The 141,130-nt window shown below is 39.0% G+C and overlaps 13 protein-coding genes across 19 annotated transcripts; 12 read left to right on the top strand and 1 right to left on the bottom strand.

The window, feature by feature from the left end:
* Positions 1-2,618: 2,618 nt before the first annotated feature.
* On the top strand, positions 2,619-11,822 carry LOC114875499. The gene is made up of 10 exons (XM_029185850.2): positions 2,619-2,648; positions 6,906-7,064; positions 7,266-7,406; positions 8,385-8,490; positions 8,573-8,696; positions 9,256-9,441; positions 9,637-9,801; positions 10,296-10,618; positions 10,705-10,984; positions 11,119-11,822. Exons 1-10 carry the CDS (start codon positions 2,619-2,621, stop codon positions 11,336-11,338), a joined length of 1,734 nt encoding a protein of 577 aa, XP_029041683.1. The 3' UTR covers positions 11,339-11,822.
* A 9,634-nt stretch (positions 11,823-21,456) lies between these two features.
* LOC114875495 lies at positions 21,457-24,464 on the top strand. Its single transcript, XM_029185844.2, has 3 exons — positions 21,457-21,498; positions 22,865-22,961; positions 23,496-24,464. Exons 1-3 carry the CDS (start codon positions 21,484-21,486, stop codon positions 23,714-23,716), a joined length of 333 nt encoding a protein of 110 aa, XP_029041677.1. The 5' UTR covers positions 21,457-21,483; the 3' UTR covers positions 23,717-24,464.
* Positions 24,465-24,720: 256 nt separating this feature from the next.
* Positions 24,721-29,581, top strand: LOC114875530 (calcium homeostasis endoplasmic reticulum protein-like). Its single transcript, XM_046289245.1, has 3 exons — positions 24,721-24,796; positions 26,817-26,897; positions 28,008-29,581. The coding sequence occupies exons 1-3, from the start codon at positions 24,721-24,723 to the stop codon at positions 29,579-29,581; spliced, it is 1,731 nt and encodes a 576-aa protein (XP_046145201.1).
* Positions 29,582-32,281: 2,700 nt separating this feature from the next.
* Positions 32,282-33,741, top strand: LOC114875492 (shematrin-like protein 1). Its single transcript, XM_029185838.2, has 3 exons — positions 32,282-32,393; positions 32,681-32,825; positions 33,077-33,741. Exons 1-3 carry the CDS (start codon positions 32,376-32,378, stop codon positions 33,130-33,132), a joined length of 219 nt encoding a protein of 72 aa, XP_029041671.1. The 5' UTR covers positions 32,282-32,375; the 3' UTR covers positions 33,133-33,741.
* Positions 33,742-39,608: 5,867 nt separating this feature from the next.
* Positions 39,609-51,733, top strand: LOC114875529 (basic proline-rich protein). Its single transcript, XM_046288842.1, has 3 exons — positions 39,609-39,655; positions 48,234-48,376; positions 48,508-51,733. The coding sequence occupies exons 1-3, from the start codon at positions 39,653-39,655 to the stop codon at positions 51,341-51,343; spliced, it is 2,982 nt and encodes a 993-aa protein (XP_046144798.1). The 5' UTR covers positions 39,609-39,652; the 3' UTR covers positions 51,344-51,733.
* Positions 51,734-52,757: 1,024 nt separating this feature from the next.
* LOC114875528 lies at positions 52,758-57,044 on the top strand. The gene is made up of 5 exons (XM_029185922.1): positions 52,758-52,919; positions 54,282-54,670; positions 55,256-55,654; positions 55,717-56,118; positions 56,567-57,044. Exons 1-5 carry the CDS (start codon positions 52,773-52,775, stop codon positions 57,042-57,044), a joined length of 1,815 nt encoding a protein of 604 aa, XP_029041755.1. The 5' UTR covers positions 52,758-52,772.
* Positions 57,045-57,593: 549 nt separating this feature from the next.
* On the bottom strand, positions 57,594-122,048 carry LOC114875531 (cadherin-23). Of its 6 annotated transcripts, XM_029185926.2 has the most exons (20): positions 121,920-122,048; positions 120,990-121,285; positions 102,093-102,192; positions 80,551-80,646; positions 75,522-75,686; positions 72,877-73,102; positions 72,419-72,680; positions 64,861-65,164; positions 64,337-64,608; positions 63,975-64,139; positions 63,309-63,747; positions 62,987-63,228; positions 62,379-62,903; positions 61,961-62,313; positions 61,658-61,872; positions 61,025-61,584; positions 60,607-60,915; positions 60,241-60,535; positions 58,515-60,159; positions 57,594-58,433 (listed from the first exon to the last, which is right to left on the bottom strand). In XM_029185926.2, exons 8-20 carry the CDS (start codon positions 65,156-65,158, stop codon positions 58,223-58,225), a joined length of 5,529 nt encoding a protein of 1,842 aa, XP_029041759.2. In that variant the 5' UTR covers positions 65,159-65,164; positions 72,419-72,680; positions 72,877-73,102; positions 75,522-75,686; positions 80,551-80,646; positions 102,093-102,192; positions 120,990-121,285; positions 121,920-122,048; the 3' UTR covers positions 57,594-58,222. The 6 variants fall into 6 exon arrangements, with proteins under 6 accessions (XP_029041759.2, XP_046146059.1, XP_046146060.1 ...); XM_046290103.1 differs by lacking the exons at positions 80,551-80,646; positions 102,093-102,192; positions 120,990-121,285; positions 121,920-122,048 and having other exon boundaries at positions 72,419-73,102; XM_046290104.1 differs by lacking the exons at positions 72,419-72,680; positions 72,877-73,102; positions 80,551-80,646; ... (1 more) ...; positions 120,990-121,285; positions 121,920-122,048.
* Positions 76,584-80,002, top strand: LOC114875535 (basic helix-loop-helix neural transcription factor TAP). The gene is made up of 2 exons (XM_029185935.2): positions 76,584-76,896; positions 77,105-80,002. Exons 1-2 carry the CDS (start codon positions 76,711-76,713, stop codon positions 77,612-77,614), a joined length of 696 nt encoding a protein of 231 aa, XP_029041768.1. The 5' UTR covers positions 76,584-76,710; the 3' UTR covers positions 77,615-80,002.
* LOC114875533 (vitamin K-dependent gamma-carboxylase) lies at positions 93,701-99,700 on the top strand. The gene is made up of 11 exons (XM_029185933.2): positions 93,701-94,829; positions 95,042-95,255; positions 95,338-95,659; positions 95,907-96,089; positions 96,163-96,326; positions 96,394-96,830; positions 96,895-97,095; positions 97,155-97,393; positions 97,452-97,766; positions 97,981-99,075; positions 99,625-99,700. The coding sequence occupies exons 2-10, from the start codon at positions 95,057-95,059 to the stop codon at positions 98,138-98,140; spliced, it is 2,220 nt and encodes a 739-aa protein (XP_029041766.2). The 5' UTR covers positions 93,701-94,829; positions 95,042-95,056; the 3' UTR covers positions 98,141-99,075; positions 99,625-99,700.
* On the top strand, positions 99,163-103,164 carry LOC114875534 (organic cation transporter protein). The gene is made up of 8 exons (XM_029185934.2): positions 99,163-100,007; positions 100,077-100,249; positions 100,332-100,571; positions 100,884-101,142; positions 101,225-101,393; positions 101,636-101,946; positions 102,016-102,299; positions 102,570-103,164. The coding sequence occupies exons 2-8, from the start codon at positions 100,085-100,087 to the stop codon at positions 102,828-102,830; spliced, it is 1,689 nt and encodes a 562-aa protein (XP_029041767.1). The 5' UTR covers positions 99,163-100,007; positions 100,077-100,084; the 3' UTR covers positions 102,831-103,164.
* On the top strand, positions 103,410-105,811 carry LOC114875496 (leucine-rich repeat transmembrane protein FLRT1-like). Its single transcript, XM_029185845.2, has 3 exons — positions 103,410-103,471; positions 103,633-103,915; positions 104,006-105,811. The coding sequence occupies exons 1-3, from the start codon at positions 103,410-103,412 to the stop codon at positions 105,809-105,811; spliced, it is 2,151 nt and encodes a 716-aa protein (XP_029041678.2).
* LOC114875536 (troponin C, isoallergen Bla g 6.0101-like) lies at positions 106,854-109,860 on the top strand. Of its 2 annotated transcripts, none has more exons than XM_029185937.2 (5): positions 106,854-107,056; positions 108,051-108,084; positions 108,156-108,299; positions 108,373-108,627; positions 109,270-109,860. In XM_029185937.2, exons 3-5 carry the CDS (start codon positions 108,164-108,166, stop codon positions 109,293-109,295), a joined length of 417 nt encoding a protein of 138 aa, XP_029041770.1. In that variant the 5' UTR covers positions 106,854-107,056; positions 108,051-108,084; positions 108,156-108,163; the 3' UTR covers positions 109,296-109,860. The 2 variants fall into 2 exon arrangements, with proteins under 2 accessions (XP_029041770.1, XP_029041769.1); XM_029185936.2 differs by lacking the exon at positions 106,854-107,056 and adding an exon at positions 107,495-107,674.
* Positions 111,035-112,710, top strand: LOC114875537 (troponin C, isoallergen Bla g 6.0201-like). The gene is made up of 5 exons (XM_029185938.2): positions 111,035-111,157; positions 111,381-111,408; positions 111,484-111,627; positions 111,820-112,071; positions 112,468-112,710. Exons 1-5 carry the CDS (start codon positions 111,155-111,157, stop codon positions 112,500-112,502), a joined length of 462 nt encoding a protein of 153 aa, XP_029041771.1. The 5' UTR covers positions 111,035-111,154; the 3' UTR covers positions 112,503-112,710.
* Positions 122,049-141,130: the final 19,082 nt, after the last annotated feature.

Raw genomic sequence — 141,130 nt, 5'->3', positions numbered from 1 at the left:
TGGCAAGCTTTAGTTCCTTTTTTTGCCCCCAGAGGGCGCTGATTCGACTTCGAAAATTTAGTTCACATTTTTGCCGCTAGAGGGCCAAAATCTTGGCAAGCTTTAGTTCCTTTTTTTGCCCCCAGAGGGCGCTGATTCGACTTCGAAAATTTAGTTCACATTTTTGCCGCTAGAGGGCCAAAATCTTGGCAAGCTTTAGTTCCTTTTTTTGCCCCCAGAGGGCGCTGATTCGACTTCGAAAATTTAGTTCACATTTTTGCCGCTAGAGGGCCAAAATCTTGGCAAGCTTTAGTTCCTTTTTTTGCCCCCAGAGGGCGCTGATTCGACTTCGAAAATTTAGTTCACATTTGTGCCGCTAGAGGGCCGAAATCTTTGCAAGTTTTAGTTCCTTTTTTTGCCCCCAGAGGGCGCTGATTCGACATTGAAAATTTAGTTCACATTTTTGCCGCTAGAGGGCCAAAATCTTGGCAAGCTTTAGTTCCTTTTTTTGCCCCCAGAGGGCGCTGATTCGACTTCGAAAATTTAGTTCACATTTTTGCCGCTAGAGGGCCGAAATCTTTGCAAGTTTTAGTTCCCTTTTTTGCCCCCAGAGGGCGCTGATTCGACATCGAAAAATTAGTTCACATTTTTACCGCTAGAGAGCGCAATGCAGCGATGTAAGGCGTGCAGACATCTAAGGAATGCAGGAATGTAAGGGATGAAGGGATGTAAGGGATGCAGAAATGTAAGGGATGCCGAGATGTAAAGAAGCAGGGATGCAGGGATGCAAGTAATGCGGGCTTGTAAGTGATACATAAATGTAAGGGATGCGGAGATGTAAAGGATGCAGGGATGTAAGAAATGCAGGGATGTATGCGATACAGGGATGTAAGAAATGCAGAGATGTAGAGGATGCAGTGATACGGATGGTTTTTGGGGTGGTTGCAGCGAGTCCCATAAAGAGAATAAAATGATAAAGGACTTGGGAGGGTAGTTCCTACAAAGCCCTCAAATAGGGGTAAAATAGTAAATAAAAGGATAGTGAAGCTAGGCGTACAGGAAGAATAAAATTATCACGTTCAACCCCCTAATGCGTTTATTCAATAAGCTAAAAAGATAAATACAGCAAATTAAATAAACGTACAAAATAAAATAAGGATATATGTATGTTTAACAGGTAGATCCGCACACCTCGGCGGTCGGTATAGGACTGATGATGTTCCACTTCGCTCTAGGTCGAACGGCACCAGACCGGCTTGAAAGGCACCCGGAGCCTCCACTCCTGACGCCTACAGCCCTGTAGGCCTCACCGGTTTTGGTGGTGAAGCCGTCATATTTAATGTTGAGGGAAGGATTGGATCAACCTCCCCTTGCTGCTCCTCTTATTCCTGTAATATGGAAAGACTAACCTCGAGACACTGACTGTCTGTTGGGACATAGTCTTTGATATCGAAGTAATTTGCTATTACGATCAACGTGTGTTAGATTGTTGCAGTGGGAAGTATTTCACATTTTTATACTAGGATACAGCTTCGTTCTCGATCTGTAATCACTACCGTTCTCTTTATCGGCGTAACTGATCCGCCGATCGTTTCGCGATCGATTCATCGACTGTTCGTTTCTATCTCCACGACTCGCTTAAATATCCGAGTAGCTGCCCCACGACACAGGAATATCGTTAAGCCATTCGAGGGAACATCTTACGGTGCCTCCTTGCGATCTTTATGCGGGGCGACTCTTTTGGAATGCAGATTCCCTTAGCTAGACAATAGAATCGGCGCCCCTAGCCTCGTATCCCGCGACACTTTACGTGTGACCACGACGATTCAACGAATGGAAGGTTATTGGGTAAAATTAAGGAATCGAAGGAAGGTCTTTTAGAATTAAGAACAACGAAGGACAATTGTATTAGTGAATTTATTAATTATCAAGAGTTGATTATAAAATATGCAAGAAAAAAGGGGCCCAATAAAGTAGAACAATGAGGAGGGAAAAGAAGAAATGGAACGGAGGAAACGTCAGGTGCTGTCTCATCAAGGGTGACACGATCGGCCACCATTCTGTCGCGATTTGCTCCTCGCGAGCAGAGATGTGCTCGAGGAAGAAGGAGGTAGAGTGGCCGACTTCTTCCTCCTCTCGAACGCGACACGCTTATCCGCCGTCCGTTTATCTCGGTCACGGGCTGTACGAAGGGGGAACACGCAGGACGAACCATGCTCGTTCCTACATTTTATCCCCACGTGAGAGCTCGGTTCTTCGTCTTCTTCGGCGTCTCCTTCCACTTGATGAAGACGAGGTCCGTACGCACTACTCGACGCACGGCTCGAACAACAAGTCGGTCTACGCCTCCACCAGCGCGGAAGTCATCGAACCGAACAACGTGGAAATTTGTCTTAGCTTCGTCTTTCAATAAAAAATCGACGATTTTAAGAAAATTTGTTTTTATTTGAAAATTTTGACAAAAGTGTAACGAAGGATCGATGAACATTCGGTGATTTGCAATTTATTTTCTGGAGAAATGAAGAATTAATAATTTTGTGGAAGATTAATGTATTAATTAATTAGTGGTGACAGTGATTGTGATTTTGTGAAAGGAAAATAAGGAAGAAGTTGATGAGAGATTACACGAGGAAGTAACGATGGCGCGAGGGTTACTTCTCATTACAGTGGTAAGAAATTAAAGTTGCATTATTAGAATATTATTTATAATTTGATGTGCCTCTTGTTTCCTCGAAATCCTACTTTTCGAAACATCTTTCACTCTTAATCTACGAGCCAGAGGAATCTACTTTCACCGATTTTTTAAGAATCGATTAAAACGGTACATCTCGTGTATTCATAATCACGAGAAACTTTCGTAAATGTGATTTGATCCATCGGGACTTAATTATAGGCATCAAGAAAATGAATCTATGAAGTCGTTAAACCATGTGTGTTTCATGTTTGTCATAATTTTTTTGGAAGCATGTAGAAATAACATTCCCTGTTATTAATATATTATTAATTACATTTAGAATCTTTATTTTCTTGTTTTACAATCAATTCATTAAATTACATTCGTGCTATTAGTTAATAGAAAATATAAAAAGTTACATGTAACGAAAAATAAAATTAATACAAATTCATTGAAATTATAAAATTTATTAATCACAAGATACCTTGGAATATAAAGGAAAATTAAGAGAAAAATTTCACTGGAATCGATGTCTTGGTCAGAAAAAGGTGACCGACTGCTCTGGTCGTAACATCTGTTACCTCTTCTCGGATAAAGTGGAACAACCTTTACATGGCCTTGATCCAGTAACCTGCCGGAACCAGGAAAAGTAAATAGATTCTTCTTAATTGCCGTAGAATGGCAAGTTCCCTCTCGCGTGATAATAGTGAAAGATTTATTAACGATATCAACACGATCCTTGTTCGAACCTATAATTTCAATCCATAATATCGCAACTATCGTTGCGTTATCTTTATCGAGATCGTCTGTTGATCATCGATTAATTTGCCTATTATTTTCCACTTTTGAAAACTTCTGGGAAAATTGATTTTGATAAGTATGCTATCGTTGGCACGATTTCTGTGAAATTGCAATATAACGCAATTTATGCATTTCACCTGTTATCTCATAATCATTGTATTATCTCCTTTTCTCGTTAAACGATTCAACGATCTGGCAATTAGAGAAATTGTAGACTCACGATTAGCTTGTAAATCGTTTCAATAATTTGGAATTGAAGTTTTGGACCTGAAAATGAATAATTAAATTTAAATTAGTTCAAATAATATAGACGTATTGATTGAAATTAGGTTCATTTATCAAAAATATTTAACACTGAACGGGTTGCAATAATATATTTCAAAGATTAGCTACATTGCATGATTTACGTAAGATATGCCTTCTCTGTCGGACATCGTTGGATGAAAGTTATAATTTTGTTTTAAATTTCACTGGAGATTCGAGCCGATACGCCAACTTGAAGTCGACGGTCCGGTATGACTTATAATTTACCGCAAGCATTTATCTTCTTAGTTCGATAAGCTTGGTGAAAGTCCCCATTGATAATCTAGTGTGCAACGGAGTTTCATTTCACGAGAATACAATTAAAAAAAATAGTTCGTAAGAACGAAAGTTCTTTCTTATCTTTGTATTCTTTCATTCAAACCAAGTGTATTACCATTTCAATGGCAGTCGGTCAATCGAAACTTCCTTTTCAAAGTTCATGATCCATTGTACGGTTCACAGGAAACAATACAGAGATGCGTTTGAAGATTTTCGGTTGACTGCTTTTAAATAGAATTTATCAGCATTCTGGAAGCTGAGGAGGATCGTGATTGTGCAATCATTGTATTTTACACTAGTGCCGGCAAAAGGAAAGGAAACGTCGCGATTGTTTCAAACAATTAATCATAAAAAGCAGCAAGTACTTACAAAATATCCTGAAAATCGTACGGTATTGGCCAAGAAGCGATGACGAGCCGCGATATGAAAGAAAAAGATCACTCAGTGAAATCGTAGCTCTCCTCCTTCTGTTGAGCATCATGGTTACTGGGTCAGCGCTGATTGCAAACAGAGGAGGATATGTTGGAATTTTCACGTTTTATGGTTATTTCACGTGACAGATAACGTGTTAAGGTTCTTAACGAGCATGTTACATCGGTCACATCCTGTGACAATCCTTGCATTTATGGTCTAGTATTTCAAGTACAAAGCTATTCGTAAACGTGTTTCAGAAGGAAGGAACGTTCCTTAGGAACAGGAAATCATAACGAGATATTGTGTACGATTGGTAATAACGTGAAAGAAACAAGTTGGATTAGGTGTAAGCACGAGTGAAATTGATTCGATTTATTAACAAGAAGATAACGTGGTAGTAAGTTGAGACAGATTGGAACGCCTGTCTCACGCCCCAAGCGACACTCTGATTGACATCAGATTGGATATGTCACTGAGCACCCTGAAGCATGTTTTTTATATATATTAAGACCATCCAGAAGAAACGTGATTTTATTCAAGTTACTTTAACAAGATAAAGTGATAAAACTCTGTCACAATTAGAGTGTGTTGAACTCAACCAGTAGAATTACATTGAAACTAGTCAGACTGGTGGAATGAGACATCACGAATTTGTACAGTAGAATTATCCTAAGTATAATCAGACCACGTTTTTGATAACGATGTATTCGAATAGTGAAAACCTTCTGCGTCAATATCGTGAGAGAATTTCATATTTTAGAAAGTACCCTTGTCTTCGAGTTGCTGGTATCAGCGTGAAAGTCAAATTCAAGGGGGAGAAACTAGCCGAGTCTGATGAATGAACCTTCAGCGTCAATTAATCGACGCGACAACAATTCAGTCGTATAGTCATCGATTTCAGAAATGAAGAAAAAAAGAACGTGGAATTAACGATTCGATAGCTCGAATCGTAGCGTTTGAACATTCCGTGCAGCGCGACTTTCTCCGATGCGTGTATCTTTTCCTCTGCTCATTTTCTTCTCCGTGTCGTCGAGAAGAAAATCATACGATTTCACTCGTCTGATACGGGTTGCAGTCCAATCTCTTGGCAAAGTGTTTTTACGAGCATTTGACGAGATTGCATGCCGTCAATTTGCCCGTTACACCGACACTTCCGCTGAAAAAACATAAAGGAAATTATCACAGCTCGTGCTTCGAGCTCGAGATTCCTTCCGCGATAGCTGATCCAACGAGAAGCTCGACTATATACCGTTTCCTCGCGATCAATTCCCGCAGACATAATAGGAGAATTGTGCTATTGTCTGTTTCGGGAAATTCCGTCGCGTTATTCAAGACATTACGATTATGAGAGGGAAAGGATCTGTTTCGAATTAATGATAGTTCACGAATGATAAGAGATTGTTCCCGTATATTGTTAAAAAATAGTTGAGGACAAGTTCCATTAATAACTCCTGCAATAAAAATGGCACTCTAATATAATATTCAACGTCAGACGTAGCTCCCATCACGAGCGAGCCTTACAACACTTAACATCTTTCTTCTTCTCCTATACATGTTATAAATTTTACATTCTTTGTAAAGAAAAGAGTTAATTGCGTGTATGATGTGAATGCAAGTCTACAGGCGGTTTTAATTGGACCATGAAATATTAAGGTTCTCTTGTTGTGTTATAATATCGGGTTAGGGAAAGATTATTAATAAGACTGGTTAATTTAACTGCTCGATAAAACGGCAGTTGATATTCCTGTTTAGAATATTAATAGGGAGATTATTTTGCAAACTTCGTTTTATCGTCTCAATTAATATTCATGTATAATTTGGTGGAGATACAAAGTCATTGATGTGTCTGAGCAATGTTAGTAAAAGTTATTTGATTGTTTTAAGTTTGTGAATTAAGAATCTTTATGCAACTTAATTGCACTTTATTGTTAATGAACAAATTACAATATGATTTGGAAAATTATTTATTCGAGTTATTTGATTGTTTTAAGTTTGTGCATTATGAATCGTTATGCAACTTAATTGCACTTTATTGTTAATAAGCAAATTACGATATGATTTGGAAAATTATCACTTCTGTACAATTGCAATAGGAAAAAACCTTCGAAGGTTAAAATATTGATTACTGCAATGGAAATAATCATGCGTTATAAATTCTTAGTATTTTAAAGAAAGTGGTGGATATTAAAAAATCTTGAAAAATTAATTTATCGACCAAGGAAATATCTCTGACTCATTCACTTACGTGTAATTTAAATTGGAGCAGATTCGAAAAGCTGTGCTATAGAAAGCAATCGATGACTCGCAAAGCGACAGTGATTAATCGATCACGAAGTTCCGTCTGACATAAGTTAACTCGAACAAGCACCAGAAGCGATATCGCCGATACAAAATAACATTTTCAGTGATAATTGATAAGCTGACGGGAATGATCGTTGTTCGTTTCACTCTTTAGGCGGTCGTGCTACTATCCTCGATTAATGTCTGCGCCGAAGAGGATCTTAAAGACGACGTAGACCTCAACGACCGTAAAGAAAACAACGGGACAACAGTTACGTCCATCAAGATCACCGGGGAAGGATCCAAGAACAGGACGGACAAAACACGAGAGACGGTGAGGGAAAGAAATTTCTATTTGCATAAATAACGTCCAGCTGTCGTGTTTGCTGAATTAACCACGGCTAATTTAACAGACTAAACTTGTTGTTATCGTGTTGGCATTGATATACAGATCAGATATTAGGAGACCAAGAGATCTCCACTGTGATAACGCGCTAATTAGCAGCGTCTTAATAATGCTTTAAATAATTTTTAGCAATTAGAGAGGCTTCGTTCTCTATTCGCCAGTCGACAGAACAGCAGCAGAGATCTTACGATGCCGAAAAGCTCAGACATTGCTAAAGTCATATCCGATGATGCTACCGGTGACGAAGAGACTCCTGAAGAACTGCCAGAGGTAATCGAAACATTTAAATATCAAATAAAATTAAAATAGAATACTAATGTCTGTCGATAGACATTCGAAACCTTAGTTGGCAAGAAAGTAAAAACCTACGAATTTCTTTCTGCATCAGGAAATCCAGATCGTATCGATCCACGATTTCAGAACCAATATTGTTACAGTACACCGTGACGAAAGATTAACAACGTTCATTTATCTTCCGACAAGAAAGATCTTTAGAAAGTCGCGTTTAAGACTTCTTTCAGTCGCAAATCATAGTAAAATTATATACACTTGTCATATATGAATACTATGCTCCATACTTATTTCTACTTAGGGATTCGTAGCTTTCTGTTTAGTATACCATGGATCTAGAGTCACTGGAAGTCAGTGATTCATTCAATTTCACCAGGATCTTTTTACCCGCAGGTGGAATTTTCGTTTATACGTTTTATTTTCATAGACGTAGAAATTGGAGTCACCACGATGTTCTCTCGATTCATTATCCTCCGTGATCTAGGAATTTCCAGGGGGACACTTTCGTTCGCGGAGACAGCGATTATTTTCTTCGACGGTTACTTTCACGTCGTTACGATCGACGTTCATATTTATTATGTTACTCGTCGAAATTCCCAGATGATCTCGGAGAATGGAGGTGCATAGATATTCGAAATGATGTTGCGAGAGAGAGAGAGACTGAATTCGGGACATTAATTAACGTACGCCAGAACGGGTCAAAACGTTACGCAGACTTCTCTGGGTATACATTGTTGCGATTAAGATTATTAGATAGAAGCGGTGGAAATTGAAATTCAAGTATAATTAATGCAACAGGAAAGATAAATTTTCTGAGATGATCAGTGTGCTTATTTATGCATTATGAAACAATGAAACCATCATGGCGGTGTGAAATTTAATTCAAAAGAATTAAAAGGTGTCTGAGACTTTAAACTGCTGCAGAGTTGTTCAACATTTATTTCTCCATTTTTACAGCCGCAAGAACTGAAAATCATAAGACCTAATTTGAGGAAACGACCTGTTTATCGACCATCGCCTTCGAGAAGACCGTTACCACCGAATCGAAGACACGTTTATGGAGGTTGATAACAATTCTGAGTGTTAATAAAAATACGATTTAAAGTAATAAAAAATTATCATTTTGCGTAATGAATTTACCATAGATCTGTCCAGAACGCCATTGACGAGACCACCAAGGCGACCTGCGGAAGCGAAGAGGGATCCAACCGAGAAAGAGTGCACTTTCTTCACGAAGACAGTTTGCCTGGAAGCAGCCGATTATCCTCAGTAAGTATCTCGCCAACTTCTTCACTTTTTTTCTTCAATTGTTTCCATTCAGGGTTGCAACCATTACACAACGTATTTCAATGCGCTTTCTCCGTCGGACAGCTAATTTAAGGGGTTCGCGATAATTGGAAGAATGTGTGATGGCAATTTTACAATGGAAACGATGTAATTCGTGGTCTCGTTAAAATGGAAGAAAGTCTGTTCGCTTTCGTGTTATTCTACACGTTTCTATGCCCGTTGCGTAATAATACCATTTTTCTCATAATCGTTCTTACCTTTTAATTAGGAATTACAGGCGGAAGTTGTGGAAACACAGGCGAAAGCATGGACTTTCGTTTCCTTTTCTCTTTCGTGACAAATCGTGGGATATAATAAAGAGACTAGAAAGATGCTATTAACCCTTGGACGAAGAAAAGCAAGATATTCACACGAATCGAATATGACCCAGTATCTACCGTCCAAGGGTTAATTGAATTAATTATTCTTGTTAACGAAAACAAAATTATTAAAATGAGATTGCACTGGGTTTGTCGATTTTAATTAAATAAAATTTGTTTAGCGAAGCTATCAGCAGAAGTTTGAGGAGCAACAAAGAGATGGTAGCTGCTTTGTTGACTGATTACAAATCACAGGACTTCGACGAATCTGAGGAAAATTTTCCTATTGCATTACCACTTGAAAATAAATTTGAGAATAAATATGATGGTCGGTACGAGAATCGATACGAGAGCAACGAGATTAGAAGGTGAGAATATGACTAATAAATAATGTTCATCTTTTCATTGTGAGTTATTCAAAAATTAAAATCATATTGTATAAACAATTATGAGACATTGAATGTATACCTGGTTGCTGTTGAAGGATGCCCCTGTGGAATGCTAACTCACAATCAGTGTAATATTTTTAAATACTTTAACATTTATTCATAAATTAATTTTAGGAGATCTGATATGCCTTCGCCATTCGACAACATCGAAGAAGGCTTCACGTGTCCATCCGTGGTTAAATATGCTCGTCCTCAATTAGCCAGAGCCGCTTCCGGAATCTGGAAATACATCATAAACACTGGTGAACACACGCAGACTTTGCGATTGGAGAAATGTTCGTAAGTAACGTCCAAACACAATAGATTCCAATAGAAAAATGACCATGATCCATCTTCGTTTCAAAAGTAACTCTACCTCAATCTTCCGTTCCATTGATTTGTTTCCGTAATTGAAGCAAAATGATTCGGTTAACACTTTCCCAGAAGCGTTTGCCAAAGCATCTTCATCGTAAATTCATCGTAGAAATTGAAATTCTAAACTTCGTTACAAATCAGTGAACAAAATGACCACTTTGTAGTTGTTTGTGGCAAAAAGATTTAGCATTTTTCAGTTGTACTTCGCTTTCGCTTACAATAACCAGATTAACTAGAATCTATTCAGAAAAAGTAGACGATTCCTGGAATTGTAATTCAAACTCGAAAGTTTCACGCAGCGTGAAGTTTAAGGTTCATTAACACGTTTACTGTCAAATAGAAAAACTATGTTCAGTACAGCAGGGTATAATAAAAATTATTGCACTTATTTTTTACTTAATTGAATTCAATTGTTTCAGAAATCCGCAATCGAGTTGCTCTTTCATCTCAGAGAACTACCGATCGTCCTGCGTCCAAGTATACAATTATCACAGACTTTTAACCTGGGATAGCAAACTGGGTCTCCATATGGACATTTTCAAAGTACCAACTTGCTGCAGTTGCCACGTGCATGGTTACGCTGACATTTTTCCACCCCATCAGAATGATCCACCTCCAAGGATCAAGGAATCCTTTCCTGGGTCCGATTTCGCCACGACAAACGATCAGAAAGATGATTTCGAGGACGTTTCGAAGTTGAATTATTTAAACAAATACGCGGCTGGTTTTGATTCTGTTCTGGGTACGATTTTACTCTTTCGTTTATATACCAAAATCGTTTGATAAGATATTCAAATATTAATTAGAATAATTTTCATAATTTTGTAGGTTCAAGTAATAAGAAACCTTTATCGGAAGCTTCTCCAAGTCGACCCACCTTCACACTTCCTGTTAGAACGAGGCCCAAGAAACAACCTTCCTCTTCGAACTCAAGACCGTTTGATAAGTTACCTCAACAACATGCTCCAAATACAAGAGCACCAGGATACACTGGTCCATTGTTGAAAGGTTCCAGACCAAGCAGACCCAGTAGACCACCGTTTAGAAGGGAATCCACGTCTCATATCGAAGAGAACACAGAAAGTCTGAATAGCACAGCTCTAAATAGGTAATTGTTCAATTATCCTTGGATCCTTTATGATTTGTACCTAAGTAACGCGAAATCGCGTAGTTGATATTCAAGATTGAATGTTACGTTATAGTAATTATAGAACGTTATAGTTAATTGAATGAATTATTTAGATACAGCCAGCCATACGATTTGGAAATGGACGCCTCGTCGCGATTACAAAACGGTGGTTTCGACGACGAGTACCATGAACCACAGAGGCGAATCAATTACAATTACCATCCGATTATCGATTTCTTTCGACCAGAGGCATCGATGCTGCAAACAGCCGAAACTCAGTCAGCATCGGATCAGAATGATTCCAACTCGTGGAAACCGATGATATCGTCTTAAGTGATGTTTCATTTCCTTCGGAGTACCTGATCGTTTCTTTCTTTCTGTAATATTAATCGATCGTAGAGAAGCGAGAGTATTATGCATCGAATTGTTAGATTTTTATACATATTTCTTTTTTCATACCTATGTATTCGTTTTCATTAGTACTCTTCGTTCGTGACGATTAACCCTTATCTGATTCTGTTCACTTTCAGAGTAAATTTTCAAAAATGGTTAGAATTATCAAATTATATTCAAAATTAAATGTTTAATTTTCGAAGGGTAGGTCTGGATCAATAGAAAATTAATTAGAAAATATCAAGTGTATCAGTCCATTGACTTTACCTTGATTGGATAAGGGTTAATGAGCTTCGACGTTTGGAAAATTTTCAAAATTATTATTTTAATTTTATGTATATTTTATTTTCAAGCAGAGTACTAATGCAATGTTCAGTGTAACGATAGCGAACGTTTCAACTGTAGAAGTATTACGACCACATTGGGCAGGTGCAATCACTTCGCTGTAATTATGTAATACTGCGTGAATTTTATATTAATATATTTATTATTTCTAATGTTTATTAATTTATGAATTGTCACCGATTACTTGGATATTCGTTGTTACACGAATTATTAAATAAACTGTATGGCAACGATTCGAGTCTAGTCTTTCTTGTTACATACCTTTTCTCCAGTTACAATTTGCAGGGATGTTATAATCTTTTCTTGTTCAATGTTTTATAGCCTTTCAATATTTCACAACACTTCAGACGTTTTATCTAACGCTGAAATAATTTCAACAAGGATTCAAGAAATTGTATAAACGATTGTGTAAAATGTTGGATTTAACAAGTTCAAGGCTGATTTTGAAATATGGCATTTTGTAAATCCTCCGATTTATTAGAATTCCTTGAAGAACTATGACGGCCAAGCGTTTGACGAGTCTTCAGGATCTCGAAGGACTAGTTTTCCAAATTCCTAAAATTAAAAAAGACGAGCGTTAATAAATCCTTAGACGAGCCTCTTCACAGTCAAGAGCAACGAGCGTTTTGCTTAGCTCAGTCGCCTGTAAATCGTTTGTTTCGCTTGCTAAGTTTCTGTCGAGGCGATTGCACCGGGTCTTTCCGCGTCAATCCGCGAAGCGTATCGCCGAGCCACAGTTTGTCTCGCTCTGCTGGCTTCGGATGAAACGTTACTGAACTTCCAATTCTAGAAACGAAGCCGTCGTTTGATCGAATTCTTCATTTTTTTTTTCACGGCCGACAGGCTCGTGGATCATCTTGGTGATCAGAGTGCATAAAAATAAACAATGTTTAAATCCTCCTTCCACTTACATACTCTTAATGTAATATTACTTTTATAAAAAAGTATATTCCTGTAGGTAGGTTAATAAAATGAATCTGCATCTATTGTTTAAGGATCAATTTGGCTCATAAAATGAAAACCGTTGCACGATAATGGCACAGCTAGGTCTGCCGCCTTCAAATTACAGTCATTACGCTCGAATTAGCAGAGTAACGGTAATACCAAGCGTGAAGAAACAAATTATGTATTGAACATACATTTCGTCTCTTTATTATTATCAGATATTGATAAATTAGAGAAAAGATTAAGAATTTTGACAACAGTTTCTATTGACATAATTGATTCTGGATGACAGTTATCGAATATCGTCGAAAAATATTGTAATGTACCATTAGAAACCCTATGGAAATTGCCAAATCCGCGGAAAGTGGCGCAGAAAAAATCGTCTGTGCGATCGGTATCTGGCCGATCGATGATTTCTTTATTCCCTTTCCAGTGAAACGAGCCACCGATTAGGCTCAATCGAGAGTGACAGAACCGTTCAACGTTCAGGCCTGCACGGTTCGTGAACAACGCCGCATCGAGTCGTTTGAAAGCCTACTCTGTCTTGCTCTCGGATCGCTGGAAAATATAAATTAGGCCAGACGGACCGTGCCGCGAGCAGTTCGACGCAGGTTCTCGATCGAAAATGATTAGAAATCAACGAGTGTCGCGTCGACGTTGAAAAACAGACCGCAATTCATTCGAGAACATCGATGCTGTACTCGTAATATCGCTCGGGTCGCGATCGAAAGAACGACCGGTGCGTTTTTTCGAGGATTCACGTAACCGTTGCCGCGCCAGCGAACAAACCTCCGAACGTGTCGCGGGAAAGTACAAAACAAAAGTGTTCGAACGTGATCGAGGAACGTTAGGAAATCGCGGAATGATTGATCCGGAACGTCGACGTATCGGGGCAGAATGACTGTGATTAGTTCGTCAGTGAACACGAATCTCGCGATCTGACTCGTTCGTCATTGATAACTGTAGTGCAATGGCAAGATCACAGTGACGAAATGAATGAGAAATTGTTGATCCTGTTGCTGGTGTTGGTTCTCGGATCACATGGGATATTAGTAGTGGATAAACCATATGTTTCAAGAACCTCCACCAATCTAACTCTGGGCGAAGCTGAACCTTGGAATAATTTCACAAACGGTGAACCAAACATTGAAAGACCATCTATAGATTCAACTATAATTTCAAGGCAAAAAGACGAGGATCCCAATGAGTCCTCCGAAACAGTTTCTCAGAACAAGGTTCAGAGATCTTCAGAAACCGAAGAGGATTCCTCAGAAGAGCCAGAAGGTCCTCCGGATCACTTGATCCCGTATTCCGAACACGAAGAGCCGAGAAACGTTTCGACGAAGCCGAAATACGTCGGTCCAGGTGAATGGGCAAAGCCAGCGAAGAACAGCGATGTTCCTCTAGACTTTGTGCCCTCGAAATTGTACGCGCAGGTGAGGAGAACTCATACTGTAAGGAGGTTACCTCGAAGAAAGGCGATAGAGAACGCAGAGTCCGAAGAGGAGAAGGAAAGCGCGGCGAGATTGAGAGAAGTGGTGAGAAACTCGAAGGTGAACACCGTGTACACCGAAGAAGGTTACGAAGACTCTGCTTACGACCATGGTGGACACGTCAGGGACGCGGATTACCAAGAAGATTACGCTAGGAAGCTTCGTGAACACTTGCACAATAGGAAGAAGTCTGAAGACGATGATGACGAAGATGATGAAGGAGATGCTACTGAACAGAAGAAGTACACGAAGATCAATCCTGAGGAGCTTAAGGATTATGAAGACTACGAGGATCACAAAGCTGATAGCAATGTTGTGAGTGGAAGGAAAGAAAGGAAGGAAGGGTATCCAAAAGTGGTTGCAGAAGAGGGAATAAAGAAGTTGCAAGAAGATGTGGAGACAGAAGTTGAGGATATAGAGAAAGGATTTAAAGAACAGAATTCGAGTAATGGAGAAGGTTCAAAAGAAAAAGGTGAACGAAGAAGGAAAACGAGAAAAAGGAAGAGACCAGTGTCGTCAGAAAAATCAGAGATTAATCATGGAGAAAATTTGGGAGAATCACAAGGAATCAGAAATATGGAAAATTATTCAACTACGATGGTACCAGTTGCAACTACTACTTTCAAAGAGGATTTCGCCAATCCATCTGGGTCGTATCAATACGAGACCCATGAGAATTCACCGCACAGTGATTTTCAACAAGCTGAAGAAAACCCAACGACAATCAGTTACAGCCAACTCTTCTGGGATTACTTCAAGACGAGACAAATCGAACCAACAAAGATTCCATCATCGTCTCGTTTAGAATCAACGACTGTGGGTCCAGATTTCCTGCAAGCTTCCTCCGTCCTGGGAAATGTAAATACACAGTCGTCTTATTCTCTATATGGTGAAGAAACCACGACGTTGTATCCGGTTGTAGAATCAGCGATCTTCGGTGCGAAGACTTTTGCTCCATCTCAGTTTATAATGGACCCAGAGTTCGTTAGAAGGAATGATCAAAATAATCAATTGTCCCATTTGAAGGAAACAAACATGGAAGATTTTTGGCGTCCTATTATTCCCAACGAACCAGCTACAACTACAGATACTCAATTTCTAGGAACATACGACGATAAGATTTTAAATAACGATCAAGGAATTTCATTTTCGAATTTTGTGAAAAACCTGGACAGCAAGGAACAGACCGACAAGAACTTGGACAGTTCCTTGTTCAATCCATCGTTGAATTTACTGACGAATCGTAAGCCACGTTATAAAATTGCTGTAAGACAGAAGCCAAAAAAGTCTGTCGAATATGGCAGCCAAAAATCATCAATTTTGAGTTCCATAAATCAACCACAGTTTGAAAATATAACACCAAAAGGTATTCCGTTTAACGAGAATTATATGAAGGTTCTAATGCACCTGAAGAATGAAGAAAAAGCTAGGAATCGTCATCCAAATAGTTTACAACCAAACAATTTTTATCCATCAAATGATCTAAGAAGAATAAGGCCACATTCGCTTCAAAACACCAGAGATTATTCCAATTTTTATCCACGTAGACCGATAGAGAATACGTATCGTGTTTCTCAGAAGACGCGTCAGATTCGCAAGAATCATCAACCGCGTCCTAATTCTTCGAAAACTATTAAAAGATCATCGACACGTAACAGGAATCTAATACCAGCCATTGATCTGCTTCCTCCAGTGCCACATTTGATCGACGACTTCGCCAGGACGAAAGAAACGAGCGATTACCTAACCGGAAACGGTTCGAACCAAGTGAGAAACCTTCTGAGACCGTTCCAAAGGACAGGCTCGATCGACCCGATCGCTGGAATCCGCGCAAAAAGGCGCGAAAGAAGATCGACGAACGACGGAAACGTAGGAGACGTGAAAGGCTCGCGATTATCGGCAAACAATGATGCGACGAATCGGTACGAAATAGAACGAACAGCTAAAAATTCGTCGATCGAGAGAAATTCGTTGCTGAAAGCAAACAGCAGCCAGCAAGTGGCACTCGTTCCGGATACGTCCGCGGAAAAACGAAACGACGAGAAGAAATCGGGATCGGAACAGGGGAACGGGTCATTTCAAGAGGGGCGTGCCGTGGAAAGAGAAAGCAATGCTGATGTCGACGATTCGAAGCCTCTGAAGTATAACAATGACGAATGGAAGAGAAAAGACGTCGTTGATGAAGAAGAATCAATGACAAACGGTGGATTGAAGAAGAGCCACGAAGACCTTCTGAACGAATCGCCGAAAGTGACCAACGATGTGATACAGAAAGAAATCGATGCTCGTTTTAATGGAAAAGAAGAAGAAGAAGATGAGCAAGAAGATACGGAAGATGATGTAGAAGTGGAGGTTCCAGATTTCGATTACGTGGAAGAGATACCTGAAGAGAAGCATGCTGACAATGAAACCGCAGAACCTAGTGTCCCTAGCATGGATCTTGAAAAGTATCCTTTTTATAATAATGAAAAAGTACCAACACCATCTGCTCTGAAGTACGCGATTGACCCTGAAAGATTACCCAGGAAGACTTACGGAGGGATGGAGTTTTACGGTTCTAGAGATGCATACAAACATTGCGAAGAGGTTGAACCTACCTTGAAGGTGTTGCCAGAGAAGGAAGAGCCAGATCCTGACAAAGATCCAGAAGAGAATCTTCCTCGTCTTGGTGGCCTGGGAGACAAATTGGATTGTTTCAAGGCCAAGTACTTCGACAATGACCCTTTCGACAATCCTCTGTTCCTGGAGAAGGAAGTTGAGGACCCCAGCCTTCCCGAGGAACTGGACACCAAACAGTTCGCTTCCAGGATCATGATGTTCCCTAAACAAAACGATGACTATGTTATTCAGAAGTCATCGAGGAAACCAGAAAACTATCGTCGACCTCGGAAACCAAGTTCCAGCACGGTTAGGCTTCCGAAATCGAGGCGTGTTCTTTATAGAACTGTTCCAGGAACCGGAAGAGGGAAGAGACCTCGGGTTTACAGGGTGAAAGGAGTGCGAGTGAAATATATAAAGGGTTCCAGAAGACCGCAGAAGGTTTATAAACGACCCGTCACCTCTGCCAGCGATGTGTGGTCCTTGTACACTCCTTACCAGAGCCAGGTTTACGAGGATGTGATGGGAACCATAAGGAACATGGCGAACTCGTATCAAGTTTACGAGGTGACCACTGTTCCAACTTCGGATGAAGCCACTGTTATAGCTGAAATAATAGATGATATTAAAACGAATATCTCTGGAAATTCGACTATTTATAGAAAAAAGGAGAAAGATAATGAGTCGATTAATATCATGGAACGTCCTCGTAAAGTGGATGCTAATATTGAAGGCATGTTGCCACCAAAATATTCCAATAGACAGCAAACTGTCTACAACAGGTACAGGATTCCTCAGAGAAATAAAACAAGGGTGCAGCACTGGAGAAAAGTTCCCAGTGGGGTGAGGGTAAATCATCGTCAGAAGGTTCGTGTTTATAAGCGAAGTGCTGAAGAATCGAGCTCGATGGAGAAGGAAATGCTTCCAACTTCAGAAGAAAGTAACAATTCTTCGAGTGAAGTTGTTAAAAATGACACAGATTTTCTTGGTAGAAGAAATTCGACAGCATTTGATACAGTTTCACGATTGATCGACGCGAAGAGAAAGTCTAAGGTGCCTAAAAGTGTTTCGAATGATAATGGAGATGAGAAGAAAGAAGAGCAGAAGGTCATCTACACGATTAATGACAGGATCAGGTATTCGAAGCCGAAGGGAGATGTGACAAGGGTTGGGAAATTTGGAAATGAAACGGAATTAGAGGAAGACAAACGAAGAAGAGAACCAAAATACAATTATATTAAAAGAAGAACCACAACAGAAACACCTTCTTCAGATTCAACCGATGAAATTAATCGGACTGAAGCAAGTATTCCTACTGCAACGATAATAAACGAGGATATTGAACGAACTGACAAAGAACAAGCGAAAGAAAATAAAGAAATCCACTTTCTTGAAGATGTGAAAAATGAAAATCTTAATGAATCAACGAAACTCGAAGAACAAGATCAGATTTCACATTCGAATAAGCAACCATCAAACAAGACTAGAATTGGCTACGCTGTTTATGAAAATGTGAACGAAGATGAAGAAAGCACCACGCAGGTACCTGATCCAGAGTCTCCTTCGGAGTTCTTCAATTTAAAAACCTTCTTGGAGACCGATCCTCCAGGATACACCTCGTCTTCAGACGAGTTCAAGAAATCATTATTCTCAAATAATAACAGCTCTAATGACTTCAGGTTCGATCTTGATTCCACGAACGTGAAGGAAAGAGAAAACAGAGAACCAAAAGATGAAGACAACACTTCATTTGATCATCGTTCTAATGAAGAGTCTTCAGAGAAAGTGGATATTCAGACAAGCACAGAATCGTCAGAAGAAAACGACTCGAAAGAGAGCGATTCAGAAGAGCAGAGCACGTTCTTCAAGTACGAAACAAGACCTTCTTCTCCGGCAGAAAATTTCGAAGATGAAAGATACGCGGAGCTTGGACCACGGGTGAACAAGCCAGCCTTCTTTCATCCTCCTTTCTCCTTCTCCAGGACATCTCGCTCAAAAGGAAGTTCCGAAGAAGCTGAAGAGAGCGAGGAGAAAGAAGAATACGTGTTTCCATGGTACAAGGACAAGGAGAACGAACGAAAGAGAAGACGCTATCGCGGTAAGATTGGAGAATACGAGTATCCTTGGGAAAGAAGAGAACGTTTAGCACGCGAAAAGAAGAGGAAACGTAAAGGGTTAAGTGAAAGCTTCCACGATGACGAGGATGCTGAAGACACGGCTCTGAATTATCGCAAACTCTATCCCCGGGGGAAGTATCGCTTCTGGAGCCGCGTGGACAGAGATGCTACGGAAGAAAATACTTCCGATGCTGCGGGAAGCAGCAGCGAGCAGAGACCTGTTAGAAAATACAGCAGCAAATACAGCGCGAAGAGCACCAAGCTGCCGATAGATAAAAAGAAGATGAAGGGGAAGTCTAAGAGCCTTGAAGAAATAAGTAGGTCTATTAAAAAGGCTCTGGAAAGTGATTCCGAGGAGAAGAAGAATGATTCTTATAAAAATCGTGGTTTCTCCAAAGGGATCGTTCCTGAAGACGTTACTTTAGAACCGATTAGAAGAAACAAGAAGAAAATGAAGAATTCTACGTCCGATATTATAGATATTGAGAATAAAAATTCTACTGAATCCTTGAAGAATAATTCTGATGATTCTGAAGTTCAAACGACGATCCTGAAGTCTACTGCGGAATTGAAGAATTCTACTAGTTCGAATAAGAAGAAACGAAGACCGATGAAAAATGCTGTTTCTAACGTGGAGAATACATTGAAGTCTGTCGACGATTCTAATCGATCTCGTCGAAGACAGAAATCTGGGTCAACTACTCCTGCAACGACCACGACTATAGCGAGCACAACTTCAGCGTCTAGGGTGGTTCGAAGGAGAATGAATCAGAAGTCAGTCAAGGATCCGAAGAGAATTGGTAAGGCTGTGAATCAGTCGAACAATGGAACAGAGACATCGACGTCGAAAAGCAGAGCACTGGGACATCGTTCGAACGCGGTGAAGGGAAAAACTGGTGAAAAGAAAAGTCCCATAAATGAAATATCCGATCGGTCGGATAAAAACGCGAAACGTGAGGAAACATTGGTGAAAAATTCGGACAAAATGAAGGAATTGGATAAGAGTAACAAGGAGCAAGAAAATAATTTGGAGAATGAAAATGGGAATAAAAAATCTGATGTCGATGATTCGAAGAAGATGGAAGAAACAAGTAAATTGAATCAAAAGTTTCCTTCTGGTGATGACGATGAGAAATTTCATTTCGAGGATGATAGTGTAGAGATCATAAGTGATTTTGATAAATCTGATGACCCCTCTGACGAAGAATTTGGAAGTATTTTGAAAATAGATGCGGGTTTGACACCGAAGAACAGAGCTGTTCAATTATCCGAGCAAGAATCCAGAGAAGTCGTATCTTCTGTTTCCTGGATATCGGAGAATTATAATTTCTAAGGCATAATGCGTTTTTTCTATTTTTGTTTTACTAGTGTTCTGCATGAATTCGAAAATGGAGAAGAAAGCGAGGGAAATTGAAAGTTAATGAAAAAGTACTAGAAATTTGATGAATTTTAACGAGATATCGTTTAAATAAATTGATTGTTATTATAATTTTCCACTTTCTTTCATAGAATACTTTTATTTTACCTTAGATATTTTCAGATTTTCTAATTCTGAATAAAGCAATCGTAAATGTAACAATTCCGAATAAATTTAATGATTATTGAAAAATAATTCTCACAATTATAAAATTGAAATACTTTCTCCATAAGTTTTGCATTATTTACATAAAGTTATATTTGTTATGATTATGTTATTTACCTGTTACTCATGTTGTATATAAATTGAATTATTTTCAATAAAAATAAATAGATCCTTGCTAAAAAATACTCTTTCTTTTTTATAATCAATCATAATCTACCAAATCTCTAAATTACTATTATTACTCAATCACGTTCTCCAGCTAGATATCCTTGATCTAATTTGCAACTAGTTGGGTGTCTCAATTTCTGCACAGGATTTAGCATTTGGTAGTTTGTCAATGACTTTGTTATAGTAAATTGTTCATCAATAATCCCTCTCTCAAAACGTTATATTGGCGAAGAATAATGATGCGTGATATATGTAGCAATGCTATTATACTAATTATCCTGTGGTTAAGCAATAATGATTTTATTTAGTTAGATGCACTTACGTGTTTCATGGTCTAAATACCATTGCGGTTAGAAAATTAATTAATCATCTCCGAGCTTAATGATTGAAGCTGTAGAATAGGGTAATTGAATGGATGGATATTAAATGAAATTCATTTATTCCTGCTTCTCGATTACCTACCAACTTTTACGCTATAATTTATAATAATTTCACTTACAAGATGGATGTAATTGAAATTTTTTATTTTAATAATTCCAAGTTTTATTAAGTATTCGATAATACTTTCTTAGTTACCTATTGTGAAAATTTACTTTATTCTGGTTGTTTGATGTGAACGGTAGCTTGGCGTTCACCAAGGTTAAGGTGGACGATACCTCCGTTTAGGTACGTGTTGCATTCTAATAAAATCCTGTATCGATGAATAACACTCGATACTGAAAGGGAATACTAAGCTTCGATTGGTCAACCACGAGGCCGAGCCCCGTATATAATTCGATCTTTAGTTTAATGCTTTAGTTTCCTTCTGGTCTCGCGTCGCGGCTGCGAAAGGTCAATATGCTTCCTTTAAAGGTACGTCTTGTGCTTATTTCAAATAAAAGAAAATAAATAACAGCATCACAGTGATTCTACAAAAATAAAAGAGTATCAAATATGGTACCAATTAATGGTGCGGTGAAATTCAATTGCCAGGGTGAAATGTAGTTTGAAAACATGAATTGTTGTTTAAAACAAAGTGAATAAAAATGATCGAATACGAAGTGATTTATTAACAAAATATGATGAGGTGATATTCTATAAAAAGAATTTCACTTTTTACATTATTATAAGGCAGTGTTCTCCAATTTTGTTTGAATTCCAAAATTTCTTTGTGAAGACAAAATTCTGATTAATATTTCAATATTATTAAACACTGCAGTAACATTTAAAATACTTATGAAGATTTTCACACACGAAACGTAATCAATCTTGTCACCAAATTAAATAATTTGAAACTACTGATAATAACATTTGAAATAACATATGCTCTATACATAGTTGACACAGAGACAGTGTCGTTCCTCACGTGACAATTTGGAAGCGAGTTTATAAACGCACTCAGGTAGTCAGAAGAAAAAGTGAAAATAGTCGAGAATACGAACGTAATACAAATCACGTGAATAACACCGTGAGAGGTGATTGCGTCCTCGAAGGTCCATATGTTTCACAGCTATGAGAACATTGGAGGCATGTTCAATGAACTTTCCTGATCGAATGTTGAGAATTGCGTTCTCCTTGAATAAAACTGCTGAAATTACCACATTGATTCTACAAACATAAAACTCTTACAATCCTCCTTTTACATTATCTCCTCGATATCAAATATTTAACTTCTGAAATAATTAAGGAAGGAAAAATTTTTTATTTTTATCGTATACTTTGCGTGCAAATATATTTTATAAACTATCGAGAAAGCAAGGACGATGACGAAAACCACTGAAAATAATATAGCCTTGGATTGGCAAATAGTAACCTTACGCTTGTGTATCATTTGATCTTTGATTTCGTACTCGAGTTTCACCTGCATTTCGCGACTTCTTGAGCAACAAACCAGGATATTTATACACTAAAACCAGAGCATTTTCGCGATGGATTTGAATGAAAGTGTTGCGGTTACTGAGATCAAGTCCCTTTCGCGAGATAGAGATAGAGTATCCGGGGAAAGAGAGAGAGCTAAACGTCTAATAGATAACGTTTCCAACTAGTTTATTTAACATTTCACGAAATTTCTAAACTCTAGGAGTGCAAAATGAAACAAATATTAGAACGCAAATATTGACACACTTTCTAATTACAACTTTCATTTTTGTTACTATTGATTGTATCTAATACTCTGCGATTATAGAATTATAAAATCTGTGAATTAACATTCTTATTTTTAGTAATTAATTATTTGCAGCCTGTTTTGCTATTCACCGTGATTGGTTTGCTCAAGTTATCGACAGCTGCACCGGACAGTGCAGGAATCGTTGAAATGGTGAACGGATTGGCTTATGGTAAGTTAGTTTCCTTATCTTTCCCTCACAATACACGATTTACACAAATTATTGCTCAATTGCTTTATAGGATATGGTTGAAATACGAGCTGACTATTATTATTACATATATTTAAATAAAATAAACAATAAATACCATACAAATAACAATTGGTACATCTCATTTAGATAAATCACCACAGAGGACGACACTGACATTCCACATTACTTCAGCACGATTTTTTAATTTTTATTCAGAATAAAAAATTTGAATAAAAAATTGAATTTCAAGCTTTAGATTTTAATAAGGATCGTCAGAATACCGATTATTGATGATTCTGTACCTTATTACACTTTCTATTTCATTAGAAATTGGAGATATAAATTGGAGAGATTTCAATGCACGTATAGAGGAGATTTCAATGCGCGCATTGGAGATTTCAATACATGGATAGGCGGTATTGTACGCTCGTAATATTGTAGCCGACATTTAAACTTGTTACGTTCCGCTCAATTATTCCATTGCTTTCACACTAATTACTACTCTAATTGCAGGTGGAATTCCATATGGAAGTGTAACTGGCATGGTGGCGAAGTACCCGGGATTTATGAGACAACAAATTCAAGCTCGTCAATTGAATGCTTTCCGAGCTGTTCAACCACTAGCTGTCAACGCCAATTTCGGAGCTTCAAGATTAGTGGGAGTGCAACCGCAAACCGTGCAAATTTACAATGTACCAGGTGTCGTTGGCACAATTAGACAGCTAGGATACTGAACATAATTAGTCAGAGAACACTGAAGCATTAAAACTTGAAGGTACAGAACTTCTGTCAAAGTTTATGTATATTGTAAACGTTTCATTACATTTATTGTCGGATAATGTACGATTTCATTTAGAAAATTCATTAGTTGATATCATTAAAGCTAGAGAAAACGTCTTAGAGTTATTTATTTTATTTCATTAAGTATTGATGTTTTAGAAAATAAGGATAATACTCGGAAAACATTTCGATTGTTACTTGAGAATGATTCTGTCTCCTTGAACCAATAAAATAATTAAAGATTTTAATGTCAAGTGCTTAATTAAAGCGGAAATTTTATTCCGGTACGTTCATTGAATCGCTAAGTAAAAAATGAAAGTAATTATAGTGATTCTTTGACAAGTAATCATTTATTTCAATATGATTGATAGCTTTTTCTGTTGACAAAAAATATTTTTACTGTAGAGATACTAATGAGCCACGTAGCATAACATTTTGCCACTCATTAGCAGATCAGCTAGAATCTAAGGAATGCAATTACAAAGTTTGCGAATTGACGAAAGGAAAACTTCACGAAGCTAAACACACATTGCAACATTATGAATTTCTGGTTATTATTTTTCTACATTTTTGCGATAAAATATGTATTTAATTAAATTTCTGTAATTCTTATGAGCATAGCTTAGACTTCATATCAAGGGCTATTACATTATGTTAATAAATCTCACCTATTATTTTTGTAAAATCGTCATTGAAATAAAATTAAAATTACTTTATGTGTCAAAATAATTCTGTATCATTTTTACCATGAAGAGTAAGGCGTGAAGATCAATGAACCTCCTATAAATGAAATCAACCATTGATGTTTCAAAATGAACGAAATTTTATTTATTAATGAAACATGGAAAATTGATTGGTATTATACGAATTGAATCAGGGTAAAAGCGTTTATGGAGAGAAAGTATAAATGACATCGGGCACGGTGTATGACTGTTAGTCGTCACGAGTCGCACGCACGATGCATTACCCTCTACACGTGAGTATATCGACGCTAATACAATCCTCGTTGACTGACAGAAAAAAAAGAAAAGAGCCGACTATTTCCCAATCGTGAAGATGATATTCGTCCTACATCGATGCACCATGCGGTAACGGGGTCACTTTCTGAGCACGATCCGAGAAAATTGATTTTAGTCTTGTTCGAATCTAACCATGAGCCTGCGGCAATTGTCTGTTACATAACACATTAACTTCGTTTACGTAGAGTACTCTTCAACTGTGACATCTATGGTATATTGAATAAACATTTTATAATAATAAAGGAAATAGAGTTTGATTCCTCTCATTGAAACTTGTTATTTTTATGTCTTACGACATAGAGTCATTCAAGTATCACTTGATATTTTTTACTCTGATGATTAAAATTTGGAAACTGCTCGTCAATTTTTGCCTGATTTTATTATTGCATGGTGCAACATAAAAAATTTAAAAGAATTTTAAAGTCTTTAATGATAGCTATTCAAATTAATATAGAGTGTAATATACCTAAACACCGCGCTAATAGAAATTACGTGATTGCGATTATTAATCATGATTTTGTGAATAGTATAAAGATTCATACCTGTCAAGCAAATTTTAATGAAACATTCTATAATTCATCACGTACTCTATACCTGTATATTCACAGATACGTGTCCTTGCAAGAAGAAAGGATTAAACGTTACATAATTGCGCTAATTACCATCCGTGTATAACAATAAGAGATTATTGTACTCTCTGAGTGTCTGAATGTTTGTTCTGAGAACGTGTTCCACTTGAAGTCCATCCAATTAACTGTAAACAAATCTCCAACTGAGAATGAATTCCATAAAATCTTCGTCATTGATAATATTTTTAATTGTTTAAGAGATCCGGTATCGCTCGATGATTTCCCGGGTGTTTAATTAAGAAAGTAATCGTCTACATTGTGTACCTAATTAATGAGCATAAACTGGCATCGTATGCGAACATTTTTCTTTATTCGTCACATAAACGATCCATTGATTCTGCTGGAGTTTCATTCGGTACCTTATTTTAAATCTAGATAATGGCCATTCATGAGAAAACCACGTGCTTTATAACGGTGGTGGTGCTGCTCGCACAAATTAACCTTCGTGAATGAATAAACCATGAATGAAACCCGATACACATTCATCTTACTTTCTTTTTAAATTATTTATTACTATATTTCGTTTGATGCACTTGTAAAGTGCAGATAGTAAAATCGAGAAGAATCTCTTCCTTGGAAATTAACACTGATACGAAATCGCACAAATCTGCCATTTCGTTGTGATACAATGTAACGAGTAATGAGTAGTAATTCACCGATGTAATTTTCTTATATGACCTACTATTAGCGACACAGTAATTGCACTCCATTTCCCTGCTTTCATCGATGCGTGCCGCATATTTTGCAATGCAATTTCGATATTGTATAACCGGGGTAAATTATTTTCTCAATTAGTGCGCGGAGAGTTTCGTTCTTAGAATTCCGCGGGTTTCAGGAAGTAATAAGCCCGACTGATTTGTCAAGTGTTACAATCTCACGGACGATGAGCTTAGCGAGAATGGAACGGGAAACGCGTAGCAAAAACGTGATATTCAATTATGGAAAAAAAAGAGATAAATACTTGTGATTCTTCCGTACGCTTGTTCAGTGATTTACACGGTACTTTTTATACAGGATTAATAATCACTCGATTTGCACAATATCTTTTGTATGCGGCTTTAGTTTTACGATCAATCAATTTGTGCAATTATATGCAATTTTGTTGCATATCGATGAATACAATGTTACCAATCATGAATTTTGAAATATAGAAATCATCTCTCGAACGCACAAAAATTTTCATAATTCACTGCACCGTGGAAAGCAAGTATGTCACGTACGAAACGGTAAGTTTCTTTCATTGCGCAATGACAAATAAAACACATCGTATTATAGAAAATTACCGGGCACGCGATCGCAGGTGGCTCATTACATGGGGCTGCGTTACGCAGTCCAAAGGGAAGCCAGGATTTTCCTGATGGAAACGAAAGAAAGAAAAGTGACGACTCACCTTCTGATTGTCGCTTTTGTTCTATTGCAGATAACGGTACTTTGTGCGACGTTCTGGATCCTTCAGGATGACGTGTACGCTGCAAAAAACGGATTAAGTAAGACCATTATCATTTCATCCTGAGAATTTTCTATAATAATCGCCCTTGAACTGCTTTTCAGACAATCATGATTATTTTTAGATTGATAGATCGACTAAATGATTTTCTTTTTTTAACACATTGACAAACGTATTCTGTTATCTAATAATTTTTAAAGAATCCTCAAGATCAATAAAATAAATAAAAAATAAGGTGAAATACAATGTAAAATCGGTCAATCTTGTATCAAAACGAGGTCAAAATCATTTAAGGGAGAAAGTACAAATGACATTTAATATGATGCATCAGTTGCACGCACAACGTATTACCTGTTACATTAATAAGATTCTCGTTGACAAGAAAAAAAGGGGGAATTTCGAAATAGAGAAAACGTTATAGGGGGAGTTCCCCTAGTAACGGAAGGCACCTATCGGACATTAGCTATATCTAAAATCTAAAAGAATTGAAATATGACAAAATTATTTCAACCGCCAGAATAAAGGAGAGGATAAAACAAACGTTTGACGGTTGAAACAATTTTGTCACATTTCAGTTCTTTTAGATATAGCTAATGTCTGATACTAGGTGCCGTCCGGTACTAGGGGAACTCCCCCTAAACTTCTTTTTATCGAACCAAAAAAATTATTTTTGTAGACTCGTTCGAATTTTGTACAAAACAAAACAGAGGAGATCGCCTTTTATATACCTGCATAATGGATTTCTTTATCAGCACATTAATATTCTGCAATATTTTAAGTATACTTAATGAGATACGACCTTGTACAAAAACGCTGAAACAGTTCCATTCTGCAGCATTTTTAGCATCCTTAATTAATTACGATTTCAAGTTAGAAAAAAGAGGGAAATAGTTTCGAACTGAAAGCGTGAGAATCCATTATTTTTTTTTTTTGATATTCCCACTGGGAGTGAAACGATAACGAAGATTAATTACCACAGTAAACTTTGACTTTCAAATAATTATCTTTCTAACGTTGAAAATCAAATTGGTCAATCAGAGTGACCGATGTTCTCCAAAGTATGTCACGACTTGTTCGAGGGTTGATTAGAAGCGTTTCTAAAAAGATTCTATCGAAACGACGATTTCTAAAATACTCATTTGCATAATAGATGCTGAGGTGCTGACATCGTTCGCCAAGAACGTGGCGTCGATCATATCGACGACCTTGTTGGGAGAGTATCAGGAGCAATCGACGAACCAATTATCTTCCAGTCTTCTGAAAAAGATACAGGATGACCCGTCCTTGCTTAATGCTGAGAATATCGAGAATGAGAGTTTAGAAGAGGCGTCGAAATTCTCTTCGAATCGCCAACGGCGGCAAGCACGTTCATCAAAGGAAGTAAGAGGGGCATTCCAAGATGGTTACATAACGCCGAACCCGCTGGGATACTCGAAATATTATAATCCTGAACCTTACAAGCCGTACGAATATACGGCGAACCATGATGGACGAATTTCTGGAAAAGAGGACGTCTTCAACGTTCAAACCTCGAAGAACACCAACGTAGATACCAGAGGCAATTCTATCGATGCAGACATCAATGCAGCTTCTGTTTATTATTCTGATAGATATCGGTATCCTGCTGGACACAATTCTAATCCTGTTCATCCAGCGGTAAATTCGAATCTTCACCCATACTTTGGATTTCAACCTGTTTATCACCATTCGCCACCTCAGAATCCTGGAGAACCAGGTCAACCTTCGGAAATAGAGGAAAATAGAAACGAGAATGGTAGACGTAGACCGTATAATCTGAATTACCAGGCTCATTTTCACGCTCCTAACCACAGACACGTAGGATTCTATCCACATGGAAGACCGATAGAAGGGAACGGTCAACCTTCACCACCGGTAAATGGTCAGGATGAAAGTAATCCATCTAGACTGATCGACGACCAGAATCAAGGCCAATCGACCTTAGGAGGATACGATTATAGTCCTCATTTTCACTACAGACCACCTTACCACGGTGGTTTCTATCATGGTTTTCCTGACTTTCCTTATCACCCTCATAATGTTTCTGATAATCCAGGGTACGGAGAACAAGGAGGTAATTTTACCGGTGGTTATCCACCCTACGGTCCACCAGGTTTTCCTGATTATAAATACAATCCTTATCCTTACTATTCACCCTTTCCCCCGTACCATGGGCCCAGAAGACCCGTCGAACCTCAAAATCCTCCGGAAAATTCTGGTAATGGAGAACCGAATATGTCACCGGAAAACGGACAGGCTGATGGGAATGGAACGGTACAGAATCGACCGCCCTATGGATTTCCACCGTATGGTCCAGTTTATGGAGATTTTCATTTCCCAGGATATCCCTTAGCGGGATATAATGGTTTTCCCTATCATCATTTCAATCATGGGTTCCATAATCACCTGTTTCCATATTTTAAACTGGGTCCTTATCCTCATTTTCCATTGGGTCCTTTTTACAACCACTTTGGTGGTTATCATCGTCCTTATAATGGCAGAAAACCTATGATGATGCCTGATAAGCCCATGCAGGATGATAAGAGTACTAGCGAAAACGCTGAAGGGTCACCTCCGAACAGCGACGCGGAAATGATAGCAGAGAGCAAAGCGGAAATAACTGAAAACAAGGAGCTTCCTTCTTGGCTTTTTACCGAAGAAATTAAAAAGCCAGTATCTGATCAATCTATCGAGAAGATATCTTAACAGGGTGAATTTGTAATATTTATTTATTGTGAAAAATAAAATATAGAATCCTCATCGATATTTAACGAGTATACTCACAAATGCAATTGGACTGATTTTTCGTTATAAATATTTATGTAAATTTTTACACTTCGCTATTAAATAATTTATGAATCTACTTGTGTATATAAAATCCTCATCCTCGCAAGAAAACTCGCGATCTATTCACGGTGCCTCGTCGAAACGGAAAAGTTTAATTAGGGCTTGGCAAGGTGTTCTTTTAACTACGACACGTGCCGTAACTTGGCATTGGTCTGCGAAACGTTCCCATACTTATGATACACAAAAAAGTTCCCATAGCTCTGGTTGGCCTTATCCTGCAATTATAAGGCGTGCCCACCACGCATGCCGACTACGGTCTAATAATTTTCGTGGCCTCCGCGATCAGGGATTTTGCATATGCGTGTCACGTATCAACCGGATTGATCGACGAAGATGACTCAAAGACGATTGTTACGAGATGAAGGCAGAACGCGGCGTGAAGTTTCGCAGTGTCGACCGAAATAAAGTTTCCTCGAGATCGGTAACAACGCAGTAGAAATCGATTTATCGTCGAGTATTCAAGGTGAACACATAGCGATACGTAATATGCGGAAAATCCTTCAATATTCATGGTACTGTTCAGTTCAGAGGGAAATAGTCTACAGGAGAACAGGACAAAATGATTACGTAACAAGTAGAAGTAGACATTACGATGACTAAAACCATGTGGATTCATGAATAAAGAAATCAATCGAATATTGAATTATTCAAATTAATAATTAATGATTTCCTATTACATGCATCCCTATCCAAATATTTCCTGATACGATCAACATGTCGACATGCACACTAATTTAAATTCATAATTAATAATTTCCTATTATATGCATTCCTATCCAAATATTCCCTGATACGATCAACATGTCGACATGCACACTAATTCATATTCTGAATATTGTACATGAAATCAAAATACCGAAACACATGTAGAGTGTGTTGTAATTGACAAACGAGACAGTTGTTTCAAAGTGATGTGCAACAGACAATCAACGAATCACCAAGTCATTGCGATTCCTTTTCCTGGTGAAACGAAATGATTATTCATCTCATGTACGACAATAAAGCATATGGTCATATTATGGAATCTGCACTGTGTATTTTTTTGAAACACTAAGAAATTGTAAGGTAGTATACACCTGAACTCATGTGCATGCATTCCACTTAACACTTAACCCACCAGCATTGCATTTGTGCAATGTTTCTGAACTATCGCTAAACTGCCGGCATTGCATTTATGCAACGTTTCTGGACTATCGCTAAACCGCCGGCATTGCATTTTTGCAATCTGTAATATAATATACAGTCTGGTTCGAAGAGTTAGGCTGGTTTTTCCTTCAGGAGACAAATTCTTAAATTTCGTAAATTAGTGCCGATGGTTTACGTTCGGCCGGTTAAGTTCATTGTACAACAAAAAGCAACAAATTAATCCTTCTTTCACACTTACATACATATATGAATGTTTTCGGTTCAAAGGCGATTCGTTGGGTAATATCGTAATCGATGTTACTTACGAGCGTGGCGCATTAACTGCAATTAACGACGAACGCATCCTCGGTTCCACGCGTGTCGCAATGCTGATTTTTTTTCACAATTTCGTTCTGTACCGTGTAATTTCAGTATTTTGTAACGTGATCCCCTCTCGCATGATCCTGTTATGCAATCTTTCACTTTTCTTCTTTCTGTCTCGATCGTGATGCTGCTCGTAATGGTATCAGCTTTCTTTGAGTACCACACACACTGCAGTGCCTGGAGTGATAATTAACCCCTTATGTAGTGTTATGCAGTTAATATAGGATGCAATTTTTTAGTGAGATTTGTTTGATTTTTAGATTGAAGGACAATTAATTCGTCAAAATTTTCCAGAACTGAAAGGATGGAATTACGCGTCGGAGTCGTAATGAGAGGTCAATGAACTCTTGTCTCCTTCTTTGATTTTTCATAATAAGCCTCGTAATCACAAGACACAGTTTGCTGGATCGAGAAGAGATCAAAGGATCTCGAGTACTTGCTTGACAATTGTATGTAAATCTTGAGTTATTACTTGCGAACTCGAAGTGTGGATAATTAATTGATGAATAATGCATGAAACGTTGCTGAATTTACACTCCTAGTTTGTTGAAATCCGCATAATTTCATATTCTCATTCGCAGAAACTTTGACGTTTGCATGTCGATCATAAATCGACCAATAGATCCTAAGATTCAGTAGAAAGATAACGGAAGGTATACAAATTTTCCAAAAACGGAAAAGGACCTTCTTCTCTTTTTGCATACTTAAAATTGCAATTAAGTGACGTTAACAAATTCTATCGCAATCCATTGTTTATCCAAGATGATAAATTTTATGAATTAGGCAACACCATAGGTTTCTCAGTCGAAAACGCAGTGAAATTTGGATGTCAAGGCGTTGTTCACAGGGCGTGCACCGTTGACTATCCCGAAACGCGTTGCTGCATCGTGTCTCTTTCATAATGACGTATTGCATTCGCATAATCCCAGGGTAACAATGGTAGCCTTTGCTATTAGTGTTAACAGAGAGAAGCCAATACGATGCTGAGAAAATTGTTGTCGGGGGCCGCAGCGGGACCCGCCTTTCTTATAAAAGAACCTGTGTCCAACGTTAGACGGACAGTGGTGAACTACTGACAGATACGAAGGAAAAAAATTAGTGCAATACTTCGACCAGCTAACTGGCTAACGTCAGCTGACGGAGAATGGCTTGCCTGAAAATTGTAAGTGCAAGGGTGTTAAAAAATTTCAAATTTTATACCTTTGAATGAAAAATACCTTTATCAAAATTATGATGGTGCATTTGAAATGTTTCCTATTGAGCAGAATCTAGTATCTCAATATTATTTTGTAATTTATATATTACCAATGTTACTTTAGGCAAATTATTAATATAACTTAAATATTTTATTTTTTCTTAGAAATTTAATTCGGAGCTACTATTGATTTACCTTTAACTAAAATAATTTAAAATAAAATATTAACGCGCCTAATGATTGTTTTTACACAGTACACAGTCCTGCTGCTGGCTGTCATTATCGGTATCGTTTCTGCGAAACCAGGATACCTGGGTGGATACGGATACGGCTACTATCCATTTGGCTATGGCTACAGATACCCATTTTACGGATATGGACACGGTTTCGGATATTATGGTAAGAGAACAAACTGCATGATCAAATTTAGAACGCGAAAAGACTGACTCAACGTCAATGAATCTTTTGTATCTTTCTAAATATTCAATTTAAAAGATATTTCTCAATGTTTCACATTTGCATATATGGTTTATAAATTCTTGATTCTTTAAAATGAGCAAAATATTCATAGACGTTGTAAAGAAAATTCGCAGAGTAGACAAAACATTCATCGACGTTACTCTGTCATGATGATTTGCTTTTCCATTTAGGCTACCCCCATTATGGTTACGGTCACGGATTCGGTCACTATGGTGGCTATCACTAATCGAAAAGATGACATTATGGATACCACGATTCGCAAAGAAGAAGCATTTTGAAGCGATTCTATGCTATCGTAATTTTTCTTGACAAGAATTGACAGTGAAATGCGTTTACTTTTCGTTAGTCGAAAGCAATCGTATCTTCCACCCTAGCACCGTCTGCATTTATCATGCAAGTTCTGTTTAATCATGCAACTAATCGTAGTAATCGGAAAACAACGATGCAGACATTTAAAAAGTGAACGGTTTAGATTGTACTCGATTACACCTTATATCCTCACCGTCGCTTAAGATTGTGCAAGTCGAATGAATAAAACGTAGATTTTAATCGAAACAACGTGTTTAGAGTGTCTTATTATCAAGCCTAATATAAACCCTTTTTTTCGGCGACGAATTAATTATGAATAATACATAGAATGTATGATTTTCCAAGAGCATTAATACAATTTTTTATAAATAAACTAAATAACCAAAGCAGAAATTTAATTCTCATATCAATTAAAAATAAACACGTGTCACAATGATATTAATTTACACCTTCTTTTATAATTTCCATAAAATAAATGATCATGTATCCTGACGAAATACAAAGTTAACGATTGAAGGAATCATAAGTTTGTATTTATTAATTTTTTTTCAAAAAATTAAAAATATCCCTAAATATGGCCTTGTAAAAAAACCGACGAATGTACTCGAGTGAATAGTATTTAAACGAGATATCATGAATGGCGTAATATGAAAATATTATCCAAATAATTCTGTTCCTGGCTTGCTTTCGCGTTTAAGAGACTTTTTTAATTATTTCACAATGCTTCACTAAATTTGTCACAATGTTATTATTAAATGGATACAAAGTTTAATTTAATGTTTATTGCGAGATTAGCTATCCAAAAATGTATGCCAATGCTTTCCCCAAAAGTTTAGAATATTAAACAGCAATCGATGATTAATAATCGTATGGTGACAAATGAGAAGATATTAAACTGATTAATGTAGGAAAGTGAAATGACGCAATTTTTATATTGCAATACCCACAAAATTATGTTCTGAAATGTCATAACGAGTTACAAGCGGAAATTCACATACTGACTTGATTTCATGATTTAGGGTTGTTAGAGCTGTGTACCATAAGTTGGAGGTCATTGAAATTGGAATACGGAACTCAATGGCCATTGACCTTAAGTCCGTCGATTTGAAGGTACACGATTAAATTCATGATTCAGATATCATTATAATTAAATCGAGAAATCTTAAATTGATTATTATAGGAGTCTATAATTGAGTCTGTTGCTGATTACTCACCACTAATGTGTTGTTCACATCCGTGATTTGGAGTATGTGGCAATCGAATCTCATGGCTTGTAATTAGGAAATTATAGTTGTCGAAAATCATAGTGTAGCTGATGTTAATTCGACTGAATTTCATAGAAACTGAGTCAGCGTTGCCTCATCATTACAACTCAAACAATATATGCTCAACATGTAGAATGTCATCAGCACTTAATTAAAGATCACCATTTCATGTTTCCTTATTGAGAAATAGTGGTAATTTCCAGGATTTTATAAAAAATCGTTCAAGTGGAATTTTCTGAATTCGTTACCGCTCTGCCTTCATTTTCTCTGCGACCATCTCACAAAGGTTTCACCAGCTTTATTTTTAAAAAATATTCAAATTAAGTTTTTGCAGTGAAACGTGTCATATAAATACTAAGAATAGATTCCATAGGAGACTGGTCATTTTAGTTTTTTGACAAATATCAGAATTTTTTTCAACTTTACCATAATATTTTTTTTTTTAGGAATGTCTACAATGCGAAGTATTTATTTCTCTATTAAATATTTATAACACCATTTCCATAGGAATCCATCACTTACCTTAGAGATAATGAAGTATTTAATAAAAATAAAAATACTATCTGACGAGATTTCCACCGTCTTCAGTACGGTAACGAAGGTGTTAAGCCTGGTTTACAATCTTCGATAGATTATCATTCAAACTGCAACAGTTTCGTAATTCGTTCTGCACATTATGCAAAAGTTTTCTCGGTTATGAGTGACACAATTCAATCAAGCCTATCTGAGAAAGAATCTTTACTACTGGCAGCATTTCCACGAACTCCTTTAATTACGACGTTGAACGACGTTGCTGAAGGATGATGGTAAAATCAGCGAGCATTGCTATAATCCTGTTTCTACGAGCGTTTCTGTTTAATTGGGCAACCTCGTCGCGATTAAGAGAGAATGCATCTGCGGTGATCCGTATGTGCAGGTGCAGGGGTCATCCGCAACTCTTCGGGTCGTTCAGACTTTTACTTTGCTTCGAGTCAACCGCAATCGACTATAATCGCAGGTTTAACCATCGACGTAACATGTTTTACTGGTCGTTCTCTTCCTGTTCCTAAAACAAACATGAAATTAATATTAGAAAAATACAATCATCCTGTCAACTTTAATCCAGACAAACATCTTTTTCAATTCTCAAGAATTGCTTCTTACTTTCGATTGGAATATTTTCAAAATGTGATTCATACTTGGATATTTGATTGATTAACAATTTTGAATACTTTCATTAATGATTGCATATAAAAATCGGTTAACATTTTTACAAGAACTTAATATTTAAATTGAAGGTGAATGTACGTTTCTGGAGCCTGATTTATCATTTCTTCCAGGAATGGAACTTCTTAAAACGACGATTAAAAACGCAACTTTTAAAGGTGTCGGACTTAGGATTCTGTCCCAAATGTCAAAGTTTTATTTAAATTAAACATGGATTGAGTACGAGGCGAGAGTGGAAAATAAACGTAGGAATCTAACGAGCTGTAGCGAATTTATGTGTTTTGTGTACGAAACTTCGACCTGTGTTTTTCGAATAAAATGTAAAGAAAACGTTGCACAATATTACTTTTAGCTGTGTTGAGATAAGACAAGTCGTAGTATATATTATATAAATATTGTGAAATCATCCGCGATCATTTACGACACCTCAGGTTTACCTTGATTATACTAAACAGATTTACTAATGATACACCGAATTGCTGTAATTAAAATTCCAAGGTCGTTGATGAAAAAAATACATCGGTGAATTTTTGATTTCTACTAGGCCCGCGTCGCGTTTTTGTGTAGATCTTTCAAGAATAAATCCCGAAGAAATTCCCAATTACTGGCTTCCTTTGATTGAATTTATCATATATTAAAGTCGTGAATTAAAATTTGTTTCTCTTCTTTATTTTCATTCTCATTGCTTCAAATAAAGGAAGACTAACGATCGTCAATGGTACTATTTCAAATCACGAAGAGGATTAAAAGAAATAAAGAATTTTGAAAGAATTATCACCTACTCGCACAGTTCTTCATCTCCATTCATAACTCAGACGCGTTGTAAATCATATTACAAGCATTATAATATTAGAGAAAGGAAGAACGTCTGTAAATCAACCTGACATAACGTGAAGAAACGAAAGTTAGATCGGAGATGAGATTTATTTTTCTCAAAATCGTGGCCTTCGTTGTATCATTCGATGGGGATACAAAAAAATCGAGCGAACAAGTTGTGTTACCAGAACGAAACTTGTTCTATGAATATCGTCTTCGTTGTTGAAAACGATGATAATCAATGCGAGGAAAAGATCGAAGGTCGAACGAACGTCGTTGTGATTACGACCTTTTCTACGGTCGTCGTAGCCCCTTCATTCAGCGGAAAACTAAATACTAAGAGAAAGGTTAAGCACATGGAAATAGGAACTTCATTCATACGTGGAAACAAGGATTTGGTCTAGTTATTAATGAACAAAAGGATAATTATAATTTTGGAACCCTACCGCAGCACTTTTAATTGGTCAAAGCATCACAAAGCAATTATTTTATACATTTTTGTAGACGAATAAATATTTGCTTAATTCAGGAAAACAGGATTTAAAATTAGATTGGAATATACGAGTAATAAATCCCCGTATAATCGTTTAATGACGAATCTACTATTAGCAGCAGCACCATTCATTGTATTTTTTAAAACTATAATTGTTTCGTATCAAGGATAGCCATCGATCTATTATTTGTCAATGCTGCTGCAACTATAAAGATCCTCTCTCCAATTTGAAAAGGATCGTCATAACAGAGCAATTTCAGTACACGTTGGTTCAAACCCGATTTGCACTACTTACGACCCGTCCCTATCACTTAGCGTTCCGACAGTTTATTTCCATAATCGTGGGAACACGATCGTCAATACATTGCAACAACAACGATGAAATGTAGTTAATAATCATGAAAATGTTTGCCGTAGAATCGATCGTGTTAGTAATTTAACGTAAAGTTCAGACCGCACTTTTTAAATCTTTAAATGTTTCATTGCTTATTTAAATATTTCTCCATTATTAATGGAATAAAATTTTTAAGTGTAATCTAAAATAAAAAGTTAAAATAAAATTCTATAATTCTATCCTTAATGAAGTGTTAGATCTGTAATAATGACTAAGAGTATTATTGAATACAAGTGTAAAAAGGTCGAAATCATGTTTCGCACGACCTTCGACCTACAGTCTCGTATTAGATCGATTATTCAAGTGCGATTAATACATCTCACTTCTCTTGTATTCCCAGATTCGTTCAAGGTTCCATTGAAAAGAATCCTTCACGTACAATAATCAAGCAACAAAGAGATGGGTGTTGAACTAGCGATTGCTCAAGATATGGTCAAATTCAACTACCACTTCCAATTAACAATAATAATCTGTTTCTCATCTTTGCATCATTCGCCTTAAATGTTCCGAACATTTCGAAAGTGGATAGTGTAAATGAGACTGATTAACGTTCGTTAATCAAACAGGTGCGCAGTGAATTGAAGCTAATAGATACGCACTGCTTACCAAAAGTATGGGACTACTTTTCAATTAGATACTTATCTTTATAATTGTTACTGAGCTGAGTTAATAATTTGCAAGTAAAGCTTGAAGGCGTTACGAATGCTTGCGTCAGTAATTATTTTTTTATGATACTAAATAGAATAATTAGGAAGCAAGAAAATGAAATTATTTCCGGATATCGTTGATTGATAGAATAGTTATCCAATTAGTCGATGCCAGATTGCTACCCGTTTTGTTATTTCACCAGTGAACGTCTTTGTTACGGTAACACACAATGATGGCATCAATGAACGATGTAGGTGCAAATATGTGAGCACACAGATCACTGAAGAACAGTGAAATCACGTTTCCGATGATTACGACCGATCGAGCATCATTGTGTCTAAGGTTCTTCACCCCGTATGAGAATCTTTGCGAATCTCGATGACGTTGACGTTAGCGATACTTTGCATAATGAAGAATATTTTATGATTAATTTTTCTGATTATACTACATCTAAAATTTTCTGAAAAAACATTCTTTCCTTAAATTCCGAAAATTCTGAATGACTTCCTGAGTCATAGACTTCCTGAACTTTAAATGACTGCCATCAATGTACTCTAAACATTCATTATCCATAGAATTCCTCCATTTTTCTCACGACACATCATTCATCACAGTGTAAAGCATTTTGCAACCTCGTTAAAAGTTTTCACCTTCGCCACCAAGCTAATACTACAATTATTTATGGTCATTTCAACTTCGCCACGAATTAGCCTGTTGCAAGAAAGGGATGAAGCAAGGCACAGGTCATCTCATCAATTTATGACCGAGTAATTACGTCGCCTCCCTTCGTGTAATAGCAAAACATTTCATCCTATTCGTGAACAACTTAATTATGCTCAATTATCTACAACATCAACTAAATGAGAAACAGCAATAAATAATTGGGTGGGAAACGACTTTGAGGAAAACGAAGGAAACACGAAAGTAGGAGTGATGCCTCTTCGTTATTCAATGATGATTTAATTACGATGTGTAATGTAGCATCTAAGTGGTGGTTTAATGCGATTATGGAGTATTACGCGTATACTTTCTACTTCCATTAAACGAGGTTTTTCGGCACTTTTAAGAGATTTTTATGAGAATCCCAAAAATCAAACGAAGTTAAATTGCTATTATTCTGAATTTTAAATGCAGCGAAAGGGTTAAGGACGACGGTGTCCCGAGCTGTCACTTAAAACGTCCGCAGGTGTCTTCGAACGCGAAGTTGGACCTTTTCAGACCTCCTACATCGTCTCGTCCTTCTCGCGAGCCATCCACTCTCACTTTCTCCTTCTCTGTCTCTTTTTCTCTCCTTTCCTCCCTCTGTTATTTCATTTCCCCTTGTTGCCCCCCCGTCCTTATCTCTCTCACTTTTTCCTCGTCTGGTCTCGAAGAGTTACAGCATCCTCTCGTGGACGTAGGTTCGCAATAATCGTATGGACCGAACGTTGCTTTTGCCCCCACCATAGAATCGGGTGAATCCTATAAATGCTCTCCACCTTCCTCGAGACGAAGAAGTCACCTCTCTCGGGACACCAAGCACCCGCGAGACATGCGTTCGTCTTGAGTGTGTCCTGTTACGCACGGTGACCAGTTTTCGGATCGAAAACCGGGAAACTAGATCGCGATACGAAAGATGGTAAGTAAAGTGCGACCGAAGGATCAAGTGTGACACCACGTGTGAACGGAGATACGGATACAGGGGGGGATGGGGGGAGGGGTTGGTAAGGGGTGAATCAACGACGTAACCAGGGTACCGTGAAGACGGTAGATTTTTATAAAATAGTGTTGATCGTTCAGTTTGATCCCGGAATATAATTCTATGTAGGAGGATCTGTGGTGAAAGTGATTTCTTATCTTCTGGAGGATTGTTGGTGCGAATATCGGGATTCAAAGGGTGTTCTCGACGATACAGCTTCAATATTCCTTGTGATTCTACGATCAAGATTACTTCGTGACCATTTTTTCCTCCAAATTTTTAGCAGATCGTATTTACTCTTCGTTTTGACGAGTTATCGTAGAAAGTTTGTCAAACGAGGAGGTTTCTCTTCGACCATAGTAGTTCTTAGAAGCTGAAGAACATGGTATCGATCTTCTTCGTGCATTATGTTGATTTAGAATTTTTGTAGATGATTAGTGTGGAAAATGGAAATAGAATTAGGAACGCTTTAAAGATACGTGTGATTTTTGAGTTCCTGTGCCGCGGTTACTTTTGTCCCTGCAGAAGAACGTTTCCTCCGAGCTCGACGCTTGGTATTTACACGTACGAGCGTCTCTACAGTCTCGCAGAAATTAATAGCGAGATGCAAGCGTCAGCCAGCTGTTAGCGCGCGAAATATCAAAGGTTATCATTGTTCCTTAACCTGAAATCCGCCTTTCTGGAGCCTCCGTTTTCTGACCTTTGCTTTCCATCGTCCGATAACGTCACTTAGAGAGAAAAATGACCCTTTGAAAGAAGCGTGTTACGAATTGCGAGGGAAAATTCAATCGTAGGTAGAGAAGGTTCGAAGCGAAGTTCTCGAAATAGACGTGTTGTAATCACAGTACATTCTACTATAAAAGCATCGGTGAATTATCCTGGAGAAAATGATTGCACTATAGCTTTTTGAATTTTGATAATTATTTTTTTAGATAAAAACGCGAGGTTTGCAAATTTAGCCCTAAATAATTTATCCATTAAATTTCGAAAATTTCTTTATCTCTCTGACGTGTTTATGAAAGTATTTGTATTTATAGCTTGTCAGAAATTTTAGCTGAGACCGTCATAAAAATTTCTCCAAATAGCCAAAGGGTTAATATAGTCACGCGTTCATACATCAAAGTTCTTAGCAGAAACGCATAATTTCTGCTAAGTGTACGAAGCTTTCATTCGTTCGATGAATTTCATCCCTCAGGATACGATTACTGAAATTGATTTCGATGGTAATCTCTTGTTTATCGAGTGTTTGGTGAAAAGTACCTTCACGATCACGTAACATAGAAATTTTCGTCGGCGAAAGGTCAATCTGTCGTAATTGTTTCGTAAAAATCAGCAGCCATCGAAATATTCGATTCGTGCATCATTAGAAACCTCTCAACAAGCCGATGATGTAATGCCTCTTCTTCATCCTCCACACGAGACAAGACGAGTTAAGAATTTTTACGCACGAGCTCGTACGTGCGAAACAAAAGGGAAGCACTAATTATTCATATTTGTTGATAATTAACGAAAAATGATACCGGTCGCAAGTTTACTTTCCTTTTGCTTGCACGTGCGTACAAGCTTCTCACGATTAAAGTGACGCAATTCGATGTTACTACACTGTGGGAACTCAAGATCGCTGTTGTGATACTTAATACAAAAAAAAAAAGAAAGAAGAACAAAGATGTAGCACAGTTTTCCGATTTCATTGCTGTTGCACTTGTCTGATTCTCATAGACTTGTACAATTGCTCAACAATTTTGCATTCCATTCGAAATGTTAGACATCATATTTTCTTCGGAATTGATAGAAAAATGTTATTGCAACAGAAGCAAAATCGAACCCTTCGAGACTTCGTCACGATCCGATGAATATTAATTAATTATCCCTGGGAATGACTAATTGAACCGATTAATTGAAATTCGTTCACTTAACGAAACACTGATTACTACCTGTACCATCTCTTTCTCTCGATGGTGTCAAGATGCAACTCGAGAGAATGTTGATCGATTCAATCGGGGTGAAAGATTACACACGCCTGTTCTTCGATTATATAATCACGAGTTTCCCAATTAAGGCTACTTGTTAAAAGAAACCTCTGCTGCAACTGATCTTATCTTGAATTATGAATATTAAAAATATTTGAAATATGTTGAAACTAAAGAGTAATATTAATATTTGTTAGCTGGTATCAAGTATAGAATCTATCAATATAGGAAAACAGATATAATATTATAAGTGTTGTCAGTCCTATCAAATGGTCGTCAAGGTAATTAAAAAGAAATTCTCATTAGCGCGTTACAATCAGAAAGCAACATTCGACAATAAAAGAACACATCTCTGTGTAGAGAATCATGTCGAAAATGAAAAGACATAATCTTGCGAAAACTCGTTTAGAAAGTGGGCTGCAACATTACAATAAGCACAAAATTAATTGTACCTTCTCAGCGTAATCACCGCGGAAACGTTAATGGGCCAATAAAATAGGAAAATGCATGGCGTATCGGAATGCAGTTTTAAACTCACACGTCTCTTCGCAAATTCCTGTTAACATTCACTTTCGACCGCGACTTTTACGGTTCATCGGTTCTTTCGAAAGAATTGTAGTCAAATCAGCGAAACGTGTTCAACAATTGTGAATTTTACTATCACTTATCCAACTGATCCTTCTAAGATCTTTGCGCCATTATATAGAAGTAAAAACGATCTTGACGTCCGGCAGGGTAAACGTTACGAAATTCGTGTCTCACTTGAATCGTTTCGTCAATACTTCTTGTCGATCCTTGGACGATGAAATGATGGATTTAACCCCGCGAGTTGGATCGACTGGTAGTGACAGAAAATGATGATTTAGAAAGACGAGTGATTCTCTTTTATCTTTAGCCGTCGATTTTCCTCCTATTTTTATCGCCGGACCATCACGATCGCGTTTGTAAAACGATTTATCGCCGACTAATCTGTCGAAGCTGACATTTATAACCGATGACGAACAATGTTCGGCTACAAGCAACCAAGTGATCTTTCATAGGACTGACATTTTCTCTTGGACGAACACACTGATTTTAATACACAGCTGATTATTTTTTACTATTTCTTCTTCTAACCGCTTCTAATTCTCGTACCGTCATTAGTGGATCGTTCGTTTTTGATCTGCATGTTAATTGTTTCGATTTCTTCTTCTCGACAATAAACATCGGAACGTTTTGCAACAGCCAGGTTTGTTAGTAATCTCAGGACGAGTACTTTTCTTCATTGTCTCGAATCGTTCCTTTCTCAACCTCGTTTCAAGCAACAAGAAGAATAATAACCCCATACCAATCTAGTTTTCTTCTGCTATTCAAGTCACTTTTCTACAATCAGCATCGATTGTCCAATCATGTCGTAATTATCTTGCAATCCGGGCAAAAATTGCTCCTCTTTTTATTCAGAGCAAAATTCAATTTTACAAATCAAAAATCGTAGAAATATTGTATAAATCGAATAGTCAGTATGTCAGAATAATATTTGCCAATGTTGGAAGGAGAGAAAACGCGGGACGAAGGTCAATGATAGTTCATCATCGATGGGGCAATTGACATCGACAGCAAACAACTTTCAACTTCTTCTAGTGTTGTTGTTCTGGCTACTGTCCTCTTCTATCGTTTTATACCCGATGGTGTTTCTATGAGGTTTAGTGGCTTTGCGCACACAACCTGTATTACCTCTAATGCTGTAATACAGCCTTGATCAGAAGGATGCGTGTATGATGTTTGAATTCCGTACGTTCTTTCCTTCCAGCATCATCCAAGAGATTTCAATTAGACTTCTGGATAGTGGATGTCAATATTCTTAATTTTTACATTTTGTCTTGGAAGAAATTTATTACACTCAGGAAGTAATTTTGCGTTTTCCAAAAAAAAAATTAAAAGCAATACTAACGATGATTCAACAGTTATTAATACTTGATATATCGATAGCGATTTTGAAACAGCTTCGAACTTTAATTATAAGAATCATCGAACACCTGTCTCACTCAACACTTATTATATCGCTAAAAAGTAACATTAATACGAAGCAAGTAATCTCAGATTATATCTTTGGAGAATCACCGCGTAATCAAATGTCGTATGACAACTTGAAGATTTTGCATCATGAGCGCGAAACACGCAACAAAAGTATAAATCAGAATAACATCTCTTCTTGCACGTTTTATCATACCTGATTCAATGCACTCATTGCAATTAATTTATATTTAGCGAAGGTATCACATTTTAAGCAATTAACTTTTTCGTCGGTAATAAATTTCTTTATTCGAGTACCCAGAAGCTTTTACGTAACGAGTACCAATAATTTCGTGTCGATGACACAGCAATGGATTTAACTTTGCAAAGGATCGTCAAGGATCCTTTTCGATTAATTGAATACAATTTCGTTACGGCATTTCGATTGCGAAAGGATTGACCGTGGTTGGGTAAAATTGGTCAATAAATTTCAAGGGGATCCGTGCCCTTTAGTACGGATATGAAAAATACACGTCGGTTCCTTTTCTTCTCTCACTTGGCATCCCGACAACTTTTTTTCCTTATCGCTTCCAGACATCCCGGTCCAAGTTTTAACACAGTGTTACGTAATAGTTATGATATTCCTTCTTGCAACATTCAACCTTTTCCGAAAAAGGATCCACGACGAGCCCGCCTTACTAATTCGTAACCACCGGGATGAGACTCTTATTACGTCATAGAATTTTAATTAGAATAATGATTTCGAGAGTGGACCGTCGTTGATGTATAGCCGTCGAGTACGTAACTCGATGATTTCGACGAAGGAAATGAGGCTAGCACGTGATCAATAGATTCACACTAGTACTTATGTAAATGAGTGTTCCTTCTGTGTTCTTCGGATGATACCTCGAACGAATATATTATTCTATCTAAGGACAGAGAACGTTTCACGTTCACTGCTCAAAGGAGAGAAACGAAGTAATCATCTCGTAGCCTGCCTGTCCATGGAAATATTTAATGCGTTTCGAAATGAACAGAGGCACTTTGATATTTCAAACGAGATTCTGCCAAGATTTTTATCGAATTCTAAAAAGATAAGCATCTTGATGTTTTCCTAATATTCAGAATTCGGGACGTCGTTCCAGGGTGAACTTTAGATCGGTGAATACGTTAACGAAATGCGAAGATATTTCATAGTTTATGCAAATATTGCATTTTCACTCATTTCCTTTGGTCTACAGCACCTGTCGCGGAATGCCATTTGCATCATCTTAAACGTTGCCGCGGCACAAAGCAAAGGTTCAACAATTTTTGCTTCGTCCCGATAGAACAGAATCGATCATTGTTATGGTAATTAGTAAAGAGCCTTATTGTCGTCGAATGACAATGCTTCTCTTTTTTCGCTGCATTCCACCTCGGTTTCGAGATGGTTACGCGTTGTTACGTGGGTGAAGAGCACGAGATAATCGTTCTGCACGTTCACAACGTGGAAACTTTCTCCGGCAAGGTGCTTCTTTTCCCGCATCGCGATGTGTGACGGCAGCCTGTTTAATTCATCGACACGAACAACGAGAAATTCACAGTGGTGCCTTCTAAAGACACGAGAAAAACGGTCACGCGTTGATTCTATTTCATTTTCATTGAATTTCGCGGAAGTAAAACATCGCGATTGAAACAGATACTGAATAAGATAACACGAGACTGTTCCTGTAATTTATACGTTATATTTTTTTCTAAGGGATTATTTATTAAAATTCAAGAAGTATATTTTAACTTTAAAAGATTCCATGATCTTGCAAATTAAAAGTGTCCTGTTAACCCACTTGATCGTAAATCAAAGCCGTCATAGTAAGCTGCAATTTTCTGCTTTAATAATGCAAGTGACTCTAATACTCCTCATTCTCCTATTTGTCATACACGACATTCAATTAACATTCATTGGCACCGTGTAATCGCACGACAACAGAAAGTTGTATAGAAATGTAAATAACGTGACCCAACTATGATGTTCAGTAGCAAAGAATTGCATATAACTTTTGCATATCTGACTTTCTTTTTTAAGAATCTTAAGTGTTCTTAAATTTTTAGTACCCTTTTTCCATATATAATTTTTTTAGCCAATGGTGACCCCACGACAGTTCAACTGTTAATTACAAAGTAATATTACAAACAAAATTTTGTACGAAACCATGTGTCGAATTCCCTAGATGGTAATCGCGGCTTAATTAAAATTAATTTGTATTCTCGCGTTCCACTTGCAAACATATCTTTCTCAGCCGGGTGAAAATGATTTTCCTTTTCCTTCCAGTAGCGTAGTTTTCGTTTTTCAACACTCGAGTTGCGACAAACCTTCGTGTACTCGGCTACCTCGGCGTCTCTTTCTTCGTTTAATAAGCACGCACATTAGTGGCATCACGAGGCGGGATAATTAGAAAGCCGAAGACGTTGCTCGCACTTTATTAGTACCAAACATGCAACTGCGTCTCTCCATTATGCAAGACATTATTTTTGCACCTGTCACTACTGACCTAACCGACCGACCGTTAAAACAGGCTGTCAAAGCGATTAAAACTGATCCGAAAATAAATCAACCAGCGGTAATTACGGCAAATGGGAATTTCATTACATTATAAAGTGCTATAAAGTGCTATAATATCCAAGATGGTAATAATAAAAAATAGATTGTGATTTTTTCAAATATAGTAAAAGTATGAAAATTTGTTTGTTGCTATCAAGATTAGATTGAATGGGTTAATTAAAACAATTTCGATCGGTCATCTTAAAAAAAAATGTATACCTCGTCATTCTCTTTTTTCGATAGTCAGCCACAGTTTCATCGCCTGTTCTCCTGTTGCGACACAATTTTGCACCTCGGGCCTCGCGAATTGCTGACCCATTGAAAATTCTCATTACACGGTTTGCAACTTTCTCTAGGTGTAAATAAAGCGTCGATGAGCCTGCTAAGATATGCATAATTGTTTGCACTATTCGCACGAATCCTTGGTAAAACTTTGTTCTATAAATCTCGAGATTTCTTCTTAAGTGTAATTACTTATTCGCGATGACGGATTAATTGCTCAAGGCGCGTAACGTTAACGAGAATTTTCAGCTGAATAATAAGTATGATTTCATCTATTCAATTATGACTGCAACACTTAGCTTTCGGAATCTATTATCGGTACGTTAAAGCGTGAAAAGATTAATGAGATCATTAGGAGATTAGAACATCGATACTGATACCATTCGTGAGATCATCCATTGTGTTTCTTCGCTGGAACATGTCTGTCACGGGTGACATGGTAACCTTATGGTAGCGCCGATAGAACCAGTCTCAACTAAACGCTTCCTATCTATTGTCCTCTTCTTTAGCGTGCTTTCTTTAGTTACGGATACCTGAAAAAAGAAAACATTGTTTCGTCAGTTAAATCACGAAGAGTAATTCTGTTCAGATAGATGGCTTTCGTTTTAAAAGTATGTATAAAAGGGTCTGGTTAAAACGATTTAGCGAACGACAGATAATTCATGTAGCTAATCTAAAAGGTTTTTGGAATTCTTCTTGAAGAGAAGGATTTATTAGTGCATGGTGTTTGAAGGTTCTAACGAAAGCGTGAGATCTCGAAATTTCTCAAGAAACTGTAACCTTGTGATCTGTATCGCGTGTTCCACGGACCCAAGCATCGTGACACCGCCTATATACATCAGTAGCCTTTCACATACTGGCGAAAGACACTGGAGGAGAATAACTTCTTCTCCCCCGTAGCCGTACGATCCTCCTATATAAATTATACACCTAAAGGTCACTGGACGTTTCTTCGGGCCAGAACCATCATTCGTGGCGCGTTCACGATGTCGCAAACGGATAAGACGGTTTTCATTTTCTGGACAACGAGGCTTCCCCTTCAGCTACGCTGATTTATGAACCTCGTCCCGCCTGCGAAAGATAATTGCGCTCGATCGGTGGATTATTACGCTCCGTTTAGTACCGAGTATCGAGAGGAACGTTGTTCGCTTAATAGAGAAATAGCTGCAACACGCAGCTTGTTTAGATAAACGCCATTCGATAATGCAAAATCTTCTGCTTCAGTGGGAACCTTCTGCGAATAGGATGTTGATTTTACTAAATACGGAGAGTAAATACAGATGGTTTTATAGGAGGATCGATTGGCGACAGGAAGGAGATAAAAGTTATAAGAGAAACTATAATTATGGATCAATAATTATGCATTTAGGTAGTTGATATATCAATGAAAGTACAGTGTGTCGTGTTGATAGGAATGAACTTGCACGATTAGTGATTCATCATAGTAGGTGCATCGTGGTCGAGACAAGTTATGTAAGGTGTTGCCAGGAGAAGCGTGAGATAATCCCACGAAGGCGATCTTCAATTTATTGTAATCGATTATTCAACGATCCGTGACCTAATATATTTCGAATCAATCGTGCTCAACGAACGAGATCAGTTTTAACGAGATGCGTTTTAATGAGTTCTATCTATAGCACAATGATTTATTTATGGATCAATATACATTAATTAGGGGATATCTTTTATTTTCCAGCGAATCTTATGGATTGCCACAATAGTGGCAGTGCTCTCCACATACCATGCGTCAGCATCCAGTGAGAAGAGCAAAAGAGCGATAGAAACAAATGGAGGCTACATCTATGAACCGCCAAATAATATATTCACATTGCCAACGCGGTAAAAATTAATTAAATATGAAATTATAAGAATAATTCCGGTTTCTACACAATATTACTCATTGTTTGAAACGATTAACAATAATAGTCTCCTAATAATGATAGTCTCTTAATAAAAATGGTATTTGCTAGAACACCGCCAAGGCCAACACAACCACCAGTTACTTCACGACCAGTAACTCCAGGATATCCATCATATGATAACCAATATACATTGCCAACTCAACGGCCAACATATACACCACCCAGAACAGAGGGTCCTGGAACAAGGCCTACGGGTTATACTTATCCAATACCACCACAGCCAACTAGGCCGCCGGGGCCTCCACCACGACCTAACACACCACCACCACCATATAGACCCCCGTCTCCACCTCAACCAACATCACCACCGTACAGACCATCGACTGGTTATGATTATCCTGCACCAGTGCAACCTCCAACATTAGCGCCCTATAAACCACCGCCGCCGCCACCACGGCCTCCTTCACCCCCTCAACCACCAGCGCCTCCAGCACCGTTCCCAACTCATCCACCACAAACCCCCAGACCTCCTTCTCCCCCAACATATAGACCTCCTGCTCCCCCAACATATGGACCTCCTTCTCCACCAACATATAGACCTCCTGCTCCCCCAACATATGGACCTCCTTCTCCCCCAACATATAGACCTCCTCCTCAACCACCACGACCTCCGCAACCAACAGTAGGTTACGATTATCCAGTACCTTCGAAGACGTTCCCACCTAGACCACCACAACCTCCGACTCCACCTCCTTATAGGCCGACTCCACCGCAACCACAACCACCAAAAACCCCAGCGCCACCGCCACCTTTCCCTACTCAACCACCACAGACACCGCGACCACCTCAACCTCGACCACCAACCCCACCGCCATATCTACCGCCATCTCCACCACAACCTCCAAGACCTCCATCTCCACCACCGTATGTTCCACCTTCACCTCCACATCCACCACAGACACCACGACCACCTCAACCTCGTCCTCCATCTCCGCCACCGTACGTACCGCCGTCTCCTCCGCAAACTCCAAGACCTGTACCAACGTATAGGCCTCCTTCTCCACCTCAACCACCACAAACACCACGACCTCCTCAACCTCGTCCTCCATCTCCGCCACCATACGTACCGCCGTCTCCTCCGCAAACTCCAAGACCTCCATCCCCACCACCTTATGTTCCACCTTCACCCCCACAGCCACCACAAACTCCACGGCCTTATTCACCTACAAGTAGACCACCAACAACGGGATATACTTATCCGGCACCACCCCAGCCAACTAGGCCACCACCGCCTCAACCTAGACCTCCTTCTCCTCAACCACCACAAACACCACGACCTCCTCAACCTCGTCCTCCATCTCCACCACCATACCTACCGCCGTCTCCTCCGCAAACTCCAAGACCTGTACCACCGTATAGGCCTCCTTCTCCACCTCAACCACCACAAACACCACGACCTCCTCAACCTCGTCCTCCATCTCCGCCATCATACCTACCGCCGTCTCCTCCGCAAACTCCACAGCCTGTACCACCGTATAGGCCTCCTGCTCCGCCTCAACCACCACAAACACCACGACCTCCTCAACCTCGTCCTCCATCTCCGCCACCATACGTACCGCCGTCTCCTCCGCAAACTCCAAGACCTCCACCAACGTATGGGCCACCTTCCCCGCCTCAACCTCCTTACAGACCACCATCTCCGCCACAAACTCCACGACCTCCTTCACCACCGCGTCCGCATACCCCGCCAGAGTACCTACCACCTACTCCTCCTCAATCACCAAGAACACCAGCTCCAAGACCACCATTTGTACCGCCTACTCCTGGACCGTATCAACCTCCAACACTTCCACCGTACGGGCCTCCGCAACCACCCCAACCGCCACGACCTCCGCAAACACCGTTCCCTCCCGGTCCTCCTACTAGACCACCTTACGTACCACCCCCACAACCACCGCAACCCCCAAGGCCTCCATCGCCACCGCAAACACAGCCACCTTTTGGACCACCAAGTCGACCGTATTTACCACCAACTCCTCCTACGAGACCACCATACGTACCGCCTCCACAGCCACCAAGACCACCACAACCACCTCAGACTCCTCGACCATTCCCACCACAACCAGTGAAAACTCCAGCACCTCCTGGACCCCCTAGCCGGCCGTATGTTCCACCGCAACCAACTCCTCCAATTCGGCCTCCGGTGACACCTTCTCCCCCAAGACCACCGACGCAGCCTAACACTTATTTACCACCAGATCGTCCAGGACCTACACCGCCACCAAGACCTACCCCAGGTTACCCGACTCCTCCACCATTCTCTACTCCAAGACCTACCCCAGGTTATCCGACTCCTCCACCATTTTCTACTCCAAGACCCACTCCTGGTTATCCTACTCCTCCACCATTCTCCACTCCAAGGCCTACCCCCGGTTACCCAACTCCTCCACCATTCTCGAGTCCAAGACCTACCCCTGGTCATCCTACACCACCACCATACTCTACGCCAAGACCTACCCCTGGTTACCCATCACCTCATACTCAACCCAACACATACCTACCACCAGATAGTTCGAAAGCTACGTTTCCCACGCGACCTACCCCTGGATACTCTACATTTCCTTCCCCTGTAACCCAAGGGCCTACTGTAACTATCCCTCATGCTTCTACGCAAACCCCTTACCAGCCAACAGGTGGCGTACCTGCTACTCGACCTCCACCCTACCTACCTCCCTCTACTGCTTCTGTGCCACGTACCACGGTCACACCCCCACCACCACCCACCCCAATTTATACCCTTGTACCAACATCGACAGTCTACACCCCACCACCAACCGGTAATCCCGCTCCTCCACCTACTTTGCCGCCAACTACCAACAGGCCTACCGGCTACTTCTATCCGGTGCCAGAGAATCCGTTTGAGTTACCGCCTTTCCTTCGATGAAAAGGAGAACAAGCGATCTAGATGAACTGACAGTCGTAAACTACTTCTCTTCTCCTTTCTTTTGTAATTTTTATATGTATAGTATAAGAGCTATTTATGTATTGCTATAATAGATGACGGTTCTGCTAAATCATTGATAACGAAATTGGCGAAATGTGAAAGATAAAGTAACTGTGTAATTGCAACGATGGTAAATATCGTAGTAAATACAAAAGTATGTGTTCAGTGAGTAAAGATTGAATTAGAATCTTTCGACGAACTATTATTCTAAAATTGCCTTCTGATGAATTACTGAAAATTGGCAAGCTGCAAAATATTGCATTTGTGGAACCTTTATTAAGGAATTAGTAATACCGTGTTAAATGCTGTACAGTTTGTTATACAATGAAAAGGAAGCAAACACAGAAATGTAGTAAAATGTAAAAATAATTCTACTTCTTTTGTATATGTATGACACGCATACAATAGAATAAATAAAATTTGTATAAAAAAAAACACAATGCGTTACTGTATCTTTTCTAAAAGTTACCTATGTAGTATCTACGATCTTTCCTTTTAACACTCAACAAAGAAATCTTCATCAAGTGACCGTGAACGAAAGCGACCACGCAAACACCTGATTTGCCAGAGGGTTTCAAGCGTCACCTTTCCGCCCACGACATCCTCTTCTCTCATGAATATTAACGATTATGAAATACACTTTTGTATAAAATAAGGATCCCGAATAACTCGTTGTTTCTGAACAAATAAAGCACATCACTAATATTTCATTTCGTAATCCATTCGAGAATTACAGTTGATTAATGTTCCATCAACCCTGACAGTACGACAAATTGTAATTACGGTGATCCTTGTTCCGCGTGAAATATGACAGGATACAGGAATAATAGTTCATTTATCGAGCCGGATACCGTATCGTAACGACATTGACATTCCCATCTGATATCGTGCAATAATATTCGACTTGAGTGTTATGGCGTAGTAAGTAGCCCATAACCGGCCTCCTACTACCATAACGAGCCTCCCCCACGTACAAAGAAATTTTCTGCCTTCGTGATAGAATCCGAGCAGTGAAAACTCTGTAACGAGAAACGAGTTCTCGTTAGTTGCATATAGAACTTCGAAAGAATACTGTCCCACGATCTTGCGACACGCCTCGAAAATAATTCGTTCATTCATCAAAGATCAATCGAAAATCATTGATTAATGATCCGGTTCCTGATCAACCTACTACCGTGATCGTGTGCATCAATCGATTCTATACGAACTGTTGAATACACATTACTGAAAATTTTCACGTGCATGGAAGAAATTACATCAGCTTACAAGTATTTATTTCAAGTGAGCTAAGGGTAAGCTGATTCAAGTTAAAATGCTTCGTGTCGTTAGTGAATAATTGTAAAGGGTACGACAGATATCACAAAAGGACATGCGTGAGGCAGGACGAAGGAGCGCAATCAGTACGTCTCAGCTTGGGCTTTATTCCGATCACAGTGATCGATACAACAGAAATCGATACAGCTCTGTCACAAGGAAATTTGCGATTGGAGTTATGGTAGTGGTTGTAGTGATACTTGTAAGTATTTAATTACATATTTAACAATTTGAAATTCAAATTAAATTCGCACTTACTGTGTGATTATAAAATTACCAAAAATGTCAATGACAGCATAATTTTTTTCCAAATTGTTCCATAATTCATTGAAAATAGTGACCTTGTATGTTTCCCTCCGAAAAAAGAGAAAATGTAAATTTCAGTCCCGCTTCGTAAAGGACGTTAACACTCGTGATTTGTGAAATCTTCGAGAGATTAACATTTTAACAAATCATCGGCAGCATTCTCGTTCGTTATGCTAATATTTACTCGCCACTTACCTACATATCGCGGTGGCTGCTTTAGCAAGGACTAGTTTCTGCTTTTACGCAACCTCGTTACGAATACCGCTCATCTGATAAAACATCGATTACTTTGCCTTCCTGTTCTGCATCCGCCAGGTTCAATGGCATAGCCTGCGTGATCGAGGATCGTTAACTACCGATCATTAACAATCTACTAAGCTGCGCACCATTCAAACGCTATATCGTGGCAGTTAAACGTTAGAGGTCGATAAATTTTTAACGAGCATCGAAGTACGCGGATATTGTTACCGGTGTAATCAACGATCGTTTAAAATATGATTCTGCAGATTCGTTCGATTAAATAAGAAAATTCTCTAATTGATAGAAAGCTGATTTTCATTCTGTACCAATAAAGTTGGAAGATAATTCCAATTCAATTTTATCACAAAAACTGTTGAGTTATCCATGAAGGTAAGCTATCTTTGTCTAGGATCGTTATAATTACACCAAAAAAAAGTATGCTGTTTAAGAAGAACGATGTTCGATTAAAAGTAAAGCTGTTATCGTGTTGTTCTTTAACGAGACTCCATTGTGGAGAACAATAGACGCAATTACATCTGACGCATTTTCTCCCATGATTAATGTAAGAAGTACGGTAGCCGCGTTAAAAGTCAGAATTTCACCGTGAATCTCCGTGTATCCCGTTCGCATGCATGGCGAGCCAAGCGTCAAAAGAGATTTCTGCCGTACTTCACATATAGGGCGTTAACTGTGTTTTGACACGAATTAACTCGCGGGGGAACAGGTTTCATTCGAGCTCGATTAATGTACGAAAATGGACAAGTGGCACACGTGCATATAAGTGTTGCATCCACTCGAATTCCATCTGCATTTCACTTTTTATCATAAGAAACGAACACTTTCCAACGTTTCTTTTGTAAAGAGTAGCATTCTTCTGTAAGCAAGTAAAAGTACACCTTATTTCTTTCTATCGTAGACTCTGCGAGAAAAAGAATGATTTATTTTGTAAATAAAATGAAGGTATAAGCGGCAACTCTTGGAATACTGACCTAAACAGTTTTATTCCATTCCATTTCAGGTTGCGATATTCTTATACGACTTCACATCCGCCACGTCGGTGAACAGCAAACTGAATCAGGAAACAAAGCACATCTACATCCTGCAGAATGCTCTGAAGAAACCTTTAAACATCACAAAAAAGTTCTCCATTTCCACCGTTTCGCCCGAAGTGAATAGCACCAACTCTATTCGCATCGAGAATCGCTCGGACAATGAAAATCCTGGGAATCCTTTCTTCTACGATGAGACGGACGAGTATAAAGTACCCGATGCCGAGATCAGATCTCAGAACTTGAATAATTTTAAATTGCGCAAGAGAGTGCTGAAATCCATCGAAAACAAGGAGGAAGAAGCGGAGGGCAAACAGTTGTTCGACAATCATGCTCTCGTCTATCGTGTGAGGCAACGGTGAGGCTCGATAATCAACGTATTAATTTCATGAATAATCGTTCAATCGATAAATCATGAAACTTTCACTGTAACTGCGATCATCTTTTTTTTTCCTCCTGACATCCAGTTGACATAACAAAATACCGATATGATTTCTTGAATCATTTCAACTTTATTGCACGAATGATTCATGCGGCGACCCATTTTGATGCTTCATAATAAAACTTGAAACTTTATGTCAGACAGATTCGATAATATGTTGTAAACGTTACGTGAACCTTTCGCAAAATTTACTTCCACTGTTGGACACTTAACGATACACATCAATTCGTTTCGTTAAAAATTTAAGAATGTTCCACCTGCATGCTAATATATTGTCCAGGTATACGTATAAATCATAATAAATAAAGTTTGTCACCCACTGTATGTAAATTTCGAAAATCAGTCATGTTAAATCTTTCATTAATATTAATAACAGAAATTTGATGCCAGAATGTAAATCTTGGTTCTATTTAATTTTTGCAATATTTACCATGCAGTGGGCAACAAAAATCAAATTCTTCGTCTGATTTACCTGGGGCTCCTCGATAATTGATCAAACAGGTACAAGCACCCAGATTCGAACGAAGACATGGAAAGTTCAGAAGAGAGCCGACCAGTTCCTTTCCATTGGGAATTGAAGACTCCTCAGCCAACCTCGTTCAAACGACAAAGGTATCCTCAGCTGTCACAGTACAGGTATCCCCATGCCTCTAGGAACATTCAAGAGATCATTAAATATTTGACGAATGATGCTGACGTGCCGAATCGAGGCATCAAATTCACCGGTGTCTACGTGAATCCGAAGAAGTACGACTTGATTCCTGAACTTGGTGGGATGATGTCCAACAGCGACAGGTCAGAAGAGGACGATGGTTCTTACTCGGTGAACGAAGATCCGTTTTATCAGTACAAACCCAAACATCCGGCTGACGTGAATCTGCTGGCCACGTCGAACTTCAGGTCTGTGAACAAAGAATTCGCGTTGAATTAGTAAAAGAAATGAAAATAATTTTAATTTACAGGTTCTCCCCAACTGGACTTCACAGATACAATTACGACGCGTATGGACGTCCAGTGAATTACAACAAAGCACCATCACCCGATGCTCAATATGAAAATTCCGGTTCCTATTCGAACAGTTACTCGAAGAGGAGAAAGCCAAAGCCGTTTAGTGTCATGTTGGATATTTATCCAATTACAGACATCGTGGAACAAAATAAAAAAATCACAAGGCCGAGACAGGTGCCTGTAGAAGACTATGAATTAAGAAGACCGATTCAGTATAATAGAGGGCCGAAATTTTACGCGCCACCCCCTCAGTCTGTGACAGGGATGTCTACGCAAGCAATGACCGATGAAGAAGAGAGACAGCAAATGATATTCCATTTGAATTTATATCCCAGAAAGAAGAACAAGATGAGCAGGTAAGAGTGATAGATTACTGTCGTATTATTTAATAGGAAGCATAAATAACGCAGCACGATGCTTAAATAAAAAATCGCCCACCCACTCGTCTGTCTACCTTAACTTCGATTACGTAAGAGGAAAGATCGCCGCGTATCGGTCGTGGATCGTGGAATCGTTACAATAGTGTTCGTGCCTTGGTTCGATGACTAGATTTATCCGCAAAATCGCTGAGAACGTTTGCAATGCCATAAGAGAACTTTCACCAAACGTGCGCTCAGGTGGTGTCGATTCCATAAAAAATCGAACGAGACTGCTCGATGGCTCGTTAAGGATGGCCACGTGAAATGTCACCGAGTGAATTTGAAACGTAAACCGCTTGATCCCCTCGAAAATCCCATCGTAAATTCGTCTAACTGTTTCGTTGAACATGTAATGATTTGTTATTCAAGATATCATTATTTTCAGGCATGATATAATTCAAAGATCGGAATCAATGGATCCTGAAGAGCAACAGCAATTCGTGAACAAAGTTTGGTCACCTTTGGAGACGATCGCCAAACACCTGGCTGTTGAGCGATCAAAATTCGTGGACAACGAGATGGAGGACAATTTAGCCTCCATTCGGTATCAAGAAACTACTCTTGATAATGAAAATGAAACGAGAAAGTTTGATCAAATGAACGATTCTTCGAGCCAAAATGATTCCATCCCATCTAATCATAAATCTATTATCGAAGAAGATTTTGGGAGCACAGAGAAATACGAGTATGAGGCCCAAAAAATCGTGGGCACCACTACAGAAAGCAAGTGCGATGACTGTAATACTACTATCAGTTTAGATGAAACGACTACTAATGAAACAAAAAGTGCTGAAGTTTCGAAAGATGTTGACACTATTGAAGGATTCAAACGATTCAGCGATAGCATCTCTAAAACCAATTAAAAATGTAAACTTTCTCTTCGATTGTAGATAAGGATATAACAAATGACGCGATGATGAATAAATCTATGACTGTTTGTTAATGAATATTAGCTTTTAATGATAAGTTAGTAAAGATTGCTTGGACTGGACAATCTCCTTGAGATTTCTTCGTGATTCCCAGTTCTACCAGATCAAATTATCTCTGAGCTCCACCTCGCCTTGACATTTCCGTCGAGGGCGTCCGAGAATCTTCCACCAGCTTGACTCGTGAAATCGTGAGATATTCGTCGATCAGGCTATTGCTTAATAGGCCACTAACTACTAAATTGGTACACGTTGATGTACACACAGAACAGCAAAGAATGTTTAGCTAAATGTAAAAATACAGTGCTGCATACGTTCACTTGTTAAGTTTATCTTCATCATTTCACTGTGAACAAAAGTTAGTAAATTAAATTAGCAAATTAGTAAATTAAGTTAGCACCGAGTTATGGTAAAATGTAAATCTTTGCTTGGAATATCAGAATAAGGAATAAACGAGGTACCGAATACTTTTTTTATAAACATAACTCAAATGTACAGATTTATTCTTAACTATTACGATATATTACAATAGAACACGCGAAGTTCCTACGACATGGTCGCGAACGTTGTGAGTAAGAATCGTGTACGATTTAAGAAATATACAATTCACGCGGGTTAGTTTCTCTTATCCTACAGAAAATATCGTCGTACTTTACATGTGTACCGGCGTTTGGCACGAATTATTCGATCTTACTTTATAGCACCATTCGTCGACTTCATTGCACAATTTTATCCAGTTTCAAAGTGCACATCAATTCAGCACACAAATTGTCTCATTAAAATTCACCAAATTCCATAGAATGATTTTTATGAAATCATTTTGATTCGAAGCTATCTAGCCTCAAAACGAATGAGTAAGTCGCAATTAAAAAATTAGTTGTACTGTATCTTTGATTGACGTTCATAATCCATTTCATTCAATATATACTGTTGTTTTAAACAGTTTCAGAAACTGTCGAATTTTTGTATTGGCACTCAAGACACGAACGAATTCAATTTCATATCACATTCAATGCAAGTGAAAAACTCTTCCAATATAAGTGTCACATTGTTCGATTGGTAACAAATATCTCATTCTCGAAATTCAGATCTGAATGTAACATTTTACACTCCATTTAGGTTCTCGATCCAAGAGTACTGGGGTGGTACAACGTCGTATCCGCCCCCCATTCATAGGGACCTTCGTGAGGACCTAACGAAACCATGGTTCCTGGTCCTAACGTTGTATGCGACGTAGCACTGACCATTCCTGGACCGGAAGAGACATAACTCAAAGGAGGACGTGGTTGGTCACGCAATCGAGCGTGTTTCGCTTGCCGTTTGTATCTGGAAGAAACACAAGCTTCTCTATAATTCTTTTCAAAAAATGACATGTTCAAATAATTAAAAGAAATCTTAGTCACTCACTTGGCATGCATGCAACACAAGGTGCAACTGGAAACCACCGTGGCAACACCGACGAGGGCTGCAATAGCCAGCACCCACATCTGAGTCATGGAGGCGTCAGCGCGAGCCACCAAAGCTGCACAGTGCTGCACCTTCTCCACGTGATAAGTTCTATAAACCTTCTTCAACTCCTCGTTCTTCGGGTCTGTCAATAAAGCCTTCATCTCGTCCAAGTCATACGCCTCCTTTCCCACCATTTGGAAACAGGAACTAGTCGAAGAGAAGTCCAGAGAGTTATCATCCTTGGAATAAAACTGTGTATCATAGACATTGACACTGATGGGCAGAGACAATGCCTGCTGCACAGCTTTCTCAAAATCTTCCAACGTTTTTCTGACCTCCACTGGTGGCTTAGAGAACACGAACTTCAGCATGTCCCTGTCACGAAGCAGGAATATCCTCAAAGTAATGTTCGTCTCTCTGCTAGGTGTTAGGGAATTGTTAGCCGAAACGACGATCTCCATGTAGCCATCAGCGTATCCTGACATAGAGCCACTGGTTCTCAGTTCACCAGTTTGAGGATTCAGAGTCAGATGCGAGGGAATCTCTCGTTTGGACATGGATGGATCGACCAGGGATGTAAAGGAAGCTTTGCCCATGCTGTAATTTATGGGCAGAGCATCAGAATCTGCGTCGAATGCCTCCAGTGTAACGAGACTAGTATCAATGGGTACGTTCAATCGTACTCCCAGAGTGATATTCTGTTTCTTGAACCTAGGTTTGTTGTCGTCTATATCTAGAACTCTGATGAGGACCTGTCTTTCGGAAGGATCTTGTCGATTGTAGGGCTTTGGGACTACATCAGACTTCTTAGCAGAATAAGGGAAACACTTAACAGTCAGTAGATGACGATCAGCAGTCTCTCTATCTAGACGACCATTCGACTTAATCACTGCTGAGTTATTCTCCAGTCTTTCTACGACGAACAAACTAGCCTCGTTTCCATAGACGATCGCGTAATCAATCATTCCATTTTCACCAATATCCTCGTCGATCGCGTCGACCACTCCCACCTTCGTTCCCACAGGCTCTTCCTCCACGATAGACAGTTCTATCGGTGGGCTGTCTAAGTTTCTTTTGAAATGAGGCTTGTGATCATCGATGTCGTTCACTACTACTTGAAGCACCCTGGTCGCTTGCTGAGGAGGACTACCTAGATCCTGAGCTACCAATATCAATGTGTAACTGTCCTTAGTTTCGCGATCGAGCAACTTCCTGGTGGTGATCAAACCAGTCTCACTGTTTATTCTGAACGCACTAGCGTCCTTACCGAAATCACCATCCTCCAGAAATTTGAAGGTGATTTTTCCATTTGGTAAGTTAGGATCATCTGGATCAGAGGCGACCACTTGGAACACTGGGCTACCAATTGTTGAGTTCTCAGCTATATGAGCTACTTCTTCAAGGGTGGGTCTGATGAACAAGGGAACACCATCGTTGCTCACTACATCGCCTATGTAAAGTGTTAATATCACGTCAGAATAGAGTTCTGGTTCTCCACCATCTTGAGCTCTGATCCTCATCATGTATGGTTCAGTTCTTCCTTTGCCTGTTAATGCTTTGGCAGAATAAATCTCCCCGGTTGTATGGTTTATTTTAAACAATCCTTGAAATTAAAATTAATAAAATTGTAAAATAAAATATTCGAAACTTCAATTATTATTAATAGTCTAATGTGTCTGCTCACCATTTGCTTCACCTTCGTCTATGATTTCATAACTAATTACACCTCCCTTGCCCTCGTCTGGGTCAGTAGCGGTGATGTTCACCACACTGACACCTGCTGCAGCGTTTTCAGGTATCACGGCGGTGTATAATTCTTGATCGAAGGTTGGAGCATTGTCGTTGACATCTAGAACGTCCACTGTCACCAAAGCTCTAGTGCTCCTTTGCTCTGCACCACCCTGAGGCATGTCCGAGGCAAGGACATAGAAACGGAGAACCGATTGTCTTTCTCTATCAAGCGTTGTATTGGCAGCTATCTGTTTGAATAATAATTTCAAAATACAGATTGCAAAGAATTCAATTTATTTTGCTATGAAGAATTACTTACTTGAATGTTTCCACTTATCGGATCCACCTCGAACATATTCGCGTTCTCTCCAATTAAGGAGTATCTCACTTCACCGTACCCTCGTCTAACTTCCTGTTCCGTATTGGAACTGTCCACGTCTGTCGCTTTAACGTTTAACACAATTTTCGATGGTTGTGCCGATTCCAGAACGGAAATTTTGTAGTCACTTTGAGTAAATATGGGACTATTATCGTTCGTATCTTGAACCTCGACGATCACGTTCGCCTCGGACATTTTTCTTGTTATTTCGTAGTCCCTTGCCAGAGCTCTTACTTTGAATCTAATGAACTGCAAACGACAAAAATTCCTAATATTCCAGACATTTGAACCCGTATTACAGTTTGCAAGAATCGATAATTAACTGAAGGATGTTCAAAAATTTTCTTAAGAAGGATACCTTTTGATTAAGAGCTTCATAATCCAACCTCCTGCTCAGAACAACGTTTCCACTTTGAACACCAACATTAACGTATCCTTCGTCGTCATCTTCTCGAACCAGCTCGAATCTCTGGACAGCATAACCAGTGGTAGGTTCCTTGGCCGACAACATAAGCAAAGTAGTTCCAAGTGGTTGTTCCTCTGGGACAGAGATCCTGATGGTCGGATTGTTCGGTGACCATCCAGGATTCGTGAAGGCTGGATTGTCATCACTGTATGCCTGAATGTAAATCGTCACCTCCACCCTCGTAACTTGCTTCTCTTTATCAACGACAGCATTTAAATCCTCCACTTGAACCGTGAGTATGATCACTGCAGCCACTTGATAATCCAGCATACGGTTCACTGTTACGAGTCCTGTCGTTGAATTTATTCGAAACGCTGTTTTATAATCGTATGATGCGGTGTTCTTCAGGGCGACCCCTGTTTTGTCCATTGCTCTTATAGGTTCCACTAAAGAATACTCTAAATAAGCATCTGAATCTGGATCTGTCGCTGCTACTTTTAGAACTGGTTCGCCTAAATTGATAATAAATTGTTAGATTTAATTTCTTTGATTAATTGAATGGTTTAGAAAATTTGGTGAATGTACCTATAGCTGCTCTCTCTGATACGTAAACGAGGTACGTTGATTCGTTGAACATTGGTGGCTTATTGTTCACGTCTATCATGTTCACTGTAACGGTTGTTGTAGCAGTTTCTCTAACGGGTGTTCCAGAATCAATAGCATAAACTATCACTTCGTATTTGTCGCCACCTGTTTCCAGATCTAAACGAGCATCCGGGGAAACTGTGATGACACCAGAACTGAAGAGATGATAATTATATTTTTAAACATGAATATTTAATTCATTGAAAAATAATATTTATCAATTCATTCTGGTAGAAGAATTACCTAGGGTCTATGACAAAGTTATCCTTAGCACCAGAAGCAATATGGTATTGCAGTAAGCTGTCCCTTCCATCAGGGTCATTCGCTACGACTCTGATTACTTCCGTTCCAGACGAAGCATTCTCCAACAATCTTGCTCGATAAGCGCTGGGACCGGGCAAATTAGATTTGTAATTACCACGGAAGATGGGCTTCTGGTTTCCAGGTACTCCCACTCTGACTGATAGTCTCGCTTCGGAATATAATGGAGGTTTTCCAGCGTCCGTAGCTCGAATTACCAGCTCGTAAATTCCTCTCTCAGTATCGTCTGAGCGTACTGGTTTTGCTATTGTCACTTCTCCAGTGTCTGGGTTCATCTTCGAAAGATGTTGATATTATAATTTCTATTAGACTTTGGATAGACATAAATTTTCATACCTACCTTGAAGACATCATTCGTCATGCTGTTATGCGAACTTATGGAATACGTCACTTTCCCATTTCCTTGCACCGGACCGTCGACATCAGTAGCCCTGACGAACACCTGGGGGTCGAAACTGGTCGCACCCTCTCGAATCGTCCTCGAATACTCAGCCTGCTCGAAAATCGGCTTATTATCATTAACATCCTCCAGTTCTATTAAAATGTTCACGGTAGACACTCTTCCTCCGCCATCTTTCGCCTCCATCGTCAAGGAATAAGATCTCTGGGTCTCGTAGTCCAATGGTTTCGCCACGGAGATTCCACCGGTTTTGGGATCGGTAACAAATTTATCCGAACCAAAACCACGCAAAATGTATGTCAGTTCTCCGAAGGAACCACTGTCGTAATCTTTCGCGAGAACGTCAGCGAAACGTGTTCCTATTTGAGCATCCTCGGGTACTGATAACATGTAGATCGATTTGGAGAATTCGGGGCTGTGGTCGTTTGCGTCCATCAGGTGTATGTGAACTCTGCTCGTAGCTACCTATATTAGAAATTTAATTAATTATTTATCATCAGATTTATGTAAAATACACCTATGCTGTTGATAACAGAAAGGGTTTATACCACTTCATTTGCAACCAGTGCAACAACTTCAAACTCCAGCTGTCTCTTCGCAGGATCATCCACATCGTAATCCAGGACACTGACATCCTTCGCTTTCACCACCACTGGAACTCGGCCTTGAGCTTCTTCAGGATTGACAGTAAACGCTTGACTGATACCAGGATACTCTGGCACGTCCCTCAAAGCTAGGGTATACTTCGCATTCTCACCCACATCTCCATCACTCACGATCATATTCAGACCTAATCAATTCAGTATTAACAGATACGTTATCAGACACGTTAGATTTTCATCAAATCGGTCATTGTTGAAATTTATTCACCTGGCAAGGGTGTATCTCTACCAATGTCTTCGGAAATGGAGATGTTGAAGTAGTTCTGATTGAAAACAGGTACGAGATCATCTACATCAGTGACCACGATGGTAACGATCGATGTTGCAGTGTCAGCTGGGATCTCATTATTGATCAATTCCGTCGCTTTCACTTGGAAAGTGTAAATTCCACCGTTCTGCAGGATTCTAGGATCTTCTCTGTCGAGGGAGACATTGGTGGTGACGAGTCTGCCAATCGTCGCGTCACCTTCTCTCGATACTTCCAGGTCGAAGTGACCAGAGTCTTCGTCTTCTAACGTTAGAAGGAGATTTCTAGGCTCTCCCGTGTCACCGTCGCGTGCTCTGACTGTCAGGATCGTGTGACTAGCTGGCGTGTTCTCAGGAAGCGCCGCGTTGTAAGGCGCGTTCAGGAACACGGGTGGCTGATCCTGAAAACGATTTTCTATGTACCTGAATGAGTCCTGTATTAATTTCCTGCTGTTGAAATCGAAAGTTGCAATGATAACAGTTATTTAGAATCTTGAAGCTACATAGTGAAGTGTCACTAGGTAACAGTACATCTTCTTGACGGTTTGATCAGAAATAATTTTGCTCATCAATGCAGAAAGTTCGGTCAGAATGTACAGTTAGCTCGCTACGGTCGAGACCCACTTACCTGGACATCGAGAACGTCGACGGCCACTGTTGCTCTAGCTTGTAACCTCTTAGACGCGTTACTGGCACCGTCCACTGCTACCAGATTGATCAAATAAGAATTTCTTCTTTCATAATCCAGAGGTTTCATCAGAGTGATCTGCACGGCGTATTTACCCTCAGCTAACTGAACAAATGATCAGGAAAAAAGAAAGAAATGAAATCAAAATGCTTCAAGAAAAAGTAATATTTCTACGGTTGGGAGACGATAAGCGGAGAATCATAAATAGAAATGAACGGCTAGAGAGAGCGTTTCACTCGAAAAGATTTGATATTGAAAAGAAGAAATGTGAATGTTTTATTTTTAACATTTCTATTTTTTACCTTCTCCGTGGAAATATTGAAGACCTCGCAGACGTCGTCATCCCGCGTCGCGGGGACGCATTCCACGTGAACATCCGCGTTCACGCCACCATCGCGATCGGTGATCGTGATCGTACCTGGAGGAATCAATAGCCCACCCACTTGTGCACTTTCCGGCACCCTGGCTGCGTACGGTCTGCCATGGTACACCGGAGGATTATCGTTTTCATCCAACACTGCGATCTCGCGACGAAGGGACACAGTATTGGGCTCTGATCCTGCGACTCCTTCGTCTATAAAAATATTCATAAATTCCTATGAAACGTTCATCCTTGTAAACGAACTTGAAATTTCTCCGTCGTGTTTTGTTATGGGTTTGAAAACACTGACCAGAGTTCTAATGACATCATCGAGTTGTCACAATTCCATTGACGTATCAATGGATACGAGGTATCCAGTGACCTACATATCTTCGAATATTCATCGATATTCCATCGTAGTAACGTAACGGGACACCAAGAGAAGCTGCTAGTATACTTAGTTACCCGTTATGCTGATGATCACTTCGATCAAGTCCTGCGTCTCCCTGTCGAGCACCTTTCTCAGTACGACGACACCAGTGTCCCGATTCACCGTGAAGTATTCCCCGCTGATGGAGTAATGTAATTGAGATCCTTCAGGATCTTCTCCTTGGAGAGTGTAGACAGGTGCGCCCGGCGGTGTGCCCTCTGACACGGCCAATCTGGCCATGTCCCCACCTTGCACGAAATGCGGTGCTCGGTTGATCACTTGACCCCATGACGAAGACCACGTGGATAGTGCGAGCAGTAAAATCGTCCACATCGTCACCTGTGTATCGAAACGACGGATACATACAACCTGTCATTAACCTCGCGACCTGGTACCAGAAATGGCGATAATGAATGGAAGGTAAAAACGATGAATGTATAGAGAATAAAAGTTTCGTTTGAGAAAACTGGAGCAAGAACGTTTAGGAAGAGGTTTTATGAATAAAAGTGACGCTCCCTGATGCGTAACTGGGGAATGCTTCCTATATCGTAGCTCGTCACGATTCCGTTCACTTCCGGCCATCAAAGGCCCGTAACTTAACCGAAGAATTATATGCGAAATAGTTTTTGTCTCAGAGTTTCAAAGTTTTCTTTTTAACCTTTTTATCTTTTAAGTATGATACTTTTATTTTTTCTTTAATTGGAATTATTTTCTGGGTCTTTTTTTTATTGAGGAGCTAATGAATTGATTTGTTTTCAAATTTTTTATTCGATTAAAGAAAGATATGACGTTCGAGTAGTGTCTACAACGAGCAATCGAGCAAAAATGGAAAGTGAATGAACGATACGTGAGGTGCAGAGGCGTTTGGAACGAGCATTCGAGAGGTACGCGGAGGAATCGACGCTCGGCTCTGATGGAAAAACTGAGACCGCAGACGAGTGGGCACAGAGGAAACAGCTAAACCGTGCGGAGGATGCAGCGATCGGTCGAAGCCACCGGTTTCCACCCATATAAAACAACTCTCTACCGAGTCCGCGTTCTTTCGCGACGCTGAAGAAAAATACCTTGAGGGGAACCAACAACAGTACGGCGCAGCCACCGTGTACGGTGTCTGAATGACTTCCAAGCGGATAAGTGTGGTCAGTGAAAAGCCGTTAGAAATCAGATTCCATTTCAGGAGTACGCGGAATTCTCGACCCGTGATCTGTCAATTGAATTGTCCAGTTACCCACTCGTCTACCCTTTATCTCGTTTTCTTTCATGTCTGACGCGTAACCGCAGAAGACCGACATAAGAATTTCTATTTGGAACACATTCTTTGCGTAATTCGAAAATTGGAGCATATCCTAGAAAAATATCATACCAATCTCCTTCAAGTGGAACATGCAATACACGATAAAATCTTGAAACCGTAAACCAGTTTTTCCTACTTGTATGTAGAGTATGGAAAAAGAAAATTTCAAAGTAATTTCAAGATCAAGCTGCTAAGTTTCACGGGCCAACGAGTCGCGAATGTTGGTGTTACACAAATCCGTTACGATGTTAGGCGGTAACTTTCTAGTAGAGCCTCCAGACAGATTCCGAACAAAAGTCTTGCACAACATCATTGGCTGAAATAAACGTTCCACGCTATTCTCTTTGCGTCATAACTCTCACTCCGGACAACAGTTTATGCAGAATTGAACGTTTTCCTCTTATGTTTAAACCATGATCACCTTCGAACGATACTTTGGACACCGTGTATGTGGTGTAAATGACGAAATAAATTAATCAGTGAAATTACATAAACGTGAAACAGTCGGTATTTTATTAGAAATGCATAGAATTTGCTAAGATAGTTTTTGTTAACTGGTGAAAATGGTATTCGTAATAACAACTAGACACAGGTAGTTTCGTGATTTCTATTGCAAGGTGAGCAACGCGGAAAAGCATGAAGCGTTAAAATCCGCGAGGAACAGTGTACTTTTACTGTACGGATGCTCACACGCGCTTAAAAGAATCCAACAGTGGAATTAAGCAGTAGATTTTACCACCTCCAGGAAGAAATCCATGGATTGATTAATGATGCAGTGAAAATATCGGACATCGCGATAGAAATAATAAAAAACACAATATTATTTTGTAAATTAAAGATTAAATGTTAAATGGATGAATTGATATGGCATCGTTTAACTATACTTCGTGCAATTTACTGTTTGAAGCTTAACTGGACGTGTTTTTGTATATGGGCCATGATAAAGTAATTCCATTCATTGCGGCCTTTAGATAAAAGTGGTTGTTACTTTCAATCAATTTCAAATGACAAAATTGACCTGTCTGTTAGAGATGCAAAAAGAAAAGTACCGATTCATTCATTTTTAAACATCCTCAATGGCATTTTATTCCATGGAGATTGAATGTTAATTTTCGTTTGATAAATTGTTGAAAATGCAACTAATGCGATTCCGGGGATCTAGGTCGAAGTTATTCACAGGAGATACTCGAAATAACAGGTCAACATTATTTTCAATACCCTTTATCTTTAAATAGAAGTGGTAGTTACTATCAATCAAGCTCGAAATGATGCTACCGAATTGGATGATGGACCAAAGCACTCGATGAGAAAGCTGCAGCTGCATTTGCAGCACGTGCATTAAATACTTAACTCCTAAGATACCATTTATCAGATTAAAATAAGAATTATGTCAATATCTCTTGTAATCCCATTTAAATTTCCTAGATTTTCATACAATTATCGAGGCATTAAAACCGGATTTAATTAAAGAGCTTTAGAATTCGTGGAATGAGAAATAAGCGCAGGAAATGTTCCAGCACCACTAATACCTCCTTTATTTATTATTACCCATTTCCAACGATTCCTTTGCATATAATATTAATAAACTATATCTATAATATCAGGTACTAATCACAGTTTAAAAATCAATATTTCTGAAATATGTCTATATTATAAAATCTCCTAAGAATAATCCTCTACTTGGACTCAGAAATTTTTAATTAAAAATTATTAAAATACCTTAACTCTATCGCAATACGATATTCAAACGTACCTGAAGTAATTGGAAAGAAACTTTTCACCGTATAATTCAATAAATTAGCAACATCATTTAATTCCATGTCCCACATGTCGTTCGGACACACGCGCCAAATACGAGCGTCTCTCGGCCGGTTCTCGACACCCGGCGACTCTTGGATTTCGAAACGCGAAATCCTTATGAAATTTCGCGGTGCAACGACACCGGTCAGGCCAGCGGCATTGGCGTAGAATCGTCCAGCTCGAGGAATCGAGTTACCTCGCATCCGTTGGACTGATTTTCTCTTCGACCACGCGAAAAGCGAACGGGTACGCGCGGTTAACTGTTCCGCGTTGATCGTACGATCAACAGCCTCGGCGTCCTAGACTCGTTAATCGCCGAGAAAGGCGGTGGAACGAACAGAGAGAGAGAGGCTAGAAAAGCAATGAGGAGAACGAGGTGTGGGTAAGAAAAGAAAAAAAAAAACCGTTACGAAGCCCCTTCCACAGGTACGCCATTACGTTACGCGCATGGAATCCTGACACTGTGTGACCAGGTGATACCAGGATGAATGACTAAGAAAAGTAGCATCCTGTCGCGAGCTTCGTTCCTTTTCCTTCAAGATTGCTTGATTCGCTGCCAGGAAGAGGATGCGCGATGTTTCGCGATTCACGTGCTTCTAAGAATTCATAATTGACAGCTTTGGCTTCGAATTCAGTTGTTTACCAAGAATTTCCTGGCATAAAGTAACATCATTTCCTGAGTGGAATTTTTATGGAATATCTATGCTCTTTGGTAAATCACCTTGTTTATCTCTAAAATAACCAATTAATCTTCGATGCTGTTGCAACCATTGGCTGAGGCTTTTCCTGTTCCACGAACTTGACACCGGTTCCTTGAAATCGAGACTTGGACTACTGAACACGCCGGTCAGACTGGTTTCCCTCGAACTGGCAAAAGCAATGATCGAAGTTCGGCAAGGTCCGTGTGTCTCGTTGTTCTATGTTATTATGAATCATTTATGCATGAGTTACAAAACTTCCACTGTTCCCAACATTTCTTCGAACATTGTATCCTGTTTGTGACTTTCAACAAATATTCAATCTCCGCGTTATTTGTCATAGGTTTTTAAATATAGCAAGGAATAAAGGTCAAGGAAATATCAGCAAGATCCAGTCTCGTATAGAATTTCTTTACGCAGTTGCCTTCTACTTCGTGCTACAGATTTAGATCGACAAACTCAAAACACCGTAGTCGACGCGGTTTATCTACACGATGAGATGTATTTGAAATTCATCGTGGCGCGTGGTTCGAAACGAAAACACAGGAAATTGATAACTGAATACCAATGAAAGGTACGTCTTCGAACGATGCGTCAAATGGAGGAAGCGATATTTCAAAAACCCCTTTTGAAGATAAACTCTGACCTGTAAAATTGCTTCGAAACTCAAGAATTGAGACATAATAACCGTAAGTTTGAATATTGGTCGTGGAAAGCGTCAGATCAGAGGGGTTAAAGATTATGAACTGCGCTGCAACCCCTATAATTCAAAGAAGAGTTAAAAAGAAGAAGAAAAATTGAAAACTCCAAGTCCAATCCATTTGTTTTCCATCAGCTTAGCTCAAAACTCCTTCGAGCGCTTACTTCTAAGGAAGAAAGGCTCGCCAACGAGGAACTCACCTCATAAAGTCGGTCCAGTATCCTTCTTCCCCGAGAACACCGTATCAACTCATCGTCACACCACGTGTATACAATTTCGTTCGATCACTCGGTTCAAAGAACGTTCACGTATTCACTGAACCTCATGACGCACACGAGCCGCAGCAACTTTCCGATTTTATCCTCTCGGTTTCATGAGTCGCCGTTTCGAAAAAGAGCCGATGTCTGCCAGCCAATGGACAGGTCTACACTGCATCCTAAGGAGGTATGCGGCCTCTGCTATGGGAGTGGAAGGAATGGAGAGAGAACGAGAGAGAAAGAGAAACGGCAGACCGAAGGAGAGGCTACAGTCCGTGCCCAGTAACTGCCGAGCGAAAGGGGGGCGAACCTTTTTGATTCTTTTGTACCTCGACGTGCCAGGTGAGTCTCTTTCGTGGTTCCATCATGGCTCGGATACTGGCTGGATGTTGAGGTACGGAATGGATCAAGGTGGATAGGAATTTTTCTGGCCGACGTAAGTCTTATCGGTAATATGTAACTGGAGACGAAGGAGAATTAACAAACTGGGACTCTGACAACAGGAGAATACTGCATAGGCGTGGCTCTAATAATAAAATATAAAGATTTAGAACTGGAAGTTGACGAGGACAAGATTTTGCCATCAGGAGAACGTCTGATCGGCAATACTCAATTGGAGACTCAACACTGAAGGGGAATTAGCAAACTGGGACTCTGGCAACAGCAGAGTGCTCCATAGGCGTGGCTCTAATAATAAAATATGAAGATTTAGAACTGGAAGTTGACGAGGACAAGATTTTGCCATCAGGAGAACGTCTGATCGGCAATACTCAATTGGAGACTCAACACTGAAGGGGAATTAGCAAACTGGGACTCTGGCAACAGCAGAGTGCTCCATAGGTGTGGCTCTAATAATAAAATATGAAGATTTAGGATTGGAAGTTGATGAGATCAAAATTTTGCCATCAGGAGAGCGTCTGATAATACTTTGCAGACATGAATGCTTATTAGGAATTTTCCTTAGAGACACAATCCTTATCTCAACATAGTTAGAGAAGTTGGCGATGTCACAGGCCAGAATTTTGGCATCAAAAAGGAGTCTCATTAAAAAAAAAAGAACTACATTTTCACATGTACAATAATGGAGTCATTTACCCCGCGTTGTTCTACCTGAGATTAGAAAGTTTAGCAGCGGAAAGAAGAAACGCTCTGTAGCAATCGAAACACTGTAATCGTCGTGCGATTCGCGATGTCTTTCAGCCGGACTCGTTCTTAATGGCTATCGTAGCTCCGTTCTCATCGTTTGAAACGCTTTTGCAAACGATCTCAAAGCGCTTCTCGTAGGAAAAAAAGAACGTCAGAGGCAAATGAATACGTATCATCGAGAATTACAGTGCCCCGTGTATCGGGTCTATATTCTGTAACTGGTTGCGTGTCGTTTTGTGTCTAATTTGTGCGTAATTTATCGTCGAGACCCGTTTTGCGGAACAAGTTTGCCGCGTCCAAGCATGCGAGTCCACGGTATGCGGCTTGGAAACACCGAGACATCCTGCCGGAAGTGGTGGACGACGCTTTTGCGGAAGCCTGGCAAGGTACACGCTAGAATGTACAGCTTCCTTGCATCTTCCTTGAGTCTATCGTTATTTTGTAAATAATGTTTGAGCAGGTTCTTCGATCTCTGATAAACAGGATTTCTTGGAAACACACGCGAAGTAATGGGTCTTTTGTGAACTCCTCTGTCCATGGACGAATGATAAACAAAATCTGAATACATGAAATATTAATTAATTTTTCACTGACGACCGATATCACAAATTTTATCAAATCTTAATAATAGTAAGCCTCAAGTGTAATGAAATTTAGGATACCTCCCACGCTTTCTCGAAATTCAAAACACGTTCACCACTTACGCTTCTATCTCGCTGTTTACATCATTGTTGCGTTAGAAAACACGGAACTAGAGGTGTAACACCGAGTGTACACGCTGGAAACCGCACACGTGCGAGCACATCAAGCGTGACTGCGAGCCTGTTCGCGGCGAACTCTTCGCGGATTTCTCGCTGATCCGACTCGAAAGGTTTCGTCCTGAATGCGAGGCGAGCACGCAACCAATTGTAGGCTACCAGGGTGCGACGTTCAAATGTCCCTGGCTCCTCTTTTTCCATAAAAACGAAATGGAAAGAGAAGGCGAGACGAATGGCGCTAGAGAAGAAAATGTAGAAATTGAAAAAAATTATAGCATTTCAATTAAAAAATTTTTGCAGATGTTCTATTGATTATATTTTCCTCGTTTGTATGGATGAACGTGAAGTTCATTATGCACGAATTCATGAGAAAATAATGAAGAGAAATAGGAAAATAGGATATGCAGAATGAGGTAGACGAATAGCTGTTTGTATTATAATGAATCTCTGATCTGTGTGAGATTCCTGAGTGGAACAATATGAGTAATAATCGAAGATAATAGTAGATATTTACATAGAGTCAAAAGGGTTCAACAAGATTGGAACAGGAAGAAGGATCTTCAGACAGACGGAAGTGAAACCCGTTTCCAGTATACTTCCTCAATTAATTCTTCTTCTATTAAATCGCGAAGTGAAAGTAACAGAGATCACCCACGCCATAGCATCGGGTAACAACCATCAAAATTATATCTCAGCTGCAATATGTAACTTCGGAGCATGGAAACAGCTTTCCACCTTGATCCTTGTAGTTCCACGATTCTTCGCGCGCGTCAATGATCATACAATGGAGAACATAAGGATCCGTGACTGGTGGAAAGGTCGTGTAAATAGGATATCGAGAAGGAGGACATTAAAAGAGGGAAAAGGAAAAGGAAACGAGCAGAGAAGGACGTTGCTGGAAAGACGAGAAGGGGACGTGTACAGTTACCAATGGCCGAACCTAGCAACTCCACCTTCCACGACGTCTTGGACTACTCTGAAAACTCGGACGAACATTGTTTTCCCCTTTACTACCACGTTTCCACTTGGATCCTCTTGATTGACGAAGAGAAACGTCTGTTGGAAAATAAGGAATGCTTCGTCAATGTTCTTATCTTCGAAGTAATCCTCGACTGGCGAACGTCTGAAGGTCAGGACATTCTCAGCGAAGTACTTTTACCAGCGGTGCTATTTTTGCATCTGTAAATGTCAGTCTAACGCTTCTGAAGAAATATAAATGAAATAAATATTAATTGCAGATGTATAATATTCAAGTCTATTCAAGGTATTATTTTATGAAGAAAATCCCAGTGGAGAATTGTAATTTAAAAAAGGAAGGTTAATTAAAAATTTAGATTATCTAGCACTATTGTTTTCTCCAGAAGGAAACATCTTCATATAACGTTACTTTATCCTCACCCTCTGTGTGTTGTAATAGGCCGGTGTCACGTGCAGCACAATGATAGCCACACAAGCGATCGCAATTGCACGCTCGTAGAGGTCCGCGTGGTTACGGAGCAAGAGGAAGAAATCCGTGGGATAAGACGTCTGTTGCACAAAGATCAACCTCTTCTTTTCTCTTTCCTTTTATTGGCGAGGTTTTGCTTGCTCCTTGTCACGGGAGGTCTGGGAAAACTCCCGTGAACTATATGAAAACACGACTGCTGCCAGTTAGTTAACCCACTTCTCACGACGCGCACCTTTTGCAGGCGAAACCTTTTAAGGTGATCAGTTACGTTATTGCAGTGCCAGAGTAGCAAGATTATTCTAGCAAATGTAAATAAAACATTTCTGAATATGTTTTTGAAAAAATCATCACCTGTGAATATGTTTCCTAATGAAAGAAATAAATGTCATTTTGCAATCAATATAGAATTTTTATTTTTAACACCTGATAAATTTTAACCTCTTGTTAAAAATGATTTCTACGTATAGATACATCTGTCGATTTATATTTCCTCGAAAGTAAAACCCTTCAAAGAGTAGGAATAAAATTAAACGAGCAGAAAGAACGATCCGTAACACGAGGTCTTTGCAAGCAACCGGAGAAACATTATTTATTGACATGACCGATAAATTATCCAATTAGAGCGAATCGCTATGGAAGCCTCGGTAGAACCCTTTCTCGCGTTCGACAGCTCCGAGGCCCGCGTGCCTGCACGCCCCTTTTTCTTTTTATTTGATTTTCGATTCTGCACGCACCGGGTAGCAAATCTCTCGTGTAATTCCCAATATTTCCGCGGCCCGATCGAACATGTGTCTGAAACGGCGTCGATTTCACGGCGTCCTTTTATCGACGAAACGGCACGAATTTTCAAAGTGTGAAAAGGGTTGGTCGGACGTTCGATTTTTTTTTCTCGGCCTCTTTTCGTGACGGAGGGTCATTTTGGGACACACAGCTTGTTTGAAAAACGAACCGCAATCGCAGAAAAATTGCAGGATATTGAAATTAGTATTAGAAATTCTTGGAATAGGAATTTGTGTCGATGCTTCTTATGTTTAATAAATAGAAAGTTTGTAACATTTAAGATTTTCCTTCTATGATGCAATGAAAAATTGCAGAATGTTAGTTTCTATTGAAATTCTTGGAAAACGGTGGTAAAATGGAAATTTCACGGTTCACCTGTTTTTCCTGTTACAAAGAACACCGCGAATGTTTATTGAAATCTAACTTTCGCGTGCCCACGTTCTTTCCGATCGATCTATCGTAAAAATCTCGTAACTGTAGCTTTCTCGACCGTAAAAGTTTTACACGAATCGTTAAACAAGCGGATTTTTAACACAACTGCAGTGTCATAAACAGTCAGTGAGATTGTAAAGTTTAATTGATCGTTTACTGCCATCATTTTTGTAATACTAAGCAAATTGTAATTTACATGGAACTATACACGCGATGCTTTTAAAATCTGAAATCAAATGGATGCTGCATAAGCGATGCAGCACCTCGCATGCAAATCAGGTCTATAGAATCTGGTATTATACTCGGCTTTCCTTTAGTGTCAATTCGATAGAGTCGATCGAATCGCATCAAAGCGTGACATGCAAATCAGGTAACATCATTGATGATTTGTACTCGAATTCGATCAACCTTTCGTACAATTCCTTTCATTTCTAAATGGTTGAATAAGAACACCTTTCTTAATGCAGTGATCTGCTGATGTAAATAGACGTAGGTAAATTAAATTCATTTGTGAAATTATTTTTATCGTAATCCGATCTCTAAGAGAAAATTGGTATCGTAATAATTAGCAATAAAGTATGTAAAAAATTGATTGCAGTTTATTAGAAGAGTGCTTATATCATTCCACTTACATATCAGAAAATCACTGATCGAGAACATTATAATTATGTAAATGTTACGGTCTAAAAATATTACCCGTTCTCTGCTCACGATACAATAAAACACTAACGCAATTTCGATAATTAATAAAAATTTTATGATGCAAGATAAATGCTTGTTCTAAATTGATTCATGAAGGTTTTATAAGAAAAGTTAATGTCGGAGAAAATTGAGTATATGAACCCCTTGCCTTGTAATTTTCTCAATGTTAAGGCAAAAAAGAAAGTTGAAGTATTATATGTACATACTTAGTGTTTAACGATCCTTGACTGTACAAATTGTAATTAGAACTAAACTTGAAATATAATTACGACGTGTCGAATAATTGGCGTGACAGTAATTGACGTACGTTGAGAGAGTTGTAGATATCATTGATTACAGCTCGCCCTATCGTGCTACCGGTGATCCCTTTGCATATTGATATTTCGTGGGAAAGTGCGAACAATCACTGATACTTCTAGAAAACAAATTCTGAAATTATCAGTGATTGAACAAAGTATTCATGATTCTAGGTTTACTTTAGGAAAAGATTGGCTATGAAGTGTCAAAACTAGAAAAGTTCAATAAGTACAGGTGGTTCTTCTCATGGAAAGAACTTGAACTATTAAATCGTGTAAATAATGTTACCCAATTTATTAAAATTATTCATTGATAAAAATAAAAAAAGAGAAGGAGGAAATGGGGTCAGCAATCGATTAACTGTAACACTTTCGTCGAAACTTACCTATTCGAGCTGATCTTCCTGTTCGTTTCTATAGCGATGTCCCCGGTATTATCAGCTGATTAGCGAATGTAACAGATGGCCATGGTTGGTTTTATTAGATTATCGTCCACTTATTTTCTATCATATAACCAGTGACAGCGTTGATCGACGATTCCAAGTTGAATACTTTAACAAAAGTGGAAATAGTGACTGGTAAAAATAGACAAATTGAGAATCGTTTTTCTTTTCGAAATGAGTGAGGTAAGAAACAATCTATTAATTAAAATAAATAAGGTGAAAGATAGAGTAAAATAGTAGAACGTGGTGAAAGTAAAGGCACCTGTGTAATGATATCCAAGTGTACACTGCAGCAAACATAGTTAGCATCATAAAGTGCAAACCAGTTCTTACTATTTTACAATTTACAATTTTATAAGCATGAAATTTAAAAAAAATAAAAAATTGTGAACTATTAGGCCTGAAAAATTAGGAAAGCATAATTCGTTAAGAAAACATAAAAATTAATTAGTGATCTATCAAGAAACCCTTACGACAGCAGTTTAATAACATACCATACAATTTCCTCTTCGTTCTCCCGTACGAGCTCCATAAAGAGGTGTAATCGCCCTAAAAACCTCTAATCTCCTAAACTAGACGACTACATCGCCATGGCACGCGTCTAATGCACACACAGAGGATGGTGGGGGAGAACGTTAGGTGCCCCTGTGTCGTGATTATGGGGTGAACTATTGGTACGGTGCCCCATAGAAGGCGGTCCGCCCTTATGGAGGGGGCAAAATACCCCCGGGACGGTATATATGCTCTAAGAGCCCCATGCCACTTTCGCAGTACCAAATTGTACCCCGTCTCGAACGGTCGTCATTCTTTATTTCATTTTTTTCTCGCTGCCGATGGGGTATACAGTTATGTCGTGACACAATTTTTAAATAATTATTTAAAACAATTATCTAAAGTTCAAGTGAAGTGATCGATCGTTATCTATTCAACGAGGATTAATTTCATTTTTTAATTCGAACAATTATTAGGTAAGATTGATATGAAAAAAAAGAAAACATTAAATATTTAAATTTCAAAACGATTGCTCATAGAAGGATCAATTCATAGTATGATTCACCAAATGATTTAGTTATTTGTATAGGATTGTATAATCTGAGCTTTGTCTTGCGTTTCTTTTCAGGAAATATTCAGCATGTCCTCGGAGTATTCCTTCTGCGGCGAAGGAGGTTTCGACGAGCTCTCGAGCTCTTCTGATTCCGGCTTCGACGTCAGCTTCGAATCACCGAAACACGAAATCCAATCGGATAATCTGTTTCCACCGCTAAAAGAAGAGAAACGCAAGAAGCCTCGAAACACGAGGTGCAAAAGTCCTACACAGGTAACTGATTAATTTTTTCATTGATAAAACAATATTAGAGATACTCAAAATGAAACAACGAAATACTCTATATTATCTAATTCTCAAGAAATCTCCATTCGATCCTGTGTCCCGTTTCGAGGACCTCTCGAGCAAACCTCCCGTAACTACCGAAAAAACACGCAAAAAGACGGAAAGATCGAAATCCTCACCATTGATTCATCCGCAGGTGCTCAGGCTGAAAAGGACGCGTCGGATAAAGGCGAACGATCGCGAACGTCACAGGATGCACACATTGAACGACGCGTTGGAACGTCTGAGGATGGCATTGCCGACGTTTCCGGAGGACACGAAGCTGACGAAAATCGAGACCCTTCGGTTCGCCCACAACTACATCTGGGCGCTGTCTCAGACGTTGGGAAATTCCGAGACGGGTGAGATCACTGTGAACGTGGGCAACGTGACGGTGAGCATCAGCGAGAACGGAAATATGATCACCTCTTCGACCGGAAGCTGTGCGGTGGCGGCACAGAAACGTCTCGGACCGTCGCACGCGAACTTCCCTTATCCCCAAGAACGATTCGTTCCCGAATGGCAGGAGTACGACTGCTACAGCGATCAAAGTGTCAGTCCACCGATGCAGTATCAACCCTGTTTCGATCAGAGGATGTATCACACGCAGCATCAACTACCGACTCCACATCATATGGGACCGAATAACATGTATCAGTGTCTTTAGAAAGTTCCCGGTGAATGGTGTACCCGGAAACTGCGAAGGGTGACATTTTTAGTACAGCTATGCCTGGTTGGTGCTCGTAGATTTTGGTCGATACAATTAACGCTATGAAATAGTGAGGTCGAGGACTGAGGGCTGTGGATGTTCACCGGATGTAAGTCCCAAATCTGCAACCACTAACCGAGTATTAATATAAGAAAGAGCAAGGAGATAGTACAAACTTCGGTTACAAGAACGAGGCAGGAGAATGATGAAAGGGATGTGGATTACGAAAGAAGAATCTTATGGACTGATTTGCAGATAATTTCGAAGTTTCGTATAAGGGATGAAAATTCTCGTAAAATATGTAAGGTAATAGAGAGTGGTATGAGTCATCGCCGCCATTGTATCGTTATAACGAGCCACGATTCTTTGGGGTTGCCGTAATTCGGCGATGATCTTGATATAAAAGTGTGCACGAATTTTAGTAAATCGAAACTTCGAAGCATTCCATAATTTCCATAATTTATATACAGAAGCCAGTGATCGAAAACCAAAGAATTTACATCCGCAGTCATTTACCAGATAGTATGAATCCATAGTTTTATGAATCTTTCAATGACACACCCTTCGAAATGTCAAAGAACGTACTTATTACAATTTACAAGTGAATTATATGTAAATTGTGTCTCGGTCGTACTGTACTCGAAATCATGCAAGTGTGTTGATTGGAGTTTAATTCGTGTAATTGTACAAAGAGTAGGCTAACGTACAAAATGATCGTTATTTACTTTGTAAGAGAGCATTCTATTTGCAACGAATTACTAGGATTAAGGTTAAAGTTAGCACGATCGTGGCTAGGATTTTAATTTCGATTGGTCTCGTTTATCTGTAAACGCATCCCGTATATAATTATGTAAGCACGTACTAAAGAAAATCGCGTTCCTTTTCTTTTCTAGTCATCGATGCTCTTAGGTTGATCTCGAACGTTTGATCTCACCCCCTTTGTTTCTAGAATATTTTATTATTTAAGCACACCTCTCCGTCAGTGCTCTTATCGGATCGTGAAATCACCGATTCAGGGAATATATATTGTACAGAATTTATATCTTATCAATAAATCATATTTTACCTAATTGTTTACCATTCAATACTTTCACCTCCACAATTGAATAAATGCTAATATTCCTGACTATAAATTCAAAAGTTACGAAATTAAAGTTTGCTACCATATATTTAATTTTACTCGCTCACGATTTGCAAGAGCGATGATAGATAAGCCACGTTTTCGATCAGTAACAAAGTCATCGTCGAAAGAGGGTAAACGAATACGCAAACACGATGCAGAGCGATTAAACGGTTATCGTTTCACGAACGAGCATGCTCGAGCCACTTTGCAGGAATGAAGTCCTGTTGAAGAATGAAGGAGCACGTGCCAGGACACGTGTCTTTTGTAGAAATCACCGCGGGACAGATGTATCGGCAAATCGCGTTGAAATTACTCCTACCCGCCTAATCCGACGGATTACCCGAGGAACGTGACTCTGAAATGTTCGAAATCGGTTGGACAATCGAAAAAAATTTTACCTGCTCCTTCAGCCCTCATCCACGATTTTCTCTGAAATTGTAATTTGTGTTTCCCTACTTCTGAAATGGGGTTGGAATAGAATTTCGATCAGGGAATCAAAACAAGAATCACGCAATTTTCATGCACGAGGAACATACGTGAATCGGAAGATCGATAGGAAAATATTATTTTTCCATCCTGAATTCAACAGTCCAACGGTTATTTTGATAGTTCCCGCCCTGTTTGCTCTTCATTTGATCGATCCAGTTCACCTATTTATTTTTCTAACACTTAGCCATCGTGTCACTAGAATGGAACACCCACTTGTTCTTGTTATGGAAATTATTTTCCGAGTATGGTGCTACTTGATCGATCGATTTTCATTTGCATTTATGAACCATCGAATTACTCGAAATTTTCCAAGAATAATCGGCAGTGATCGGGCCGATATCGATACGTATTGATAACGTCAATCAAATCAAAGTATAACACCAAATCAATACTTTTGATTTTGGAAATAATATGTCCAATTTCTCATCGAACAGACAAATAAGATATTTTTGCTTATAGGAGACGTTTAACCGGTTGATCAATAATTTCGTATACAAGACCTATTTGCAAACAAGCTGCAAGCTGCGACGAATCCGTTAGCACGCTCGATCGTTTCCCCAAATCTCGCCAATAATGGTAATGCTTCAATGGAACCATTATGTCGGCGACATATAACTGTGTGCACAGCCACGACAGACGGCCGGGATGCGTAAAGGTGTTGGATTTTGGGGGGATTCAATCAGTTTTTGCCGTGGACACTGCGCCCCGTAACTGCTTCCACCCATAGGGGTGCGACGCCTGAAAACAAGAAATTGGAAAACGCGCTTGATTTATTTTCCAGGATGTTTCCTAATTCCGTATGTGTTCGCTTATCTAAAACACTGGCGCGTGTCAAAATAAATTGAATTCTACAATACATAGAAGAAATAAAAGGTGCCATTTATATAAAAACGTCAGATTTCGCGCAAAATTTCGTTCAAATCCGTCTGCTGAACAAACAATAAGCTGAAGAACAATAAAGTCAAACCAGGCGCGTTCTCCGTGCGATTTAAACAAAGATTGAACGAGAAATTTTTTACAGGCCATAAACATCGAGCCGCTGCATTTGCAAGCGCAGTGATTTCGCTTTGATCGACCTTTCGTTGGGTCGTTTCCGTCGAGTGCACATATCGATCGCGTTCACGGCCCTCATTGTACCGGGGCGCTGGTCTGTATGGTGACATACTGGTGGCTGACAGAGGTGCTCCCCCGTCGAGAGTACGGGTAGAACCGGGGGTACCGTGGACGAGTAGGAAAAAGGGGGAGACGGGTTTTCCTAATTCATGAAAATTCGTGAAATTACCTTGACCGATCGGTGAACGCTTAATCGAAGATTAATGGCGGTGATTCTCTGCGGCGCGGAAACTCCCTCTTGATGGAATAATTGCTCGACTGGTCCCTGAATGACATACAGAGAGAAAGAAATGTTATCTAATGAAAATCTGAAGAGGACGATAATAAATGATTAAAATACAGAAAAAAAATTAACTATGTTACAACTATGTTAAAATGGTCTAAAATGATTCAGCCGAGTAAAGTGCTCGAGTTTTAGAGATTCGAATAGCGTTCGATAGAAAATTAGATCCATCCGGAGGAACAAAGGTGACCCCGATTAAGGAACGAAACCACCCCCGTATTTACCCCAAAGGACCGTCGATAGACAGCGGAGGGTGTAAAAAGAAGATTCAGACAAGCATCTTTCGGCATCGTATTTCGGCATCTGTTTAGACGTGACGCGTGGGGTAGTACGGGCTTTTCATTGCAACTTGGCATTTGCAGGCCTTTGTGGTAAACCACGAACAATACCGGTTAGACCGCTACGTCATGGGACACACCCCGCGAACACCATAGACGTCTATTCCTCTCTATTTCAATGCCGCGAGCGTGATGGCTCGCTAAAATATGGAAAGCCTTATTTGTGCTTCAGATCATCGTCCCTGAGGAGAATAAATTGAATTAACGAGCACGGGACTCGAGATGTTGATGGTTGATCCTTCTGTAAAGATGCTTACTGAATCATACTGTCGCAAGAATGAATGATAAATAATTATTATAATTTGGAAATTTTTGAAATAAGACAAATAATTGTTTGTATGGAATAAAAAATCCGGGGACATTTCAAGTCGTTAATAAGAACTTGACAACAACTGGCGAGAATCTGCACGCTATGGTTTGACTCTCGCGATCGAAGTATAGGGGACAGATGTCTACGGGGGGCAGGTGTACCCCAATGTACGCGTGCCAACCAACCCCCCACTGTGCTGCCATTCAAGACTATAATTTACTTGAAGAATGCCCGAGCCAGCCAGGCATTCATCCCAGAATGACGTGGATTACTGGTCCAGGGAGCGACGAGTCCTCGAAAGTCGATCGGGAATCATCGAATCCCCGACGATCAACGATAATGTTAACGATCCCTCGTGCCGTTGTTCAAGAAACTTTATTGCGAAACACCCTTTGATCAATGCAACGTGTATTAAATGCAATATTTGTTTGAAATAATAAAAACTTTGTGAAACTTTTTGTAGTTTCGAGTAGTAAACCACAAAGGAATTATTTTTCCGATTTTTCATGATATTTAATTTACTCTCCATTGACAATTATTCATTAATAGCATCAATCGATCTGACACTTAAGCCAGCCTTTAATCACATGTAAAACCGGGATTAAAAGCCGTGCCGAAGGCTCGCTGGACAAATCATTGATTTAACGTCATTGTGAAGCATTCGTATCGGCGCACGTTTTATTTGGGATTGTAGGGTGAGCTTAGGCAGGATTACATGCGCGCTGAAAACATATTTGATCTACAGATCTTACAGTTGTGTGCGTTTTATTCGACGTACTTCGAATACGATCCAATCGAAGGCTTTTGAAAAATTGCACGTGTTGATGCAACAATTCCAATAACAAAAGGAAACACAATAAATTTTTCGTTTTTCTGTTTTAAAAATTTCTGAATTGTGAAGCAATTAGTAGGGTCCATTTCGTGCAACAGTAAACGTAACGGTGACGGATATAGAATTTCATTTTTTGCGCTCGAATTGGCTCGTTTCATGAATTCGTCGGACAAACGGTTTTCCCTAATTCTCTAAATCGTCGGCAAATAGTAACTCAATATCGCAATTGGAACACCCTTCGGATTTCTAAATCGCTGGCAAATAGTAACTTAATACGATGAATGGTGGTTTCTCAAGGTGCTTCAATAGGAGTGGAACAGGCTAATTTCACGGAAGCGTTACTTTCGTGAATGCTCAGGTGTTCGACATGGTCGTAGGTCAGCGGTCAGTCAATCAGGGTCGAGAAACCCTTGGCGACCCTTCGGAATCACCGTTTATTTTTCATGAATAATGAAATAAGCATTTTCTATACAATTTGTACGACTATGTAATAAATAAAAATAAAATAGATACATATAATAAAAAAATAGGAAAAAGATGTACCTATTTGAAATTTTGCAAAATTTATTCGCTTATAGAATTTTATTCGCGACACACCAGCCATTTAAACGTATGCAATGTTATTTCTACACTTTACACGGTGCCGGTCCCATAAACAGTCAAGTGGTGCCGTAGCTCGTGCCCCATACATTTCACCGTCCTCCTCGCACCCCGAAAAGTCCCTTTGCCATACTCCCTCTTCCCTTCCTAGTACCACACTCACTCGTTGCCCCCCTTCAGTCACTGGCTGGCAGCTCATTAAACACCCACAGCACCCTTTGCCCACCCCTCATCCTGATTTAACTATTGTTTAGCTCGCGTGTGTGCGTCATCACCCACAAGGGGAACGATCTAAACTTCTGTGTACGCCGTTTGACGAATGTACAGGGTGTAGATGGAAGTTTCGCCATTTCTACGAACCTTCTTAACATGGAATCGGGGTTGAATTCGTAAAACTCAGAAGTATTGTTTAATAAAAATTAAATTTTTGTATTTTTCTAATTTAAGCTCCGAATTTGGTACCTTGTCTTAAATTATTATTATCACATCTGTATTATTCAAAATTACGATTACATAAAATTTCAACTATTGATGTATTAATTTCCCAATTGAAATTTTTCTGTTTCTATTCTTTTTACTCACTAGGATAACAGAATTTACACTAGTCATAGACTCCTGTTACACCCTGTACGTTTTCGTCATAGGTGGTACAACCACTAACTAAGGTACGTTCACCGACATGTTCACCATCACTAGAGAGATCCAACGAGCCATCTGTCTCGACCAACGAATCGCAGTGGTTCTTACTTTGATGCACTCGAATCGGGAGTTCATATCACTGGGTATCTTGCGAGGAGCGATGGGATTCGCACCCTTTCGATGATCAATCGATGGAACCCATTCCTATGATCACAATTATACAAACACTAACTGAAAGAACAACTTCTTCAATAAAAATTCTAAATATCTGTCTGACAAAAATGAAATCACGTCAGGTGTATTATTGTGACTCGAAATTGTTTGAACATTGATAGAGGGTAGTTCGATTCCATCGCCATCGAAAGAAGGGTAAGACAACGAGATTTTGCGTGTATCAAACGGATGTCCTCGAGCGATCCCTTCGGAGAGGCGATAACGAGGCTGAGTGGTGTCGAACGATCGAGGGAATTTCTTGCATCAATTATTGTTTCCTATCGAAATTATTTGATCCTGGCTCGTTAAGCCTCTTCTTAAAAGAATACAGGGAAAGAAGAGAAAGAGGGAGTCATACAACGGTAGTTACAATTTTTTTTCTAAGCGGAGGATCTTCGAATGATTAACACCTTTTTACAACTTTGCTTCGTAACCCGCCTAACTCGAAACACGGATATTGAGCACCACCGGAAACGCAGAAGTGACGTGTCCCACCGGCAAGTACACCGGCTTCTGCTTTGATTGTGAACCTACCGACCCCACCACACTTCCACCCCTTTTTTCCTCGGCCACCCTGCTACGACTACGGCCCTGTACTACATTACTATTTCATAACAATCGCATCGTGCATAGGCCGATAAATGTTATGTCCCGCACGTCACGGTTCGTCGAACGAGCTAAATCGAGAATTGACTTTGATATTAAAACTTTCATAGTCGCCAACTATAAAATATTGTATTTTTATTTCGCGATATCTTAAAATGAACCTGATACCGAATTACGCAAGAACAATGCACTTTACCGTTTCTCTTGCAAGGGAAACGCATTAACGATGACGTTAATGACCACCGACGTCGTTACGGATAATTGATCGATTTTCTTGAGCCAAGTAACAGGAGACGATGGTGTCGACAACTTGCTGCTTTATTCGAAGAATAATTACTGTGTTTAATCATCCGTTAATGTGTTCAGTATCGTGGGGGTCATTTGTGTCTGGCAATAGAGATTTAATATAATCGAGTAACTGAAAGAAAGAAAAATGAACGCGTTAACGAGGTAAGGGTTTCCAATGTAACGAGACTTACGTCAGCATTTTTCAAAAATTTCAAGCTGTGAGAAAATTCATATCTCAACAGCGTATCGTGTTTCACGAGTAATTGTAATTTATTATACCTTACGCTGAGTACATCGTGACCCTTTAAAAAACGAGAAATAGGGAAAGGTGTTCGATTTTATCCAACCCTTTTGCCGGTAACGAGAACGTAACGGGAACCCTATAAATCTCAACGGTTACTTCCTGTTTCCCTTGGGTTCCCCATTGAATGGAAGCTCCGTTATCCGGATGCAAGCGGTGTTCGATCTGAGCGTGGAATTCGTTAAAGAAATAATTCATTGAGATGGAACTAGGAAGTTGATCCTCGAAAAAATCTCACGCTCAAGCAGAATCTATCGATAGATTCAAAGGATCGTCGGTTCGATGGGCGGTTAACGTAACATTTCGCCGATTTTGGGAAACGAGTGAAAATCTGTCGGTGTAACATTCTCTTGAAGGGTCAAAAGCGCGAAAATCCTTCGTTCGCGGTTTCCCTCTGATCTTCGCCGCGAAGTGGTGAATTTCAAAGGGGCCGACGAGGTTTCTCGTAGCAAGAAACGACCGTGAAATGGGCGCACGCTTCGCCAGGATTTCGGGGTGGCCCCTGGGTACGGGGGTGGTCCGGTAAAATTTCGTAAAAGCGTACTAAACGGGCCAGAAGCGGCACGTGAGAAATTCGAGGCTCGTGTGAAAACCCTGATGAGAATATTAAACTGACTTCGAACGTGTCAGATATTAATGTAAATTAAAACATATATTACAATTTCAAACAAAGAATTATTTAGTCTTTTCTACAAACCTCTTTAAAAACTTCTAAAATTTGTAATAATCTTACAAATACAGGAAAATAAATATTTCTACGAAAATAAGCCTAAAAAAAAATAAAATAATAAATAAATGAAAGGAAAGTATGAATAGACCTGTTGTGCCCTTAGTCTTACAGAAGAAAATGAGGAGGAAGTACAAGACGAGCACAAAAAATTACAGCACCTGGGACAATTTTTTACTGGTCCGGAAACGAATACGAGTTTATTAAGTCGTAGAATTTTTTTCAAAGCTCACTTCCGTTTGTTAAGAAAAAGCATGCATAAAACGGCTTCCTAATCGACGCGTTACGAGTGTGGTGATCGACCAGCTCGATTTTCCCGAAGCAGCAAGAAGAGGGGCGAACGAGGGAAAATCAAACAGCGTGGCTAGTCGCGAATGCCGTGGCGAATCGATTTTAATGCATCGGAGAACGTGACTTCGGGGGTGCGTGCTACCTTTGTGGACCACCGGTTGTGTAATTTCAAGGTATTTAAGCTACTAACGAGGCAAGCACCCCCAATTTTCCCTTCGTGTAACGTCACATAGATCGTGGATTATTGGTACCGCTCGTGTGGCCCAAATACAGGTCGATACTAATTGAGAAATTAACAGCAGAGAATAACATCAGAGAAAATAATTCAGGATTAAATACTTTATCACTTGACTCGACCTCGGAGTGATCGATAAACAGATCAAACGTACAGATTCTCCCAATTAAACTGACAAGAAAATTATCGTGTACGATACGGTGGTATCACTTCCAACCCCATTTGACGATCCTTTCCAGCCAATCAACCTTATCCACACTTTTAGTATTCGACACGTGGCAGCCACGCGACCCGAACGCATCCCCGATGCACATCGGGCACGTGCGTGTTTCGCGTGTTAACGTTGCTGTTAATTCAAGTACGTATTACTCACAGATAACGCCTCGGTGAAAGAAGCCGAAGAATAACAAGAACAGGATCGACGGGTCTGTCGTTTGCGAGCAAAATGTCGCGTGCCACCGTGAGTGCTCCTTAAAGGACTTAAAAAAGCTTGTCTTCGAACCAGTTGTTACAGTGTAACAGCAGCATAGAGCCATTTAGTTTTTTCTAAACCTCAGGGGATAATGTATCTTTAAAAGGAGGATCAAAGTTGTTGCATCTGCTACCTTTGAATTTTGTATAAATTTTTATAAATATTTAGCACAGCACAATCATTAAGTGTTATCACTTTAAATAATGTTAGATGTGTTAAAATAATTAAAAATTGGAGTTTTGTATAAAATGAATAGAGAATTCGTGTATTATCACCTGGAAGTTGAAGATCCATCATTTTCCCTCGATTCATAGGGAGACCACGAATTAGAACGGTGTGTAATAACTGGCACGTGTTGCTTTTCACCCGGCACGTGTACAGGAAGACCAAAAAGCGACTAAACGCCCGCGCCACGTGTCTTTATCACTAGGTAGTCCGCTTTGAGAAATTGATAGCGGGAAACTTCACACCAGGGTGCACGTGTCCACCTAGCAGCGTGTCAAAGCGAGCGTAATTGAGATATCATAGCTGCTTTCCCACTGGCAAGAGAAACCAGGCTAGTAGGATTAGCATTATCCTATTAACATCCCACTTTCATTTAAGGTGTCCATGGAATCCTTCCACTTGAAATTGTAAGGTTTTACAGTTTTCAAGTTGAACCCCATAACTATTTCAAAGTATGAGATTATAAATTTTAAATAAAAAATTCGGAGAATTTGTAAAATATCTCGGTGTCTAGAGAAGATCATCCTGGTTTGTTAACATCAAGTCGTATGCTGACAAATCGGTTGTGGCCAATCTTGGGTAACGACACGTGCCGGTGGAACGAGGCGGAAAAATAAGCGTAATTGAGATATAAAAGGCGGTTTTGGTCGATGAGAGATTTCTGGCTAATTCGAATGCTTGCACCCTGCTTCGACACGTGTCTTCAACGCGTGCGATACTTCCAATAGCACGTGCTCTACTGCAACGTTTCACAAATGCATCTAATGCATCGAATTTCTTATGCACCGTGACCAAAATGTTTAAGCATATCATTGCAAGGAAAATAAAATTTAAATATGAACAATTTGTTCTTTTTTTGAGGGTTCAACTTCAATATTTATCAAGTACTGTGAGTAATGTCTGATGACATTACCGTGAATAGAAAGCTAGAGTATGAATAAAGAGTGAAAGAGACGCCTGAGGATATTTAACCTGGCTTACACTTCGGTAAACGTTCCGACCACGTGAAGTGCCGCTGGCCGTTTGCAGAGCGTTTTCAATTAAGACACGTACACTGATGAAATAAAATTACTCGACCGTTAATGAAACGAGTAAACATCGTGTCAATGTACGATACTGGGGGGATGATTTTTGAAGATCAGAGGGGATTGTACCATTGCTGCTTTGAAATTTTTCATATAGGTAACATACAACACTCCTCTTTTTTTTAAACACATGATTATTGGTAATTTGACGATGATAGTAACGAAATGGTGAAATAAATTTAAATTCACCAGGACGCAAATTATTGAATCGTACGTACCCGCACTTAAATCCGATCGAGATAAGGGATCTCTCGCATGTCCGTACAAACGAATTCGTGCCCTTCGACCGACAATAAACTGTATTATCTTGGATCCAGTCCACTCGGTACACCCCAGCAACATCAAAAGAAAGAATGCGATCAAGGGTGGCGATCGATAACGCAATAACCCCAGATACTCCACTTCATGTGTAATTCTACACTCATCTAGGAACATTTATTCGTTCCTTTCTTTGATGTTGTTTCCATAGTACGTGCTTAGAGTTTCATACTCACGAAAAGCTTCTTTTTTCGGGGAATATAAATAATAATAATTCATTGAGACTTTTCATTTACAAAAAGAAGATTAAAGGATATCAATAATTATAGAACTTCATTGATTGTTGGTTTCAACAAAATTGAAATAAATTCAATTGAAAATATAAAAGCTTCTACTGAATTCATTTCCTACTACCTTCCAAAATGAAAAATTAAACTCAACCCATGACTCATTCATGGCAAAATCTTCCAACCGCCATTTCGAGGGACCGAAAGGGTGTATCGAGGTGGATCTAAAGAGAAACAAAAAGGGCACATTAGAAACTGCTCTGAATCTCGTCCTGTCCGAATAATCAGATACCTTTCTGTTACTACCAGGTGAGCTTGTTCGAGCGAGTAACGCCTTTTGACGTTAACGCCATACCTCTTGTGTGCTTCGAGCAGCATAAAACGCAGTCGACTTACAATGGCAGATCTTAATCTCCCATCCGTGTTCCTGGTTACCCTGGCCCATTACCATTATGTTTGCACTCCAACTATCACTCTATTGTCTCAGTTATCTAATGGAACATCGACCTGATTGCTTCGTGGCAACGGATTTGTCAACCCTCTATGACCATCGGTTCGTTTCCTATTGTTAGTTACCGTTAAGTGTTATTTCATGGTGGTAGCAGGAAATTCAGAAACTAAAAATTGATGAATTCTTTGCTTTTAAAATATTCTCATTCATATTGTGAACGAAGGTAAATGAAAGGATTCTGAATTCTCCGGTGCTACATCGTTTCACGTAGATGATCGCAGATGTCTGACGAGTAGAGCTGCCCACTTAAAAACGAAGTGGACCGGCTCGACCCGGTGGCTGAACGAAAGTAGTACAGTTGCCATTCGTGGTAAAATAATATCGAGGAGAGTAAAAAAGGCTGCACGCGCCATTGACCTTCTATGAACGTTACATCAAAACGAGGCACGACTGAAGTAGAGGGTGGCAAGCCTGTCTACCCAGTATACACAAATAAACAGACAGACAGACATTATTTTTTAGGGGAGATGGTCCGTTAAAAGTGTTGCCATTATTTTTTTGCTCCTTTGGGCTCTGTAAACCGATGCAACAATCGACAGAACGTTAGATTTGGATAATAAAACAGATCAACGTTAAATTAACCATCATGGATCATTACTTGAAATTAATTACAGTTAGCATGAAATATTATAAAATTTCCCAAACATTCCATTGATCCTTTTTCTATTAATAAAAGCGATAACGTTGGATTATTTTTGCGAGCATCAGAACGTTGGGTTTCTAAAGAGATAATGATCGTTCTTAGGAGGGAAAGCTAGAATATAATACGCGAAGATTCCCTTGGGACAAAGGAGAACGTATCCTCGCCAACTACGCGGACAAAAGAGTCTCTCAGCAGGGTATTCCCTAGAAACGGGTGTCTGACTCGCCGATCCGTTCGATCAAAATGCGTTTCCGATGTAACGGACCAGTAAAAATAATTTTTGTACCGATCGATCTCAGACAATAACAAAACTGAACAGTACACCAGCTTATTTGTAAGGATCCTTGTTAGAAATCGTCTAGTATTCCGAGGACCTTTCGTGTGATTTAAAAAAAAGAAAAAATGAATCACGCGAGTGACAACACGGGAGAGGATGGGTCGAACACGCACCGGTACCTGTAACCCCTGCGTTTGTCACCCCAAAATCATCTTTCCGGACGAACGCTTAGGCAAAATGAAAATCGTTCGCACGTGATAATGCGAACGTCAGTCCATCCCCTTTCCGAGGATCATGAACTAGCGAAACGAGAAATGCTAATGAGCTTCTAATAGTTTTAATTCCATACACGAACCCCTCGCGTGATTTCCACAGTGAACTTAAAAAACGTTTCCTACAACATCTTAAGCGGTACAACAGAGTTTCTGGGGCGAAATGTGTAACAAAAGGGAGATTTTCGGGGGACGTGCAGTAGGTGTGAAAATCCACGTGGTGAGTTTGGTTGACAATACATGTATCCTGTTTTTTGTAAAATTGGAAAAAAGTGTGGACTGGATTAAGTTTCTGGAAGAGCGGTCCAATTAGTTATGGAATATAGTTTGACGAAACTAGAATTGAGAATCCTAAATTCCAAACTCGAAAGTCTACTGTGCGTCGCCGACCTTCCGGACGGATTCTTGGTACTTATAGGGAGCACGGTGAAGAAGACCCTGATGAGTGAGAAAAAAATGTCTAAATTCCGTAAATGGTGAGATTTACGAGTGGGTCTTCAACGACCCAGTTTCGTCATTCAAAGGTTCTCTATGAAAAACAAACTGGCCACCCATCGTCGATCGGTGCTCCATTATCTCCGGGCTGTCACGGCTTTAGAGGATTACACGTCGATTACGAGGCTCAATTTTAAACTGTCCGTATCCCTCTCGCCTCGCTTCAGCAACCCTTTGCGGGTTACTCCATGGTTTTACAATCAGTCACCCGTGCTGTGACACGACCGACGGCTAGAAGGGGTTGCCTCTTTTCGAAAAGCGGATTACGTTTCTCATTCTGCTTTCTTTCTCTTTCTTTTCGCGCTTTGGACAGCGAATCGACGTCCCAAAATTCATGCTGATCGATGGCTTTCGACCTGGAACGGATCGTCGATCGCTGTTTTTCCATTCGAACCTTTTCTGCAGGGTTCAAAATAATTAGAGGGTCTCTTGTGCTGAGAATAAGTCGAGTATAGGGGATGAAAGGTACACTGTATTTTTAATATATTATTTTAACTTCCATGTAGTTCATTTAAATGTAGACAGATCGTTTCACAGACACTTAAAAATTTTTGAAATTTAAAGAATTTCAAGAATCATTCATCCCGTTTTAGTTCATTCTTTTTAGGATCCATAAACTGCAGAATGGTTTCACGCTTTTCCTCCGGCTCTTCATTTTTTTTCCCAACCCTTCGCGACAGTTTCGCACGTCACTGTTTACTACCGGCACCACCCCTTTCGGTGTTCCAGGGCGTGGTGATTTTTTGAAAGGGTGCCAGCCGGTTTTCCGGAATCAAATGACCACAGAAACTTCACGGTTTTATTTGAAGACCTACGATGTCCCCAGTGTTTCTTTCTTTTGTCATCTGAGATTTATGTCGTTGTTCTTTGCACACAGAAAGTTGAATTTATTGTTCAATATAATAGGGTTGGAAAGTTCTGTTTACACAGCACCATCATTTTAAAGTCAACCTTTAACTCAGAGAATATTTGCTATCGAAAATAAATGAACCTTCATTATTTTCTGTTACCCCTCGAGTATTTTTAATTTTAATAATTAATGTACCTACTTTAATTCAAGAGAATTTTTATGCAAACACGAAACTTGTTGCTAGCGAAGGTGCAATGACTGAACGAGGCGAACGAAAAATTCAGGGTAGCATTAGAAAGTACTTGATGCGTACTCGGTACTTTGAAATTTCGAAGGCCCCTCCAACGTAGACTGGCATAGGTGCCCCCAGGTTTTTTTTCAGTATGAATGATGATGTATGGATGTTGGCTGGGCGCTAGGGGCTGGGTAAAGGGTTCCATTGTTGCACACCCCCCTCGAGAACGAACCCTCTCTCTCTTCGTGGCAGAGACCATCGTGAAATATTGCCGGCTAGCAACAAACTGCATTCTGCAAGCTGTATACTGTTAATTTTATGCCGGATTTTTTTTTTGTCCACTCCATCTACCCCGTCACCCCTTGCATTGTTTGGACTTGGTGCACGACGCGTCGTGATGGACGTTACTGTTGGAATCTTTTCTTCTTTCCATTGCAAATACTTATTTTCGAAAATTTCATATCCTTAAGAATAAGTGCACATATAATTTGTTAAAATCTTTAATTACGGAAAGGAAGTTTTGAATGTGATAGACATGGATTATATTATATCAGACATGTGCTACATTCACCCTATTGTTCTTTTATGTATAAAGAGCTTTCCGCAACATCCTTTGATTCTTCTGCTTTTCACATGAATATGCGTCTGCCTAATGCAGCTGGGGTTACACTTTCGTGAATAATGTATTGAAATCTTCTTCCATACTCTTACATGTAAATATGTATACTTTACATGATCCTTCAATTAAATTCTACTATTTATTATTATTGTTTACTTAATAAGGTTAGGCCTTTTAGTATACTTCACTTTCTAAGATAATGAAAATGAAATAAAATTTGCAACATTGTAACTGAAGAACCAAATCTCACCCTTAATTCACCTTTCGCGTCGAAGGTGTTAATTTTCAGTCGTTCAAGTCAGGGAATGAAAAATCTCACTCTGAAAGGTTTTCGCGATTGAAAGCGAACTGAAAAAGCGAATCAACGTTGGAAAGACGAGAAGACGGATGTAAACTAAGTATCGACCCCCGTGTTATCGGGGCAGAACAATGCGGAACCGCAATTAATAGGGCCTGTAATCGGACGCCCGACACGCGTCCTCCTCTGAAATATGCAAATTCGATCGGACACGGTTTTAGAAATTCGCCTCGGCCCTTCTCGTTCGCCAACAATGCGTGACTCTATCGACAATAGGAAATAATAAACCGTGATAAATAGCCGGGCAAATACATACGACAATCACGGATCTCCTTTCTCCCGTCAACTCTTCTCTCTCTTTCTCTCTGAAACTCTCTCCTTGGTCGCTTCCAGGTGGACTGATTCATATTCCTGAACAAATACGTTCGGCAAATATCGCGCGGGGGTTGATGGGGTCCTCGTATGCGACGGTGGGCAAATAACGGCGTTAATTTCCTCGCTCATGTGCCACTGACGAGTTTGATCATCCAATGGCGTACCAGAGAAAATTCTAGCCGTTCGAGGATGCTCCTCGTATTCGAACCCATTCGAGTCTTTGGGTTGTTGAACTTGGTGTCACTGATACCGGGGAGCGTTTTAAATGGAAGCAGGATAGTTCAAATAAATGAGATCATTAAGGGTAGCTTCTCTTCAAATTTAAAAACGCTAGAAATTTTTAAGCGTTTGACCTCATTCCGAGTACTAATCAAACATTTTTTATTATTTGCATATATCACCGCATTTTTAATTTTGTAAACATGTTCCCTTCTCTCTTCACCTCAAATATGTATCAAGGAGAGTTAGCGGCGCAGAGATGCATTACGCGATGGCAATTTTCAAGGCTTGAACCTTGAAGAGGCAGCACTAATCAAAAGTGGTCCACGGAGACAGATTGAGGGGCGTGCTGAAATAAATCAGTCCTTTGTTTTACGGCTCTAAAACGGCCGTTGGGGATTTTGAACGCGGAAGTTACGTCCATTCATTAAAACACCCCAGCTGCGAGACCGAAAAGGCTTCGTTGGCTCAATCGAAAACTACGTAATGGTTGTTCCTTGATACTCATTATACCGTTAGAACGGTCCTCCTATGTTTTCGAGCAGGAGAAAACTTATTTTTATGCAAAACTCGAAGGCTGATTGTAATTTCAATTAATGGAGCCTGGGTAATGCGAAGGCTGCATTCAATAAATCAATGTGTTCTAAAATTAAACTCGATAAGGATATCGAGAACAATTTTTAAAAAATTATTTATTCAATAAATAACTACGATGTTTCGTAATTAAAATTACAAAGAGCTTGTATAAAGGTAAGTGGGAGAGATAAACGAAGCGAGCATGTTGATAGGTCATCAACGCGACGAAATGAAGGGGTTAAACGATCCACTGTAGCGGAATTGATTGGAATTAATGTTTCCAGACCTCGTCCTAGATCCCTCAGGACCTTGTCGATGAGACGCAAGGATCCTGCGCATAATGAACTGTCCTTTGAGATTCTGATTACCTCGCACCCCTATCAATCTCAACGATCAAGATAAATTGTTACTCGAAAGGTGCATCGATTACACCAAATCGTGTAACCCTTTGATTTGGTTTTATTTAAAAACGTTCGTAGACCTCTCGAACATTATTGCATAATCGAATATATTGAACACATGGTCGAGATAACAGTACGTCGATAATTTATTTTTAAACGAAATCGCGCGACACTCGTCAATTCCCGTGGTCGACCTTTCAATTATTAATATAAATAAGAATCTCCCCAACACGTGGGAACAATGTTGTAGAAGATAAGATTTTCCAGAAAAAAGAAGAAGAAGAATTCCTACATCCGAGTTAGAGTAAAATAAATTTGCATAGATAAGACATATTTGAATTGGAATATAGATTTTGAAATCGAGTTTGCGCAGAAAGTATCTGAAACAAAAAGTACAAAGAAGTAGTGGTTGGCGATACGTTTTTTGAGTATTGTCCGATAATGTGCATCGTTGAACCTGAGTGCAGTGCACAAGAATGCTTGATAATATATTATTATTGCGCGGGCGCGGGTCAATAATCGAGCACGTTGCCTGGCGACGGTGCTCCTGCTCTCACTCAGCCTCCGGGATTACTTCTTCGACGACTAGTCCTGCAGCTGCAGCGCGCACAACTCCAGCAACCTTCGTTACATCCTCATCGGACCGGTTTCATATCTCCTGGCTGCTATACACCGCTCCCAGTCTAGGTAAGTCGAACTTTCGATCGTACTTCTATCGATCTTACCTGCGATCCTACTTCCCCGTCTTTTGGATCTTTTATTATTCCTCATCTACTGGTGCAACAGTCTGAAAGTTGAAATTATAAGATGAAAATTCAATTACTTTTGTGACGGTGATGTATATTTTTAAATCATTCGTACTGCTATTTTTAAAAAACTAATTTCTCTTAAATTTTCAGTTCAATGATTCAATTATGTGGAGGAAAAGCAGATTGCTCGCCAATTCCAAAGCGATGGACGAACATAGCCTTCGAGCACAATGTTCGTTTGAGACTAGATTCGAGAAATTATGTGGATTCAAGTTGAACGATCTTTCATCTTTCCAAAAATTTACCAAACTTTTGTACCGACCAACTGATCCGACCAGTTTAGGAGTTGTAAGAGCCCTCTTTGGTAAGTCTGCAAATTTAATCTAAACCATTAGTATTGATTAGTTGAAAAGAATTGAATAAGAGTTTCGATGAAACGTTTCTAGGACTGTGTATGGTATTAGACGTAGTGGAAGAAAGAGGACTTTCGGACGTGGATATCAAATGGGGAGATCCTATGGAGTGTCATTTTCCATTGATTCATGGAATGAAAGCTCCGTCGCTGCCATGGATGATACTGATTTATACGATAATGTGGATCGGTGCATTTGGTATTATGTTAGGCTTACGTTTCAAGCTCGCCTGCGCTTGTTTCGTGCTTCCTTATTGGTACATCTTTCTACTGGATAAAAGCTACTGGAACAACCATACGTATCTTTATGGGATCGTCGCGACTCTCCTCTGGGGTACGGAGGCTAATAAGTACTTGTGAGTTTGAAAGGAAATAGTCCCATCCGAGTGGAAAAACCTGTATCGTGGCTGAAAATGTGAGACAAGATTGCTCTGAATATTAATTAAATTATGATTTAATAGTCTCAAAACTGAAATTATAGAATTTAATTTTTGCAACTCAATCAATTGTTAAGTTTACCATAGAAATTCCATAGAATTAAACTTTTGCAATTGATCAAAGACGTGGTACAAAATTAAAAATCATTGAATCATCTTCTTGCAGTGCCTTGGATGCCTTGAAAACCGGAGGAACCGAACAAACTGTGCCACTATGGAATTACTTCATCTTGAGGTTCCAATTTTTCGCACTTTACTTTTTAGCTGGATTAAAAAAATCAGGTACAGAATGGCTCTCAGGTTATGCCATGACAAATTTGTCAAGACACTGGGTCTTCAGCCCGTTCAAGTAAGTCGATCATCTTCGAGATCGTTCCTGGGTGATACAATAATTAATTCAATCGAATGTTGCAATATTTCAGATTATTTTTGACCACCGAACAAACAGACTTTTTCATAGTCCACTGGTTCGCATTTATCTTTGACCTCACGGTTGGATTTTGGATGTTGTTCGATAAAACACGGATCCCTGCAATGATTTTTTGCACTGCCTTTCATTTGATGAATTCCAGACTCTTCAGTATTGGTAAATGTTTATTTTCGTGACTATTTTATAACAGAATTATTGCAAAATTAATAGCATTTTTCCTCAGGAATGTTTCCTTACGTGTGTCTTGCAACCATGCCACTCTTCTGCAGTACAAATTGGCCTCGAAGATTTGGCTCTTTTCTAAAAGACAACTGTGTTCCTATATTTCTAGTTCAAAGTCAAAAAACCAAACACTGTGACGACTTCTCGAGTAGTTCCACCAAAGATCTTTACGAAAAAGAATTCGACTCTAATGAACCATTAGAAAAGGCTTTATCGTGTGATAAGATACAGAGTAAAACGAATGACGAATCGTCAATTGATGATGAGTATCGAAAAGATACCCTAAAATCCAGAAAGCCTGAAATGATTCACAAAAATATTAAAGAAATCTGTATGAAATCCACAGGACCAACAAAGAGACAAAAATTTGTAGTGTCTCTGTTACTATTTCATATATTTTTACAATTCTTCCTGCCATACTCACATTTCATTACAAAGGTAATAATTAAAGCGTGAAGGTATTAATCATTTTTTGATTAATTAATATGTTTTCTTCTGATAGGGTTACAATAATTGGGTGCCAGGTATGTACGGTTACTCTTGGGATATGATGGTCCACGTTTGGGACACCATACTGGTTGTAATTAAAGTTCACGATAATGTGAGTAATGAAGATCGTTATTTGGATCCTAAAGCATGGGTGCAGAGAGACAGATGGGAGAGACACGGTGATATGGCCAGACAATATGCCTTTTGTTTAAGGGTACGTATTGATTCTAAATACCTTTTTCTATATATACTGAAACGAATGTACGTTAACAGGATAATTTAATTAAACAAGAGAATCAAATTTTCGACAATTATCGTCAACGCGACGGGAAGACGAAATGGACGCCTTTATCAACGAATTTAAGCATCTATATCGACGTGTGGTGTTCACTGAACGGAAGATTCCAACAGAGAATGTTTGATCCGAACGTCGACTTGTTGACAGTAGATTGGCATCCGTTTAAGCCTATCTCGTTTTTAATGCCCCTATTGTCGCAGTATAATTCGTACAGGTACGAACAAACATAGTCTATCTAACAATTAATCTGATCTATTGCGCACTGCATACAGGTACAAATTGGAAGAAATTCAACAGCACGTTTATACCTGGTCAAACGATACAGATGTTCTTTTCGTGGCTGATTTTCCAGGAATGCATTTGGATAATTACATTTCGAAAAATTTCACCAATGTTACTTTAACGGTGCTCGAAGGAGAGGTGATATACAGCGACAAGAATCAGAGTAAAGGAGTTATAATCTCAAAAGAATCATCGATTCCTATTAAAACTGGCCAATTTCATAAAATAAAGACAATCAGCACTTATCCAGCTTGCTACATGTACACTTACACTAATCGAAACAAACGACAATCGGATAAAGACAGGTATTATACTTAAATATTTTGCAAATAAGTACATTTACAAATGCTTATTGTCAAACAGTAATATCCTACTTTGTCTCTCTCAAATATTTGCTTATTCTTGAAGAGACTTTTTCAAACATATGTTTAAAAATGAGGGTCTTATATTATTCAAGAAAATTTTCTATCTTGTTTGGAATATTAAAATTTAATGATTTAATTAATAATTGTTTTTCAGGATAATTGAACTGGAGGATCAGAGAGAGCCCCTTCCAATAGGGAAAGAAATCAGCTATAAAATTGACGCGTGGTTTAGGTCCTTCGGTCACATAACAAATTCATTTTTCTATCTGGTTTATAACGTTCCTATGGTGCGTAGGGTGCCGGTTAATAAATAATGTCAATTGGAATTTACTGCATCATTGAATTGATCGCAGATTTTCTAAAGTTTTAGATACACGTTAAAATTGTAGAGAATTTATTTTCTTATCTCACAATTGAACAAATGTGTTCAGTGATAATTTTATTTTAATGCAAATGGTAATATAGAAACTTTTATATATTTATATTTCATAAGTGTACTTTTTTATTTATATAAAAATTGTTTTCATATATAGAATTTATGCAAGTTTATGAGAAATGTAACGGATGTGCAATGTGTTCAGTGATAATAATTTTATTTGAATGCAAACGAGAAATAGAGATTTTTATATACTTAAATTTTAGAAAAATTCTTTTTTTATTTAAATGTTTATGTATGTTTACAAGAAATCATAAATAAGAAATGTAATAAGTTTTTCAGAAATGTTTCGTTTACCTGTATTCCAAAGTCGTGGAAAATAAAATTGCAGAAAGCTATTCGCGACAGACGAATCACTAATCGTTAACGAGCATATTAAGTCGAAGACATAGCAGTCGTAACTATGTCAACCACATCCAGATAGACATAATACATCATGCGACTAATAATACACTGGAATCGGTCTCTCCTGTTCTCAAACAAATTAAAAAAACGAAGCCGTAGTAAAATTAATCTCGAAGACGTTGAACTTGACGGGTGTAGAAACGTAGATAAATGGTCAGTAGCCTTTTTCGATTACCCGTCGTTGCACGGTTTTCTCGTCAAAATTAACGAAACGTCGATAACCACCGATTTCGGTAATTTAATGAACCGATAAGGAACTTCCGATTATTTAATTAAATCTTTAAAGCCGGATCATAAGGTTCTCGGGGATGAAATGCGAGAGGAGGAGTCAACGCTAAAAATTGCACGACTACGCGAAAATTTCATACGATTCGTGCCGTGGTAATAAGCTCCTTCGTCTGATAAGCTGTAAGTAAATGCATCCGGTAAATCTGATAGTCGTGCCAGTAACGTAGCAACATTTCGAGCAACCCAGATGATCCATTTGTTTTTCTTGCGCAACTCAAACAACGTGGTGCCATCTGTTCAGTTTGCAACGCTATTTTTATTGCATTTCAACAAACGTACTGATAGAGACGATTTTCGAGGACGATTTCGAGCTATCGGTTTCGAAACACTCAATCCTATTTTCATTCGCTCGTAAACATTGCTGATAAGCGTGTTGTGGCTACCTTTTTAACTTCACCGAAGCGTTTCACGAAACTCTGATTTTGTTGAATGAAATTTTTAGAAAATACTCTAGTTATGATAAGAAAATTTCTTCTGTGATAAATAAAGAATACTCAAACAAATAACTCGCGCGGATTGTGAGATGAGCGACGAAGAATTGAAGATTTCTTCTCGACCAAGAGAATGAGAGCAAGTGAATCAGCTGACGTTATCATTATCATATCACAACCATCCGAATCGTCAGTAGCGTTGGCACGACCATAGCTGATTGGATTGTTACTTATCTAGATACGTGGCAGGGGAAGAAGAATGTCGACTATCAGTCGCTCGCGCACCATTCTTCACTGTGGGTTTTGATGGAAAAAAATATCGCAACTATGTAATGGAATTGCATTTGTGATACATTAGTTGAAACAACGGTGAACGTAGACAGAGAAGAAGTAATCGATCAAGAGTTCCAATGTGTTTGTCAAACACAGTGATGTAATTGTGAGATCAAGTGAGATTTCTGAAGAAAAAATTTATGAAAAATTTGTAAATGATTGTAAGATATAGTAATGAAACTTGAGACGCCGATACGAACGATAGTTAGCTATCTATCGAGATAAAAAATATTGTTGATCGTTTGGATCGAGCAATTAGTTTCGGACAGTTTTGAAGTATAACAAGTGGTTGGTGACTTTCAATTATTTTAGATTTATGTAAGAAACTGCATGTAAAGGGTTAAAATTAATTTTCAGAGCAAATAATGTCTGACGATGAAAACTATGACACGAAGTCCACGGATCCTCTTCTGGAGGATCTCGACAAACTCGGTTGCGGATCTAATTTCCTCTGGATGATATTCATTTTCACGTTAACACCGACGATATTCAATGGAATGCATTCCATGTCCTACATCTTCATAGCCGATGTAAGATAATTTAGCTTTTATACATTCAAAGAAAGTAAAGCTATCATTATCTTCAATAATTCATATGTATTTTTTTAAATAGGTCCCTCCTCATTGGTGTTCAGTACCAACTTTGACAGCAGCTAATTGGACTGACGAAGAAATAAGAAACATATCCTCCGCCAGTTCGTGTACCATGTATAATTACGATTATGAATATTTCGCGCAGATCGGATTCCATGAAGCATTAGAATACAAAATTTCGCATACTATTCCCGAAACGGCATCCTGCGAAACAAGGACTTTCGCAAAGGATACCGATAGAACTTCCATCGTTGAAGACGTAAGTGGCTCAAATCTTTTTCTTTTTTTAATATAATAATTATGAAATTGAAAAATGTTTAGATTGATTGACAGTTTAAAATGATTTTCCCCTGTTTTGAAGGCGTACGGAATGAAAATTCATGGTTGTCAAACATATGAAATGTGACACAATATGTATCAAATTTGACCTGCAATTAGTGCAACATTCCGATTTCTGCTGCAATTGCTGCAACATTCTAATTTAACCAGCACCCGCTCTAACTCGTGATTACTAACGAAGTTGACAAATAATTAGGAGAAAACCTGTTAATCGAGTTTCAAATTATTCCAGTGGGATTTGGTATGCGACAAGAGTGCAGCCCGTTCCAGCACCCATATGGCCCTGTCTCTTGGAAAGTTATTGGGTAGCGCTTTCTTTGGAATTTTCGCGGACAAATATGGCCGGAAAATCAGTTACGTCATAGGTATAATATTCTTGATCGTCTCTGGTCCACTTGGCGCTGTCGTTCCTTGGTATTGGGGCTTTATGATCTCCAGATTATTCAATGGCGTTAGCCATGCAGCCATACAGTATTCTTCGTTCACCACACGTAAGTTTTCCACTAAATTTTAGCAGGTCCATTAATTTTCAAAATTGCAATATTTTTATTTTAAAATGCATGGGGGTTACAGTAACAGAGGTAGCAGGTGAAAAGCATAGACAATGGATGGGAATTGCCTATAACGTCGGCTATGCTTCAGGAACAGTAATCATACCGGGTGTAGCTTATTTGTTGCACGAGTGGCGATACGTTCAACTAACGATATCTCTACCAGCTCTATTATTACTGATACATATGTGGTATGTTAATAGTTGCACGTTACTTGAACATTAAATCGAAGCAAGTATCAAGAATATTGTTATCTCGAATCTTTTGATCTCGCCGGTGTCTAGGAGATTAGATAATTAAAAGTCCAATGATTTATGACGAGAGATTAGATTTATAAAAATGTAATAGTTTTCTCCGAAGATAGAGATCTTTTTTCTATTGTACGAAGGTTGTATTAGGTTCTTTCAGAAAGAAATTCTTTGAATTTATTTAGGTTCATGCCAGAATCTCCTAGATGGCTGATTGCTCACAATCGACGACACGAAGCGAAGATACTAATTGACAAAGCGAGTAAGAAGAATTGCAATGCAACCACGACAGTGGCCACTATTATACAAGATCAAGAATTTAAAGATTCTAATGATTTGGTTATGACGGTAAAGACAACCGAGAATTCTGTCAAAGAGAAGTTACGTAAAGACATCGAAGGGTTTGGAGTGTTAATTACTAACAGCGAGCTGAGAAATCGAATTCTTATTACGAATTTCACTTGGATGGTCGTCTCGCTTTGTTACTACACTTTAGGTATTCCTCAGTAATTAATAAATTATACCTATTTAATGATATCTGAACTTCATAATTAAATCTTTTCAGCATTGAATGTGAACAATTTCTCAACGAATCGATACATTTACGTGATGGTAATGGGACTGACAGAAATACCAGCTTACCTGATACCAACGCCAATTTTGATGTTCACGGGTCGACGAACCGGATGTGCAGCTCTGTACATCATTGGATCTATCTGTCTCTTATGCATTCTTACGATACCTACAACAGAAAGCGACACGATTATGATTATCTCTTTAATTGGAAGGTTTAGCATGTCTGCTGGTTATGGTATCGTTATTTTGTACAGCTCAGAGCTTTTCCCTACGGTGAGGACAATTATATAGAGATATATTTTGGGCAAACTTTGTTACGAAGACAGTGGCCTTGTTTAAAAATTTCGAGAGATTAAAAATAAATAAATTCATCAGGTTTTAACAATCGATCCGCGATCGTTACGTTGCGGACACCGCAGTGAAAGGGTTAAATTTCACCAATCTCGTTTGAAAGTCACCGTGCTCGTAACTCAGCATTTCGGTCGCCTTCAATTAACTCTTGTCAACATTTTTCCCGATTTTTTACGATTACTCTGGGAACAGGTCTGCAGAAACTCAGCGGTCGGAACGAATTCCGCGATGTCCCATGTCGGAAGCGTGGCTGCACCTTACGTAGCTGATTTATTGGGGGCGATTGTCTGGTGGGGACCGACCACTCTTTGCGGTGCTTTAGCTCTGTTGGCGGGTCTGTTTTGTGCGATATTGCCGGAAACGCGTGGTAGACCGTTGGCTAACTCTGTCGACGAGGAAATCACGGAAGAACGGGACAATGTGTCGCTGACCAACTGCTGGAAATGTAGATGAGACGATAATGACCCTCCACGATAATGTGTTCTCAAGTCCAGTGTTATAATAGCGGACATACGTTTTTACTGTTTTTATAAAAACTTTTAATACGACGAATATAGTAATTGATGTATTTGAACCGTTTACTGCCCAGTTTTTTGAAAAATATTTTTTGAGATTGTTGGAATGTAAATAAAATTGTCTAAAATGTGGAATCTGTGGAGACTGTGGATTTTCTGCGAATGAAATTTATTATGAATGAATATAAATTGCAGAGGTCACTTGTGAAATTGTTTTTATGGAAATTTTATTATAAAAAGAATTGAAATAAATAAATATTGATTTATACTAATGGATTCTTCTTCCCATTTGTCAAGACCCTATTCGTTACTCGTTTTGTTCATATTAGAAACTTAAAGAGGACCTGTTAAGATCAATTATATCTCATAATCGATGCATTCAGTAATGCATAGGCAGATAAAATTAATCAGTGAGAATCATAGATACGATTGCTATGCATTCTAATGCAATCAGCTTACAATTCTCGGTTCGCCAGATGGTCACATCTGTCGTTTCCGTACAGAACATCAACGAGACATGTCCACTAGAAAATTAAAGTTCACGAGTGTCTTCGACCAAGCATTTCAACAGTTACTAAGGTATTTTATAAAAATTTTCAATTTTATTAATCAATGAAATGCTTTTCATATTAAGATTAATGAAAGTTAGCTTTGGCCAAGTTCCAATTTCAAAAACGATTGAATATATTCAAGCATGACGACAGTTATAAAAAAATCACTTTAATTATTAATGAATTCAGTTTTGCATGGCGAAAACTTCTAGCGGCTGTTTTGATGCTGGGTATCACGGTATTTGTGATATGGCTACGCTACAAATTATTATCCTCAAATTCAGAAGCGACAAAGAACATTCCATGGAAGCAGAATTTGCCACAAGTTCCACAAACCTCCAACAACACCGTTCAACAGAGAATCGCCTTTTACTGTCAAAGTCGAGACTGCAAAAGCATCAGTTGCTCATCGATCCCGAAGAGCCTCGATCCTGGAACGGAGGCGTCCAATTTCATCGAAACCGATTTCAAGGTATTTCTAAAGCGACAATCAAAACAATCTATCACAACCGCGCGTTCTAGTTCGCCTACGCGATATTCTATTGAGAAATGTTTTACCCAGATCGACTGCAAGAACGTTGAAATCATAAAGCTGTCGTTTAACGACTGCAAATTCCCCGAGAACAAACTGCGAAGGAACTGGCTGAGTACCAACGTGTCGATCGACGAGCTGACGTTCCAAAGCTGTTCCCTGGATGAAATCGAGGACGATATTTTCTCCGATTCCATTTATAAAAGCACCAAGAAGATCATAATGATCAGCAACCAACTGCATTCCCTGCGTAGAGGGATGTTTCATCATTTGGAATCATTGAACGAGCTCACCATTCGAAATAACACCATCAGATTCGCTGAATTCAATTTGCTCGCAGATGTGGCGGATTCTTTGAACGTTCTTGAACTATCTGGCGCTATAAACAATCGGGAGACATTACGAAATATCACTGGAGGAAGTGTGCCCTTGTCGAAGCTTCTAATCCTATCGTTAAGAGAAAATTCTATAGGCACGATTGAACGTGAATTGTTTATAGGAGTATCATCAGTGACATCTCTCTATTTGGATAACTCTAAAATCGAGACAGTTGCGCAAGACACTCTCGAACCAATGGCTTCCTCTATAATTCAATTATTTCTAAACAGCAACAATATCGTCGCTTTGCCAGAGGGCCTCTTCGACTCCATAATTAAATTCAGACAAGCATTTCATCTAACAGCAACGGATAACCCTTGGCACTGCAATTGCAGTCTGAAATGGATACAGGATCACGTTGGAACTTCGTCGAGCATAGTGATCGGTTCTCCAATTTGCAAGACACCGGAGATAAATGCCGGGAAATCATTCACGAAAGCTAACTTTTGTTATCAATCAAACTCCACCAGCTCTGTTCCACCTGTCACGAGTACCGAGTCTACGAAATCAACCAAGCATGACCGGAGTTCAACGACGACTCTTACGACTAAACCAACCAAGGAAATCATTAATTTGACCTGCAATTTTCCAAGTATCCTCCTGCAATCTGGCATAAGATTACGTAAGTTGATGTCGAACGACTTCCTCCAGATTCGTTCACAGTTTCCTCATTTCTACATCACCAGGGACCTGGATCAAGGTGTACTCGTCAATCTCCCGGATCTCGATCAACCGGTCACGTTGCTGTGGTTCAACAACGATGACGTTGAGAACTCGCTGAGCTGTGTGAAGAACGTGAAACACTCTTATCTCGTGCAAAATATCGATCCTCAGACCACATACACGATATGTTTGCTAGCTGATAACGAGAACACTGTATCATCCCCTTTGAACTGTTTGGCGGTGACCACGAGTCCAACGTACGAATACAGAACCTGGCTGACAAATGCGGATAAGAGTTTAGTTTTCTGTGTATCAACTTTCTCGTTTATTGTCTTATTTCTCGTGGGAGCCGTCATCGCACTTTTGATGGTCAGAAGACACCCTATTCTTCTTCGAGGTAGCAAACGACTGATGTTTGTGAAACGGAGGAACGTGGATGCTATTGTTCTTCCTAAAGGTATCGACATCGACGAAGAGAAGCCAAGGAATGACGTTTCGTTTGATCAAAAGTTTCGCGAGGATGAATACATCACACCCTTACCTCCGGCGCCAATTCCAGTCCCTAAGAGATCCAGGGTGTCCAGAATTAGCGTCCAGAGCGATTGGCACAGTTACGTGTCCCAGATCGAACCAAGTGATACACCGTTGGAATATTGGAGGTTTGCACGTTTAAACAGCGAATTGGAGAAACCGAAATCCGAAGCCCCGCCGTTACCACCCCATCGGAAGAACGCTGTTCCATCCTTGTCTATGGCTGTGGAATCGAATGGAGATGGATACTACCCCACTCTTTGACCCTCGAATTTTTAAATAAAGGCTATTGGAGTTTTATTATTTAAAAAAAATGAATTTAGAAATCAATACTTGTCGTTGCTGATTTCGTTGCCAACCGCTATTGTGATTTTTTCTGTGACACTGATACTTAATACCAGTAGTAGGTGTCAGCTGTGACATTGTATCGCACCTATTAACAGTCACAGCAGCGGTTTCTAATGAAATTAGCCAAGTTCAAGTGTACTCTATTGAATTTCCAACTCATTTCCTTAGACAATGCTGCCTTTCATCCTAAACAATATATCGTTTCAAGTGGAAACGCATTACTTTCCGAGCATTTCAATACGTCTATGAATCAGAATATTTATTCCTTCACAAGTTAATTGAAAATAATTGAACGAAAGTTTCGAAATCCTTTCTGCACGTGTCAAAGACGTATTGTACGTTTTGCAAACGGGAAAATAAATAATTCTTGTCTCATCGTTCCGAATCCCATTAAATCTGGCGTACAGCCCAGCGGCACCTGTGTCAATGTCAATTTCAACGATCCAGCCTTGTAACGTGAAAGCCATCGTTCTTGGTGAAAGTAAATAAACGAAAATAAATCTGTCTACGTAGAGTGATATGTATGTAACGTAAGCTTGTTATGTTAACTCTATATTTTTAATAGATACTTTAATACTTAACAACAATAGTAAAAGATATTATATAGAAAATAGGCTGAAAAATGCATTTAAATTTCATTGTGGAATATTTGTAGATCTTTGTGGATACATTTTCATATGTCTGAACGCTTCCAAACTAAACAATAACTTTGATTATTATCATTGGCCAGTCTCCGCTATCGTTTATTTTTAATCATTAGGTCAGTAGTTCGTCGCAACATCGAAGCTCTATCTGATTGGCTAAAGAGGTCACTTAGAACCGATGCACGTTCCTAGGAGTAGCTGCCAGGTGAACTTTTTTACACCAGCTAGCTGCTGGCAATCTACTGCAATCCTCTAAAAGGACGCAATGCCAATATCAAACCGCTGTACTGGGTTTGGACCCGGTGCAATCGGGTATAATCGTTTGCGTGCTCGCCCACCGCCGCAGCGTGGAAACGACCGGCTTTCTACGGCTACTGCCAATCGCAGTTCCGGATTTGCGTGAGCTTGACATTGCCAAATGATGTAACCACGACGTAACTCGTTCCCTTTCCTGCTTCGTGGCAACCCGTCGCTTTTCGATCACGCTCGATGAATCACGATGAAATTGTCGTGAAAGGTGCAATGACTTTCATTCTTTTTTTTCATTTACAATAATAATTAGCCGAGACGTTTTCAAACGAAGCGAAATTTTATCGAATAATTATCGATTCCATGCCGTTCTATGCTGGAAATTTAATTTGTACAACTTTTATATAGGGATGAATGTCTTGAAAGTGGATATTTGTTGAAATTTTCCGATCTTTAAGTTATTTTAATCCTTTCCTACGTCAAGGAAACATGAACGATTGGAATTGACAACTAGCTACTCGAAAATATGATTTGATAGGATGTAAACAATTATACAGGGAGAAACAGTAGTTTGTCATTCAATGATTGCATCAATGGAACGTACGTTTCGCAAATCTTTAACCATGAAAGGGTACCGATTAAGAATCTTTTTATAGTGTCTTCGAGACGATACATGATTGGTGATTACCTGTCGACGTTAATAAGAATGCGTGATTGCATCGGTGCAGCTCTACTAATTAGTTTACTAAGCCTCAGTGTGACATTTCCATCGGTACAGTAAGTTGTTCAGAAGCGATTGCACAGAAGGGAAATAATTATTTTCTGTGATACTGTGATTAGTTCGAACGATCGTTTTTGTTCATTTATGGATTCGCCGAGCGCAATGGTAATTATCAAGAATCGGAACGTTAGACGAAACGGGATTAAACACAAAATTCTGTAACACCAGAAAAAATTGTCAATACCCTCGTGTGTGATACCATATCAGTGATAGAGTATTAAAACGTTGACTGTCATGGTGGAAATAGATACGTGTAGTAAAATGATTATCATCAAAGTGATAAGGATACGAGTAGTTAATTATCAAATTTAAATTTCCAAATGATTACACTTTGCATTATTAGTGTGACAGTAGTGCTATTATATTAAATAGTAAACGTCCACAGCAGTCAACGTGTAAAATTTCAAAGTTTACTTATTTCTATACATCTCTATAAAATGATTCTATAATTAACCTAAAGTGATCTCTTCTTTCCTTACAGGACGATATTCAACTTAGCAAGGATCAAATAGCACGTGAGTATCCCATTACGAATCGATACCTATTATATTTCAACAAACTCTATCGAACAAATCAATTATTGCAGAGTTGAAAATGGGTTTCGAAGCTTTCGATCCGGACAAGAAAGGTACCATCACCTCGGACACCGTTGGTACAATTCTAGGAATGATGGGAATGAAGATCCCAACGCAACAATTATTGGAGGTCATTGCCGAGTTCGACCCATTTGGTGAGTTAACACTACAGAAACTACCACTAAATGAGAAAAGAAAGAAAAATCAGGGTAACTTTTCTATCCGAAGGATCGGGAGAACTGAGCTTCCAAGAATTCTGCGGTTTGGCCTCCAGATTCATGGAGGAGGACACAGACACCGAGGCGATGCAGCAAGAATTGCGAGAAGCCTTTCGTCTCTATGACAAAGAAGGAAACGGTTACATCACCACTGATGTGTTCAGAGACATTCTTCACGAATTGGACGATGCGCTCTCCCCTGAGGAGCTTGACATGATCATTGATGAGGTGGACGCCGATGGATCTGGCACGGTCGATTTCGAAGGTACATATGCGTATTGTTCGACATTCTGTCTGTCCAACAAGAGCGTAGATTGACGTGGAATTCAAAAATGTTTACATAATCCAGAAGTACTCTCAAAAATAGTAAAAGATTCTTCCCTTCTCTCAGGGTCACAGCTATGTCTATTACGCTCTTATTGAACAAACTGTACATTAGGGTGCAAAGTAGACTTCTTCTGGGTAAGAACAAGCTAAAGTAAACTAGAGCGAGACTCGCTCTAGAGCCATCCCTTTTTCGGCCATTTCCGTTCAGACCGGAAGTGGCAAAAAAAGAAAATTTTTCGGTCATTCGTTGAGATTTTGACCCATTAAACATAATGGCGCAAGAATTTTTTCGATAACTCTTACCGTGTGGCCTGTACAAAAATGACAAAAAATCTATATGCTATAACCCCCTTCTCAAGATTTTCAATTGTTAGATACGGGTTGGCTAATAAATGTACGAAGAGAAAAGCACCCATCGCTTGCCTTGTATTTGGGAAGTACCCAAGGAAAACTCAGGAAAAGCATAATCTAAACTCTTAAGTAAAGGAAGCCTACATTGCACCTGAGTGTACATTCGTCTCGAATTACTCCCAGAAAGTCAGCTCGTAATACATCGAACATGACGCGATTTGCATTTCAGAATTCATGGAGGTCATGACAGGCTAAATTATCACCTTGGCACGATGCGGCAAGCAGAAACGACCGCGACTTGCCCGGTTCCTACGTACGAAAACTGCAATTTACACGAGATGTATGCACACCGTTGGCAAAGTATATGAAGTTAAAGGTTCGTAGGTGATGTTCGTTAAGACGAACGAGAAGGAACACGATGTTGTCGGTATAGCTGAGAAAGTATTTCTGCCCTGTTCCTCGCTTTCGGACTCACAATCGGCTGAAATGTATTTCTATCTATACCGGAATTAACCGCACGATTCGGGGTCGTATGTAGAAACAGGTTTATATCGACGGATATAAATTGACGTTTCTATCTTAAATCCTTCCTGCAATTTTTCGTAAAGAAAATAAATTGTTTTAAGAAGAGAATGAAGAGATCGTACGAAGTTTGGTATTGCGATTGAATCCATTAAAATTTGAGAGATCTTGTTAACTTTACACTTTGCCCGCGATACATATTATTTAAAAAAGAAAAACCTGTACCTACATGTAAGTCAACACAACCGTATAAAAATATAAGACGAGAAATAAAAGTACAAAAAAATAGCAAAGATAATTTGTCTCTTTCATTTATCCTACTGATCGTTTCTGTATCATCGAATCGGTGTCATTGACATTCAGTTCGATTGAGTAAATCTTACTATAAATACTCTTATTGGTATCGTCCAAAGTAAACAATAAAGAAATAAACAACATACCGAACGTAATCCGTGTTTCTTATTTTAATACCCATCGATCGCGAAATTATGAAATACAATAGTTCATTGGTGATAAAATCTTATGAAGTGAAAACGAAACAATACGCCAGGATCGGTGCTAATATAATAGCCTGGTGGTAGCCTTTATGAGATTATAATTAACTTCCTAAGAATACCTCAGATACGGTTATTACGCCGAATTGTCTTGAGACAGTCCGTCATGGCCGGCTTAGAGCCAACTTGCCCCATTGTCGCGTGATTTTTCTGCTTTCCCGTGTTAATTCGTTAATCAAGAATATTGCAGCACGGAAGTAACAGTAACGTTCGATCGAAAGTTCCTTGCGAAACGGAGCTTTTATGAAATAAAGAATTCACCTCGAGGCGAGGCGTTGCGCTCGCAATCGCACGATACCGTTCAATGATGTAACTTCTCGCCGATTGACTTACAAATGATCGAAATATTCACTTCGATATATGAAACTGCATCGAAATTGAAGTTAATCAGTGAGGAAAGTTGCGTCAATCTTACGAATAATTTTCTCTGTGATTGTGTTGAAGAAAAGAAAAAATGCAGCGATCTAATTTGTTTCTTGATTACATTTGCACCTAAATGATCGTTGATTTCGTTGCAACTAACTGCCGTTTGTCACGATACCACGAACGCAATGGCGAAATCAGATTTTACTAAATGTAAATATATGTATTAAATTATACATCAAAAGACATTGTACGTTTCCTGTTTTAGATTTTCTCTTCGAACAACTAATTTCTATTTTGCCGTTGGAGCTTCTTTCCCATTACAGCTGTTTTCGTTTTGAACAGAGAGATTTCTTTCGACGATTGAATGGTACGAGAGAGAAGGGACGAGGAAATCGTGGTGAATTTCAAAAACGGGTACGTTGCCTCGAGATTTCGCACAATTGAAAGCCCCACTTCCGCGGAAAACGAGTGGGGAGCGTCCTCGATGAATTTGAAAACCGCTAGAGTTTCAACGTATGTATTACCCGGTCAATCACGTGCCAGAAGATCATCGTAATGTCCACATAAAACAGAAGTCCACAGCCAGAATCCGGTGCATACCCGGATAAGCCGTCGACGTTGCCGTGTGCTTAACATCACTCCTTTAAGTGCATATCTAATCATCGCTTCGACATGGTAGGTGGTTACAAAAACCATTTCGATACACTCATAATCAATTTTTTTTTTGCCATACCAGATGATAATTTTCTAAGTTTACAAAATTAACCCTCGAAAAGTGGAGTCTAATAGCAACTGGAGTTGAAATTCAATTTTAAATTTCTATATATGAAAATCTTTCATTTAAATAAATCTAGCAAGGAATTAATTCTCATAATAATTTTATGTTTGACATTTGCAGGATGACCTAACCAAGGATCAAATTGCCCGTAAGCAACTTACTAAAGTTTTTCTCGCAATGCATAATTAATATTTTTGCATTAATTATAATTATTTTACGGCAGTGTTGAAGAAGGCCTTCGACGCCTTCGACCACGATAAGAAGGGTAGCATCGGCACGGACATGGTGGGCACAATATTGACCATGTTGGGTTACGAGCTCAGCGAGAAAACGCTGAAGGAAATCATCCAGGAAGTAGATGAAGATGGTAAGGAAATAACTTCACATTCCAGCTGATTCATATCATACTCTAATCCTAATTGAAACTTTCACGATGATTCATTGAATCAATCGTTACGACTTTCCGAGTTTCCATGGTGTTGGCGTATTAGTTATCTCGAGGACAGTTGTCACGTTTATAAATGTCGGAATAAAAAATTGTCCTCTTTCATTTTCACAGGATCTGGTCAACTGGAATTCGAAGAGTTTTGCACGCTAGCCGCCAGATTCTTGGTAGAGGAAGATTCTGAGGCCATGCAGCAGGAATTACGCGAAGCATTCCGATTGTACGACAAAGAAGGCAACGGGTACATAACAACAGCTGTATTTCGTGACATTCTTCACGAGTTGGACGACAAACTGACGCCACAAGAGTTGGACATGATGATAGAGGAGATCGACGCCGACGGCTCGGGAACGCTCGACTTCGACGGTAAGTTCGAGCCAGCTGAACCCTTGAATTTCCATAATGCGTCAATCAATTCGATCTCTAACGCAACAGGGTTACGACACGTCCACCGGAGTCGATTGAATGCGGTGTTGCACGTTGAAAATTACAGAGAAGGTGTAACGTTGCTTGCTATTAATTTATCACTCTCGTTAATTAATTAACGCTGGTCGTGTGCCGAGCTGGAGGCTAACGTTTGATTGCCACACGCGAATTTCAGATAATATGTTATTCCTTTGAAGGGGAACGAAATTAAATTTGAAATAATACCCGTTACCTTTTAACCTAACTGGATATGATACAACATTTTTATAGATTTTTTAAATATTTCTTGAGACGTGTTTCCGGTGAAATATTATGCCTTCGAATTTTCTGTTACAGAGTTTATGGAAGTCATGACTGGAGGTGACGAATAAATTGCACAGTGGATAATCAAAACGGACAGCGACTACGATTAAACACAACTCTTGCCCACCAATGCCATTCGCGGTTCTTTTCAACAAGGATAACAACGATTCAATCGCGAACACTTCCGGGTCAAATGCCTAACGTTTCTAATGTTAATCAGTGATAACATCAACAAAGAAGATGGAAATGTGATTCAATAAAAATTTCAAAAATAAATCTCCTCTGGATTATAAGTTACTCGAGAAACTATTTGCATAATTGTTATGCAAATATCCTGATTGTAAAATTGATAATATTATCGTAAAAAAAAGAAATCAACATTGATCGAGGTTTCACTCGCAACGCCTGAATGAATGCAATCGAATGCACTCTCAGGATGTGCAGCGGTGCACTTCGTGGGGCAATAAAGCAACGGAATAAATTAACAATAAGAATAAATAATTGAAAAAGTTCTGTAAAAATTAATTTTTCAATCTCTCTGAAAATTATGTGCTGTTGACGGCACGAATCATTACGGAAACGGGATGGACTTATACAACAATAAAATTATATTTTTGCATAAATAATCGTTGTTTATTACCTTGGTAATTCCTTGGAATGTTTGAAAGTGTGCCCTTTCACTATCGCGTTAGCTAAGCCAGGAAAACGAGTGAGTTTTATTCGCGCCACGAACCAAACTGGTAATTATAAATTCAGCAATAAACGATAATTAAGAAAATGCACTTTGTTCCGGGTGTTAACTAAAGATTAAGGAACATTAGCGTTCTTGGCAACCGTTCGTTTCGACCATGTATTACAAGTGCAAGTTTAATTTTCCGTTCACTGTTACGAAAAGTGCACGTGTTCTGATAAATGTCTGCTCTTGTTCGCGTCAATACGATCTCCAATAAATTCAAGTGCTTACGTCGATCGCGATCGCTGGATCATCGCTGAAAATACGAGATCAGTCGCGTCCTCTCGGTCGAATAAGAATTTTTCCATCGAGAAATAGAAACGCTGGTAAAAAGAGACAACTCGTAGGTGTTTCGAGATGAACCTGCAATCCTTCAACTCGCTCGGTTTGTCTTCGGACAACTTTATTACAAAGTTAATGTTCTATGCGCTCGACGTACCGGCCAAATATTTCAATATCACACCCGTGCCAAATGGGAATAAATTTTTGGACCCACGGGAAGTGTGTCGATGCGGAGATGGGACGCATTGGGTGATGACATTTAAACGACACGTGTCGCATAATATTCGTGACACCCGACGCATATAATGTATTTAATTTTATTTTATACAAATAAATTAAAATTTGGTAATTTATGACCCACCGCAAATGCACCCTATCTCTCAAAGGTAAATTGATGTTATTTCAGTGATGATAGATTTTATCACCCTCTACCTCGAGATTTCACAGACAATATACACTTTCAATCTATCGAACGTTAATAATCACATCTTCGTTCGTTCTCAAGCTAGACATTCTGCAATTCTGTATGGTTTCAGACTTTAACATGGAATTTCCTGTCGGAGATTGAAAGGGGCAATTGCGAGCGGCTGTCGGTGAACGGGACTCGTTGCGGACAGAAGTCATACCAAATCGAGTATCTGAAACGTCCAGAGATGTCATTATCCGGGCAACTCCCACGATTCCACAGGTAATCGGTTTCCAGCGAAAACGGTTACCGTATACCCAATAACATTCGCTCTATATTCAGGATACTTAACCATGCTACCGTTTCAGTCTGTTCGCCGGTAAAATTATCATTCGAGAAGGTGAATTTCGAAACGATGCCGAAGGAACAAGGTGGTCCCTCGTAAATCAAGTTTGATTCTTAAAGCGTATCCGGTTTTCTAATAACTCCTACTATAGCTCGATAACGAAGAAATAAATTGAATAAGGAAATACGTTTGATCATTCCGTATGGGGTAACTAGGAAAATGTCTGGTTCGATTTATAATAATACCGATTTTATTGAACAATAAGGAGTTTCTGGTTTTCCGCGGAAGAATCATAGCGCGTGATTCGAAACGTTAAGTTGTTACTTTATAACCGTTCGCATCGACGAACCCGTTTATCCCAACTGTTTCGATAACGATATACAAGATTCGTGATATTTTAAACGAAATAAAATCGCCTTTCACTGGTCAAGCTTGGCTAACTTGCAATTCACCCACTCGTACATATTCAAATCTAATACATTGTAAAACATAGTCGATGGCGAATGAGTGACATTAATTATCTGCTCGTTTATTTTATTAATGATTCGTGTGCGGCACGTGGAAAGTTAAGAAGAGCTACAAAAACGTAAAATCTTTGCTTAATTATAAATTGCTTGAAAGGAATATAAAACGTCTGGGTATTAAATTTCAATCATATTCGAATCATACCTTGTATTTATGGTTTCAGGAAGTCGTAAGGATTTAATCGATTTCCGCTGAGGTTCGTTGGGTGGAAATCGATAGTTAATTAGTAATAAATCCACGTTACGAATTAGAGCAAAAATCGCGAGGAAACGTCAGTAGATCTTTCATATTTAATTAATTGACGATTAGTCTTAGATCAATTTTAACGTTAATCATTTTTATTGACGTATTTATCTTTGACAATGTATAATAGATGAAATTTTTATTGAAATTGCGTTGAATAAGTGAGTTAATCTTATGTTAAAAGTTGATAATGTTGTTGGGTTTATTCGCGTTAAAGGGAACCTGTCAGTAACTGGTGACACTTTTATTACTGCTTACTTAATTCTCAGTTACGTTGGAATGCAATTAAAGTTACAATCACCGATTAGAACAAGTTGATCGTGGTATGATTTATATCGAACGAAAGCTTGTTTAACAAGTGGAATAGAAATTTGTCGACGAACTACTTTACCCTACATTTGGAGCGAATTTAATTTTCCTACAGTCACTTCTGTGAAAATGAAACCTCTATAGGTTTAGATTCGTATCATTCGAATCATATTACAACAAACACTGCAAAATTATGAACAAAATGCTCGAGAAAGTATTCAGGGAAACAATCTTACGTTTTATGGGAAAAGAATGAAATCCACGGTGCAATGATTCTCGTAAAACTCTTAATTAATATGATAATAAAACAAAGCTCTCATCGTTATCAACGATCTGATAAACAAGATTTATAACCGGTTTGATTTCGTCCGGATGAATTTTCTTCCGAGATCCTCGCTTAGATAATACATCTACCGATCGATCTACTACCTTATAATTACACCTTTCGAACGAAATAAATACAAGAAAAAGTTGATCAAATCCATGATTTCCCTTGGGTGAAATTTCTTCCAAGAAGCACAGTTTTCAGAGATTTCTATCCTAAATCAATCAATTATACAATTTTACGAGAGAAATAGAATTATAACGAGGGTGGTTTAACCGGATTCGATTTTAATATGCAAATAACTTGAAATTAACCGGATAAAAATTGAACGACTTCGGTATAAAGCGATCGAATAACGAAAGATGAAAATGGCATAAATATTAACCACAAATTTATTGTGCACGCATGATTGACCGATTGAACAGGAATTAGCGTTATTAATATTCGCATATGACCCACCTTCCTAATAACTTATCGAACACTTCAATGCAGTTAGCTTTCTCTAATGCTTAAACAGGAAGACATATGTGAAAGGTTGAATTAACTAGTCGCATGTCTTCTTAAGGAAATGAATTGATACTTCTAAACATTATTTGCATAAACCCCATAGGAACGTGAGGTCGCAATAAAATATAAACAGGAATAGGAAAGTAGCCGCTCCAAGTTACTCAGCATAATCTAGCAATAATTATATAACTATTGATAAGTAATTAGTATTATAAGGAATTATTATAATTTTCCAATCTCAGGAAAGTCATTCTTTAAAATAATCGCTCTAGATACTTGAAATGTTAAATACATAGAAGTTACAAGATTGCAATGAGTTATTAATATGAAGTTTAATTTTAACGATGTAATATTTATGGAATTACTGAACTAATTGCAAGTATACATAATACATTAGGGATTTCGTTAGATCATTCGACTCAGATACAAAGTAACTTTGGTAACTCGGAATGTTTCAGTTAACTTCAAATTTATTTCTTCAACTTCGTGAATTCGTCAACGGTCAACACATTCGTTTCCGATTGTTGACCTGAAGTCATTCTGCGAGAGAGAAAGTGGGTGAAGGCTAGAACGAACGATTTGCTACAATTACACGCAATCTTCTAAGCGTTACACTTTGCTAACGAAGCAAATCCCCGGACGAGAAAGTACTACCGTCTCAAAGATGCTCGATCAACCTCTAATTGCTTGTATTAGGCGTTGGTGGCTTAATTGATTGAATAATTTTTATAATAAGAAAGAATAGACTATAAGACTGAAAGATAACTTTTTTCTTTCAAAGCTTTCTTCAGTTTTTCTAAGGTAACTAATTACTGTCTAATCATTCCATATTCCCACGATCGTCGACGATTAAAATAGACAGTTGATTGATGTTGATCCAAGGTTAAGTCGAGACTTGTAAACTTTCATGTGACTCATGAACAGGAAGGTGCTTAATCATTAATAACAAAATTTTATTGATACTTCAATACCTACCATACTTTAAAATTATAATTATTTCCACCTTATGAATTTATGCAAATTTCCAAATTTTCACATAATCAAATATAATGGAACTTTGCTTATTAGATAAGCAGAGACTGTTTCCTCTATATTCACACGTTCGACTCAAGAATATTCCCTTCACGACCCTTGGAATAATATCGGTGCACCTGTAAGAACACGCTCGACGTCGAAGGAAATTACTGAATTGACAAACAGCGTCGTGACATCATACGCGACGTATTTGCATAAAGTTGCGTCTACTCTCGAAGCAGGTAGTTATCGGGTTACACAATATATCGGTAATAGACGTATCTGCTATAAACTTGGCTGCATTCCAGTATCGTTACGTCCTTGATCGCATTTCTTCACGGAACATAATCGGTTTTTAAGCATCGAAGGATCTCTCGTTGCACGAGAATCTGAGTAACTGGTGATACGCTAATTACGTCTTATCACTTTTATTTTTCCCTCGGAATCGTTAAGGCGAGTAACTATGGGAACATTATCTGATGCCGAAGATAGATTGATGGCTGGTAAAGTGCTGTTGTTAAGAACTCTAGTACTATGAATTATAGGGATCTTGTGGGTTGACGAGAAAAGGTTCATGGCAAGTCGTGCGCTATCATTTCAGAATTATTACCTCTACCAATACACGATTATTAATTCCCTCGCTACTAAAGGCGACTATAATTGCTTACCATGCAATGAAACAATCACTAGAGACTATAAATGATTATGGTTGCTCGACAAAACGTGTTTGCGTTTCGAAACAGCAAGCATCGAATTGAAATTTTCAAATAGAAATGAAAAACAAATGTTGAAGGTTTACTTTAATTTCTTCATCGAAACAGGATTAACGGGATTAATTTAGATTCCCTTATTGGTTAGGAGAAAACGGGAAAATTGAAATCAATTAGGACGGTTTCGATCAGGTTTCCAGGCACGTTTGAGGATACAATTAAAGAGGTAGGCGTTAACAGTGATTGGTTCATATAATTGCTGCAATTAAACGAACACGAGTACAATCTTATCTCCTTTAACTTTTATATTTTACCGTTTCGATTGAAGAGTTTAAATGGTAAACGAATAAGAAATTACTTTTCTTTCGTGGAGAAGGAGGTGAAAAAGTTATAATTGCTGGAATTATTTATTTTACCTATTAGATCTATCCAAAGATAGATCTAAAATCGTAAATACCAATTTCGTTATGGTTGAAAACGATATAAGTGCTAATAATCTTGACTGCTCCGATTCTTTTGTCAGAAACTTCTTTAACTAATAAAGAAAGAAGAAATCGATGCAGTGTATTAGATCTGTCGAAACGGTGAACTTTGAAAGTTTCAAACGTTCACTGATCAAATGCCAACACAAATAAACATGCGTTTATTGCAATGCAATCGTCTGGGAGAAATTCATAGCGATCCGTGAACTTTGCCTTGACCATCGATTGCTTCTTTCCCTCGAATCGTAAAACGAATGGTTCGAATCAATCAATACCCGGCAATTAGAAAGCACCAGATCTCCATAGAAATCAATGAATCAGAGATAGGTGTTTCAGCGCCTAGATAGATATTTTAGCAACGATTACGAAACGTAACGTGGTCGAACTTTTTCATCCGCAAGTACCTCTAATGCGCGTGATAAGATCTGATTGCCGTCCTTTTTTGCCTAGGGTTGTTGCATGACGCGAGAATTAGCGTGCAACGACAAGCGCTACCCGTTCACGAAAGTAAAAGTTATCGCGGACAAGATCGCATTATACGTAAACGAACGAACGATAAATAATTCTAAACTTGCTTTCGATCGATTGGAAATTGTGCCTACGTTGCATAGCCGCTTTACTTAGAAACTGGAATGGGCAAAGATCATTTTGAACGAAAATGAATTGAAAAATAATCTCACATTAATCGAGGTGTTGTATCATTGCTATTACTAAAAAATTGGACAATTTAAAGCCGTTCCAGAGTAATACAGTGAATGCATCTTTCTTCCGAGAAAATTTTCTTGTTCGACTCGTAGAACGGCGATAATCGATTAGCGATCGAACTAGCTCCGCCAACTTCACTCGTTTCTCTTCCAGCTTGTAATTACGCTGCGGCTGTAAGTCTCTCGGCGCTAATTAAGACCGTCGTTAGACTTCTACACGAGCGCGCGATTCATGAAAACGTTTTCCAGGATGCCAATTTTGAGAGCCATTATCGAACGGTGACTCGTGATTCAGGTTCGATGCCGAACGAATCGTGAATCACATTCGAGACCGGCTGTTCGACCGGTTCGACGCATCGATCTGCCGTTGTAGCATGCCCCGTTGCTCGAACACGGTGAAAGGAGCTGCACGGCTTTGTACCCTTTTAACGCCCTCGCCGCGTGTACCTTCGCAAAAGGTATGCGCGAATAACGATCCGACCGATTGTTTGTCACTCGGAACAGCGTGAACGTTCTTCGTGAAATTCGCCGGTTCGATTTATCGTTTCGAGGGGGCGCTTCGTTTGATCGACCATTTGCAACACCTTCTTCGAGTCTGCATGAACGGCGACAATTACGACCCCACCTTGCCTAATTGATTTATTATAACCAACATCTTAGTTAAACTATGAAACAATACCAAAGACTCAGGATCATTTCGAAATATAACCTCTAAACGCTCAACCGCTGAGATCAGAGTCGATCGACATGAAAGGGTCCAGTGTTAGCCACCTTCGTATCCCGCGAAGGACACCTCGTTCTTACCCACAACACGTTACATCTGAGTCTAAAACCGCGCTACCGTTAATCGAACGTCTGACGAATCATCGGGTTCGAAAGCGTTTCAGAATCGTTGATCACTGCTCACGATTCCTTGACGGAATCGTGCGAACAAGGCTACTCCGCCCTGCTTGTCTGCACTTTCACGAGCGTTGTATTATTAGTGACCGGCTACACGGTGGATAACACGCGAATTTCCTTTCTAATTCGACACCTTGAGCAACGCCTGCCGGTGGGCCTCCCACGAAAAAGAGAAAGATCGTGAATCGTTCTATGGCTTAACGAACGCGTATGTAGATCGAACGCATCGAATGTAATACACAAGCGTTCAAAGATAATTTCTGATTCCGTTAGTCCGATAGAAACTTGTCTATTAACTGTCTAGATGATTTTATTAGATACGCCCATTTCTAAAGAAATTTAATCTATATTAGATGCGTAGCGGGGGATCGATTAATCGATAATTGATCGCTTTTTTTTCTTTTATATTCATTATCTAAACAAGTTTCAATTGTTCGGAACTTTCACCCTTTGCACATGTTCCATCGACGAAATTGTCTTCGGGCTAAACGAATAGACACGTATAGTATTTTTACTGGATCGTTGCGACCGAACGGATATTACGAAACCGATACCACTTGGTGGACTAAAGTGGTGACAGGAAATTGAAAATCGTTGGAATGCAGTTCTTCGAGTGCACCTGTTTCTACAACTCGTCAACTTCCGAGCACTTTATTTTTAAAAAACGTTTCATAGTCGCTATTGTCAGGCGTGGTAGCGTTCCACGATCATCGCGAACGATCGTGCTGGAAACGCAGCTGCAACAGTTCTAAGTGGTTGCGCAATTGAAAGTAGACGCGTTTCTTAAAACATGTCCCTGTGCTTGTCTTTGGGCGACGGTGCCGCGCCTCGATTAGTTCGCAGATTAGAAACGCGATACCATTCAACACGGCACGATTTACCTAACCTATCGATTCGCTCGAAACAACCGTGTCGAACGTTTGCAATGAGGTAAACCAACTCTGTTTACGATCATTTTCCACCTTTTTCAATCGAGCTTTCCTCGAACAGCCTGATATCTCGCGGAATTATTGCGAGCTAACCCGTTCGATCGGGTTCGCTCCCATGAAATCTGGATTTTGTTACTTACCCAAAGGCATCAATGTTACCATCTGCTCCCGATCTCTCGCCACGCCGGATTGCCGCAAACCTGGTTGCATCGGTTGAATTTATTGAAATCGGCATCTCGAGCAGCATTTCCAGCGTCGGTATTTTGATGTTTTTCAGGTTAGCTGTGTATATCCTACATCCGTGTATTTCTTGTCTACTCGGGTATCCGGATATTTCGCACTTTTAACATACCGGTGTATGGAAATAATATGTAAAGTATCCATTGAAATAAATTGCAAAATGCGCGCATTAAGGTAATTATCGACGTTCAGTCACCTGGAAAAGAAAATATTTTATAAAAATATATATTTACATAAATGTCCATAGTCTACTCGTAAATCAATAGCTCTACTCTAAATCAACAATTGGACATATCGAGCAATAATTAAACGATATTAATAATATACTTTTAATATAAATGCACAACCGATCATTTCTATTGTGATAATGTAATAGCCTTGAATAGCCAATTGATTTTAGACCCAGGATAAGTAGACAGTGATTTAAACCTTGAACTATTTAAGTGTAACAAGCGACGATCTACTTCTACAGTATGCGATCGTAAAAAGAAATTATAAAATAACCAAGTAAAACAAACCGAAATTGATAGCTCTTAACAGCAAATAATTCTATCTTTTAAAATAAATTGAAATGATAGAGCGAGTATTTGTTGTATAACAATTTATAGTTGAGACAAATAGGTTTGAATATTACTGAAATACTGATTGAAAACTAACCTTTAAAATGACGTATGACACTTGGTTGCGTGAAATTGTTTACGAGTCAAAATACTACATACGTCACGCTACCAACCCAAAAAACGGGACGAATTTATGTTATAAACTATAAACTAATATTTATTCAATTTATATACGCTTACATACAATTAGTTATAACTAGAAATACGCACATATTTCGTTTCGGTTCCTTCGATGCCTGGAATCTCAAGACGTGTTTACTCTAAGGGCTGATCTTCGATACTGAGCCATACTGAGCACGCGGCAGGAAGCATAACATACCGAAGTGAAGAGGGCACGAAAATTCTTAGTCTGTGTTTGTGTGTATACGAGTGCGGTCGTGTTGGAAGAGAATTTATTAATTGCGACTACCGGACTACGCTAATTACAATAGAAATTAAAAGGTGCACTACAGACCGGTGCATCAGAGGGTGGTGCATCACAAGGCAGTGTATTACACGGTGCTGCATTCTACGATGGGGTAAGTGCATAACGAATTTTTATAACCTATTTCAAATCGACCAGTCGATTCAAAACAATTTCATTGTGTATATATTTTTTTCCTTTTAATTTGTTCACTACTGTACTGTTAGTACAGTAATATAATTTATATTAATCATGGTACGTGATTCACCGTACGCAATGCAATGCACTTATTTTGAAATAACACGCATCTGAAAGTAATATTATCAATTTCACACTACTTCGGTATGATTGCCACAGTAAAATTAGTTGAGCGTACCGCAACAAAGTATATTATTATTTACTACGGATAGAATCGTTTGATTTTTCAATTTTGATTTTCAATATATTCACTTATTTCAAGCCTTATGTAATTAATATAATGGTAATACTATTCTGACTTTTCTCTTTTTGATTATTCGATTATATTAAATTACGATGTTATTGCAGTTAATGTGTTAATACATCAAAACTGCTGTAATACAAAATACACGACTTTATGAATATTAAGTGAAACTTCATACTATCGCTTCTTCTCGATCTTTAAATGAATCTTAATCGACAAAAGAAAATAATTCTATCGTGTATGAGATTAGCGTTCCTCCTTTTACTTTAGCTTGTGGATCACGAGAGCGAAGTGAAACCTTGATCAAGACATTTCTTTTTTCTTTCTGTTTTTCGTCGGCATACAAATCCCGACTTGTAACGTGTTTAATACTGGAGCTGGTATTTACAATCGTTCGCTAGATACTTTTTCTCATCACTGTGTCGACGTATCATTTAGTTGATCGCGTTATGCTCCATCAACTGTTCACTTTCAAGGCGACGTCTTTTTTCATTTTCTCCGGATTACTACAAATTTTTAGCGATTTCCAAGCCATTATAGAATCAATTTCGAAGAAACACGTGGTGTGCGTTTCTCTTCTGTAACTATACTTTCAACTGCAAACTTTACGCGTGTAATTGCCTGCTGTTATTACATCATACAGTGCGTGCATTAATAGCTCGCGATCAAATGTTTGCAGTTTCTCTTCCTTGAATTTCAAATTTTCGTTCTCTTGCTTTCGAGTTAATTGCTTAATTAATTAAAAAATCACTTCTTTCATCGCTTATTAAATGAAGCTAAACGTGATTAGTGAGCCGTATAGGATTCTTAAAACGTCGAGAGTAAAAAATATTGAACGTTTGAAAAAATGCTTGTATACATAAAACATAAGCAATAGTCCTATTTAGAATACCATGTTTCTTTCAACGATTTATACAGCGATCCGATCTTTCGACGCATCGAAGCATGCGCCATTAGACGGAAGTCAGTTCCTCACCATTTTCTAATCCTACTCATTATTTTTCTTTCGACGCTAATCTGATATTTGACGTCAAATTAAATCAAATCAGTTATTTCATCGTCAGTATTTTTTAACAAATAAAGATATCTTTACCGGGAAAATTTGCGATTTATTATGCGATCCTTATCATCGACACGCGATATATAATTCTTGCATAACGCATCATAAAAATGTTTATAACTTTCAAAATTAATTTTTTTTTAATAATTCGCTTCGGTAGCTGAATACTTTCTTTGTTGAGGAGTCTCCACAATTTTAAGCTATATTTTAAAATTATTTAAGATATTATTAACCATCATTTAATTTAGATCTAATCATAAATGATTTGTTTTAAATTTTCTAAAAATGTTAGCTTATATCACTCGTATTACATTACAGCACCTTTTCTTAATGCTTCATAAACTCGAATGGCAGTCACCTACGTGATATTAACTACTCTTGACTGATTAAATAATATAATTTATCTTAACGATTAAAACGACCATAATAAATGCTTTACGTAAGAGCGATCATAGTATACGATCCTTCAAGCTCATAATTTATATGTTCAATGTAAGAAAACTCGTGTAACGTCACGCGCACATTATTCCGCTTATCACAATCGTCCGCACCTTACACAGTGTAATTAACCGCCCGTTTATCCTACATAAATTCAAACGTACAGGTTGAAGAGAAATAGTAATTAGACGAAGCGCGAAGTTCCATAAAATATTTCGTTCCACTGGCAGCGTTGTTAGTTATGATTAATATGGATCTCACCCAAACACCGCAAAAAAAGAATATTCGATTTCCGATACATGATAATAATCGTTCAAGACGTGGCAATGAAATTAATGAGCTACAACTAGTTTGCGTAGGATTATAATCTAACAATAGAACAGATGGTAAATGGTATAATAACATGTTGCCGTGTTACACGACGCCAATTAGAACATAAATAATTTTTGTTATTTCTTTTTTCTTTTCATATTTTTCGCAAAAGTGAAAGCTTTGGCAATTTCCTTCTCAACGTTTACACGCTCGAAATGCAACGAGAGGGAAATTCGAAACGTACGCAAAGGGAACGAGCGAAACTTGCGAAGGATCGTGTACACGGGTTCGTTCGTCGAGATTCCGTATCATGATCGCTGTCCAGGAAGGGAACGAAGGCTGTGCGTTCGTATAACGAGCAGTGAGTAACGGCAAGTTAATTGATGTACGGGCTAAAGCGTCTGTAACCGATATGCACGCGACCGGCTATTTAATGTACACAGGGGAGTTGTTCGAGGATAGACCGAGCCGGTTTCCAGAAGAAATTCCAAACTCGTCACTTCTCCGCGCCACGAAACGTCTAATTAATCGTGCAATTACCAGCGATGTTGATTAGAAAAATTTATAAACAATAGGCAACGAGAACGCGGAATACATCTTACAATTAGCTAGTTCGATGGGGAACTTGGCGACTTCCCTTTGGTTGTCGACAAAAATGACTATGGTTATTTAACACTAGATTACCGGATTTACATCCGTCAAAATAGATATAGCACACATAGATTTTTGGAACTAAGGAGTGGAGAGGGGAAGGAATTAGTATTTGTATACATTTCATAATTCTATTAAAAATCAACATATGTTTTAAAAAAAATTATTTAAGTTTTTCTATATGAGTCAAATTGACTCGTTCTGGCAATCTAGTGTTAACACCCATATCCATTAGTGTCAATTTTTGCCTGGGGCGTGTCAAGTATCTTTGACTCATATTTTCACATATTTCGTTATAAATTATTTTTCACGATATAGAGGTACATGGACCGTCTCCAAAATTATTTTGGATCCAGTTTGATTCTATATTGTACACATTTTGATTTTATGTCGGATCTGGTCCGATGCCAAGTGCCAGGCTTCTTCTATTTTAACAGACGCGTGGATTAAATCACTCCCGACGTCTCTGCAAACACTGATTTCAATCCTGAGAAGTAAATTATAGAACCTCAATGCAAATTTCACCCATACCAAAGATCGTATCATAGTCAGTAAAGAGGTCGATAGAAAAAATTGTGACACTCTCATTAGCGTGTTTTAATCAGTGAAATCCTGCTTCTCTTCCATTTTCTACCACGCACTCGCAAATGTACACGATTTCTAATCATTGTTTTCGATCAATTGAAAAATAAAATGTTCCTGAACGGTGTTTTCGGTCTATACTTTCTTGCAATGATTATTATATAAATCGTTATTCTATGATTTCCGCGGTTTTGCTTGTGTGGAGGAACGAGACTAAAAACAATGGAAGCTTACGTTTTTACGAGCTCTCTATGCCATGTAACAACAGTATCAAAGCGGATTTACAATATCGTTTGTTTCGTATATCTGTTATTCAACCAGTATAGTTTTGAACACCAAAGGGTGTTCAACTTTCATCGTTGCAAGTCGTTAGCGAAGCTTCCTTATTTTTTATCAAATTAAAAGATCGTGTTCTCCATGACGCCTGTGATAAACACATTGCAAGGCCAGATGGTATCAGAATGGAAACCCGTGCATATATCGTGCAAGTAAACGACCACGAGTGGTGCACGCGTTTTAATTGACGTTACAAGGTGTAACGAAGAAAATCCGTCTGATTTCGAAAGATGGAATTGTAAGAATGCACCGTAGAGCGAACGAACGGACAAGTCACACGATACGATCGTTTCTCAACGGAAGAAATATTAAAAGGCAGGAACGTAAGTTTTACGAGAATTAATGGCACTCATGGCGACAATCCTTTATTACCGTTTCTATCGTGCTCTTTTTTTTCTCTCTCTCTCATAACATGAATGAAACGTCAAACGATAACTTAATACGACGAAAGAGAGCCGATTACATCTGGTCGTTTGATTATCGTTTTAATAGGACACTGGAACAACGTGTTTGTTATGCAAAACTCGCGACAATCTGACGTAACAGATGGAACAGCTAACGATCTAACATCCTTCTCGCTGCACCTGTGTATGGTGTACTCTATGGTGTACACCGGTGTGTATTACCGTGTTTAACGATACGAAGTCAAGGAAATGAGCGTTCGAAGCGACCCTGTTTCGAATGGTTACATAAGCGAGCGGATAAGTCAGATATGTAGCTCGTAACGGGAAAGCAAACCTATTTATTACCGCATTACGCTGCTCAATAATTGCTAAGGATTTTGATTCTCTTGTGGGAATCGATGAATCGCGAGGATAAATCTTCGCCGATCCTCGATAATGAAATTCCTGATACTTAAGTTTCCTATCAATTTGTATGCGAGCCATGACTCGGTTTCTTGAACACCGTTTGTCTGTGCTGTTGAAAAGCTGTGCAATGATTCTTGTCTTCTTTACACATAGTGTTCTGAGATTTTTCTTCACCTCGGTATGTAACTTGAAACGGGAAGGGAACGTTATGTAATCGTAGCTTTTCATTTTCCCTTATCTACTTAGAAGAGGAATTAGGATCGAATCTGCTTATCAGTATTGTTTCTCATTTTTTAAGTCCTCGTAGACTATTGGATCCCATCTCCGCTGTCCATCAAAGTGAACAATGTTGCGTGCATGAAAAACAGGATACCGTACATCTTCATCGAAACTTTTATCCGTGAAATGTTTGCCCCGAACAATGACATCATTGTTCATTGTAAGAACGCGCGAGTAACAAGGACTATGACACGGGTAATGAGGAACCTCTGGTATCCCTCCCTCTTTATCAACCTTCCATGTACGTATCGCCACATTCGAATCTCGTATTCCGTCCAATTATTGCGGCACGCGGCCATTGTTGTATCGTTCGAGTAGTTTTAAAGCAGATAATGATGCTCGTAAATCGTCCGCGTTCCCTGCCGACGATAGTCAAAGGAATCTCGAACGAGACGTATATTTTCGATTAAACGAACGTGACAAATATCAAACGCGATCGTTTATTCTTTCTAGAGCGAGTGCCGCGTGTCTCGGCAATTAAAACGCTTTCCACGGTGAAAAATGAACGGATCGAGGTTGAAGAACGACACAATGGAAACGTAGATTCGAGTCGATGGGTGAAGGATTTTCTTTCACCTTCGGTTTGGCATCGACACGATATGGTTTCCGCAATACGATATGACATTACCTATACCCGCTTTCTCGCATCGGCTAATTAAATGTGTCTTTATCTAATTAACGTCGAGATTAATAGTACAGAGCTTTTCCCTACTTTCCTTCTACATTACATTATCGTATAATCATTTATACTTGACATATCGCTAAATAATATAAGATTTGAAAGAAAAGGCCACGGTCATCGAAGTGTTTGAAATTAGAATATTAGCTCAGCTAAAATTATTTCAGAGTGCCATGAATCGACTATAGTCCGCGTTAAAGTACAAATCACGCGAATCCCCATATATAGTCTTCCATCAGAACACGGATATCCTAGTAAGAATAATTACACCTATTTCCACCCCAGCGTATCTTAATCAAATCAACTCATAGCTATGCACGCACACACGTTACATAGACTTCACTCCTGTTCCTTTTATTTTACAAGCCGTTGCTTCTGTCTTACGCGGTTATTTCGCGATCGTTTTAACATTAATGGAACTCTTAATGGGCGAAAATGCAAATGAATTTAGGAAACATTTTCTATAACGCAGACCAGGCATAACGCTAATTAAACTCGGCAAACTATGCTGAGAAAAGAGTAACGACGTGTTTCGATAGCACGGACCGACAATACGCTCGAGGAATTCGTTCGATTAAAAAACAACTCTGCCGACTGGTTTTTAAACGGACGTGTGTATACACGCAACAGTCAGCGTGTCAACGTGCTGTCCAAACTGCAATATATCTCTTGGGTCCGACGTCGTTCCATGGACTCCGACTCATTCAGCAGGTGTCTGCCGAGCTTCATTCATCTTCCCACGTAAACTGTGATCGGTACAAGTTAGCCGAAACTTATTTCTTCCATACGTAAATGATTCCACCGAATAATTCCAATTTAACGAACGAAATATTGATTAAATGATTTCGCGCTTAAAAGATTACGGCAACAAATCTAACGCACGCAAGTTTCCGTGCTCATCCTTTTGCATCCGATTTCGCTTTCGAGAAAGCGACACATTATCAGATCGATCCAGTGACTACCGAAAGAAATTTTCTCTTCCAATCTGAAAATTTCTCGTTCCGTGAGCGCGATGCGTAAAGATGGTTCTCCTCTATGAAAAGATGCTTCTTTACATGCAATGATTCTGCAGGAAGGAAGATTGTATAGGAATAGATAAGAAATGCAATGCTTTTTTCTTTTTTACCGTATCATTAAGCTCGGCAGATCATTATCTGGATGTTTCGTTAAACGTTACACGGTCGGTGAATATTCAAGGTTTAATTCGTTCGCGATTCGACACGCGAGAGAATATTTTCTCCGGCGAAGAAGAAGTAACGCGGGTGGAAATCGCGGAATATAAAGAAATAATTCTCTGAATCTTTCGACTTCGAACGAATTGTCTTCTGACTTTCAATAGTAACCTACTTACCAGCTTCCGATCGATTGTACTAATTATTGGCAATGGTATGTAACGTTAATGAGGAGAAATTACGGAAACATTAAAGTGGAATTATTGGCATTGCCAGAATCGTAATTAAAATACTTGGAGAATGTACCGTGGCAGTCTGATCAAATAAAAATTCATTGTTTTATAAATTCATAATTACCGACACCAAAGTCTAATAAAGAATCGTGTAATTATTAGAAGAATTTCATGTCGATCCGATTTCTCGAATGAATTACAGAAATGATTTTAAGCGACGGGTAATTCGTGTCGGTGCAGCTTGTTGTTTGGAAATTATGCAACTCGCAGCTCGCAAATTTCGTTTCAATGGCGTTAAAACATTTTGTTTATTTTTATAGTGTATTAAGGTAGCAACGATATCACGGTTCGTCGGTCACGGGACTACTTTCTCCGTGATACACGAACACGTATCTGTTGGCACCAGGAACTCTAGGAACTCTATTCTACTCTCAATCTCCTATCAACGAGTTCTTATAAGCTTCAACAATAAATGAATACTAATGAATGCCAGTTTGTGTAATAGGTTATTAACGGAGAAATCTTTTTCGAAATAGACGTTAAAGAGTAGTTTATTCACAGTTAATAAAGCGAATCATTTGTTCGTTTGCAATATTTCAAAGTAAATCGATTTATAAGTGACTTAGGAATTACGTCGATCGTTATGGTTGACTTGATGGAAGAATTCGTTTCCTGTAACATTATAATGGCGGAAAACGTATGCACAATACCATAGATAGACGATTTCTCTTAGTGTTGAACATTTCGTAACTGAGAATTTTGAAGAAATTAGTTTGCTCTTCTTTTTTCTTTGCGTAGAACCGAGAATAATGAACGGCCGACATGTTAGGCGGAGATTTAAAAATGACGCCTTCAAATTTCCTGGTGCAATAAATAAACCTCGATAACGCCAGGCCTGCGAAAAGTCGTGCTATTAAATTCGGACCGAACGCGATAAACAACGTGTCAGAATGTCGCGATTTGATACCGACCAACTCGGAGACGTCGAAATAAATTCACGATGAGACACGATTAATCGTCACTTTTTTCCCGTCCGTTTTATTATTTATACTTTCACCGACGTTTAACGCGGCTGTCAACGAAAAAGAAAAATCCAAGAATTTATCTTCCTCTTACAGTCTTATCAGTTCGTACACGGTACGTGATATTCGTATCGCGGGTAATATTCTCGCCCGGTGGACAGCGACAAGAACGATCGCGAAAATTACGAAATGCTTGAACGTAAAAGGGAATGAGCATTTCGCGATACCGTTGCGTTTACATTTTCAGTATTCCAAAAGGTAATAAAACCAGAAAATTTGCATTCGCACCTGCCCATTACCTACCGGCTAGAGATAATAGTTTCATGGAACACCACTTTAAAGCAGTGTCCCTAACATGCTTCTGATCGGGTACTTGTGTAATACCGTGTAATGTTTAATAGATTTTGCTATTTGATTGAAAGTATAACCGCTCAGAATGATCGGATTCGTGTAAGCATTCGAAGTAGTAATCAAGGAGGTATCTCAATCGAAAGAAATTTAATGCCCACTTAGGAAAGGGGTAAATTAGTTGGAGATTTTAAGCTACAAATTGATATGCCAGAAATATAATTGCGCGATAGTTTTACGTTATCAAATTATGTCAGACTGTCTGTCTGCGTTTCGAAATCGGTCGTTCGATACGAAACCAGTGGACGAAATGTTTTCGATCGATACCGTCGTGGAAATAAAGAAAGGACGCTTTGTTTAGAAATCGTAATTACTATGATTTACGATCAACGCGCGATTACAAGATGTTTGCGTGTCGCGTGATTCGGTGTACATAAGAGAAACGATAAGCAGGGTAATTCGCGCGTGTCCACGTTAAATGTAACCGGGCTATTGCGTAACGCGTGAATTGTGTTACACTTATTGCCGATCATTAGCGCACGCGAACGCGAAATTCGTACATAAGTACCATTGAACGAGACGTCATCAACTTTCACGAGTTTAACGGGTTACATTCCTACGTTACATTACGTTTTTGATGATTCGCGCGTGAAACATCGCATCGCGTTGTTTCGCAATGTCCGTGATGCCGGGCGTGTAGCGATTTCGACGAAGAAGAAGGCGGATGTTGTTCACCTGCGCTGGCTTGCTGGAAAAATCGCGTTGCCTTATCGTTAGTTTCTCTCCTTGCGTCACGCGCGATTCGTCCCACGAGTCGATGCATAATTAAAACGCAACCACTCACGGGATATTCTCTCCGTTACTCGATTTCAGCCTACCACATCTCTCGGTCCACTTAATTAATTGGAATCGTATTAACCGGTGGGAATTCGTTTTATCGTGTAATTTACGTCCTTATCTCGATACGTTTCCTCGCATTTTACGATATCGCGATCATCCTCGCCTCGTCGTTAATATTGTAACAATCGTTCGACGTGAAACGAATACGAAATCAGGGCGATGTTTTAAGTAATTAAGAGGTATAGGCTGAGATTACGGTCTGAGTTTATTGTTCCATGTGTGAATTTCGTTGGCATTCCGAAAAATTAGAAGGCTGTGGTAATGTGTTAGATTGTTAATTAGGTTCGCGAATTTATTCTCTGGTTTTTGTCAAGTCACAGAGAGATAGAAATAATTAGCAGAAGTATGAGGAAAAGTTATTGATTCAAATGGTGAATACGAAAATGTCATAATTCATAAATAATATTAGCACATAAATAATTTCCTGTCGTGTCTTAATTAGAAGGCGCAACGTGTACAGTAGCCTAATAAAATGAAACCTACAGACGCGATACAGGTATATTGGAAATTACAAGGAGAAGAAAGCGGTCGATATGATTACAGGAGCAGGTCTGTAATCGGAACCCACCATTTCGTAAACGGCTATCATAATTAATTAATCTACCTAACTACCTGTAGGTTCTTCAATTTATACCTGAATTAATCATCATTTACCTGGCCTCCTATTAGTACATCTATATAGGGATCATCTAAATTCCTGTAATTAGGTACACGTCACCCAGCAACAGTTGCCTTTCAACGCCCAATTGCAATCGCTGATCGGCAATATTTCTTCCCAACAATTTTCAGAAGTGATTAGAAACTCGTTCTAAAATTCCAATTTAAGAAACCGGTACCCTCTTTCTATCTACTCTATGATTCGTTTCAATCTACCGTGCTTTTCGTGAAATAATCGCCGATCAGAACGATCACCGTTCGTTAGTTTCGCCAGTAGATCTAATCAAATAGTAATTCCGTCTGTCATTTCATATCATTCTACGCACGATTACTTCTACGATTCAGCGGTCGTTAGAATCGCGATCGGAGCCTTTGTGAACCGGTGTCTCGGTTATCTCGATTAATCGAAATCACCTGTGGCGTACTAACGATCGAGGTGTTAGGATGAGGTGTCGCAAGAAGCTCGTAAAAAATGTGGTTCACAGGTGCAGCCACGTTTAATCGGCAGATATTTCATAACCTTCTGTACTCTGATGCTTAACGAAAAGCCATTATTTAATTCTTTCGTTCTAATTAACTGTCGCGTTTCTTCGAACACCATTTGTTACACCGAGAAGGAGCTAATGTGTCGACGAATGTCCGCTGCTTTTTCGATTAGTTTCATACAACTAGGTTGTTTTTAATCGTGGTTTGTTTCAAACAAGTGAATAGAATTGAAAAATAATTTCTTGTATGGGAAAAAGTTGGAAAAGAAAGTGTAGGAATAAACCGAACAGAGAAATGTCGGTGAATAGTTTGCAAGTATCTATTGTGGGATAGGTAAAGGAGTAAAAAGTAACTACTCTAATTACCTAATTGTGGTTTGTTTTACATCGTTGAATTTATCGCTATCCTGCGAAACACTGAACATTGACTGAAATATCGACCATTAAAGTCAACTACTCATACTTCTCTAAGAAATATTGTGCGAATACCTCTACTTTTGTATGCGAGTAGGAAGAGGAATCCAAACCGAGCAATATTCTATTTTCCTCGCCTTAATCGATCCAACTGATTAAACCTTTCTATCATCAGCCACCTAGCATGCAATTATCCGTGGCATGTTAAGAAGTCTGAACCGTAAGTTTCTATAACGAACAGCTTTCGTGTAATTGCACTTATTCATTACCCGTGCGGATGATTGAAAATTTAGCTGGCAAAACATCATTTCCAAAGAAATTCCGACAATTCCATTCAATCGAAAGATTTCAAACAGAAGAGTTTACTTTTTTCTCTCAAGTTTCTTCGTCCCGATTTCCAATGTTCTGAATGAAAATTTCAATCAATCGCGGTGAAACGGTCGTCGGATTCGTTAGAGGCCGATTTCGTCCGCTTTGACACGCAAATTTTCACGCTCGTGTCTGTCGTAAGCGTTACGCGCGCGTTTCGCGGAACGCTCGTTCCACGGATGACTCAGGGGAAATATTGTATCGAGCCTCGAAAGAAGAGTGGAGGCTGATCTCTCCGCTCGAGGACGATCCGTGATCTTGCCCGATCGAGGACGAGCAAGCAAGGTGCAACGATCTTCCATGACGTAATCGACTCCTCGGCCGTCTCACCGTTTGCTCGCCGGACGATGATGCAAGTTTTATTAACCTAGGCCACGAGAAAGACGCGCCGTGAACTTGTGTTTCAAGGGAATCCTCTAGCTGTTCGTTTCCAGTCATTATCGCAACTTGTCGCGGTAACGATGCGAATCAATTAACGTCCCCCTTACAAGGATTCGACACCTGTTGCACAGGAAGAATTTTTCCTACGAAAGAAGTTTCAACGTGTTTGAAATTGTAATTAGAACGTGATCAATGAAGTAAATGAGAAATTTTTTGACGCGTCTTTCGACGATTTCGTTCGTTAGGAAAATCGTTATGTACGAACACCTGGTAACCGGCGTGGTAAACGTTGACCATTTACTTCTCCGTCCGTTCTCCAGCGTTAGAACTGGCCGGTCTACGTGTCTCTCGTCAAGGATCAGGAAAAGGGCAGCTACGAAACGGCGTCACACACGATCGCGGATATTATCTAACCTTTAACGTCGCTTTGATTCGACCAATGGTAAAGCGAGGAGAGAAAACCGAGCGGAACGGTCAGTTGGGGCGAGTCGCGTGCTTGTTGAACGGCTCCGCTCGAAACCTCGGGCTCGATCGGAACGAAACGGAACCACTTTTACGTCGCATTCTTGGCATTGAAGTGTCTCCCAAGCCTGCCCCGGGGTGGGTGTGGCACCACTCTACCTCGTGACGTATGCCGTGAACACCCGTGGTGCCGTACCGACACATACGGCAAATCCAACGATACATGTTAAAAGAGAAACGTAACGGATGAAGTATCGTAACGCGTTATCTCCCGTGACTATTCTCGGTTCGATAGTTTCAAAGTGATTTCATTTTTCTAGCGTGAAAGATATTCTGCTTTCCTTCATCGCACGCGACGGGAGAAACACGAATTCGAGTTGAAACGCTCTTTCACTCGACGCGACGATTCGATATAGATTTTACGCAAAACAACCAGCCCGATTTGTATTCATTTGGCCAAAAATCCGGCTCTGTCCAAATGATATTTCTACAGTTGTTAAACATGCTTATCTGAGTTTGCCAGCTGGCACTTGCTGCCATATAAAGTGACCAACCGCTCCAAAGATAGAAACGCTCACTTTTGCCAGCTACATATCGCGATTCGTTCATTTCCATAGTGTATCGCCGAAATCAATTTTCACCAAATGCTTCCTTATTTTTTCCGAAAGGCACTATAATTCACCCGATCTAGGATTTGTCGCCGAAATTGCACGTGGCGTGATTTATGATCGGGCAGGTTGGAATAATTTTGTGGACACACCTTCTCTGACGTTTTCCCAACTGGTTTGGGAAAAAACCTCTAGTTATGAAATTTCATAAGTGTTTATTAAGTAACCAATTAATGAGCCGTTTAATCCTGCGTGTCTAAGGCGCTAGATATTTCTGCCTACTCGATCTTTCACTTTAGTAATACAAAAAGAAATCCTGTTAATACCAATTTTCGCTATTTTTCGCTTGGCAGAATTATTACTAGATAAAGTGATCAGAAAGATAACATGATCGAGTTGTATTAACAACAAAGATAAGCTAGTTGACAAAATTTTGACGAGCAAGAACAAATACTTGCACGATGAAACAACTCTAGTATTACATTGTTCGCCGCAAGTAGCTTGTAAATGTCGTCTAATGGAGCAACGTGGGATCGGATGTGTGTCTGATCAGAAATTTTCTTCATAGCAATCGAGGCTGTCGTCACGCATGATTTAAGCAGGATTTTAGTCGTGTACTACGCGCAAAGATAATATCGCAGTTTATCGTGAGAGTCGCGTTCTCGTGAGAGTACTTTTCGAACGGGGGATGAATGATTCAGATGCATCCATCCATTAAAATTTCGAAAACTAAGTGGTACTTTTAAACAAGCACTTCGTTAAAATTCACGAAATTTGTTCTAAATTGGCTGACCAACATGTTATAGTATTTTTGAAGTGGTAACAGGTAATTACCAGTTTCAGCGGATTCATTAAATGCAGTTTGAACGATGCAGAGTGGATAGCATGCGCTTCCTGCCTCCCTCGTTTCACGCTATAGCTTTTAATTAACCAAATCGGACGGCTACCGAGTAGTAAAATCGAGTTATTAGTTTCAACAAATGATGAACTTACGTATGCTACCAATGGAAATGAATTTTCCTTTTTCCTTGATGCGCTTAATGATTTCGAACACGCCAACTTCGAAATTAATTTCTGACCGTGTTACGTAGGGGCGGTGTTAAAACGGTCTTTTAATCGCGAATAGTAGTAATATTACGGAATAATACTTGAGCCTCGTTTACGTAATGTTTGTATGGGAACCACGAACGATTTATTTCGATGGAAGACACAGATCGATCGTGAAAGTTAGATAATAAAAGAAGACTGCGTATGAAAAGTTAAGAAAGATGTTTCTGATTATCTTCTGAACGATTGCTGATGATACCCAAAACCATCGATGTATCATCAATTATCGATCAATCACAATTAAACTTGGTAAAAAAATTACAAAGTTTGCTGTATGCGCATAGTTTTATCTACTATGTCAGACAAGAAATTTTTAAGTAACATTAGTAATTCACTAGCAACATGAAATAGCAATGAAAATTAAACTTTACAACATTATAATTACCATACCATGTGTGGCCGTTCCCACTGTGGTAACCAAAGTAATTAAAATATGAACAAGGATAGAAAATATTGAATAATCCTTGAATTGCATCAATAATACAATGCAGTAAACTGAAGTAATCCTCGATATCTTTAATAATCCATACTATTGTATGTCTCACCACGCACCTTTATTTTATTTTCCCACATAACGCGGTTACTTCATCGCGTTCAAAATCATCTGAATCATTTTAATCAGCTAACAATAACGTTTACTTCATATGAATTCCTTTGTTCAATTGGTAGCAACATTTTCCAATAGAACAAACGCAATCCGCGTTCCACAAGGCGCATCATATTTCACAATCATATCAAGCGTATCTAATCGCGAAAACATCAGGGTCTATTGAATTAAAGTAGACGATATATCCCATTATGATATCCTCTATTTCCCGCGCACGTTAATCTTCTAATTAGCGCTTAGCCGACTGCTTAATTTCGCTCCCCCTCAGGTTGCGAACAAATTATAGTATTATACAGATTTACAAATTAACGTTGTGATTCTCGGTGGCAAAAGCAGGTACGTTTGATGCGATCGTTCGCACGATGTCCTCCGAAACTGCGAAACTAAATACGCAATTTTTACGCGAAAAACGCGGCTGTTTCCTGGTGAGAACGTAGATCTTTCATGAAAGCTGCGAAACATTTGTAAATGCAACGCGAGTAATAACCAGTAGCTATATGAAAATAGGAAGCGATTAAATTTCAAATTTGTTACTATTTTTACAGTATCTTGATCTAACACTCTTCCTTTTGACTTGCTTTGCTTTCGATTTTCTCGGAAGACTTTCTCTATCAAATTATTGACAATTTCTAAACCAATTCGCCATTCACACGGTATCCTGAACGAAAAGGAAGAAATTATCTTCCGTTTTCCTCCTATTGTGTGCAATATAAAATATAAGAAAGATCGACTGAAACTTGATAACAGTATTCTACAAAATTTTTACCAATGTACAGTTGAAGTATAGGAACTCGATTTGCCACAATAGAGCACCGTTCATAAATCTAGAGCGAACTCTATTAAATTGTCATCGTTTGTCTGTAACAGTACACCAAATGCAGGCAACGCGCGTCAATTGAACGTAAAACGCATAATTGCATTAGACGTAACGTTTCATTGAAACAGGTGGAAGGAACGCGTTTCCTGAACTATTATCTATTTAAAGTATTTAATTCGATGCATCGCGTTACGCAACTGTTAATCGAACAATTTCTATCTCCTAATCTAGCGGCGTTGCTTTTCTTTCGAAACGTTTCATTTGTCTGTCAATGGTAAATGGTTTTACGCGAACGATCGTGCAAGTTCGCTGTTGGTAACGAAGCAATAAATATCGCGCGAACAAGGTGATGTTAATTGTGCCCCGTTACGAGTCAGTGGATAATTGAAACCCGTACTCCTATGAATTCTGCATCTTCATGAATTTTCATCGATTGTGTAATGACGTTCACGCTACAACAAGACAAACTATCATCGTATAATACAGAGCGTTTCATTTAAACAGGGATGTTTTGTGCATCGATGAAATTGCAAGGTGCAACTGCGCTCTTGTAATGGATGGGATAATAAACAGTAATTAAAGTCAGATAATAAAGATACTTGGAATTTGGTAGAGAATGCCGTTTGAATGCCTTTTATAATTTAAAAACTGCATCGATACGTGAACAATGCAGCAGAGATAAGATAGTGCTTAAAAGTATGTATTACTAAGAAAGTTGAAATACCTCCTGGACTATTCAGTTTACGATCATGTAGCTGTACACTTTTATGCACAGAATAATCTAAGATATTGATTGGCACAAGAAAAATTGCATAATTCCATTAATATAAGAATGCAACTGCACTTTGCAGTGTAGCTTGGTACAGTTGCTTGAAACACTCTGTACATTTTTCTTTAGGTGAATGTGATTACCATTTCTGGCTGATGTGCTTACACTGCCGTGACAGGAGAATGTCAATATATTATTGATTTGATTGGCAATTTAATGTTGCATCAAGGAAACGTTATTGCGTCCTGTATAATTTAGTACAGTGACTAGATCCTTCAGGAATACTCGACACCATTCCCATAAAATTTAATAAAGTAATATATAACACTGTTGACACGTTGAGTATCGTGGTGGTCACGGATAAATGACACCATAAACTTACTTCAATTATTAAAAATGAAATTTCAAAACTATGAATTATAAATTAATTACAAATTAATCGAAAGATAGGTGGAATAGGTTTCCAATATCCAGTAAGAAAATTACACGTTTCATAGAAAACATATTTTACTAAAACTACGTACTTCTCATTAAATCTCGGCTCGACCCGAAGGTTCTTTCCTCATCCCGTACCACGAACCTCCATCTCTCACCGAGATAATGATCCTTCGCTAGTTCAGTACGTTTCTCCTGCTCCTGGCCTTGAATCGTCGTTGAATATCTTCTAGATTACTAATTCGGTGCAATTTACCCTGAGATCGCTCAAGAGCAATCTACCAAGCGAACTTATATGAACAACCGCGAGATCTGGGCGTTGTCCGTGGCAAGGTCTCGGTAGAAGTCGGCCCCCTTCGGTGAGAGGAAAAGTGGTAATGACATCATTACTATCATTTTGCCAGTTGAATTGTACGCCGTTTCGCGCCACTTGATCATTCCTCCCGATGGGGTTACCCGTTTCGAATAGGATAATCTTCCGTTAGAAAATCTAGTTAACTCTTCGGTTCATTCATCAAATAGAAATTTCATGGAAGATTGAGATGTTGGGTGAAACACTGGCCAATTCAAATGATCGAGCACCGGATGAAAGGAAAATGGTAGAAAACGATAAGAAAAATTCTCTTGGGTTCTCATTAATCTGTACGGAGGAGAAGGTACGGAAACGACGTTAAAGCGGATACGTTGGCGATAGGAAAGTAGGAAATGTTAATTAGCGACGCGGTATCCAGCTGAATCGGGCGCTAATGACAAATCCGCGTAAGGTAGGAGCTATTAAATCCCTGGAGACGTGGAAATCTCGCGCGATATAGTTCCCCTGTCACCACTTTTATTGAAGTGACTGCCGCACGGCCATTACGTGCAACACGCGGCCAATTACCCTGATCATTATTATCACCGCGAAGCTATTTGAATGCGGTGAACGGTCGCGTACAGTCGGAGCATTGCGAGGTCGAAACGATGGAGAATAATGGCTCTGAGACACGGGAGACACAAGTGAAATGAAAGGTGAAGAAACCTCCCGCTGCGTTTCTCATAGACGCGGATTCGCGTGGAACTTTGACTCGCTTAGAACTTTGACTTACATAGAATTCTCAATCTCCCAGAACTTTGAATCTGCCATTGGACTTTGAATCGCATACAACATAATTTCTTGATTTCTATTAATTACGATTGCGTTTATCTTAGAATTAAGTTTGCAACCAGAGATAGCACCAAATTGCTATCGCAATTTCTAATTTTTATCTTTCGATTACATAGAAGTTTGAAAGTGCTTCCAGCGTTACAACTGAAGTGTTTTCGTCAGGATATCAACTGAATACAATATTTCATGCGTACAGGATCTCGAAAGGTTCCAGTCTATAAAGCACACAAAGATAACAATCAAACGTTTATGCTTTTCAATGACAGGAATGTTGGTAGATACCGACGATAACGGTGCGAAATAAAGTACCTGCATCCGCTGGTGCGGCTTATTTATTCAATTAAAAATTTGAACAAAAATAATGGTTGTCTAATTACGGACATTTTTCTAGCGTAACAGCAATCCTTTGTTTCGGAAATTGTTCGAAATTGCCGTCTTCCTACGATTACAAAATTTTACTATTACGTCGCTCGTAAATTTCAGTTCACGAAATTTAACACCTCTTGCCAGTATAATCACCGTCATTAATTACACGCTATTAAACCATTTATTTTGCTCAACCAATAATTGAGATGCGTGGGAACGTTGTTCGACTGCAGTCGAGGCAATATATCATAGTTTAGTAGGTTATGAAAAAAAATTGCCATTATTCGCAATCGATTTTGATCCAACCTACAATTAAGGTACTCGAAAGGTATTTAGATCGTATCATCAAAAAAATTCATTAAACCCCGCGAGGTCGTTCGAGCACGCAATACAAAGCGAAAGGTCTGTACAGAGAAAATTTCATGTATTGTACGTACCAATGCATTTTGTTTTCTGATTTCAATCGCCGGTGGACAGATAATTTTTCACGATGCCTATCGCGAGCAAACATTGAAACAACACCGGCATTCTATTAACTATGGATAGCTTGCAACAACGTTCGGTTGTGGCTGCATAATTTATCGACGATTAAAGTACCGCGAAGGTTTTCAATTACCATCTCTCTCTCTGCGTAATTGGACTTGATTCTCACCAGTGAGTATCGTCGATGTCATCGAAAGGTTAAAATCTTAATTGCATGCTTTTCTCGCCAAGATATCTCGATGCTTGTTACATTTAATTCAACAGTCTTCAGGTTGAAGTTTATTCTTCCGTTACGTAAATCCACCGTTTTTCCGGCATCGTTCAGTACCACTTGACTGTTTCGAATAAACTGATGTTTTAATTGCTTTCACAGGACAAACGTATCGGATGTTGTTGATAATAAATATTGTAATTGTTGTTTTGTCGGCAATTACTTAGCTGATACCGGATAATTGTACGTGTTTCGTAAGGAGACAGCGGTAGGAGAAAAAAGAGGTAGTGTACATTACAAGTACAAGCATCATAATGTTACAAGTAAACTATCTCCTTAATCGTAACGATGCCAGGTTAGGAGATTTTCGTATTGGACTTGCTTTTTACGCGGGAAACTTTCCTTCTGAACGACAGCAGCGTCGGCATCGCTACCGCCTG

The sequence above is a fragment of the Osmia bicornis genome, chromosome 2, assembly GCF_907164935.1.
Source record: "Osmia bicornis bicornis chromosome 2, iOsmBic2.1, whole genome shotgun sequence".
NCBI classification, from domain to species: domain Eukaryota; kingdom Metazoa; phylum Arthropoda; class Insecta; order Hymenoptera; family Megachilidae; genus Osmia; species Osmia bicornis.
This window is presented reverse-complemented; position numbering and strand designations above follow the sequence as displayed.

Excerpts from the sequence above, each read along its gene's own strand:
- LOC114875499 (XM_029185850.2), top strand. The coding sequence starts at position 2,619 with ATGGCGCGAGGGTTACTTCTCATTACAGTG. Across the intron at positions 8,491-8,572 it reads TCGAAGACACGTTTATGGAG|ATCTGTCCAGAACGCCATTG; the intron begins GTTGATAACAAT and ends AATTTACCATAG. Across the intron at positions 8,697-9,255 it reads GAAGCAGCCGATTATCCTCA|CGAAGCTATCAGCAGAAGTT; the intron begins GTAAGTATCTCG and ends AAATTTGTTTAG.
- LOC114875495 (XM_029185844.2), top strand. Across the intron at positions 22,962-23,495 it reads GGTGAACGGATTGGCTTATG|GTGGAATTCCATATGGAAGT; the intron begins GTAAGTTAGTTT and ends CTCTAATTGCAG.
- LOC114875530 (XM_046289245.1), top strand. The coding sequence starts at position 24,721 with ATGCATTACCCTCTACACGTGAGTATATCGACGCTAATACAATCCTCG. Across the intron at positions 24,797-26,816 it reads CAGAAAAAAAAGAAAAGAGC|TTGTTCTATTGCAGATAACG; the intron begins CGACTATTTCCC and ends TGATTGTCGCTT. Across the intron at positions 26,898-28,007 it reads CGCTGCAAAAAACGGATTAA|ATGCTGAGGTGCTGACATCG; the intron begins GTAAGACCATTA and ends TTTGCATAATAG.
- LOC114875492 (XM_029185838.2), top strand. Across the intron at positions 32,826-33,076 it reads ACACGGTTTCGGATATTATG|GCTACCCCCATTATGGTTAC; the intron begins GTAAGAGAACAA and ends TTTTCCATTTAG.
- LOC114875529 (XM_046288842.1), top strand. Across the intron at positions 48,377-48,507 it reads ATATTCACATTGCCAACGCG|AACACCGCCAAGGCCAACAC; the intron begins GTAAAAATTAAT and ends GGTATTTGCTAG.
- LOC114875528 (XM_029185922.1), top strand. The coding sequence starts at position 52,773 with ATGCGTGAGGCAGGACGAAGGAGCGCAATCAGTACGTCTCAGCTTGGG. Across the intron at positions 52,920-54,281 it reads TAGTGGTTGTAGTGATACTT|GTTGCGATATTCTTATACGA; the intron begins GTAAGTATTTAA and ends ATTCCATTTCAG. Across the intron at positions 55,655-55,716 it reads CTGGCCACGTCGAACTTCAG|GTTCTCCCCAACTGGACTTC; the intron begins GTCTGTGAACAA and ends TTTAATTTACAG.
- LOC114875531 (XM_029185926.2), bottom strand. The coding sequence starts at position 65,158 with ATGTGGACGATTTTACTGCTCGCACTATCCACGTGGTCTTCGTCATGG. Across the intron at positions 61,585-61,657 it reads ATCAGAGAGAGCAGCTATAG|GCGAACCAGTTCTAAAAGTA; the intron begins GTACATTCACCA and ends TTATCAATTTAG. Across the intron at positions 58,434-58,514 it reads TTGTGTTGCATGCATGCCAA|ATACAAACGGCAAGCGAAAC; the intron begins GTGAGTGACTAA and ends TGTTTCTTCCAG.
- LOC114875535 (XM_029185935.2), top strand. The coding sequence starts at position 76,711 with ATGTCCTCGGAGTATTCCTTCTGCGGCGAAGGAGGTTTCGACGAGCTC. Across the intron at positions 76,897-77,104 it reads GGTGCAAAAGTCCTACACAG|GTGCTCAGGCTGAAAAGGAC; the intron begins GTAACTGATTAA and ends ATTCATCCGCAG.
- LOC114875533 (XM_029185933.2), top strand. The coding sequence starts at position 95,057 with ATGTGGAGGAAAAGCAGATTGCTCGCCAATTCCAAAGCGATGGACGAA. Across the intron at positions 96,090-96,162 it reads TGGGTCTTCAGCCCGTTCAA|ATTATTTTTGACCACCGAAC; the intron begins GTAAGTCGATCA and ends GCAATATTTCAG. Across the intron at positions 97,767-97,980 it reads CGACAATCGGATAAAGACAG|GATAATTGAACTGGAGGATC; the intron begins GTATTATACTTA and ends ATTGTTTTTCAG.
- LOC114875534 (XM_029185934.2), top strand. The coding sequence starts at position 100,085 with ATGTCTGACGATGAAAACTATGACACGAAGTCCACGGATCCTCTTCTG. Across the intron at positions 101,143-101,224 it reads GTATTCTTCGTTCACCACAC|TAACAGAGGTAGCAGGTGAA; the intron begins GTAAGTTTTCCA and ends TGGGGGTTACAG. Across the intron at positions 101,394-101,635 it reads TTATTACTGATACATATGTG|GTTCATGCCAGAATCTCCTA; the intron begins GTATGTTAATAG and ends GAATTTATTTAG.
- LOC114875496 (XM_029185845.2), top strand. The coding sequence starts at position 103,410 with ATGTCCACTAGAAAATTAAAGTTCACGAGTGTCTTCGACCAAGCATTT. Across the intron at positions 103,472-103,632 it reads GCATTTCAACAGTTACTAAG|TTTTGCATGGCGAAAACTTC; the intron begins GTATTTTATAAA and ends TAATGAATTCAG. Across the intron at positions 103,916-104,005 it reads TCATCGAAACCGATTTCAAG|ATCGACTGCAAGAACGTTGA; the intron begins GTATTTCTAAAG and ends TGTTTTACCCAG.
- LOC114875536 (XM_029185936.2), top strand. The coding sequence starts at position 107,654 with ATGGATTCGCCGAGCGCAATG. Across the intron at positions 107,675-108,050 it reads TGGATTCGCCGAGCGCAATG|GACGATATTCAACTTAGCAA; the intron begins GTAATTATCAAG and ends CTTTCCTTACAG. Across the intron at positions 108,085-108,155 it reads TAGCAAGGATCAAATAGCAC|AGTTGAAAATGGGTTTCGAA; the intron begins GTGAGTATCCCA and ends CAATTATTGCAG.
- LOC114875537 (XM_029185938.2), top strand. Across the intron at positions 111,628-111,819 it reads CCAGGAAGTAGATGAAGATG|GATCTGGTCAACTGGAATTC; the intron begins GTAAGGAAATAA and ends TCATTTTCACAG. Across the intron at positions 112,072-112,467 it reads GGGAACGCTCGACTTCGACG|AGTTTATGGAAGTCATGACT; the intron begins GTAAGTTCGAGC and ends TTTCTGTTACAG.